This window comes from Myotis yumanensis, unplaced genomic scaffold (assembly GCF_028538775.1).
Source record: "Myotis yumanensis isolate MYYU_CA2020_CCGP unplaced genomic scaffold, mMyoYum1.0.hap1 SCAF_1, whole genome shotgun sequence".
Classification (NCBI taxonomy): domain Eukaryota; kingdom Metazoa; phylum Chordata; class Mammalia; order Chiroptera; family Vespertilionidae; genus Myotis; species Myotis yumanensis.
Window position 1 is genome coordinate 138,586,779 of NW_027223752.1, and position 144,179 is coordinate 138,730,957.

At 50.5% G+C, this 144,179-nt stretch overlaps 1 protein-coding gene across 1 annotated transcript; it reads left to right on the forward strand.

Moving 5' to 3' along the window:
• The first annotated feature begins 74,071 nt into the window (after nucleotides 1–74,071).
• Nucleotides 74,072–110,578, forward strand: LOC139017342 (cyclin-Y-like protein 1). Its single transcript, XM_070425670.1, has 9 exons — nucleotides 74,072–74,267; nucleotides 86,108–86,307; nucleotides 93,459–93,556; nucleotides 96,503–96,538; nucleotides 99,103–99,154; nucleotides 101,588–101,707; nucleotides 105,973–106,139; nucleotides 109,157–109,322; nucleotides 110,468–110,578. Exons 1-9 carry the CDS (start codon nucleotides 74,072–74,074, stop codon nucleotides 110,576–110,578), a joined length of 1,146 nt encoding a protein of 381 aa, XP_070281771.1.
• Nucleotides 110,579–144,179: the final 33,601 nt, after the last annotated feature.

Genomic DNA, 144,179 nt, shown 5'->3' on the forward strand with positions numbered 1-144,179 from the left:
ACTTCACTGCTGGAAGAGTTTCAGTGAGAAGAGAAACTCAATTCCACTGACAAAGGAAGGCAAGTGGTATAAATGAATGAGTAATGGCACATTCTAAATCTGTATAAGTGATGAAGGAAAGTTGAGTGATTTCCAATGTTGTGTATGTCTCTAATTATTCCCAGAAAGTTGACAGTTGAACCTTGTAAGGAATTTCATTCTTAGGGTATCTGGGAGCATTTAGCTTTGGAAGATTGGTGCAATCTTTCACTAATAGCACATAATGTTCAGTAACCGTTTGCTTTCTAAAATACAGTTGGGTTTTAACACCTTTGGCTAATGTGAGCTGTCAATCTGATAACCTCGGACAGTAAACATATTCTCCTTCAAAGAACCCTTTGACGAAACAGCAAATCACAGCTTGCCTCTATAATCTTTGCTTAGCTGTTAACTTCACCCAGTTCTTTGTAGAATAGACATGTAATACATGTGAAGAAATCATGAGATCTCACCAGCTATCTGGCAGGTTTAGAGGAGAACCAGGGAGATAGAGACTGGCAGCTCTGCTACCAACTGAAACCAACAGAACTGACCAAGCTTCAGGTTGTGTAAGACAGAGATGGATTTCACAGAATCATGATGGAGATGTGAGGCTTAGGGGATATGAAATGTCTATCCTTGGTGTGCGTGTGTGTTTCTTACAAAGGCACTAAGTCCAGGAATACCTGACAGTTGTAGAGACCTGCCTCAGACACACCTGTTTGCACTGCCTGTCCTGCTGCACCACACAGCAGCCACTGGGGGGACTCTCTTTAAAAAAAATTTGTTTATTCTCACCAGAGGATATTTTATCCATTGATTTTCAGAGAAAGTAGAAAAGAAAGGGGAGGAGAGGAGAAATAGAGAGAGAATCATCAGTATGAGAGAGAGACATCTATTGATTGCCTCCCGCATGAGTCCTGACAGGGGCCAAGAGTGGAACCAGCGACTCTTTGGTGAGCACGCTGGAAATTCACATGGGAAAGTAGGCAGTAGAAGTGTCTGATTTTCAACTGTTTCTTGGCCTCTGGCTTTGGCTGGCCAAGCAGTCTCTCTAGAAGCTATGAATAAAAGGCATGTCAAAAACTGATGAAATCTGTAATTCCTGAAAGTTCTTATCACAGCACTTAAACTGAACTAGAATCAAAAACCAGTGTTCTACTTTGCAGGTTTACATAGAAAGACTTTTATCTTATGCTGAAATCGACATTTGCCCATCTAACTGGAAACGCATTGTTTTGGGAGCGATTATTCTGACCTACAAGTATCTGCACGATGAGGCTATGTGGAATTTTCACTTCTTCTCATTGCTAAGGGGCATTACAATCAAGAACTTGTGAGTTGGCAAGATTTTGATGAAGTTTCAAACCATTTTCGAATACCTTATTTGCCCCCATAAAGTTTACAAAATAAGAAATATTTTGAAAGGTTCCATTGTGCAGAGGACTGAACTAGGCATAAAATTACATACATTTTTCTATCCATATTTGCTTTGACATTTCATACTCCTCATTAATTAGTATGTCTTCATGTGTTATTATTGTAATAATCTGTGTGATAATTTGGTATATTTCTGTGGTAGCAAAGTTTGTAGAAGCTCAGATTCAAAAACAACAGTAATGTAAATACCTTCATGCCTTTCTTAACGCTTTCTACCAGTTCAGGTCTTTTATTCCCCCGTTTTCAAAATTTCATTTATTTTCAATAAGACTTTACATTCAATATCTATATATAAAGAAAAACCTAAGCGACCGGCTGCCCAGCCAGTAGTTATGATGTGCACTGGCGACCTGGGCAGATGCTTAACGCAGGAGTGAAACCATAGGAATGGGAACATGGAACAGACTGATGAATCTCAGAGAGAATGGGGGAGTGGGAAGTGCGGGAAGAGATTAACCAAAGATCTTATATGCATACTAGAGGCCCAGTGCACAGATTCGTGCACCAGTGGGGTCCCTTGGCCTGGCCTGCAGGGATCAGGCCGAAACTGGCTCTCTGACATCCCCCGAGGGGTCCCGGGTTGTGCGTGAACACAAATCTGTGCACCGGGCTTCTAGTTATTTCATATTAGTCTAAGGTGTACAGCATAATGGTTAGAAAATCATGTGCTTTGCGAAGTGTTTTCCACAGTATTTTTAGTACTGACCTGCCACCATGCATAGTTACTGCAGTATCATTGACTCTCTTTCCCATGGTGTAATTTATATCCCCATAACTGCATTGTAATTGCCAGTCTGTACTTCTCAATTTCTTCACCTTCTTCACCCAGCGCCCCCAAACCTCTTCTCCTCTGGCAACCATCAAAATGTTCCCTTTACCTCTGAGTCTGCTTCTGTTTTGTTTGTTCATTTATATTGCTTTTTAGTGAAATCATATGTTATTTGTATTTCCCTGACTGACTTATTTCACTAACATTATACCCTCTAGGTCCAACTATTCTCTCCCAAATGGCAGGAATTCATTCTTTTTTATGGATGAGTCATAATATTCCACTACTTTTTTATCCATTCATCAGTAAATGGGCACTTGAGTTGCTTCTACAGCTTAAGGATTATGAATAATACTGCAGTGAATATAGGGTGCATATATCCTCTCAATTAGTGGCCTGGTTTTCTTCAGATATATACCAGGGGTAGAATCACTGAGTCATAGGCAGTTCAATTTTTAATTTTTGAGGAACTTCCATACTATTTCCCACAGTGTCTGCACCAATATACCGTGCCACCAAAAGTGCAGGAGGGTTCCCTTTTCTCTACATCCTTGTCAGCACTTGCTGTTTGTTGATGATAGCCATTCTGAAAGGTGTGAGGATATCTCATTGTGGTTTTAATTTGCATATCACTGATGATCAGTGATGTTAAGCATCTTTTCCTATCTATCAGCCATCTGTATTCTCTCTTTGGATAAGTGTCTTTTCAGGTCCTCTGTCCATTTTTTAATTAGATTGTTCGTATTTTTGGTATTGAGCTGTATATGTTTTTTATAAGGTGTTGCGTTATATATGTTTTTTATAAATTTTGAATATTAAACCCCCTATTAGATATATCAATGTCACATATGTTTTCCCATCAGTGGGTTGTCTTTTTATTTTGTTGCTGTTTTCTTTTGCTATACTAAAACTATTAGTTTGATATAGTCCCAATCCTTTATTTTTTCTTTTATTTTGCTTGCTCAGGGTAATCTATCAGCAAAGCACTAAGAGAAATATTCCAGATTTTAGTGCCTATGTTTTCTTCTATGTGTTTTATGGTTTTGACACTTACATTTAGGTTAACAATCCATTTTGAGTCTATTCTTGTATATGGTGTAAGAAGTGGTCTAGCTTCAATGTTTGAATGTATCTGTTCAATTTTCCCAACATCATTTATTGAATAGACTGTCTTCATACCGTTGAATGAAGTCTCCTCTTTTGTCAAATAGTAATTAAACATATAGGTGTGGGGTTATTTCTGGGCTTTCAATTTTGTTTCATTGATCTATGTTTGTTTTCATGCTAGTACCATGCTGTTTTGATGACTATAACCCTGTAGTGGAGTTTGATATCAGGTAGTGTGATACCTCCAGCCTCTTTTGTTTTTCTCTCAACTGCTGTGACGAATTGTCCAGGGTCTTTTGTGGGTATGTATAAAACTCTGGATTAGTTGTTCTACTTCTGTAAAAGATGGCATTGGCATCTTGATAGGAATTTGGTTGAAAGAGATTATTTGAGGTGGTATGGACATTTTAAAGGTGTTAATGCTTCCTGTCCATGAGCATTGTACATGCTTCCATTGATTTGTCTCTTCCTCAGTTTGTTTTTTGGTGTCTGATAATTTTCCAAGAGTTTTCCCCTCAAAGATAAGAGTGGTGGTTCTGAATGGATCCATTTGTTGCTGTGGTGATGTGCCCAGTCCTTTTGTTGGCACATCTTTATTTTACTAATCCCCTTCCTGCTATCAGCCTGGTAAAATGTCTGCAAGTTCTTCAGGGCTAAGAAACAGCATACATCATTCCTTTCATCTGAGCACTAGAGTGGAGCCCTGAGAGTGAGCAAGAAGAATAAACCTACAGCTGCACTAATGGGACTCTGATAATTGAGCCCCTAGTCAACAGCTGTTGTGCACAAGAGACATAACCTCCTTCCCTTTGTCCCAAACTCAAAGTCCTTCCCCTTGTCCCAAACTCAAAGGGGACCACAAATTGTTGAGCCTTGTTTGCCTGTTTGAACATTAGTGTATTAGCCCAGCTGGGTAGCCTTTATTTAATTCAAAACTAAACTCAGAGCCAACCTACTATCTTAGAATGACAATATTGAAGAGAACCATGTTGACTAAAACTGCCCTGTGGTGGTTTTGTGTTTTCCTTCTTCCCCAGAAATGAGTTGGAAAGGCAATACATATGTCTCCTGCGGTTTCGTCTGTATATTTCTACCAGTGTCTATGCCCAATACTATTTTGACCTTCGGTCCTTAGCAAGTGACCATGGATTGTTGCCTATTGCATTGACTCCTCTTCGAAAAGAAAGAGCACTGAACCTAGAGGTAAGGCTGTGGAATCACAAAGTGGGGTTTTCTGCCAGACTCAAAAACCAGTACCTGTGCATAAATCATATTATGTAGAGACTAGGAAAATGAAAAGCTGTTTTAAACTAACACATTGAATAAGACTTATTAACTCTCTCACATCATATTAGTAGTATTTTTATGATGTATATAAGAATCCTACATTATAAAAATTACCTTTTCTGGGAGGGGAGTAAGAGATCAACCGAAGGACTTGTATGCACCCATATAACCATAACTAATGGACATAAGACACTGGGGGGTAAAGGAGGGCAGGGGATTGTCAAGGGCGGGGGGGAAAAAAGGACACCTATGTAATACCCTTTGTAATACTTTAAGCGAAAAATAAAAAAAATTAAAAAATTTAAAAAAAAATTACCTTTTCTCTGACCACGATTCAGAATAATTTAAATCCATTTTAAACTTTGATGGTTTTTTTTGAAACTGTATTCTATTTTATAACCATACATGAATAATTTACTACAATTGTATCATTAATCATATCTACAACCATATTCTACTTATCACTCTTAACTCAGTTTGCAAATTCATGTCTTTTCTGTATAGATCACAGTTAAGTACCTTCAGTTTGTTAGAAAAAAGTAACCTGAGAGACTGATACTTAGATTGTAGAATATGTACTTCAAGCACTGGGTGTAGAAAGTATATGGGTTTTTAATGGCAATTGTAAAGGATGTGCGACAAAGTAATATTTATGGCTTATGAATTCTGGGGAGTATACAACAAAATTACAACAAAAATGGACAGTTTTTGTGGTACTTAATAGTCCTTTAGAGTGCGTCTGCCTTAATGTGCAAGTGAAATAGTACCTTGATGGTGCATCAGTCACTAGACCTTTCGAGGTTTCAGTAAAATACAGCACATGCCTGCCACATTAAAATTTCCTTAGAGTAAACGCTAGCTAATGAAGATTGGATAGAATGTAAATAGCTGAGTAAACAACAACATTTCCCAACTGTATATTTATTATATTTAAGGAACCAAGTGTACAGACAACAGATGATCCTGTTGTGAGGAAGACTGTCACACCTTTGACATCTTGAAAAACTTTAACAAATTCTAAGTTCCCCTTTGCTCTGTCAATCTAACCAGAGTCCCTAAACTACTTAACTTCGTGGATGAACATAAAATAGGATCCCAAGGACCATGCAGTGTATACGCCAGCTCTCCGAAGAGGCAATGAGTATAATCCATATAAAGAAGTGGGACTGTGTGGCTATCAGTGATGCTTTCTCTGTGAAGGCTGCAGCTCCTTTATTTTGAATGTACCTGTGTTCTATCTCATGTTTACCCGTAGGCCATTTCCAGATATTGTGAAAACAAAAACCTGTGCAGGGTGGCCACAAAAAAATCTGGCAGCTGTGCTAACCTTACTGATGTGCAGCGTGGCCATGCCATCTTATCTTAAGGAGGAATGAGGGCTGTGACATGGTGAGCGCCTCATCTGCAAGGACTGGAGAAGAATCACTGCTTCTGCTCCAATCCCAGATAAGTTCTTTCCTTTTAAGTGAGACAGGGGTGGCGGGGGCGTATTGACATAAAGAGTATCTCACCTATCAAAACAAGGACTGTTGAAATATAATATTCCCTATTCTGGCAAGTTTAGTATTTCCTCTTAAAAATAAGTGAAAGGTTTTAACCTGATGAGGATCTTTCTTAGCCTATGCTTAATTTATGATCCTTAGTATTTTTCATTTCCCTTTTGATTATTTTTATTACTAGAGGTTATTACATTTGTTTAATTTTGGATAAAAAGGAAATGTCTCTCTTAAATTTTTAACAATTTCTAGTTAACCTGCCACTTGACATTTTCTTTTCAGCTTTGGTCCTCTCACTTAATAAGTTTAAAGTACCTATTTCTGTATACTAGTATAGTTTCAAATGCTTTAATGTTTACTTTAATAATGTGGAAAATGGATTATTTTACAGTAGAAAATTCCTTAAATATTTTATATTGCTTCCTAGAGCAAAATGGCTACTTTTTTAATATATATATTATGTGCTGTTTCCTTTCCTCCGGAACCTTTTGGACATTGTTACCATATATGAATTACTTTAAAATAATTTTAATTATGAGTTTTCATTTCAGTTTTTCTGACTTTGAAGATTTCTCTTTCTTTTTAATTGATGTCAGAGGGAAAGGAAGGGAGAAGGAAAGGGAAAGGGAGAGAAACATGGATATGTGAGAAATATCTACCAGTTGCCTCCCATCCAGTGTCTGGGACTGGGGATCAAACCTGGCACCTGGGTATGTGCCCTGACTGGTCACTGAATCCTGGACCCTTTGGTGCCTGGGAAGACACTCCAATCCACTGAGCCATCTAGCCAGGGTGAAGGTTTCTCTTTCAAAGAAATTAAATAACAACTATTCTCATTATAAAAATCATATATTCTGTGCTCTTTAGCCTTTGAAAATTCTCGTGTAACTGGCCTTAAAACTGCCACAATGAACTAGTGAAGTGTAGATTTCTGGTGGTACAGACGCTGGATACAAAGGGTGGCTGTTCTGTATTACTTTCCAGGACCGCCTTGCTAGGAGGTATTTCCAAGGGCTTACATTGAGTAAGTGACTTACTCTACCTATAATGCATGCCATTAGCTATCATGTCTAGAAATTGGTTTTAAAGAAATTAGACAACCAGTATCTAGAAAGTAAAATCTCATTGTTTGTGATCTACATCTTGCTTTCCCTAGAGGACTGTCTGTGTTGCACTATTGACTTTTTGAGTTAAAATGTGTCTGTGATGTCAGCATTTTCTCTCCTAAATCTGCAGTTACAATGGCAAATTCTAAAAGCACATTAGCAAGGAAGAATTTTAAAAATTGGAACACTTCCATGATGTTTCTTCTTGAGTCTTTTCAAGCATAACCTTTCAAAAATTTTAACATGTTTAGAGTTGATAATACAGTTGAAGGAAGTGAGTAGAAAATATTCACTAGGCTAGGATGTCAGTCAAAAGGGTCATTAAGATTGAGTTTAAATATTTTCCAGGTTTTACTGGGTTGCATATAGGTATATTTAATATTTCATTAAAGTTATCAGAATGTTGGCAGGAATAGTTGAAGTAATTAAAATTTTTTGTAAAGATTAGGTGCTTAAAGCCAGTCTCTATATTAAAAAGTAAGGAAATAGTAAGAACTTTTATTGTAACTTTTTTTATTAGTATCTTAGTATATACTGCATACTTACTGTGTACAGTGCTGTAAGATCCACAGTGATAGATTAAAAGGCTTCATAATATATTAAGTTTGCTACTTCAGTAACTAATTAAGGTGGGCATACTACACTGAATTCCCCTTTGAGAAATATAGTTTCATACTTTTTCAATTTACTTTGCCTCATTTTTAAAGTGCACATGAAAAAAATGAGATTTTAAATTTTTTATATTGTGGTATACATTTGAAAAGTTTTGTTAACTGAAAATATGAGAATTTATCTTACATGTCAACATGTGATCATGATTTCAAAGCCGGGCCGCATGAAGAAGGCAGCCCAAGATCAAGGGGCTGCCTTGCCTGCAGCCGTGATCTTGATCCTGATTGCGATCTGAAAGCAGGACCACAGGCAAGGCAGCACTCCAGGACTGAAGGCGGCCCGAGATCTACGTCATGATCAGAAGGCCGGCCGCAGGCACGGTGACACCCCGGGACACAGGAGCCGCATTGCCTGTGGCATATGATCATGATCGTGATCAGAAAGCCCAGCCTCAGGCAAGGTTGCACACCAGGACCCAGGAGCCACTGTGCCCTTCGGCCTGAGATTGAGATCGGAAAGCAGGACCAAGGCAAGGCGGCATCCCAGGAAACAAGGGGACCAGTGATCCTGATCATGATCAGAGGGCCGACCTCAGGCACGGCGCACACCGGGTACCAGGAGCCGCCTTGCCTCTGGACGTTGATCATGATCGTGATTTGAAAGCCTGCACTCAGGCATGGTGACACCCTGGGTCCCAGGAGCCGCCTTGCCTGTGGCCCATGATTGAGATTTAGAAGCCGGGCTTCAGGCAAGGGGGCACCCCAGGACCAAGGAGCTGCTGTGCCTGCTGCCCGTGATTGAGATTGGAATACCGGACCACAGGCAAGGCGAAACCCCGGGAAACAGGAGGTGTCTTGCCTGCAGCCGTGATCACGATCATGATAGTGATAGGACTCGGAAATTAAGGCTGCAGGCAAGGCAGCGATCTGGGTCACAGGAGCCGCCTTGCCTGTGGCCCATGATCATTATTTGAAAGACGGACCACAGACAAGGCGGCACGCCAGGACCCAGGAGCTGCCTGCCTGCAGCAGTGATACTGACCGTGATTTGAAAGCCGGGCCACAGTCAAGGCGGCACCTCGGATCCCAGGAGCCATCCTGCCTATGGCCCAAGATTGTGATGTAGAAGCCAGGTTTCACGTAAGGCAGCATACCAGGACCCAGGAGCCGCCTTGCCTGCAGCCCATGATTGAGATCTGAAAGCTGGACCACAGACAAGGCGGCACCCCTGTACCCAGGAGCGGCCTTGCCTGCAGCTGTGATCATGATCGTGATCGTGATTGTGATCTGAAAGCAGGACCACAGGCAAGGCGGCACGCGGGACCAAAATGGACCCATGATCATGATCATGTTCAGAGGGCTGTCCTCAGGCACGGCGGAACAACGGGACCCAGGAGCGGCCTTGCCTGTGGCCCATGATTGTGATTTAGAAGCCACGCTTCAGGCATGGTGGCATCCACGGACCCAGGATCCTGTGTGCCTGCCGCCTGTGATTGAGGTCTGAAAGGAGGACCACAGGCAAGGCGGCACGCCAGGAATCATCAGCCATCTTGCCTGTGGCCCAGGATCATGATCACGATCAGGAAGCTTAGCCCAAGGCCAGGCAGCACCCCAGGTCCCCGGAACCGCCTTGCCGGTGGCCCATGATCGTGATTTCAAAGCTGGACCACAGACAAGGCGGCACCCCTGGACCCAGGAGCTGCCTTGCCTGCAGCCGTGATCTTGATCCTGGTCGTGGTAGTATTCGAAAATTAAGGCCGCAGGCAAGGCAGCACCCTAGGTCCCAGGGGTCGCCACACCTGCGTCCCGTGATTGAGATCAGAAGGACAGACCACAGGGAAGGTGGCACCCCGGTTTCTAGGAGCAGCCTTCCCTGAGGCCCATGATCCTGATTTCAAAGCTGGATCACAGACAAGGCGGCACCCCTGGACCCTGGAGCTGCCTTGCCTGCAGCCGTGATCATGATCCTGATCGAGATTTAAAAGCAGGACCACAGGCAAGGCTTCACCCCGGGACCCAAGTGGACCCGTGATCATGATCATGTTCAGAGGGCTGTCCTCAGGCACGGCGGCACAACGGGACACAGGAGCGGCCTTGCCTGTGGCCCATGATTGTGATTTAGAAGACGCGCTTCAGGCATGGTGGTATCCTCGGACCCAGGATCCTGTGTGCCTGCCGCCTGTGATTGAGGTCTGAAAGGAGGACCACAGGCAAGGCGGCACCCCAGGAATCATCAGCCATCTTGCCTGTGGCCCAGGATTATGATCACGATCAGGAAGCTTAGCCCAAGGCCAGGCAGCACCCCAGGTCCCCGGAACCGCCTTGCCTGTGGCCCATGATCGTGATTTCAAAGCCGGACCACAGACAAGGCGGCACCACTGGACCCAGGAGCTGCCTTGCCTGCAGCCGTGATCTTGATCCTGGTCATGATAGTATTCGAAAATTAAGGCCGCTGGCAAGGCAACACCCTAGGTCCCAGGGGTCGCCACACCTGCGTCCCGTGATTGAGATCAGAAGGACAGACGACACGGAAGGTGGCAACCTGGTTTCTAGGAGCCGCCTTCCCTGAGGCCCATGATCCTGATTTCAAAGCTGGACCACAGAAAAGGCGGCACCCCTGGACCCTGGAGCTGCCTTGCCTGCAGCCGTGATCGTGATCCTGATCGAGTTTTAAAAGCAGGACCACAGGCAAGGCTGCAACCCGGGACCCAAGTGGACCCGTGATCATGATCATGTTCAGAGGGCTGTCCTCAGGCACGGCGGCACAAGGGGACCCAGGAGCGGCCTTGCCTGTGGCCCATGATAGTGATTTAGAAGACGCGCTTCAGGCATGGTGGCATCCACGGACCCAGGATCCTGTGTGCCTGCCGCCTGTGATTGAGGTCTGAAAGGAGGACCACAGGCAAGGCGGCACGCCAGGAATCATCAGCCATCTTGCCTGTGGCCCAGGATTATGATCACAATCAGGAAGCTTAGCCCAAGGCCAGGCAGCACCCCCGGTCCCAGGAGCCGCCTTGCTTCTGACCCATGATCTTGACTTGAAAGTCGGACCACAGACACGGCGGCACCCCTGGACCCAGGAGCTGCCTTGCCTGCAGCCGTGATCTTGATCCTGGTCGTGGTAGTATTCGAAAATTAAGGCCGCAGGCAAGGCAGCACCCTAGGTCCCAGGGGTCGCCACACCTGCGTCCCGTGATTGAGATCAGAAGGACAGACCACAGGGAAGGTGGCACCCCGGTTTCTAGGAGCAGCCTTCCCTGAGGCCCATGATCCTGATTTCAAAGCTGGACCACAGACAAGGCGGCACCCCTGGACCCTGGAGCTGCCTTGCCTGCAGCCGTGATCATGATCCTGATCGAGATTTAAAAGCAGGACCACAGGCAAGGCTTCACCCCGGGACCCAAGTGGACCCGGGATCATGATCATGTTCAGAGGGCTGTCCTCAGGCACGGCGGAACAACGGGACCCAGGAGCGGCCTTGCCTGTGGCCCATGATTGTGATTTAGAAGCCACGCTTCAGGCATGGTGGCATCCACGGACCCAGGATCCTGTGTGCCTGCCGCCTGTGATTGAGGTCTGAAAGGAGGACCACAGGCAAGGCGGCACGCCAGGAATCATCAGCCATCTTGCCTGTGGCCCAGGATCATGATCACGATCAGGAAGCTTAGCCCAAGGCCAGGCAGCACCCCAGGTCCCCGGAACCGCCTTGCCGGTGGCCCATGATCGTGATTTCAAAGCTGGACCACAGACAAGGCGGCACCCCTGGACCCAGGAGCTGCCTTGCCTGCAGCCGTGATCTTGATCCTGGTCGTGGTAGTATTCGAAAATTAAGGCCGCAGGCAAGGCAGCACCCTAGGTCCCAGGGGTCGCCACACCTGCGTCCCGTGATTGAGATCAGAAGGACAGACCACAGGGAAGGTGGCACCCCGGTTTCTAGGAGCAGCCTTCCCTGAGGCCCATGATCCTGATTTCAAAGCTGGATCACAGACAAGGCGGCACCCCTGGACCCTGGAGCTGCCTTGCCTGCAGCCGTGATCATGATCCTGATCGAGATTTAAAAGCAGGACCACAGGCAAGGCTTCACCCCGGGACCCAAGTGGACCCGTGATCATGATCATGTTCAGAGGGCTGTCCTCAGGCACGGCGGCACAACGGGACACAGGAGCGGCCTTGCCTGTGGCCCATGACTGTGATTTAGAAGACGCGCTTCAGGCATGGTGGTATCCTCGGACCCAGGATCCTGTGTGCCTGCCGCCTGTGATTGAGGTCTGAAAGGAGGACCACAGGCAAGGCGGCACCCCAGGAATCATCAGCCATCTTGCCTGTGGCCCAGGATTATGATCACGATCAGGAAGCTTAGCCCAAGGCCAGGCAGCACCCCAGGTCCCCGGAACCGCCTTGCCTGTGGCCCATGATCGTGATTTCAAAGCCGGACCACAGACAAGGCGGCACCACTGGACCCAGGAGCTGCCTTGCCTGCAGCCGTGATCTTGATCCTGGTCATGATAGTATTCGAAAATTAAGGCCGCTGGCAAGGCAGCACCCTAGGTCCCAGGGGTCGCCACACCTGCGTCCCGTGATTGAGATCAGAAGGACAGACGACACGGAAGGTGGCAACCTGGTTTCTAGGAGCCGCCTTCCCTGAGGCCCATGATCCTGATTTCAAAGCTGGACCACAGAAAAGGCGGCACCCCTGGACCCTGGAGCTGCCTTGCCTGCAGCCGTGATCGTGATCCTGATCGAGTTTTAAAAGCAGGACCACAGGCAAGGCTGCAACCCGGGACCCAAGTGGACCCGTGATCATGATCATGTTCAGAGGGCTGTCCTCAGGCACGGCGGCACAAGGGGACCCAGGAGCGGCCTTGCCTGTGGCCCATGATAGTGATTTAGAAGACGCGCTTCAGGCATGGTGGCATCCACGGACCCAGGATCCTGTGTGCCTGCCGCCTGTGATTGAGGTCTGAAAGGAGGACCACAGGCAAGGCGGCACGCCAGGAATCATCAGCCATCTTGCCTGTGGCCCAGGATTATGATCACAATCAGGAAGCTTAGCCCAAGGCCAGGCAGCACCCCCGGTCCCAGGAGCCGCCTTGCTTCTGACCCATGATCTTGACTTGAAAGTCGGACCACAGACACGGCGGCACCCCTGGACCCAGGAGCTGCCTTGCCTGCAGCCGTGATCTTGATCCTGGTCGTGGTAGTATTCGAAAATTAAGGCCGCAGGCAAGGCAGCACCCTAGGTCCCAGGGGTCGCCACACCTGCGTCCCGTGATTGAGATCAGAAGGACAGACCACAGGGAAGGTGGCACCCCGGTTTCTAGGAGCAGCCTTCCCTGAGGCCCATGATCCTGATTTCAAAGCTGGATCACAGACAAGGCGGCACCCCTGGACCCTGGAGCTGCCTTGCCTGCAGCCGTGATCGTGATCCTGATCGAGATTTAAAAGCAGGACCACAGGCAAGGCTGCACCCCGGGACCCAAGTGGACCCATGATAATGATCATGTTCAGAGGGCTGTCCTCAGGCACGGCGGCACAACGGGACACAGGAGCGGCCTTGCCTGTGGCCCATGATTGTGATTTAGAAGACGCGCTTCACGCATGGTGGTATCCACGGACCCAGGATCCTGTGTGCCTGCCGCCTGTGATTGAGGTCTGAAAGGAGGACCACAGGCAAGGCGGCACCCCAGGAATCATCAGCCATCTTGCCTGTGGCCCAGGATTATGATCACGATCAGGAAGCTTAGCCCAAGGCCAGGCAGCACCCCAGGTCCCCGGAACCGCCTTGCCTGTGGCCCATGATCGTGATTTCAAAGCCGGACCACAGACAAGGCGGCACCACTGGACCCAGGAGCTGCCTTGCCTGCAGCCGTGATCTTGATCCTGGTCATGATAGTATTCGAAAATTAAGGCCGCTGGCAAGGCAGCACCCTAGGTCCCAGGGGTCGCCACACCTGCGTCCCGTGATTGAGATCAGAAGGACAGACCACACGGAAGGTGGCAACCTGGTTTCTAGGAGCCGCCTTCCCTGAGGCCCATGATCCTGATTTCAAAGCTGGACCACAGAAAAGGCGGCACCCCTGGACCCTGGAGCTGCCTTGCCTGCAGCCGTGATCGTGATCCTGATCGAGTTTTAAAAGCAGGACCACAGGCAAGGCTGCAACCCGGGACCCAAGTGGACCCATGATCATGATCATGTTCAGAGGGCTGTCCTCAGGCACGGCGGCACAAGGGGACCCAGGAGCGGCCTTGCCTGTGGCCCATGATTGTGATTTAGAAGACGCGCTTCAGGCATGGTGGCATCCACGGACCCAGGATCCTGTGTGCCTGCCGCCTGTGATTGAGGTCTGAAAGGAGGACCACAGGCAAGGCGGCACGCCAGGAATCATCAGCCATCTTGCCTGTGGCCCAGGATTATGATCACAATCAGGAAGCTTAGTCCAAGGCCAGGCAGCACCCCCGGTCCCAGGAGCCGCCTTGCTTCTGACCCATGATCTTGACTTGAAAGTCGGACCACAGACACGGCGGCACCCCTGGACCCAGGAGCTGCCTTGCCTGCAGCCGTGATCTTGATCCTGGTCGTGGTAGTATTCGAAAATTAAGGCCGCAGGCAAGGCAGCACCCTAGGTCCCAGGGGTCGCCACACCTGCGTCCCGTGATTGAGATCAGAAGGACAGACCACAGGGAAGGTGGCACCCCGGTTTCTAGGAGCAGCCTTCCCTGAGGCCCATGATCCTGATTTCAAAGCTGGATCACAGACAAGGCGGCACCCCTGGACCCTGGAGCTGCCTTGCCTGCAGCCGTGATCATGATCCTGATCGAGATTTAAAAGCAGGACCACAGGCAAGGCTGCACCCCGGGACCCAAGTGGACCCGGGATCATGATCATGTTCAGAGGGCTGTCCTCAGGCACGGCGGAACAACGGGACCCAGGAGCGGCCTTGCCTGTGGCCCATGATTGTGATTTAGAAGCCACGCTTCAGGCATGGTGGCATCCACGGACCCAGGATCCTGTGTGCCTGCCGCCTGTGATTGAGGTCTGAAAGGAGGACCACAGGCAAGGCGGCCCGCCAGGAATCATCAGCCATCTTGCCTGTGGCCCAGGATTATGATCACGATCAGGAAGCTTAGCCCAAGGCCAGGCAGCACCCCCGGTCCCAGGAGCCGCCTTGCTTGTGACCCATGATCTTGACTTGAAAGTCGGACCACAGACACGGCGGCACCCCTGGACCCAGGAGCTGCCTTGCCTGCAGCCGTGATCTTGATCCTGATCGTGATAGTATTCGGAAATTAAAGCCGCAGGCAAGGCAGCACCCTAGGTCCCAGGAGCCGCCACACCTGCGTCCCGTGATTGAGATCAGAAGGACAGACCACAGGGAAGGTGGCACCCCGGTTTCTAGGAGCCGCCTTGCCTGTGGCCCATGATCGTGATTTCAAAGCCGGGCCACAGACAAGGCGGCACCCCTGGACCCTGGAGCTGCCTTGCCTGCAGCCGTGATCGTGATCCTGATCGAGATTTAAAAGCAGGACCACAGGCAAGGCTGCACCCCGGGACCCAAGTGGACCCATGATCATGATCATGTTCAGAGGGCTGTCCTCAGGCACGGCGGAACAACGGGACCCAGGAGCGGCCTTGCCTGTGGCCCATGATTGTGATTTAGAAGCCACTCTTCAGGCATGGTGGCATCCACGGACCCAGGATCCGGTGTGCCTGCCGCCTGTGATTGAGGTCTGAACGAAGGACCACAGGCAAGGCGGCACCCCAGGAATCATCAGCCATCTTGCCTGTGGCCCAGGATCATGATCACGATCAGGAAGCTTAGCCCAAGGCCAGGCAGCACCCCAGGTCCCCGGAACGGCCTTGCCGGTGGCCCATGATCGTGATTTCAAAGCTGGACCACAGACAAGGCGGCACCCCTGGACCCAGGAGCTGCCTTGCCTGCAGCCGTGATCTTGATCCTGGTCGTGATAGTATTCGAAAATTAAGGCCGCAGGCAAGGCAGCACCCTAGGTCCCAGGGGTCGCCACACCTGCGTCCCGTGATTGAGATCAGAAGGACAGACCACAGGGAAGGTGGCACCCCGGTTTCTAGGAGCAGCCTTCCCTGAGGCCCATGATCCTGATTTCAAAGCTGGACCACAGACAAGGCGGCACCCCTGGACCCTGGAGCTGCCTTGCCTGCAGCCGTGATCATGATCCTGATCGAGATTTAAAAGCAGGACCACAGGCAAGGCTTCACCCCGGGACCCAAGTGGACCCGTGATCATGATCATGTTCAGAGGGCTGTCCTCAGGCACGGCGGCACAACGGGACACAGGAGCGGCCTTGCCTGTGGCCCATGATTGTGATTTAGAAGACGCGCTTCAGGCATGGTGGTATCCACGGACCCAGGATCCTGTGTGCCTGCCGCCTGTGATTGAGGTCTGAAAGGAGGACCACAGGCAAGGCGGCACCCCAGGAATCATCAGCCATCTTGCCTGTGGCCCAGGATTATGATCACGATCAGGAAGCTTAGCCCAAGGCCAGGCAGCACCCCAGGTCCCCGGAACCGCCTTGCCTGTGGCCCATGATCGTGATTTCAAAGCCGGACCACAGACAAGGCGGCACCACTGGACCCAGGAGCTGCCTTGCCTGCAGCCGTGATCTTGATCCTGGTCATGATAGTATTCGAAAATTAAGGCCGCTGGCAAGGCAGCACCCTAGGTCCCAGGGGTCGCCACACCTGCGTCCCGTGATTGAGATCAGAAGGACAGACCACACGGAAGGTGGCAACCTGGTTTCTAGGAGCCGCCTTCCCTGAGGCCCATGATCCTGATTTCAAAGCTGGACCACAGAAAAGGCGGCACCCCTGGACCCTGGAGCTGCCTTGCCTGCAGCCGTGATCGTGATCCTGATCGAGTTTTAAAAGCAGGACCACAGGCAAGGCTGCAACCCGGGACCCAAGTGGACCCATGATCATGATCATGTTCAGAGGGCTGTCCTCAGGCACGGCGGCACAAGGGGACCCAGGAGCGGCCTTGCCTGTGGCCCATGATTGTGATTTAGAAGACGCGCTTCAGGCATGGTGGCATCCACGGACCCAGGATCCTGTGTGCCTGCCGCCTGTGATTGAGGTCTGAAAGGAGGACCACAGGCAAGGCGGCACGCCAGGAATCATCAGCCATCTTGCCTGTGGCCCAGGATTATGATCACAATCAGGAAGCTTAGTCCAAGGCCAGGCAGCACCCCCGGTCCCAGGAGCCGCCTTGCTTCTGACCCATGATCTTGACTTGAAAGTCGGACCACAGACACGGCGGCACCCCTGGACCCAGGAGCTGCCTTGCCTGCAGCCGTGATCTTGATCCTGGTCGTGGTAGTATTCGAAAATTAAGGCCGCAGGCAAGGCAGCACCCTAGGTCCCAGGGGTCGCCACACCTGCGTCCCGTGATTGAGATCAGAAGGACAGACCACAGGGAAGGTGGCACCCCGGTTTCTAGGAGCAGCCTTCCCTGAGGCCCATGATCCTGATTTCAAAGCTGGATCACAGACAAGGCGGCACCCCTGGACCCTGGAGCTGCCTTGCCTGCAGCCGTGATCATGATCCTGATCGAGATTTAAAAGCAGGACCACAGGCAAGGCTGCACCCCGGGACCCAAGTGGACCCGGGATCATGATCATGTTCAGAGGGCTGTCCTCAGGCACGGCGGAACAACGGGACCCAGGAGCGGCCTTGCCTGTGGCCCATGATTGTGATTTAGAAGCCACGCTTCAGGCATGGTGGCATCCACGGACCCAGGATCCTGTGTGCCTGCCGCCTGTGATTGAGGTCTGAAAGGAGGACCACAGGCAAGGCGGCACGCCAGGAATCATCAGCCATCTTGCCTGTGGCCCAGGATCATGATCACGATCAGGAAGCTTAGCCCAAGGCCAGGAAGCACCCCAGGTCCCCGGAACCGCCTTGCCTGTGGCCCATGATCGTGATTTCAAAGCCGGACCACAGACAAGGCGGCACCCCTGGACCCAGGAGCTGCCTTGCCTGCAGCCGTGATCTTGATCCTGGTCGTGATAGTATTCGAAAATTAAGGCCGCAGGCAAGGCAGCACCCTAGGTCCCAGGGGTCGCCACACCTGCCTCCCGTGATTGAGATCAGAAGGACAGACCACAGGGAAGGTGGCACCCCGGTTTCTAGGAGCCGCCTTGCCTGTGGCCCATGATCCTGATTTCAAAGCTGGATCACAGACAAGGCGGCACCCCTGGACCCTGGAGCTGCCTTGCCTGCGGCCGTGATCGTGATCCTGATCGAGATTTAAAAGCAGGACCACAGGCAAGGCGGCACCCCAGGAATCATCAGCCATCTTGCCTGTGGCCCAGGATTATGATCACGATCAGGAAGCTTAGCCCAAGGCCAGGCAGCACCCCAGGTCCCCGGGACCGCCTTGCCTGTGGCCCATGATCGTGATTTCAAAGCCGGACCACAGACAAGGCGGCACCACTGGACCCAGGAGCTGCCTTGCCTGCAGCCGTGATCTTGATCCTGGTCGTGATAGTATTCGAAAATTAAGGCCGCAGGCAAGGCCGCACCCTAGGTCCCAGGGGTCGCCACACCTGCGTCCCGTGATTGAGATCAGAAGGACAGACCACAGGGAAGGTGGCACCCCGGTTTCTAGGAGCAGCCTTCCCTGAGGCCCATGATCCTGATTTCAAAGCTGGATCACAGACAAGGCGGCACCCCTGGACCCTGGAGCTGCCTTGCCTGCAGCCGTGATCGTGATCCTGATCGAGATTTAAAAGCAGGACCACAGGCAAGGCTGCACCCCGGGACCCAAGTGGACCCATGATCATGATCATGTTCAGAGGGCTGTCCTCAGGCACGGCGGAACAACGGGACCCAGGAGCGGCCTTGCCTGTGGCCCATGATTGTGATTTAGAAGCCACGCTTCAGGCATGGTGGCATCCACGGACCCAGGATCCGGTGTGCCTGCCGCCTGTGATTGAGGTCTGAACGAAGGACCACAGGCAAGGCGGCACCCCAGGAATCATCAGCCATCTTGCCTGTGGCCCAGGATCATGATCACGATCAGGAAGCTTAGCCCAAGGCCAGGCAGCACCCCAGGTCCCCGGAACCGCCTTGCCAGTGGCCCATGATCGTGATTTCAAAGCTGGACCACAGACAAGGAGGCACCCCTGGACCCAGGAGCTGCCTTGCCTGCAGCCGTGATCTTGATCCTGGTCGTGATAGTATTCGAAAATTAAGGCCGCAGGCAAGGCAGCAACCCTAGGTCCCAGGGGTCGCCACACCTGCGTCCCGTGATTGAGATCAGAAGGACAGACCACAGGGAAGGTGGCACCCCGGTTTCTAGGAGCAGCCTTCCCTGAGGCCCATGATCCTGATTTCAAAGCTGGACCACAGACAAGGCGGCACCCCTGGACCCTGGAGCTGCCTTTCCTGCAGCCGTGATCATGATCCTGATCGAGATTTAAAAGCAGGACCACAGGCAAGGCTTCACCCCGGGACCGAAGTGGACCCGTGATCATTATCATGTTCAGAGGGCTGTCCTCAGGCACGGCGGCACAACGGGACACAGGAGCGGCCTTGCCTGTGGCCCATGATTGTGATTTAGAAGACGCGCTTCAGGCATGGTGGCATCCACGGACCCAGGATCCTGTGTGCCTGCCGCCTGTGATTGAGGTCTGAAAGGAGGACCACAGGCAAGGCGGCACGCCAGGAATCATCAGCCATCTTGCCTGTGGCCCAGGATTATGATCACGATCAGGAAGCTTAGCCCAAGGCCAGGCAGGACCCCAGGTCCCCGGAACCGCCTTGCCTGTGGCCCATGATCGTGATTTCAAAGCCGGACCACAGACAAGGCGGCACCACTGGACCCAGGAGCTGCCTTGCCTGCAGCCGTGATCTTGATCCTGATCGTGATAGTATTCGGAAATTAAGAACGCAGGCAAGGCAGCACCCTAGGTCCCAGGGGTCGCCACACCTGCGTCCCGTGATTGAGATCAGAAGGACAGACCACAGGGAAGGTGGCACCCCGGTTTCTAGGAGCCGCCTTGCCTGTGGCCCATGATCGTGATTTCAAAGCCGGACCAAAGACAAGGCGGCACCCCTGGACCCTGGAGCTGCCTTGCCTGCAGCCGTGATCGTGATCCTGATCGAGATTTAAAAGCAGGACCACAGGCAAGGCGGCACCCCAGGAATCATCAGCCATCTTGCCTGTGGCCCAGGATTATGATCACGATCAGGAAGCTTAGCCCAAGGCCAGGCAGCACCCCAGGTCCCCGGGACCGCCTTGCCTGTGGCCCATGATCGTGATTTCAAAGCCGGACCACAGACAAGGCGGCACCACTGGACCCAGGAGCTGCCTTGCCTGCAGCCGTGATCTTGATCCTGGTCGTGATAGTATTCGAAAATTAAGGCCGCAGGCAAGGCAGCACCCTAGGTCCCAGGGGTCGCCACACCTGCGTCCCGTGATTGAGATCAGAAGGACAGACCACAGGGAAGGTGGCACCCCGGTTTCTAGTAGCCGCCTTGCCTGTGGCCCATGATCGTGATTTCAAAGCCGGACCACAGACAAGGCGGCACCCCTGGACCCTGGAGCTGCCTTGCCTGCAGGCATGATCGTGATCCTGATCGAGATTTAAAAGCAGGACCACAGGCAAGGCTGCACCCCGGGACCCAAGTGGACCCATGATCATGATCATGTTCAGAGGGCTGTCCTCAGGCACGGCGGAACAACGGGACCCAGGAGCAGCCTTGCCTGTGGCCCATGATTGTGATTTAGAAGCCACGCTTCAGGCATGGTGGCATCCACGGACCCAGGATCCGGTGTGCCTGCCGCCTGTGATTGAGGTCTGAACGAAGGACCACAGGCAAGGCGGCACCCCAGGAATCATCAGCCATCTTGCCTGTGGCCCAGGATCATGATCACGATCAGGAAGCTTAGCCCAAGGCCAGGCAGCACCCCAGGTCCCCGGAACCGCCTTGCCGGTGGCCCATGATCGTGATTTCAAAGCTGGACCACAGACAAGGCGGCACCCCTGGACCCAGGAGCTGCCTTGCCTGCAGCCGTGATCTTGATCCTGGTCGTGATAGTATTCGAAAATTAAGGCCGCAGGCAAGGCAGCAACCCTAGGTCCCAGGGGTCGCCACACCTGCGTCCCGTGATTGAGATCAGAAGGACAGACCACAGGGAAGGTGGCACCCCGGTTTCTAGGAGCAGCCTTCCCTGAGGCCCATGATCCTGATTTCAAAGCTGGACCACAGACAAGGCGGCACCCCTGGACCCTGGAGCTGCCTTGCCTGCAGCCGTGATCATGATCCTGATCGAGATTTAAAAGCAGGACCACAGGCAAGGCTTCACCCCGGGACCCAAGTGGACCCGTGATCATGATCATGTTCAGAGGGCTGTCCTCAGGCACGGCGGCACAACGGGACACAGGAGCGGCCTTGCCTGTGGCCCATGATTGTGATTTAGAAGACGCGCTTCAGGCATGGTGGCATCCACGGACCCAGGATCCTGTGTGCCTGCCGCCTGTGATTGAGGTCTGAAAGGAGGACCACAGGCAAGGCGGCACGCCAGGAATCATCAGCCATCTTGCCTGTGGCCCAGGATTATGATCACGATCAGGAAGCTTAGCCCAAGGCCAGGCAGCACCCCAGGTCCCCGGAACCGCCTTGCCTGTGGCCCATGATCGTGATTTCAAAGCCAGACCACAGACAAGGCGGCACCACTGGACCCAGGAGCTGCCTTGCCTGCAGCCGTGATCTTGATCCTGATCGTGATAGTATTCGGAAATTAAGGCCGCAGGCAAGGCAGCACCCTAGGTCCCAGGGGTCGCCACACCTGCGTCCCGTGATTGAGATCAGAAGGACAGACCACAGGGAAGGTGGCACCCCGGTTTCTAGGAGCCGCCTTGCCTGTGGCCCATGATCGTGATTTCAAAGCCGGACCACAGACAAGGCGGCACCCCTGGACCCTGGAGCTGCCTTGCCTGCAGCCGTGATCGTGATCCTGATCGAGATTTAAAAGCAGGACCACAGGCAAGGCTGCACCCCGGGACCCAAGTGGACCCATGATCATGATCATGTTCAGAGGGCTGTCCTCAGGCACGGCGGAACAACGGGACCCAGGAGCGGCCTTGCCTGTGGCCCATGATTGTGATTTAGAAGCCACGCTTCAGGCATGGTGGCATCCACGGACCCAGGATCCGGTGTGCCTGCCGCCTGTGATTGAGGTCTGAAAGGAGGACCACAGGCAAGGCGGCACCCCAGGAATCATCAGCCATCTTGCCTGTGGCCCAGGATCATGATCACGATCAGGAAGCTTAGCCCAAGGCCAGGCAGCACCCCAGGTCCCCGGAACCGCCTTGCCGGTGGCCCATGATCGTGATTTCAAAGATGGACCACAGACAAGGCGGCACCCCTGGACCCAGGAGCTGCCTTGCCTGCAGCCGTGATCTTGATCCTGGTCGTGATAGTATTCGAAAATTAAGGCCGCAGGCAAGGCAGCACCCTAGGTCCCAGGGGTCGCCACACCTGCGTCCCGTGATTGAGATCAGAAGGACAGACCACAGGGAAGGTGGCACCCCGGTTTCTAGGAGCAGCCTTCCATGAGGCCCATGATCGTGATTTCAAAGCCGGACCACAGACAAGGCGGCACCCCTGGACCCTGGAGCTGCCTTGCCTGCAGCCATGATCGTGATCCTGATCGAGATTTAAAAGCAGGACCACAGGCAAGGCTTCACCCCGGGACCCAAGTGGACCCATGATCATGATCATGTTCAGAGGGCTGTCCTCAGGCACGGCGGAACAACGGGACCCAGGAGCAGCCTTGCCTGTGGCCCATGATTGTGATTTAGAAGCCACGCTTCAGGCATGGTGGCATCCACGGACCCAGGATCCGGTGTGCCTGCCGCCTGTGATTGAGGTCTGAACGAAGGACCACAGGCAAGGCGGCACCCCAGGAATCATCAGCCATCTTGCCTGTGGCCCAGGATCATGATCACGATCAGGAAGCTTAGCCCAAGGCCAGGCAGCACCCCAGGTCCCCGGAACCGCCTTGCCGGTGGCCCATGATCGTGATTTCAAAGCTGGACCACAGACAAGGCGGCACCCCTGGACCCAGGAGCTGCCTTGCCTGCAGCCGTGATCTTGATCCTGGTCGTGATAGTATTCGAAAATTAAGGCCGCAGGCAAGGCAGCAACCCTAGGTCCCAGGGGTCGCCACACCTGCGTCCCGTGATTGAGATCAGAAGGACAGACCACAGGGAAGGTGGCACCCCGGTTTCTAGGAGCAGCCTTCCCTGAGGCCCATGATCCTGATTTCAAAGCTGGACCACAGACAAGGCGGCACCCCTGGACCCTGGAGCTGCCTTGCCTGCAGCCGTGATCATGATCCTGATCGAGATTTAAAAGCAGGACCACAGGCAAGGCTTCACCCCGGGACCCAAGTGGACCCGTGATCATGATCATGTTCAGAGGGCTGTCCTCAGGCACGGCGGCACAACGGGACACAGGAGCGGCCTTGCCTGTGGCCCATGATTGTGATTTAGAAGACGCGCTTCAGGCATGGTGGCATCCACGGACCCAGGATCCTGTGTGCCTGCCGCCTGTGATTGAGGTCTGAAAGGAGGACCACAGGCAAGGCGGCACGCCAGGAATCATCAGCCATCTTGCCTGTGGCCCAGGATTATGATCACGATCAGGAAGCTTAGCCCAAGGCCAGGCAGCACCCCAGGTCCCCGGAACCGCCTTGCCTGTGGCCCATGATCGTGATTTCAAAGCCAGACCACAGACAAGGCGGCACCACTGGACCCAGGAGCTGCCTTGCCTGCAGCCGTGATCTTGATCCTGATCGTGATAGTATTCGGAAATTAAGGCCGCAGGCAAGGCAGCACCCTAGGTCCCAGGGGTCGCCACACCTGCGTCCCGTGATTGAGATCAGAAGGACAGACCACAGGGAAGGTGGCACCCCGGTTTCTAGGAGCCGCCTTGCCTGTGGCCCATGATCGTGATTTCAAAGCCGGACCACAGACAAGGCGGCACCCCTGGACCCTGGAGCTGCCTTGCCTGCAGCCGTGATCGTGATCCTGATCGAGATTTAAAAGCAGGACCACAGGCAAGGCTGCACCCCGGGACCCAAGTGGACCCATGATCATGATCATGTTCAGAGGGCTGTCCTCAGGCACGGCGGAACAACGGGACCCAGGAGCGGCCTTGCCTGTGGCCCATGATTGTGATTTAGAAGCCACGCTTCAGGCATGGTGGCATCCACGGACCCAGGATCCGGTGTGCCTGCCGCCTGTGATTGAGGTCTGAAAGGAGGACCACAGGCAAGGCGGCACCCCAGGAATCATCAGCCATCTTGCCTGTGGCCCAGGATCATGATCACGATCAGGAAGCTTAGCCCAAGGCCAGGCAGCACCCCAGGTCCCCGGAACCGCCTTGCCGGTGGCCCATGATCGTGATTTCAAAGATGGACCACAGACAAGGCGGCACCCCTGGACCCAGGAGCTGCCTTGCCTGCAGCCGTGATCTTGATCCTGGTCGTGATAGTATTCGAAAATTAAGGCCGCAGGCAAGGCAGCACCCTAGGTCCCAGGGGTCGCCACACCTGCGTCCCGTGATTGAGATCAGAAGGACAGACCACAGGGAAGGTGGCACCCCGGTTTCTAGGAGCAGCCTTCCATGAGGCCCATGATCGTGATTTCAAAGCCGGACCACAGACAAGGCGGCACCCCTGGACCCTGGAGCTGCCTTGCCTGCAGCCATGATCGTGATCCTGATCGAGATTTAAAAGCAGGACCACAGGCAAGGCTGCACCCCGGGACCCAAGTGGACCCATGATCATGATCATGTTCAGAGGGCTGTCCTCAGGCACGGCGGAACAACGGGACCCAGGAGCAGCCTTGCCTGTGGCCCATGATTGTGATTTAGAAGCCACGCTTCAGGCATGGTGGCATCCACGGACCCAGGATCCGGTGTGCCTGCCGCCTGTGATTGAGGTCTGAACGAAGGACCACAGGCAAGGCGGCACCCCAGGAATCATCAGCCATCTTGCCTGTGGCCCAGGATCATGATCACGATCAGGAAGCTTAGCCCAAGGCCAGGCAGCACCCCAGGTCCCCGGAACCGCCTTGCCGGTGGCCCATGATCGTGATTTCAAAGCTGGACCACAGACAAGGCGGCACCCCTGGACCCAGGAGCTGCCTTGCCTGCAGCCGTGATCTTGATCCTGGTCGTGATAGTATTCGAAAATTAAGGCCGCAGGCAAGGCAGCAACCCTAGGTCCCAGGGGTCGCCACACCTGCGTCCCGTGATTGAGATCAGAAGGACAGACCACAGGGAAGGTGGCACCCCGGTTTCTAGGAGCAGCCTTCCCTGAGGCCCATGATCCTGATTTCAAAGCTGGACCACAGACAAGGCGGCACCCCTGGACCCTGGAGCTGCCTTGCCTGCAGCCGTGATCATGATCCTGATCGAGATTTAAAAGCAGGACCACAGGCAAGGCTTCACCCCGGGACCCAAGTGGACCCGTGATCATGATCATGTTCAGAGGGCTGTCCTCAGGCACGGCGGCACAACGGGACACAGGAGCGGCCTTGCCTGTGGCCCATGATTGTGATTTAGAAGACGCGCTTCAGGCATGGTGGCATCCACGGACCCAGGATCCTGTGTGCCTGCCGCCTGTGATTGAGGTCTGAAAGGAGGACCACAGGCAAGGCGGCACGCCAGGAATCATCAGCCATCTTGCCTGTGGCCCAGGATTATGATCACGATCAGGAAGCTTAGCCCAAGGCCAGGCAGCACCCCAGGTCCCCGGAACCGCCTTGCCTGTGGCCCATGATCGTGATTTCAAAGCCAGACCACAGACAAGGCGGCACCACTGGACCCAGGAGCTGCCTTGCCTGCAGCCGTGATCTTGATCCTGATCGTGATAGTATTCGGAAATTAAGGCCGCAGGCAAGGCAGCACCCTAGGTCCCAGGGGTCGCCACACCTGCGTCCCGTGATTGAGATCAGAAGGACAGACCACAGGGAAGGTGGCACCCCGGTTTCTAGGAGCCGCCTTGCCTGTGGCCCATGATCGTGATTTCAAAGCCGGACCACAGACAAGGCGGCACCCCTGGACCCTGGAGCTGCCTTGCCTGCAGCCGTGATCGTGATCCCGATCGAGATTTAAAAGCAGGACCACAGGCAAGGCTGCACCCCGGGACCCAAGTGGACCCATGATCATGATCATGTTCAGAGGGCTGTCCTCAGGCACGGCGGAACAACGGGACCCAGGAGCGGCCTTGCCTGTGGCCCATGATTGTGATTTAGAAGCCACGCTTCAGGCATGGTGGCATCCACGGACCCAGGATCCGGTGTGCCTGCCGCCTGTGATTGAGGTCTGAACGAAGGACCACAGGCAAGGCGGCACCCCAGGAATCATCAGCCATCTTGCCTGTGGCCCAGGATCATGATCACGATCAGGAAGCTTAGCCCAAGGCCAGGCAGCACCCCAGGTACCCGGAACCGCCTTGCCTGTGGCCCATGATCGTGATTTCAAAGCCGGACCACAGACAAGGCGGCACCACTGGACCCAGGTGCTGCCTGGCCTGCAGCCGTGATCTTGATCCTGATCGTGATAGTATTCGGAAATTAAGGCCACAGGCAAGGCAGCACCCTAGGTCCCAGGGGTCGCCACACCTGCGTCCCGTGATTGAGATCAGAAGGACAGACCACAAGGAAGGTGGCACCCCGGTTTCTAGGAGCAGCCTTCCCTGAGGCCCATGATCCTGATTTCAAAGCTGGACCACAGACAAGGCGGCACCCCTGGACCCTGGAGGTGCCTTGCCTGCAGCCGTGATCATGATCCTGATCGAGATTTAAAAGCAGGACCACAGGCAAGGCTTCACCCCGGGACCCAAGTGGACCCGTGATCATGATCATGTTCAGAGGGCTGTCCTCAGGCACGGCGGCACAACGGGACACAGGAGCGGCCTTGCCTGTGGCCCATGATTGTGATTTAGAAGACGCGCTTCAGGCATGGTGGCATCCACGGACCCAGGATCCTGTGTGCCTGCCGCCTGTGATTGAGGTCTGAAAGGAGGACCACAGGCAAGGCGGCACGCCAGGAATCATCAGCCATCTTGCCTGTGGCCCAGGATTATGATCACGATCAGGAAGCTTAGCCCAAGGCCAGGCAGCACCCCAGGTCCCCGGAACCGCCTTGCCGGTGGCCCATGATCGTGATTTCAAAGCTGGACCACAGACAAGGAGGCACCCCTGGACCCAGGAGCTGCCTTGCCTGCAGCCGTGATCTTGATCCTGGTCGTGATAGTATTCGAAAATTAAGGCCGCAGGCAAGGCAGCACCCTAGGTCCCAGGGGTCGCCACACCTGCGTCCCGTGATTGAGATCAGAAGGACAGACCACAGGGAAGGTGGCACCCCGGTTTCTAGGAGCAGCCTTCCATGAGGCCCATGATCCTGATTTCAAAGCTGGACCACAGACAAGGCGGCACCCCTGGACCCTGGAGCTGCCTTGCCTGCAGCCGTGATCATGATCCTGATCGAGATTTAAAAGCAGGACCACAGGCAAGGCTTCACCCCGGGACCCAAGTGGACCCGTGATCATGATCATGTTCAGAGGGCTGTCCTCAGGCACGGCGGCACAACGGGACACAGGAGCGGCCTTGCCTGTTGCCCATGATTGTGATTTAGAAGACGCGCTTCAGGCATGGTGGCATCCACGGACCCAGGATCCTGTGTGCCTGCCGCCTGTGATTGAGGTCTGAAAGGAGGACCACAGGCAAGGCGGCACGCCAGGAATCATCAGCCATCTTGCCTGTGGCCCAGGATTATGATCACGATCAGGAAGCTTAGCCCAAGGCCAGGCAGCACCCCAGGTCCCCGGAACCGCCTTGCCTGTGGCCCATGATCGTGATTTAAAAGCCGGACCACAGACAAGGCGGCACCACTGGACCCAGGAGCTGCCTTGCCTGCAGCCGTGATCTTGATCCTGATCGTGATAGTATTCGGAAATTAAGGCCGCAGGCAAGGCAGCACCCTAGGTCCCAGGGGTCGCCACACCTGCGTCCCGTGATTGAGATCAGAAGGACAGACCACAGGGAAGGTGGCACCCCGGTTTCTAGGAGCCGCCTTGCCTGTGGCCCATGATCGTGATTTCAAAGCCGGACCACAGACAAGGCGGCACCCCTGGACCCTGGAGCTGCCTTGCCTGCAGCCGTGATGGTGATCCTGATCGAGATTTAAAAGCAGGACCACAGGCAAGGCTGCACCCCGGGACCCAAGTGGACCCATGATCATGATCATGTTCAGAGGGCTGTCCTCAGGCACGGCGGAACAACGGGACCCAGGAGCGGCCTTGCCTGTGGCCCATGATTGTGATTTAGAAGCCACGCTTCAGGCATGGTGGCATCCACGGACCCAGGATCCGGTGTGCCTGCCGCCTGTGATTGAGGTCTGAACGAAGGACCACAGGCAAGGCGGCACCCCAGGAATCATCAGCCATCTTGCCTGTGGCCCAGGATCATGATCACGATCAGGAAGCTTAGCCCAAGGCCAGGCAGCACTCCAGGTCCCCGGAACCGCCTTGCCGGTGGCCCATGATCGTGATTTCAAAGCTGGACCACAGACAAGCTGGCACCCCTGGACCCAGGAGCTGCCTTGCCTGCAGCCGTGATCTTGATCCTGATCGTGATAGTATTCGGAAATTAAGGCCGCAGGCAAGGCAGCACCCTAGGTCCCAGGGGTCGCCACACCTGCCTCCCGTGATTGAGATCAGAAGGACAGACCACAGGGAAGGTGGCACCCCGGTTTCTAGGAGCAGCCTTCTCTGAGGCCCTTGATCCTGATTTCAAAGCTGGACCACAGACAAGGCGGCACCCCTGGACCCTGGAGCTGCCTTGCCTGCAGCCGTGATCATGATCCTGATCGAGATTTAAAAGCAGGACCACAGGCAAGGCTTCACCCCGGGACCCAAGTGGACCCGTGATCATGATCATGTTCAGAGGGCTGTCCTCAGGCACGGCGGCACAACGGGACACAGGAGCGGCCTTGCCTGTGGCCCATGATTTTGATTTAGAAGACGCGCTTCAGGCATGGTGGCATCCACGGACCCAGGATCCTGTGTGCCTGCCGCCTGTGATTGAGGTCTGAAAGGAGGACCACAGGAAGGCGGCACGCCAGGAATCATCAGCCATCTTGCCTGTGGCCCAGGATTATGATCACGATCAGGAAGCTTAGCCCAAGGCCAGGTAGCACCCCAGGTCCCCGGAACCGCCTTGCCTGTGGCCCATGATCGTGATTTCAAAGCCGGACCACAGACAAGGCGGCACCACTGGACCCAGGAGCTACCTTGCCTGCAGCCGTGATCTTGATCCTGATCGTGATAGTATTCGGAAATTAAGGCCGCAGGCAAGGCAGCACCCTAGGTCCCAGGGGTCGCCACACCTGCGTCCCGTGATTGAGATCAGAAGGACAGACCACAGGGAAGGTGGCACCCCGGTTTCTAGGAGCCGCCTTGCCTGTGGCCCATGATCGTGATTTCAAAGCCGGACCACAGAGAAGGCGGCACCCCTGGACCCTGGAGCTGCCTTGCCTGCAGCCGTGATCGTGATCCTGATCCAGATTTAAAAGCAGGACCACAGGCAAGGCTGCACCCCGGGACCCAAGTGGACCCATGATCATGATCATGTTCAGAGGGCTGTCCTCAGGCACGGCGGAACAACGGGACCCAGGAGCGGCCTTGCCTGTGGCCCATGATTGTGATTTAGAAGACGCGCTTCAGGCATGGTGGCATCCACGGACCCAGGATCCTGTGTGCCTGCCGCCTGTGATTGAGGTCTGAAAGGAGGACCACAGGCAAGGCGGCACGCCAGGAATCATCAGCCATCTTGCCTGTGGCCCAGGATTATGATCACGATCAGGAAGCTTAGCCCAAGGCCAGGCAGCACCCCCGGTCCCAGGAGCCGCCTTGCTTGTGACCCATGATCTTGACTTGAAAGTCGGACCACAGACACGGCGGCACCCCTGGACCCAGGAGCTGCCTTGCCTGCAGCCGTGATCTTGATCATGATCGTGATAGTATTCGGAAATAACGCCGCAGGCAAGGCAGCACCCTAGGTCCCAGGAGTCGCCACACCTGCGTCCCGTGATTGAGATCAGAAGGACAGACCACAGGGAAGGTGGCACCCCGGTTTCTAGGAGCCGCCTTGCCTGTGGCCCATGATCGTGATTTCAAAGCTAGACCACAGACAGGGCGGCACCTCTGGACCCTGGAGCTGCCTTGCCTGCAGCCGTGATCGTGATCCTGATCGAGATTTAAAAGCAGGACCACAGGCAAGGCTGCACCCCGGGACCCAAGTGGACCCATGATCATGATCATGTTCAGAGGGCTGTCCTCAGGCACGGCGGAACAACGGGACCCAGGAGCGGCCTTGCCTGTGGCCCATGATTGTGATTTAGAAGCCACGCTTCAGCATGGTGGCATCCACGGACCCAGGATCCGGTGTGCCTGCCGCCTGTGATTGAGGTCTGAACGAAGGACCACAGGCAAGGCGGCACCCCAGGAATCATCAGCCATCTTGCCTGTGGCCCAGGATCATGATCACAATCAGGAAGCTTAGCCCAAGGCCATGCAGCACCCCAGGTCCCAGGAGCCGCCTTGCTTGTGACCCATGATCTTGACTTGAAAGTCGGACCACAGACACGGCGGCACCCTTGGACCCAGGAGCTGCCTTGCCTGCAGCCGTGATCTTGATCCTGATCGTGATAGTATTCGGAAATAAACGCCGCAGGCAAGGCAGCATCCTAGGTCCCAGGAGCCGCCACACCTGCGTCCCGTGATTGAGATCAGAAGGACAGACCACAGGGAAGGTGTCACCCCGGTTTCTAGGAGCCGCCTTGCCTGTGCCCCATGATCGTGATTTCAAAGCCGGACCACAGACAAGGCGGCACCCCTGGATCCTGGAGCTGCCTTGCCTGCAGCCGTGATCGTGATCCTGATCGAGTTTTAAAAGCAGGACCACAGGCAAGGCTGCAACCCGGGACCCAAGTGGACCCGTGATCATGGTCATGTTCAGAGGGCTGTCCTCAGGCACCGCGGCACAAGGGGACCCAGGAGCGGCCTTGCCTGTGGCCCATGATTGTTATTTAGAAGACGCGCTTCAGGCATGGTGGCATCCACGGACCCAGGATCCTGTGTGCCTGCCGCCTTTGATTGAGGTCTGAAAGGAGGACCACAGGCAAGGCGGCACACCAGGAATCATCAGCCATCTTGCCTGTGGCCCAGGATTATGATCACGATCAGGAAACTTAGCCCAAGGCCAGGCAGCACCCCCGGTCCCAGGAGCCGCCTTGCTTATGGCCCATGATCGTGATTTCAAAGCCGGACCACAGACAAGGCGGCACCCCTGGACCCTGGAGCTGCCTTGCCTGCAGCCGTGATCGTGATCCTGATCGAGATTTAAAAGCAGGACCACAGGCAAGGCTGCACCCCGGGACCCAAGTGGACCCATGATCATGATCATGTTCAGAGGGCTGTCCTCAGGCACGGCGGAACAACGGGACCCAGGAGCGGCCTTGCCTGTGGCCCATGATTGTGATTTAGAAGCCACGCTTCAGGCATGGTGGCATCCACGGACCCAGGATCCGGTGTGCCTGCCGCCTGTGATTGAGGTCTGAAAGAAGGACCACAGGCAAGGCGGCACCCCAGGAATCATCAGCCATCTTGCCTGTGGCCCAGGATCATGATCACGATCAGGAAGCTTAGCCCAAGGCCAGGCAGCACCCCAGGTCCCCGGAACCGCCTTGCCTGTGGCCCATGATCGTGATTTCAAAGCTGGACCACAGACAAGCTGGCACCCCTGGACCCAGGAGCTGCCTTGCCTGCAGCCGTGATCTTGATCCTGATCGTGATAGTATTCGGAAATTAAGGCCGCAGGCAAGGCAGCACCCTAGGTCCCAGGGGTCACCACACCTGCGTCCCGTGATTGAGATCAGAAGGACAGACCACAGGGAAGGTGGCACCCCGGTTTCTAGGAGCCGCCTTGCCTGTGGCCCATGATCGTGATTTCAAAGCTGGACCACAGAGAAGGCGGCACCCCTGGACCCTGGAGCTGCCTTGCCTGCAGCCGTGATCGTGATCCTGATCCAGATTTAAAAGCAGGACCACAGGCAAGGCTGCAACCCGGGACCCAAGTGGACCCATGATCATGATCATGTTCAGAGGGCTGTCCTCAGGCACGGCGGAACAACGGGACCCCGGAGAGGCCTTGCCTGTGGCCCATGATTGTGATTTAGAAGACGCGCTTCAGGCATGGTGGCATCCACGGACCCAGGATCCTGTGTGCCTGCCGCCTGTGATTGAGGTCTGAAAGGAGGACCACAGGCAAGGCGGCACGCCAGGAATCATCAGCCATCTTGCCTGTGGCCCAGGATTATGATCACGATCAGGAAGCTTAGCCCAAGGCCAGGCAGCACCCCCGGTCCCAGGAGCCGCCTTGCTTGTGACCCATGATCTTGACTTGAAAGTCGGACCACAGACACGGCGGCACCCCTGGACCCAGGAGCTGCCTTGCCTGCAGCCGTGATCTTGATCCTGATCGTGATAGTATTCGGAAATTAACGCCGCAGGCAAGGCAGCACCCTAGGTCCCAGGAGCCGCCACACCTGCGTCCCGTGATTGAGATCAGAAGGACAGACCACAGGGAAGGTGGCACCCCGGTTTCTAGGAGCCGCCTTGCCTGTGGCCCATGATCGTGATTTCAAAGCTAGACCACAGACAAGGCGGCACCTCTGGACCCTGGAGCTGCCTTGCCTGCAGCCGTGATCGTGATCCTGATCGAGATTTAAAAGCAGGACCACAGGCAAGGCTGCACCCCGGGACCCAAGTGGACCCATGATCATGATCATGTTCAGAGGGCTGTCCTCAGGCACGGCGGAACAACGGGACCCAGGAGCGGCCTTGCCTGTGGCCCATGATTGTGATTTAGAAGCCACGCTTCAGGCATGGTGGCATCCACGGACCCAGGATCCGGTGTGCCTGCCGCCTGTGATTGAGGTCTGAACGAAGGACCACAGGCAAGGTGACACCCCAGGAATCATCAGCCATCTTGCCTGTGGCCCAGGATCATGATCACGATCAGGAAGCTTAGCCCTAGGCCAGGCAGCACCCCAGGTCCCCGGAACCGCCTTGCCTGTGGCCCATGATCGTGATTTCAAAGCCGGACCACAGACAAGGCGGCACCACTGGACCCAGGAGCTGCCTTGCCTGCAGCCGTGATCTTGATCCTGATCGTGATAGTATTCGGAAATTAAGGCCGCAGGCAAGGCAGCACCCTAGGTCCCAGGGGTCGCCACACCTGCGTCCCGTGATTGAGATCAGAAGGACAGACCACAGGGAAGGTGGCACCCGGTTTCTAGTAGCCGCCTTGCCTGTGGCCCATGATCGTGATTTCAAAGCCGGACCACAGACAAGGCGGCACCCCTGGTCCCTGGAGCTGCCTTGCCTGCAGCCGTGATCGTGATCCTGATCGAGATTTAAAAGCAGGACCACAGGCAAGGCTGCAACCCGGGACCCAAGTGGACCCGTGATCTTGATCATGTTCAGAGGGCTGTCCTCAGGCACGGCGGCACAAGGGTACCCAGGAGCGGCCTTGCCTGTGGCCCATGAGTTTGATTTAGAAGCTGCGTTTCAGGCATGGTGGCATCCAAGGACCCAGGATCCGGTGTGCCTGACGCGTGTGATTGAGGTCGAAAGGAGGACCACAGGCAAGGCGGCACCACAGAAATCATCAGCCATCTTGCCTGTAGCCGAGGATCATGATCATGATCAAGAAGCTAGGCCAAGGCCAGGCAGCACCCCAGGTCCCCGGAACCACCTTGCCTGTGGCCCATGATCGTGATTTCAAAGCCGGACCACAGACAAGGCGGCACCACTGGACCCAGGAGCTGCCTTGCCTGCAGCCGTGATCTTGATCCTGATCGTGATAGTATTCGGAAATTAAGGCCACAGGCAAGGCAGCACCCTAGGTTCCAGGAGCCGCCACACCTGCGTCCCGTGATTGAGATCAGAAGGACAGACCACAGGGAAGGTGGCACCCCGGTTTCTAGGAGCCGCCTTGCCTGTGCCCCATGATCGTGATTTCAAAGCCGGACCACAGACAAGGCGGCACCCCTGGATCCTGGAGCTGCCTTGCCTGCAGCCGTGATCGTGATCCTCATCGAGATTTAAAAGCAGGACCACAGGCAAGTCACACCAGGGACCCAAGTGGACCCGTGATCATGATCATGTTCAGAGGGCGGTCCTCAGGCACGGCGGCACAACGGGACCCTGGAGCGGCCTTACCTGTGGCCCATGATTGTGATTTAGAAGCCACGCTTCAGGCATGGTGGCATCCACGGACCCAGGATCCCGTGTGCCTTCGGCCCGTGATTGAGGTCTGAAAGCAGGACCACAGGCAAGGCGGCAACCCAGGAATCCTCAGCCATTATGCCTGTGGCCCAGGATCTTGATCACGATCAGGAAGCTTAGCCCAAGGCCAGGCAGCACCCCCGGTCCCAGGAGCCGCTTTGCTTGTGGCCCATGATCTTGACTTGAAAGTCGGACCACAGACAATGCGGCACCCTTGGACCCAGGAGCTGCCTTTCCTGCAGCCGTGATCGTGATCCTCATCGAGATTTAAGAGCAGGACCACAGGTAAGGCGGCACCCCGTGACCCAAGTTGACCCGTGATCATGATCATGTTCAGAGGGCTGTCCTCAGGCACGGTGGCGCAAAGGGATCCAGGAGCCGCCTTGCCTGTGGCACATGATCGTGATTTCAAAACCGGACCACAGACAAGGCGGCACCCCTGGACCCAGGAGCTGCCTTGCCTGCAGCCGTGATCTTGATCCTGATCGTGATAGTATTCCAAAATTAAGGCCGCAGGCAAGGCAGCACCCTAGGTCCCAGGAGCCGCCACACCTGCGTCCTGTGATTGAGATCAGGACAGACCACAGGGAAGGTGGCACCCCGGTTTCTAGGAGCCGCCTCGCCTGTGGCCCATGATCGTGATTTCAAAGCTGGACCACAGACAAGGGGGCACCCCTGGACCCTGGAGCTGCCTTGCCTGCAGCCGTGATCGTGAACCTGATGGAGATTTAAAAGCAGGACCACAGGCAAGGCGGCACCCCGGGACCCAAGTGGACCCGTGATCATGATCATGTTCAGAGGGCTGTCCTCAGGCACGGCAGCACAGCGGGACCCAGGAGCGGCCTTGCCTGTGGCCCATGATTGTTATTTAGAAGCCACGCTTCAGGCATGGTTGCATCCAAGGACCCAGGATCCGGTGTGCCTTTGGCCCGTGATTGAGGTCTGAAAGCAGGACCACAGGCAAGGCGGCAACCCAGGAATCCTCAGCCATCTGGCCTGTGGCCCAGGATCATGATCATGATCAGAAAGCTGAGCCCAAGGCCAGGCAGCACCCCCGGTCCCAGGAGCCGCCTTGCCTGTGGCCCATGATCTTGACTTGAAAGTCGGACCACAGACAAGGCGGCACCCCTGGACCCAGGAGCTGCCTTGCCTGCAGCCATGATTGGGATCGTGATCGAGATTTAAAAGCAGGACCACAGTTAAGGCGGCACCCCGGGACCCAAGTGGATCCGTGATCATGATCATGTTCAGAGGGCTGTCCTCAGGCACGGAGGCACAACGGGACCCAGGAGCCGCTGTGCCTGCAGCCCCTGATTGAGATCTGAAAGCTGGACCACAGACAAGGTGGCACCCCAGGACCTAGAAGTGGCCTTGCCTGCAGCTGTGATCATGATCGTGACATGATCATGATTGTGATCTGAAAGCAGGTCCACAGGCAAGGCGGCACCCCAGGAATCATCAGCCATTTGCCTGTGGCCCAGGATCGTGATCACGATCAGAAAGCTGAGCCCAAGGCCAGCCAGCCCCCCGGGTGCCAGGAGCCGCCTTGCCTGTGGCCCATGATCTTGATTTGAAAGCCGGACCACATACAAGGCAGCACCCCGGGACCCAAGTGGAACCGTGATCATGATCATGTTCAGAGGGCTGTCTCCAGCACGGCGGCACAACGGGATCCAGGAGCGGCCTTGCCTGTGGCCCATGATTGTGATTTAGAATCCCCGCTTCAGGCATGGTGGCGTCCAAGGACCCTGGATCCGCCGTGCCTTCGGCCCGTGATTGAGATCTGAAAGAAGGACTACAGGCAAGTCGGCACCCCAAGAACAATCAGCCATCTTGCCCGTGGCCCAGGATCATGATCATGATCAGAGCTGAGGCCAAGGCCACGCATCAGGCTGGGTCCCAGGAGCCTCCTTGCCTTTGGCCCATGATCATGATTTAAAAGCCGGACCACAGGTAAGGCGGCACCCCAGGGATCATCAGCCATTTGACTGTAGCCCAGGATCATGATCACGATAAGAATGCTGAGCCCAAGGCCAGGCAGCACCCCGGTCCAAGGAGCCACCTTGCCTATGGCCCAAGATTGTGATTTAGAAGCCGGGCTTCTGGCAAGGCGGCACCCCAGGACACAGGAGTCGCCTTGCCTGCAGCTGTGATCTTGATCGTTACCTTGATCATGATTGTGATCTGAAAGCAGGACCACAGGCAAGGCGGCACCCCAGGGATCATCAGCCATTTGCCTGTGGCCCAGGATCATGATCATGATCAGAAAGCTGGGCCCAAGGCCAGGCAGCACCCCGGGTCCCAGGAGCCGCCTTGCCTGTGGCCCATGATTGTGATTTAGAAGCCGGGCTTCGGGCGAGGGGGCACCCCAGGATCCTGGAGCCGCTGTGCCTGCAGCCCGTGATTGACATTGTAATACCGGACCACAGGCCAGGCCAAACCCCGGAACCCAGGAGCTGCCTTGCCTGCAGTCTGTGATAGTGATTTGAAAGGCGGGTTGCAGTCAAGGTGGCATCTCGGCTCCCAGGAACAGCTGTGCATGCGGCCCGTGATTGACATTGTAATACCGGAACACAGGCAAGGCAAAACCCCGGAACCCAGGAGCTGCGTTGCCTGCAGCCCGTGATAGTGATTTGAAAGCCGGGTCGCAGTCAAGGCAGCACCTCAAGTCCCAGGAGCCACTCTCGCCTGCGGCCCGTGATTGAGATCTGAAAGGTGGACCACAGGCAAGGTGGCACCCCAGGACCCAGGAGCCGCCTTGCCTGCAGCCCCTGATTGTGATCTGAAAGCAGGACCACAGGCAAGGCGGCACCGCAGGAATCATCAGCCATCTTGCCTATGGCCCAGGATCATGATCACGATCAGAAAGCTGAGCCCAAGGCCAGGCAGCACCCTGGTTCCCAGGAGCCGCCTTGCCTGTGGCCCATGATCGTGATTTGAAAGCCGGACCACAGACAAGGCGGCACCGCTGGACCCAGGAGCTGCCTTGCTTGCAGCCGTGATCGTGATCCTGATCGAGATTTAAAAGCAGGACCACAGGCAAGGCGGCACCCTGGGACCCAAGTGGGCCTGTGATCATGATCATGTTCAGAGGGCTGTCCTCAGGCACGGTGGCACAACGGGAAACAGGAGCGGCCCTGCCTGTGGCCCATGATTGTGATTTAGAAGTCGCGCTTCAGGCATGGTGGCATCCAACGACCCAGTATCCGCTGTGCCTGCGGCCCGTGATTGAGGTCTGAAAGCAGGACCACAGGCAAGGCGGCACCCCAGGAATCATCAGCCATCTTGCCTGTGGCCCAGGATCATGATCATGATCAGAAAGTTGAGCGCAAGGCCAGGCAGCACCTTGGGTCCCAGGAGCCGCCTTGCCTGTGGCCCATGATCGTGATTTGAAAGCCGGACCACAGACAAGGCGGCACCCCTGGACCCAGGAGCTGCATTGCCTGCAGCCGTGATCTTGATCTTGATCGTGATAGTATTCGGAAATTAAGGCCGCAGGCAAGGCAGCACCCTAGGTTCCAGGAGCCGCCACACCTGCGTCCCGTGATTGAGATCAGAAAGACAGACCATAGGCAAGGTGGCACCCCGGTTTCTAGGAGCCGCCTTGCCTGTGGCCCATGATCGTGATTTGAAAGCCAGACCACAGGCAAGGCGGCACCCAAGGACCCATCAGCCATCTTGCCTGTGGCCCGGGATCATGATCATGATTGGAAAGGTGAGCGAAAGGCCAGGTAGCACCCTGGGTCCCAGGAGTAGCCTTGCCTGTGGCCCATGATTGTGATTTGAAAGCCGGACCACAGGCAAGGTGGCACCCCGGGACAAATGGGCCGCCTTGTCTAGGCCCGGGATTTTGATCATGATCAGAAAGTAAGGCTGCAGGCAAGGCAACACCCTGGGTCACAGGAGCCGCCTTGTCTGCATCCTTTGATTGAGATAGTTAAGGCGGACCACAGGCAAGGTGGCACCCCGTGTCCAAGGTGCCGCCTTGCCTGTGGCCCATGATCGTGATTTGAATGCCGGACCACAGGCAAGGCGGCAACCCGGGACCCACTAGGTGCCTTGCCTGCAGCGTGATCCTTATTATGATAGTGATAGTAATTGGAAATTAAGGCCGCAGGCAAGGCAGCACCCTGTGTCCCAGTAGCCGCCTTGCCTGCGTCCTGTGATTGAGATCAGAAGCTGGACCATAGGCAAGGTAGCACCCCGGGACCTTGGAGACGCCTTGTCTGTGGACCATGATCATGATTTGAAACTCAGGCCACAGTCAAAGCGGCACGCCAGGACCTAGCAACTGCCTTGCCTGCAGCAGTGATCGTGATCATGATCTTGATCTGAAAGCAGGACCACAGGCAAGGCGGCACCCCAGGAACCATCAGCCATCTTGCCTGTGGCTCAGGATCATGATCCTGATCAGAAAGATGAGCTGAGGCCAGGCAGAACCCTGGGTCCCAGGAGCCCCCTTGCCTGTTGCCCATGATCATGATTTGAAACCTGGAACACAGGTAAGGTGGCAACCTGGGACTCAGGGGCCGCCTTGTCTGTGGCCCGTGATCTTGATCGGGATCAGAAAGTAAGGCCACAGGCAAGGCATCACCCTGGATCCCAGGAGCTGCCTTGCCTGCTTCCCATGATTGAGATTATAAAGTCGGACCACGGGCAAGGTGGCACCCCAGGTCCCAGGAGCCGCCTTGCCTGTGGCCCATGATCGTGATTTGAAAGCCAGACCACAGGCAAGGCGGCACCGCAGAACCCAGGATGTGCCTTGCCTGCAGCTGTGATCGTGATCATGAATGTGATAGTAATCTGAAAGTAAGGCCGCAGTCAAGGCAGCACCCTGGGTCCAAAGAACCGCCTTGCCTGTGTCAGGTGATTGAGATCGGAAAGCCGGATCACAGGCAAGGTGGCACCCCGGGTCCCAGGAGCCCCCTTGCCTGTGGCCCATGATCATGATTTCAAGCAGGACCACAGGCAAGGTGGCTTACTGGGACCCAGGAGCCGCCTTTCCTGAGAACTGTGATCGTGATTTGAAAGCTGGCCACCTGCAAGGCCTCACCCGAGACCTCTGAAATGCCTTGCCTTCAGCCATGATGGTGATGTTGATCTTGATCTGAAATCAGGACCACTGGCAAGGCGGCACCCCAGGTCCCATCAGCAATCTTGACTGTGGCCCGTGATTATGATCATGATTGGAAAGCTGAGCCGAAGGCTAGGCAGCACCCTGCGTCCCAGGAACCGCCATGCCTGTGGGCCATGATCGTGATTTGAAAGCCAGACCACAGGCAAGGCTGCAACCTGGGAACAGGGGCCGCCTTGCCTGCGGCCTGTGATCGTGATCAAGATCAGAAAGTAAGTCCGCAGGCAAGGCAACAATCTGGGTCCCAGGAGCCGCCTTGCCTGCATCCGGTAATTCAGATAGGAAAGCTGGACCACAGGGAAGGTGGCACCCCGTGTCCCAGGACCCGCCTTGCCTGTGGCCCATGATCATGATTTGAAAGCCGGACCACAGACAAGGCGGCACCCCGGGACCCAGGAGGTGCCTTGCCTGCAGGGTGATCCTGATTATTTTCGTGATAGTAATTAGAAATTAAGGCCACAGGCAAGGCAGCACCCTGTGTCCCAGGAGCCGCCTTGCCTGTGCCCTGTGATAGAAATCAGAAAGAAGAACCACAGCCAAGGTGGCACACCGGGACCCAGGAGCCGTCTTGCCTGAGGACTGTGATCGAGATTTGAAAGCTGGGCCGCAGGCAAGGCGGCACCCCGAGACCTACGAACTGCCTTGCCTGCAGCCATGATCGTGATCTTGATCTTGATCTGAAAGAAGTCCACAGGCATGGCGGCACCCAAGAACCCATCAGCCATCATGCCTGTGGCCCGTGATTATGATCATGATCAGAAAGCTGAGCCGAAGGCCATGCAGCACCCTGTGTCCCAGGAACCGCCATGCCTATGGGCCATGATCGTGATTTGAAAGCCGGACCACATGCAAGGTGGGACCCCGGGACAAAGGGGCCACCTTGCCTGTGGCCCATGATTATAATAGTGATCAGAAAGTAAGGCCTCAAGCCAGGCAACACCCTGGGTCCCAGGAGCCAGCTTTCCTGCATCCGGTGATTGAGATAGGAAAGCCGGACCACAGGCAAGGTGGCCCCCCGGGTCCCAGGAGTCACCTTGCCTATGGCCCATGATTGTGATTTGAAAGAAGGACCGCGGGCAAGGCGGCAACCCGGGACCTAGGAGATGCCTTGGCTGCAGCCGTGAACGTGATTGTGATCGTGATAGTAATTGGAAATTAAGGCCGCAGGCAAGGCGACACCCTGGGTCCCAGGAGCTGCCTTGCCCTCTTCCCATGATTGAGATCTGAAAGCCAGACCACAGGCAAGGTGGCACCCCAAATCCCAGGAGCCGCCTTGCCTGTGGGCCATGATGGTGATTTGAAAGCCGGACCACAGGCAAGGTGACAACCCGGGACAAAGGGGCCGCCTTGCCTGAGGCCTGTGATTGCGATCATGATCAGAAAGTAAGGCCGCAGGCAAGGCAACACCCTGGGTCCTCAGCCTTGCCTGCATCTGGTGATTGAGATAGGAATGCAGGACCACAGGCAAGGCGGCACCCCAGGACCCATCAGCCATCTTCCCTGTGGCCCATGATCGTGATTTGAAAGCCGGACCACAGACAAGGCGGCACCCCGGGACCCAGGAGCTGCCTTGCCTACAGCCGTGATTGTGATCGTGATTTAAAAGCAGGACCACAGGCAAGGGGGCACCCCGGGACCCAAGGGGGCCCGTGATCGTGATAATGCTCACAGGGCCGGCCTCAGGCATGGCGGCACACTGGAACCCAGGAGCTGCCTTGCCTCTGGCCCATTATCATGATCCTGATCTGAAAGCCTGGCCTCAGGCATGGGGGCACCCTGGGTCCCAGGGGCCGCCTTGCCTGTGGCCCATGATTGAAATTGGAATGCAGGACCACAGGCAAGGCCTAACCCCGGGACCCAGGAGCTGCCTTGCCTGCAGCCCATGATAGTGATTTGAAAGCCAGGTCACAGACAAGGGTTGCCCCTCAGACCATAGAGCCACCTTGCCTGTGGCTTGTGATTAAGATCAAGATCAGAAAAGAGGACCCCAGGCAAGGCAGCCCCTGGGCACAAAGGTGCCGCCCTGCCTGTGGCCCGTGATTGAGATCTGAAAGCAGGACCGCAGGCAAGGCGGCACCCCAGGACCCATCAGCCACCTTGACTGTGGCCTTTGTTCGTTTTCATGATTGGAAAACTGGGCCGCAGGCAAGGCACCACCCCAGTACCCAGGAGCTGCCTTGCCTACAGCTCGTGATCGAGCACGTGATCGTGATCAGAAAGCTGGGCTCTTGGCAAGGCGGCACCCCGGGACCCAGGTACCTCCTTGCCTGCGGCCCGGGATTGAGATTTCAAAGCCAGGCCACAGGCAGGACAGCACCTTGGGACACAGGAGCCGCCTTGCCTGCGGCCCATGGTCGTGATCATGATCTGAAAGCTGGGCCGCAGGCAAGGAGGCACCCTGGGACCCAGGAGCTGCCTTGCCTGTGGACATGATAGTGATTGTGATCTGAAAGCCAGGCCCCAGGAGAGGCGATGTCCCCTGACCCAGAAGCTGCCTTTCCTGCGGCCCATGATCGTGACTGTGATCGTGATCGTGATCGTTATCAGAAAGTCGGGCCGTGGGCAAGGCGGAACCCCTGGACCAAGGTTCATAAAATTGTTATGAGAAAATATTGAAAATGTGTACTCTTACTGGTTATTTTATTAATAAAGACTGACTATTAATTGTGTTTGTGTGATCATGTTATTGCCATTGTTTAAAAGAAAAAAATTGTTATCTTTCAGATTAAGATCCTAGAATTCCAAGATATGCTTCAAAGAATGTGGAGGAGAGGGGAGTGTGTAGGCAATAGGCATGTATGAATCAAGAGGGCCTGAATTAATAATTGTTAAAACTAAATGATAAGAACATAAAAGTTCATTATTCTATTTTCTCTATTTTGTATACATTTGAAATTTCAATATCAAAAAGTTATTTTTAAAAGTGGGGGTGGGTTGACAGTCTTGGGGGGATAACAAGCAGCCAAAGTCCTTAAACACAGAGATTTGAAGTCACGTGGAATCTGTGCATGCCTACAACCGTACCGTTCCACTCATTGGTGTTTAGAAAATTCAAGTTCTGAGAGGCTGAATGACACGCTGAAAGGTTTTTGAAATCTCAGGCTATTGCCTTCTTAATATCTTAAAATTATCAATGCTTATAAGAAACTAGAGGCCCGGTGCACAAAAATTTGTGCACTCGGGGGGGGAGGGGGGGTCCCTCAGCCTGGCCTGTGCCCCCTCGCAGTCTGGGACCCCTCGGGAGATAACAACGTGCTGGCTTAGGCCTGCTCCTGGGTGGCAGAGGGCAGGCCCAATCCCTAGGTGCAGCCCCTGGTCTGGCTCAGAGCAGGGCTGATTGGGGAGTTGGGGCGCCATCCCCTGTCATGCACAGAGCAGGGTGGATTGGGAGGTTGCGATGCCACCCTCAGTCACGCTCAGGGTAGGGCTGATTGGGGGGTTGGGGCACAGCCCCCTATCACACTCAAGGCAGGGTCAATGGGGAGGTTGTGGCACCACCCCCTGTGATGCACAGAGCAGGGCCAATCAGGGGGTTGGGGCGCTGCCCCCTGTCACTCACAGAGCAGGGCCAATCAGGGGGTTGGTGCACTGCCCCCCCCCCCGTCATGCACAGAGCAGGGCCCATCAGGGTGTTGGGGAGCTCCCCCGTCACGCACAGAGTAGGGCCGTTAGGGGAGTTAGGGCACCGTCCCCTGTCACACACATAGCAGGGCGGATCAGGGGGTTGGGGCGCCACCACTGTCACACTCAGGGCAGGGCCGATGGGGAGGTTATGGCTCTATCCCGTCACAGACACAGCAGGGCCCATGGAGGGGGGGGGGGGTTGGGGCGCCAACCCCTGTCACACACAGAGCAGGCCGATCAGGGGTTTCAGGAGCTGCCCCCTGTCACGGTGATCCGGTGCCAGGAGGCCTCGCGGTTCCGCTGATCCCGGTGCTGGGAGGCATATTACCCTTTTACTATATAGGATAGAGGCCTTGGTGCCGGCTGGTTTGCCCTGAAGGGTGTCCTGGATCAGGGTGGGGGTCCCCACTGGGGTGCCTGGCCAGCCTGGGTGAGGGGATGATGGCTGTTTGCAGCTGGTCACACACCCTTCAGGGTGGGGGTCCCGACTGGGGTGCCTGGCCAGTCTGGGTCAGGGGCTGAGGGCTGCTTTCAGGCTGGCGGTTTTGACTGAAGCTCTCAACCACTCCTTTTTTCTTTTTTTTATGTTATTCTGGGCCAGCTTTAGCTCTGGCTCTAGCTCTGAGGCTTCCGCTGCTGGTTTGTTTGCCGTTCTGTAATCGAAACAATGTATAACTTCAGCTCTGAGATCCCAGCCGGCTATATTTGTTACAAAGTTTCAAACTGCCAGCTCAGAGGCCTGCAAGGCAGGCGGGAACATTGGAGTCTGCAGTCACGGGAGCAAGCAAGCCTCATGTTCGCTTCCAGCTGCCTGGCTGCCGGCCGCCATCTTGGCTGAAGTTAATTTGCATAAGGATATGCTGATTAGCCAATGGGAAGGGTAGCGGTTGTACGCTAATTACCATGTTTCTCTTTTATTAGTGTAGATAACACAAGTTACATTTAATGAGGCAATGGGAAGATAAGCTGGCTGCCATGACTATAGATATCAGTTTTTATGTTTTGTTGTTTTTATGAAATATCTAAGGTGCATGCAGTAAACAGATTTATAGAAATATCTCACACAAACAACTATGGGTGTGGTCCATAGTGGAAAATTGGAAGTGATATAAATATGCATTAGTGGAAGAATGGTAATGCACTCAATGTGCAAACGTAAAAATGAATAAACTAGATATAAACGTGGGAAGTTTCCAAAACATAATGTTGAACAGAAAAAAAAGCAAGTATAAAAGATCAGCCAGGCACTGGCCGATGTGGTTCCGTGGTTACAGTGTGGGCCTGCACGCCAAAGTGTTCAAGGACACATACCTGGGTTGCAGCTTCAATCCCAGGTCCCTGTTGAGTCATGAGCAGAGGTAACCAAAAGGTGTATCTCTCTTCTCACATCAGTGTTTCTCTCTCCCTCTCTTCCCTCCCTGCCTCCCTTTCCACCCTCTCTAAAAATCAGTGGGAAAAATATTCTTGGGTAAGGATGAACAACAACAGAAGAAAGTCAGTAGGATAGATGACAAAGACATGAATGAAAAAACTGGACTTGAAATACTAGGGAATAAGAACAATTAGTGCAAATAGGAATAATGCATATGGTGTTCAAGTGCACCTGTGAACTTTTTTTTCTAGAGATGAGTGGTAGGTGTGTGTATGTTGGTTAGATTAGCTATACCTTTTTGTAGCCCTGAAATCTATCTATATCTACTCTAATAAAAGAGAAACATGGTACTTAGCGTACGACCGCTACCCTTCCCATTGGCTAATCAGCATATCCATGCACTGAAGCGAACAGGGAGGCTTGCTTGCTCCAGTGACTGCGGACTCCAACGTTCCCCGCCTGACTTGCCGGCCTTTCAGCTGCAACTCTAAGCAACTATGTTGCAAATATAGAAGCTAAACATAACCCCAGAAACCGGCTTTCAGTCAGCCGGGCATCAGCCAGCCGGACCGCAACATTGTATCAAAGTTTTCAGCAGCGGAAGCCTCAGAGCTAAAGCTGGCCCAGAATAGAAAAAAAAGAAAAAGATAAAAAGGAGCGGTAGGGAGCTTCAGTCACCCGCCAGCCGGAAAACGGCCCTCAGCCCCTCACCCAGACTGGCTAGGCACCTGAGTGGGGACCCCCGCCCTGATCCAGGATACCCTTCAGGGCAAACCAGCCATCCGCCACCCATGCACCATGCCTCTATTCTATATAGTAAAAGGGTAATATGCCTCCCAGCCCCAGGATCAGCTTGACAGGGGGCAGCACCCCAACCCCCTGATCTGTCCTGCTCTGTGCCTGATAGGGGGGAGCTCCCCAATCCCTTGATCGCCCTGTGGCTCTGTGTTTGACAGGGTGCAGCGCCCCAAGCCAACCCCCCCCCCCCATGGCCCCTGCTCTGTGTGTGACAGGATGCGGCACCCTAACCCCCCCCCCCCCAACAGGCCCTGAACTGTGTGTGACGGGGTAGAGCCATAACCTCCCCATCTTCCCTGCCCTGAGTGTGACAGTGGCGGCACCCCAACCCCCTGATTGGCCATGCTCTGTGTGTGACAGGGTGCGGCGCCCCAACCCTCTCAACCCCATGGGCCCTGCTCTGTGTGGGACGGAGGAGAGCCATAACCTCCCCATTGACCTTGCCCTGAGTGTGACAGGATGCAGCGCCCCAACCCCCTGATCTGCCCTGCTCTGTGTTTGACAGGGCGGTGCCCTAACTCTCCTATCCACCCTACTCTGTGAGTGACAGGGGGCAGCTCCTCAACCCCATGATGGGCTCTGCACTGTGCATGCCAAGGGGGAGCTCCCCAACCCCCTGATTGACCCTGCTCTGTGCGTGACAAGGTACGGAGCCCCAATCCCCCTGATAGGCCCTGCTCTGTGCGTGACAGGGGGCAGCACCCCAACCCCCTGATTGGCCCTGCTCTGTGAGTGACAGGGTACAGTGCCCCAAACCCCTGATCGGCCCTGCTCTGTGCTTGACAGGGGGTGGTGCTGCAACCTCCCCATTGACCCTGCCTTGAGTGTGACAGGGGGCAGTGCCCCAACCCCACAATTGGCCCTACCCTGAGCATGATTGACGTTGGCATCCCAACCTCCTTATCCACCCTGCTCTGTGCATGACAGGGGGCGGTGCCCCAACTCCCCATTCGGCCCTGCTCTGAGCCTGACCAGGAGCTGCACCTAGGGATTGGGCTTGCCCTCTGCCACCCGGGAACAGGCCTAAGCCAGCAGGTCGTTATGTCCCGAGGGGTCACAGACTGTGAGAGAGCACAGGCCGGGCTGGGGGGGATCCCCTCCTCCACCCTGAGTGCACAAACTTTTGTGCACCCAGCCTCTAGTATATATATAAAACCCTAATATGCAAATAGACCAAATGGCTGAACAACCGAACAACTGAACAGCCGGTCACTATGACGTGTGCTGACTACCAAGGGACGTGCGCGGAACATGGCGGTGGCGCCAGCAGGCGGTAGAGTGTGGAACATGGTGGGAAATGGCCACAGAGGGACCGTGGAGGAGGTGAGCGGGGGCGCCAGACCAAGGCAGAGCACTGGTTGCTGTCATCAGGGCTGGCCTCTCATGGTTACAGAAAATTCTTTGCTCCCATGTGCCACTGTCCCGCCCGGCGCTTGCCAGCGCTGGCCCTGATCACTCAGTGCCGTCAGTGGGTGTGAGTGGTGGCTACTGGCCCCGATCACCCCTCAGGGTTTCTCTACCTCCTCCTGTTCCTGAGGGGCGATCAGGGCCAGCAGCCGCCTCTCACACCCACTGCCTGCGACGGCCCCACTCGTACCCGCTGCGGGCAACAGAGCCACCGCTCGCACCCACTGCTGGCACTAGCCCTGCTCACACCCACAGCCAGCGCTAGAGCCACCACTCCCACCTGCTGCCAGTGCCCGGCGCCAGTCCCAATTGCTTCATGCTGTCTGCACATGGGAGCAGTAGCAGCAGGAGCTAGGCTGCTGGCAGACAGGGGAATGGGGTCCATGGTAGGAGGGGCCGGGTAGGGGCACAGAGGATGGGCTGAGACCTGACTCTGTGCCCACTACAGCCTCGTGGCTTACAGTTCCTTTCAAGGTACAAAAATGCATGCACTGAGCTCCTAGTTTTGATAAGACAAAGTAAAAATTGAACAACGTTCCTATTAGCCAGCCTCAGTGACAGGCCTGGGGGTGGCAGAAAGGTCCTGCAGCCAGCCAGATTGTCACTCATTCATTCACTCATCAGATAGAGTTTATCCTATTTGTTAGTGTTAGCGATATTTTAAAAATTGAAAGGCTGTTTTCTGGGAGGCAAAACTCAATTTTCAGAATAACATCACTTCTCTGGAATTTGTTGTTTTAAGTGCTGAAAAAGAATAAAGGATTTGTGAGGGGATTCATCTACTTATCTAGATTTTAAGACCTGAAGAGGAAATATTAACAGAATACATTCAGAATCTCAGATGAGAGGTATTAGAGAAAAATGCCTAAGGAATGGATGTTTAGACAATATCTATTTACATAAGACACAAAATTTTTATAGGATTTGGAAAATAAAAAGGAGACTTAGAATCTCAGTTGGTATCTAATTAGAACCAGGTTAAGAGATCTGGGTTTTTCCTCTCAACCCCGGTTCTAAGATGACAAGTTTCTGATGAGTGTCCTAGAAAGCAACAGCTCCGAAAACTGATCAAAAGACAATGTAACATCGCCATCTCCTGAGCACTTGATAACTATACACAGAAACTTGGGACCTGTCCCAAGGTATAGAAAACATAGGTTGAAGTGAAGGATCTATAATAATAAAAGGGTAATATGCTAATGAGACTGGATGTCCTTCTGCATGACCTTCCAGATGAAGCCAGGACTTCGAGGGAAGACCGGGTCCCAGGTGCCAGAGGGAAGCCGGTGCTGGCAGCAGGGGAAGGAAGGCCTACTCTTGCACGAATTTCGTGCATTGGGCCTCTAGTAAATATGTAAATGTACAATGCCTCAGGAAAGCTTTACAGTTGACATATTTATTTTATCCTTTAATACTAATGAAAGTAGTAAAGTAGAACATGTAACAGCAATGCTACAGAAGTATTTCAAATGATGAGGTTTGGTTTTGCTGTTTACAAATTACTGTACTATATTATTATTTACAAAAAGACAGTCTTATGATGTCTTTTACTTCAGAAGTATGGAGCATAAAGTGGGATTTAGGGTGCCAGAGGGGTGTACTGGAAAAGGCTTAACAGTCAGCCTTCTGAGGCATCAATGACATTGCTATTCTGTTGTTATCATTTAACTGTTTTAAAATTTCTTGTTCTGCCCTGGCTGGGGTTTCTCAGTGGTTAGAGCATCAGCCTTTGTGCCAAAGGGTTTCAGGTTTGATTCCCCGTCAAAGGCATGTACCTGAGTTGTGAGTTCAGTCCCCGACCCGGTTGGGGCACCTGCAAGAGGCAAGAAATCAATGTGTCTCTCTCACATTGATGTCTCTCTCTCTCTCTCTCTCTCTCTCTCACATTGATGTCTCTCCCCCTCTCTCTCTCCCTCTCCCTATGTCTCTCTCCCTCACTCTCACATTGATGTCTCTCTCTCCTTCTTCCATCCCTCCACAACTCTCAATAAAAAAAATCAATGGAAAAATTTCCGCAGGTGAGGATTAACAAAAAATAAATTAAAAGTTCTTGTTCTGCTAATGGACTAAACACACCGACAGCTATCATTTCATGTTTTGTATTTGCACAAGAAAATTAGGAATTTTTAAATGAAAAAAATTAATTTGCAATGGTCATTTGATCTTAATGTAAAGTCATGCTTCATGGAGTGACATGCAAACTCACCTTTTGTGGCTACTTACAGCCCTTCTAAAATCCCTACCACTTTAATATATATGCAGACATTTCTTCAATCCATTTGTTCTGTGATCAGTGATATCACCCTGTGATGGATAGTTGATGTCAGTCCATAGATATTTTGTGAAAATAATTCATTTATCATCACCTTCCTTGAGAAACAGAAATAGTACCTAATTGTTTTAATTAAATATGCATTTCCAGGTTTTTTTTTTTTTTTTTTTTAGCTCATTGCTCTTAAGGAAATTTATTGTGAAATTTACAAAGCTATACCAAATAATGGCATGATTAATGAACAATTGTAGATTTACACCATACAATAGATAACAAAACTACTCGATTCACTCTTTAACAGGACAGCTCAGCTTTTATTTTCTGTACATATTTCAAATACTCCTAAATAGTGTTTCTCAACTTTCCCGCTGATCACACCAGCTGGCAGTTTATGGGCTTCATGCTTCTCATAGGACAATGGGTAGGGGCCATGGCACAATTGGCTGGTATTATACCAAATGGCCAGAAGGGGCCACTTGGACACCCATCAGAAGTTTTTGTCAAGAACTTCTTTTACTACAATTCAAGACAAAGAAGAATGTTTATTTTTAAAGCACTCTGCATGGTGTCCATCAAAGAAAAACTTTAGTTATGCGGCATCAGGAGAGAGTTGGTGAAAGGAAACTGTGTTATCTCTGGTTGCCTTTAAGATTTAACAATGTGTTAAAGTATGAACTCTACTATTTATACATCCCACGCTACTAGGCAAATCCTGGCAGATGCTGAAAGAAGAAGGTCCACTAGAACTTTCCTGTCTTATTTGAATGCAACTATTAAACAAAATTTTGTTTCAAAATGAAAAAGCCTAGGACAAATGCTAACCTAAAAAGCATTTTGAGAAAATGTGCACAAGCCAAAACTGAGCAGGGAAAACCAGGACATGGTCGGCTAGTCATAGGGAATGTCCATGTTTCACTTTAGAAGATACTGGCAGTTTCCCAAAGTGGTTGTTGGAATTTACATCCCCACCAATAGCATCTGAGAGCTAGAATTACTCCACTTCCTCACCAACATTTGACACCATTTTTAATTTAATTTTTGAACATTTTGACATATATACAATGCCACCACATTGTGTTTCTAATTGTACTTTACCTGCTTAATAATAAGATGAACACATGTTTATTGACCATTGGATATACTCTTTTCTTGAGGTGCCTGCCTTCTCAAGCCCATTTGCCAGCGGGTTGTGTATGTATGTGCATTTTTCTTACTGGTTTGTAGTAGTTATTAGTATACTAGAGGACTGGTGCACAGATTTGTGCACAGGTCGGGTCCCTCCACATGGCCTATGGATATCGGGCCGAAACTAGCTCTCTGACATCCCCTGAGAGGTCCCAGATTGTGAGAGGGCAGGTCTCAGGTGACATACCCCTGAATTGGGCTGTATCTGCTCTGGTTCTAGGTGTGTCACCTGAGAACCGCAGCTGCCAAGTCATCGCAGCTTGGCAGCTCCTATGTTGAGCGTCTGCCCACTGGTGGTCATTGTGCATCATAGCTACGGGTTGGATTGTCGAATGGTCGGAGCTCACTTAGGCTTATCTATATATATAAAGAGCCAGGATCCGTAACATCCACAATGACCAAGGCTCCACTGAACACCGAACACTGGAAGTCAGTTCTGGGTAGCCGTGGCTACCCAACACTGACTGCAGCCAGTACCGGGGCAGTGACCCAGCACTGACTGCTGAGGGGGCTGCAGATCAGGCCTGGAGAGAGGCCCAAAGACAGAGGCAACGTCTGATCTGCAGCCTCAGTGGCAGCTGTTGATCAGCCATTGCCTCTCTCTTTCTCTCCTGGCTTCGCCAGCAGCCATGCCTCTGTTTCTCTCTGGGCCTCCACAAGAGTGGGGGAGGGGGTGCTGATCAGCTCTGCCTCTTTGATCAGGCCCAGAGATAGGCCCAGATTCGCTGACTGGCAGACAACCGACCAATCAGAACCAAATCTGGGTGAAGTGCCAGGAGCCAATGGCTGCCTAGGTGGTGGAGCTTTTGACACTGACTGGCATAGAAACAAGCCAATCAGAACCTAATCTGGGTGAACTGCAAAGGGAGAACCTAAGGTAGGGGCTGAGGAGGGGTTTTAAGGCCAACAGCTGTTTGGTGTAAAGTGTAAGAAAGCAGATCAATTTTTTAATGACCGCTTTGGCAGTATAGTGCATATGGCTGGCTATCAGTCCAGATATAGGGACTCTGTGTGTTTGTCTGCCAAGAGCATCTCCTCCTGCTGAAAAAGGCTCCCCACCCCCCATTTAAGCAATCCTAGCCTAAATAATCTATCTATACTAATAAAAGGGTAATATGCTAATTAGATCAGGTCCACCAGCCATCTTCCGGACATTTGACTTCCTTCCAGTCAAAGTGATGGTGGTGGGGGCCAAGGCAGAGGCAGTTGGAGGCGAGATCAGGCTGGCAGGGGAGTGTAGTTAGGGGCAATGAGGCAGGCAGAGGCAGGTGGGGGCGAGATCAGGCTGGCAGGGGAGGGCCGTTAGGGATGATCAGGCAGGCAGGCAGGTGAGCAGCTAGGAGCCAGCAGTCCCAGATTGCCAGAGGGATGCCTGGTTGCCAGACATTCCCCAAGGGGTCCCTGATTAGAAAGGGTGCAGGCTGGGCTGAGGGAACCCACCTCCCTACATGAATTTTATGCACCGGGCCATATATATATTTGAACTATTAGTTATATGTGTTGTAAACATTGTATACGACTCTCTGGTTGCCTTTTGGGCACCTAAATGGTTTATTTTGGTGAACAAAAGTTCTTAATTTTATGTAGTCCAATTTTCTGTTTAAGAAATCATTCCTTATTTGAAGATCAGGAAGATATTATCCTATGTCATTGTCCTAAAGTTTAGTTTTTAACCTGTCATAGTTAGGTATACAATACTACTCAATTGAACTTGGAATATTTAGTAAGGAAGAGGGATACTTTATTTTTTCCATATTGCTATCCACTTGATCAAGCATCATTTTTTCAGAAGATTTTCTTTTCCTTCTGAGTTTCAGTAGAAATTCTGCCATAAATTGGGAAGTTATGAAACTGTATGTTTGGGCTATTTCTGGATTCTCTATCTCTATCCCGTTCCACCAATCTGCTTGACTTTCCCCATGCCAGTACTGTCCCATGTCTTAGAACTCTAACTTTATAGTGAATTGGTTTCTGGTGGTAAAAGTGTTCATTATGTACTGCTTTTTATTTATTTTTTTAAAATATATTCTATTGAATTTTTACAGAGAGGAAGGGAGGGGGATAGAGAGCTAGAAACATCGATGAGAGAGAAACATCGAGCAGCTGCCTCCTGCACACTCCCCACTGGGGATGTGCCCGCAACCAAGGTACATGCCCTTGACCGGAATCGAACCTGGGACCCTTGAGTCTGCAGGCCGACGCTCTATCCACTGAGCCACACCGGTTAGGGCATGTACTGCTTTTTAAAGACTGGCTTGGTTACTCTAGCTTCTTTACATTTCCATATAAATTTTAGACTCAGCTTGTCAGTTTTCACTAGAAACTAACACACTCTGCTCAAATTTAAATTGTGTTGCCTTAGCACAATTCACCATAGCTAAGATCTGGAAACAGCCTAAGTGCCCATCAGTAGATGAATGGATTAGAAAACTGTGGTACATCTACACGATGGAATACTATGCTGCTGTTAAAAAGAAGGAACTCCTACCATTTGCAATAGCATGGATGGAACTGGAGAGCATTATGCTAAGTGAAACAAGCCAGTCATTGAAGGAAAAATACCACATGATCTCACTCATTCATGGATAATAAACACCATTACAAACTTTTGAACAATAATAGATACAGAGGCAGAGCTGCCTCAAACTGATTGTCAAACTGCAGTGGGAAGGCCAGGGAGGGTTGGGGGGGTGGAGAGAGGGGATTAAGAGATCAACTGAAGGACTTGTATGCACCCATATAACCATAACTAATGGACATAAGACACTGGGGGGTAAGGGAGGGCAGGGGCTTGTCAAGGGCGGGGGGGAAAAAAGGACACTTATGTAATACCCTTTGTAATACTTTAAGCGAAAAATAAAAAAAAAAATAAAATAAAAATAAATAAATAAAGCAAAAATAAATAAATAAATAAATAAATAAATAAATAAATAAATAAATTGTGTTGCCTTGCATCTATGGGTCAATTTGGGATGAATTGACAATAATAGTGAGTCTTCTAGCCATGAATGTGGTATATTCTTTCATTTCTCTCAGCAATGCTTAGTAGTTTTCAGTGCAGACATTACACCTATCTTTTAGATATATTACTATATATTTTACTTTTTTCATGTTATTATAAATTCCATTCCAATTTCATTTTCTTTTTGTTAATTGCTAACACATAGAAACACAAGTGATAATTATATTCTAAACTTGTATCCAGGAACCTGTTAAATTCACGTAAGTCCAAAATTCATATGTTGAAGCCCAACCTCCAGTACCTGAGAATGTGACTGTATTTGGAGATAGGGCCTTAAAAGAGGTAACTAAGTTAAAATAAGGCTGTTAGGATGGGCCCTAATCCAATATGATAGGCATCCACATTAGAAGAGATTAGAATATACAGTGAGATATTGGGGGTCAGAAGCTCCCATACACAGAGGGACAACCACGTGAAGGGGCAGCAAGATGATAGCCATTTGCAAGCCAAAAGGAGAGGCCTCAGTGGACCAGACCTTCAGTGGACTTCTAGCTTCTAGAACTGTGAGAGAATCAATTTCTGTTGTGCAGGCCAAAGCAGACTACTACAGAGGAAGACCCTGATTAGAGCTCAGTAAACCAGGAGGGGGTTCAGAGAGCTTCTGAGCCGGTGAACACAGGGGGTTGCTGGAACAGTGTCACCTGAAGAGGCTGTAGAAACTCCACGCCCTTCCCCTTGACTTACCTAAGCTCTCTTCCATTTGGCTGCTCCAGAGTTATACCCTTTTAGAATAAATCAGTGATCTACTAAGTAAAATGTGTCTCTGGGTTCTGTGAGCCACTCTAGCAAATAATTCCCAAAGAGGAGGTGGTGGGAACCTCCACCTTATCACCAGTTAGAAACACAGGGGACAACCTGAAGTTGTGACTAGAATGTGAAGTGTGTGTGTTGGTGGCGGGTGGGGTGGGGGGTGCGGGGGAGCAGTCTTGTAGGACTGAGTCCTTACCTATGAGACCTGACACTATCTTCAGATAGATACTGTCAGAATTGAGTCAAATTGCAGGACCCCCCAATTGGTGTCCAAGAATTATTGGGTCGATGGAGGGTAAATCCCTCATTTATGTCCCTTCTTTATGTCCCATTGTTGGGGACGATTTGTATCAGTACTGTTGGGAAAGTGGAAATTTCAAGAAAAGCCAGGTTTAGGGGATGATAACATGAACTAACTGCCAAGACAACAATCATGTGTTTTTTGGTTTGTGTTTTCTTTTTGTTTTCCTTTTTTTGTTAATCCTCACCCAAGGATACTTTTTCCATCTATTTCCTGAGAGAGTGGAGGAGAGAGAGAGAGAGAGAGAGAGAGATCAGTTGCCTCCTGCACTCAGGATTGAACCTGCAACCCAGATACCTGTCCTTGACCTCAAACCAAACCTGTGACCCTCCGTGTGCAAGCCGAGATTCTAACCACTGCCACACCGGCTTTTCTTTCTTTTATTCACAAATTATCATTCATGTGAGTGAATCAAATAGTTGTTTTGATTTCATATAAAAAGAACTGAAAGTAAATATTGAATCATCTAACAACATAACTAATATAATGAAATATTTTAGAATTAAATTAAAATGTTTAAAAATTGAGTAACTTATCAGTAAGAGGAAAATCTACGCTTTTAGAAAATGACAAGGAATTTTCTGTAATAAAAATAATGTTTTAAGGAACATGTTGAATTCCCAGGAGTCAAAAAATATGTTTGGAGTTTTACAGTTTTCTGAAGATGAAGCCTACAATTCTAGGACAGGTGCTGTACTCTTTCTTAATATTTAGATGCCAAAAAAAGGAAGGGGACCAGCAGTTATTCCCCTCCCACTGGAATAGAAATCTTTCTCATATTTAATATTAACAAGTAATTTTGCTAACAATAGACTCTCCAACGAAAATAAAGATGGTTTTACATAAGGAGGGCCATCAAAAGAAAAAGATCCATTCAAGAGCTATCAGTATGAATTTCAGCAAACACTGAAACTATTAGCCAAGTCCAGCAGGAATTATAAACAATATTACCTTTCCCGAGAAATATGTCTTATCCCAATGATTATTCATCAAGACACAAAGCCAGGCAACTCTTCAATATTTTGTTTTATAGAGGATAGCAAAAGGGGAATTCCACTTAGAAACCTAGCCAAGAGACTAGCTCCTGGCATTTCAATCAAATATTTAAGCCATCACAGGAATGATTTGGGATACTAGAAAGAGGAAGTTTTTGCATCTGGAAAAGACTACATAAACCTGGAGAACTTAATGTTCCTGTGTGTGCCATCCTCAATTCCTTCAATTTGGTTTTCTCAAGAACCCTGTCAGTTTGCAATTGGGAAGGGCTGGGTGTACAGGGAAATCGACATCCACATTACCAGCCCTTTCAGCTCCTTGAGGACAGGAACATTGTCTAGTTCACCCCGAGGACTCCTCCTAGTAGGTCTTTAAGATGTACTTATTTAATTTGCCCTGGCTGATTTGGCTCAGTGGATAGAGTGTTGGCCTGTGGAATGAAGTGACCCGTGTTCAATTCTGGTGAGGGCACATGCCTGGGATTCGGCTTCGATCCCCAGTGGGGGGTATGCAGGAGGCAGCTGATTAATAATTCTCTCTCATCATTGATGTTTCTATCTCTCTCTCCCTCTCCCTTCCTCTGTGAAATCATAAAAATATGTTTTAAAAAAGAAAAAATGTACTTAATTAAATCAAATGGTGTTTACCAAAGCTAAGATTTCATTTATAAAAGGATGGAAATTAATAATGGCGATCTTCCTGTAGTTTTTATTTCATCAAATTGGGAAGTTTTGTTTTTGCATATTCTTTTCCTCTTCTCCTCTACCAAGCACCAACTCTTGAGGGAAAAGAACCTGTATCATTTGTCTTCTTACTCTGACTCTAGCGTAGCAAAAGTTCAATACTGCTTTTAAATGAGTGGAATGAATGTTGCTTCAAATTCCTTTTTGTTAGACATGATCACTCTATATTGCAGAAAATTAATTTAAAGAAATAGTGGCTCACGAACATGAGAAAAAAATAACACCTAGTACAGGGGATGGGATAACAATAAGTAGACAAAATAAACTAAGCATGCACGTTTTAGCTCTGTCTAATGCAAATTTAAAATATGAAACAGATATTCTGGATCAACAAAAATGCAAAGGACCAATAGGATAATACCAATAATCAATAAAGTATGTGCATCAATATAGGGTACAAGCTCCATGAGTTTCAATATTAGTAGGAGAAACTATAAACTAGATTAGAGAATGCTTTTAAATTCTAAGTGCAAAGCAAATCGAAAAGATCAGTAGTGACAAAAAGATAAGTAGTGATAATATTGCTCTAAGTGCCACCCTAATCCCAATAGTTCCTTTTCACCACTGACTCCTGAATTTCCATCAACTTATGATTATATCAATTGATGCAGAAAAAACACTTGACAAAATCCAACACCCATTGCTGATAAAAATTCTCAGTAAAATAGGAATAGAGGGATCATATCTCATCGTAATAAAAGGCATATATGACAAAACCAACTGCCAACATCATACTCAATGGGCAAAAAAGAAAACCATTTCCCATAGGAACGGGAACAATACAGGGATGTCCTCTTTCACCACTCTTGTTCAGCATAGTACTGGAAGTCCTAGCCACCGTGATCAGACAAGAAGTCATAAAAAAGAGATCCAAATTGGAAAGGAGGAAGCAAAACTCCTTATTCTCAGATGACATGATACTGTACTAGAAAATCCTAAGGACTCCATAGAAAAATTACTGGATTTAATAAATTCGGAAATGTAGCAGGATACAAAATTAACACTGAATCACCGATGGCTTTTCAATACACCAATAATAAACGAATAGAAAGAGAAACTAAACAAAAAATTCCATTTACCACTGCAACAAAAAAATTAAGATTCTTAGGAATAAAATTAACATAGGACGTAAAAGAAAGAGCTTTTATTTGCAAGTTGACTTCCAAGAAAACAGGAGGCTAGTGCCAAATCTGTCCCGCTGGTCAAGGGGCAAGATTTAAGGAGCTCCAGTACCAGATCATCCTGGCCAATAGACACTTTGCTTCAGAAAGGGTTCTGGGGTTCAGGTTCTAATCATATGGTTATTTTGGATCCATGGGGGTGGAGAATAGTTACTGGTGCACAAGTGTCACTCATGAGTGGTGTTTACCTATAAGTGGTGTATCCAAGGTTTAAACATTTCGAATCTGGTTAGAAACAGCATAGGACCAGTTTAAGCTGGTTCTGTGGTCACAATTTCTTAAAATGAGAATAATAATAGCATCTTCTCAAATAGTTAACTTAGCCTGACTACCTTAGCCTTATATATAATAAGCAAATACTTACTACCAGTTGATGCATTATCTCCACATTCAAAAGTGCATTTCTGTTGTCTCTCCCCCAACAGCCCCACGTTGATGACAATTCCATCATTCCAGGTGTTTTAGACAAAAGCTTTGACTCCTCATTCCCTCACACTGCACATCCATTCTGTCAGGAGATTCTGTTGGTTCTACCTTCAAAATATACGCTGATTCACAAAGCTTCCTAATGGGTTCCTTGCTCTCATCCTTGCTCCTGTCAGTTTATGCTCAAGCAGTGGAGGTGAGACTTTTAAACATCAGGCAGATCAGGTTGACTCCTCTTCTCAGAATCCCACAGTGGTCCCTCAATTTCACTATGAGTAAAAGCTAAAGATTTTTAAATGGCCTACAAGAACCTATAATATCTGCCACCTCTTCACATTCCTATTACCCCTCCAGCCACATCTCCAGTTCCTCTCTCCCTGCTCACTTACCTTCCCTCTCGTCCTGCTCACTTACCTTCAGCCTCATGGGCCTCTGTGTTCCCCAAATATACCAGGCATACCCCTGACTTACAGCCTTGGCACTGGCTGTTTGAGCTTCTTGGAAGAGTTACCTCAGGGAGCCTCTTAACTCCTTCAGACCTTTGTTCAAATTCATCTTCTCCATGAGACCAAGCCTTACCAACTTCTATAATATCATAATTGTACTTCACTAAACTTAGTGTTTTTATAGCCCTTTTAACTTACTAATATCTATATTATTTACTCATATATTATGGTTATTAAGTATTGTCTGTGTCTCCTCACTAGAATATAAACTACACAAATGCAGAGCCCTTTGTCTCTTCTGTTTACCAACATATCCCATGCACCTAGAATAGTATTTGGCAAATATCTTTGGAATGATCAGTTATATTTAAAGTAGAAATCTAGGAACTATGGAAGAAGTAGAAGTCCCTAAATTCCTTATTTTACTTACACTTAAACGTTACAGTGATGAATCTGAGTCATAGCAATATCTTTACTGATACGGCTCCAAGGGCAATGGAAACTAAGGAGAAAATAAACAAATGGTACTACATCAAATGAAAAAGCTTCTGCACAGCAAAAGAATCCATCAATGGAAGAACAAGAAAGCCCACTGCATGGCAAAACATATTTGCCAATTTTATCTCTGATAAGGATTTAATCTCCAAAATGTATAGGGAACTCATACAACTTCATAAAAGGAAGATAAACAATCCCATCCAAAAATGGGCAAAGGACCTAAATAGACACTTTTCAAAAGAGAACATACAGAAGGCCAATATGAAAACACTATTGCCCAGGGCACGGATTAGTGCACATTGAAAGGAAATTAATTAGAAGAAATATTTTAATATTACTCTTCGCCCTGTCTTTGTAAGTGTCAGAGATGAAAGAAAATTAGTCAAATCATCACACAGACGGCCAGTCACTTAGCATTATATATAGACTAGAGACCTGGTGCACGAAATTCATGCACAGGGAGTGGGGGAAATGTCCCTCAGCCCAGGCTACACCCTCTCCAATCCGGGTCCCCTCAGGAGATCCCCTCTGGGATCAGGCCTAAACTGGCAGTCAGACATCCCTCTCACAATCTGGGACCACTGGTAACTAACTGCTCACCTGCCTGGCAGCCTGATTGCAGCTAACTGGTCTCCCCTTCCGGCCTGTTCGCCCCTATGTGCCGCTGCCTCGGCCCCTACCATCATGGCTTTGTGCAGAAGGACATCCGGATTGATGTCTGGAAGATGTCCAGTCTAATGAGCATATTACCCTTTTATTAATATAGATCATACAACATAACCTTTAAGGCAGAGTTGCATTAGTAGAAATGAAGAGACATTTCATTGAAAAATGTATATTAGTTTGCTATGATTCAAATCCACTTGTTTATGACAAAAATCAAGCCTTTAAGCATAAGATTGCTTGTCCTAGCTGGTTTTGCTCAGTGGCTAGAGCTTCAGCCTGAGGACTGAAGGGTCCCAGCTTAGATTCTGGTCATGAGCACATGCCTGGGTTGCGGGCTCGATCCCCAGTAGGATGCGTGCAGGAGGCAGCCGATCAATGATTCTCTCTCATCATTGATGTTTCTATCTCTCTTCCTCTCCCTTCCTCTCTGAAACCAATAAAAATGTACTTAAAAAAATAAAAGAATAAGATTGCTTTGCTATCAAAGCCAAGTAAGGTGTGTCATTCGATGTCTCTGATGAAGTCTGAGCAGCTCAGTTGCTAAGCAACTTCACTGGGTTCTTATCAAATGAAATCCGTGGAGAAGCAACTAAACCCACCATGAATTTAGGCTATAAAGACTGAAATTTGTGGAGGACAGAGTGTTTCTGGGGCTGGAGACAGTGAGGGTCAGTGGCCTGGAGGCAGGGTAAATGCCAGAATGCCCAGTGCCTGGAAGTACTGGAGGGTCTCTGATATGCAAATCTTCTGGGGGTGGGGTCACGCCCTGTGCTCCCTGAGGTCAGGTCTAGATGGAGGGCAGGGGTGCAGTTCCAGGGTGTCCCCGTCCTGCAGGGCTCCTCCACCTCCCCTTAACCCCCTAACTTGTCCTTTTGGATAAAGTGGGTGGGAAGCAGGTACACAATATCTGGGCAAGTCGTCCCTCAGTCCCAGATCTCTCCAGGGCAGGGAGGGGTGTTTGTATTGGTTTATTTGATTCTCCTTACATGTTGGTTGAAGGGGGTAGCACGGGAGTGTCTGCCAGACATGGTTTCCTTCCACTTGCTCGCCAGAGCTGCCCCACATGATGCCTTTTCCCTTCTTTCCATGCTGACTGAGCTAATGCACATGACATCGCCAGGGATGAAACTGGGGCCCCCTCCTATTACCTGGAGATTGCACTCCACAGAAACCTGCCTGTTCGAGGGAGGGCTGGCGTCATTCACTGCTGGAGAGGCTCAATTTAAACCAAGCCTCCGGTTGCCACAGCTTAGATAGGCGCTGGCTGATTTTGAGGAGGGTTTATCATCCCTTCTGGCTTTTTCCTTGGGAACCACAAACTCAAGATAGCAGAGCTCGAGTCCTTCACATCTCAGCACCTGCTCTCCTCAGTCAGCTGCTGAATTTACTTGAAGGATGTAGAATAATTTGTAAACAATACTAAAGTGTGTACAATTAGGCCAAAGCATTATGCAATTGTTTCCTATTAATTTGTATGACTTAGGGTCCTGAGTGTTTGAGGATGTCAGCTCTTACAGATCATAGTGATTTTAACTATTGAATTTAACCAGAGTTTTCAGTGACTCTTTCAGCTGGGTGGCCTCCAGCCCGGATGCAGGGTGCCTGCTTGCACCTCTGCCGATGGCCACTTCTGCCTGGAGCAGCGCCTAGGCCAGGCAGTGAGGCTTGCCTCTTTGTGACTCCTAGCGGGGTAGCCTCAGAGCTGAGCGGCGCCCCTGATGGTGGCCACTTCTTCTGGGGGCCACTCCCGGGCTGCATCTAACAGGTCGTGATTATTAAGCACCTGACTGGTCATAACTAATTAGTATATCTGGGCTAATTAGCATATTCCTCTTTTATTATATAGGAAATATATAGGAGTGCGAGAGGGCATTCTTCAAAGTTGCTGTCCTACAGGCTGTGAAACGCAAACACGGGTGTACTGTAAAACAGATTCAGGGCCAACAGTGCCCCAGCAGCGCAATCCAGAGCCTCCGCCCACCCCAGCATGGGATCCGGGCCTGTCCTGTGTGGGGCGGAGCGGGAGGCAGCATGATCTGACTGGCCACCCTACCCAACTCGGGATCCGGGCCTGCCATCTGCGACCAGGAGAGACGGGGCAGACACTGCGGTATTGGGCGTGCCAGCGGCCACCAGAGGAGCAGGCCTAAGCCAGCAGGTGGTTATCTCTCGAGGGGTCCCAGACTGTGAGAGGGCACAGGTTGGGCTGAGGGACTCCCCCCCCCCCCCGCCCCCGCCAGTGCACAAATTACTGTGCACCGGGCATCTAGTATATTTATAGATGCTCAAAGTCAGTAATCATCTGAGAGATGCAAATCAAAAGAGCAATGAGATACCATCTCACACCTGTCAGAATGGCTATCATCAACAAATCAAGAAACGACAAGTGCTGGAGAGGATGCGGAGAAAAAGGAACCCTCTTACACTGCTGGTGGGAATGCAGACTAGTGCTGCCACTATGGAAACAGTATGGTGTTTCCTCAAAAAATTAAAAATGGAACTCCCATTTGATCCAGTGATCCCACTTCTAGGAATATGTCTCAAGACAACAGAAACAATTATCAGAAAGGATACATGCATCCCTATGTTCATAGCAGCACAATTTACCATAGCTAAGATTTGGAAACAGCATAAGTGCCCAACAGCAGATGAGTGGATTAGAAAACTGGAGTACATCTACCCAATGGAATACTATGCTGCAGTAAAAAAGAAGGAATTCTTACCATTGGCAACAGCATTGATGGAACTGGAGAGCACTATGCTAAGCAAAATAAGATATTCAGAGAAAGAAAAATATCACACGATCCCATTCATTTGTGGAATATAATGAACATAAACTGGTGAACAAATATAGAACCAGAGTCATAGAAGCATTTAACAGACTGTGGAACCTGTGAGGGAAGGCAGGGGGTGAGGGGGTAAGAGAGCAACCAAAAGACTTTTATGCAAGCATATGAGCATAACCAATGGACACAAACAGTAGGCGTGTGAGGGCATATGCTGGGGGTGGGGGCGGCCAGGCAGAGGTCAATGGGGGGAAAGGGAGACTTATGTAATTCTTTAAACAATAAAGCATTTAAAAATAGAATAAAAAGAAAAAATTTACAATAACATTTAGGATTAGATTAAAGTAACATAAATAGTATTGCCAAGTAACATGAACAGAGAATAATGATGCTTATCTCAGATACATTTAATGATGTGACCTGTGGTTTTTCATAGTCTTGCACTTCATTTAGTGATCATTTTTATGCCGAAATTGCCTGGTTAGACCATCTTATAGAAGACCACAATTGCAAGTTTAAACTGCACAGGCTGGTAAACTTTGCAGGCACAAAGCCCTATCCATTAGGAATCCATAGTGATTGATCCTTGGTGAGCAAAGGCATGACAATTTAGAATCCAGAAATTACAGCACACTGAAATAGGGAGCAGCTAATGATCTCACTGGGGTCTCCACTGAAGGAGCCAACATGATCTATCTAATACCTAATATTAAAATAATTCACATATTGTATTCTAATATTTGTAGAATAATTTAGTGTACTCTATACAAACTGATAAAATAGTGTGAAACTCTTTTTGAACTTTAACATATAGGATACATCTTTACATTCCTCCCATACCCCCAACTTTATAGCTTTGAGCTCCTATTGTATTTTTCTTGTTCCAGTGCCATACTGGAGACATTGCTGCTAACACCTACATTGCAATGCAGTTAGGCCCCAAACAAAAACAACCTTGCTAATCCTGCCCACAATCATTCATTCAAAAAACAGATCAGGGTTTACCAAGTGGCAAGGAATAGAACTACATACATGCATTAAGGCAGCTCCTACTCTAGAGAAAATAATAATCAAGTGGAGAATATAAAATAGCCTCAAAATAATCTTAGCACTTTCCTTTAATTCCTTTCAATGCAACATAGGCCTAATTACTTTGATTCTGCATGCCTACTGAATATTAATTAGAAAATGTCAAACATTTCCAAAGACAAAAAAGTTACCCATTCATTCTCATTTTACATAGATATAATTTATATACATATTACCTCAATCTTTTGTTTATAAAGATATTTAACATCTCAAATTTGTTTCTTTTAAAACAAGTCCCTATAAACTGAGCCTTTGGTCCTATTTCAGTCATAGTAAAGATTTCTGGTTCCCCTGGTTACTTTTTAAAAAATGTATCTTTATTGTTGAAAGTATTACAGCTGTCTCCCCCTCTCTCCCCTTCCCCAGTAAGCACCTCCACCCTATATATGTCCATTGCAGGTCTTCATCACACTATTGTCTGTGTCCCAGGGCTATGCATGTATACATATGAGTTGCCCTGGTTACTGTCTCCCCACCCATATCCTACCCCTACCTTCCCTCAGATTCCTCAGACTATTCCATGCTTCTGTGTCTCTGGATCTATTTTGTCCATCAGTTTATTTTGTTCATTAGATTCCCTGGTTCCTTCTTATCTTTGTTTTGCTTTTCAATTTAATTTAGTTTTATTGTGGTGAACTATGCCTAATAAAATGTATTATTTTAACCATTTTTAAATGTATAATTCAGTGGCATGAAGCACAGTCACAATATTGTGTAACCATCATCCACTGTCGTTTCCAGAACTTTTTATCATAACTAACAGATATTCTATACAAATTAAACACTAACTTCTCATTTCTCCCTACGTCCAGGGCCTTGTAATCTCTATTCAACTTTCCATCTCTTTGAATTTGTCCACTGTATATATCCCATAGAAATGGAAACATATTTGTCCTTTTTTCCCCCTGGCTTACTTCATACTTACCATGTTTTCAAGGTTCACCTACGGCAGCATGAATCAGAATTTCATTACCTTTGTAAAATGAATAACATTCTGTTGTATGTATATACAACTGTTGTTGGTCCATTCCTCTGTTGATAGACATTTAGGTTATCTCCGCCTCTACATTATTGTAAATAATGCTTCTATGAGCCTTGGTGGACACATGTCCATTTGAGTTCCAGATTTCAAGTCCTTTTAGTGTATACCATAAAATGGAATTGTTGGGCCCTGGCCAGTGGGGCTCAGATGATTGGACACCATCCCTTGCACTTAAAGGTTGCCCATTTGATTCCTGGTCAGGGCACATATCCAGGTTGTGGGCTCCAACCCTGGTAGGGGCACATACAGAAGGCAACAAATTGATGTTTCTCTGTAACATCAATGCTCTTTCTCTTTCCCTCCCTCCCTCCCTTGTTCACTCCCTCTCCCATTTTCTCTCTAAGCATGTCCTTGGGTGAGGATTAAAAAAAAAAAAGCTGTGGTACATATACACATGGAATACTACTTGAACATTAAAAAGCAATCTTACCTTTTGTGACAGCATGAATAGACCTAGGGGGTATTATGCTTAGTGAAATAAGTCAGGTAAAGAAAGACAAATACCGTATGATTTCCCTTACATATGAAATCTAAAGAACAAAATAAGCAAGAAAATAGAAACAGATTCACAGATACAGACAACAGAGTGTCAATTGACAGAGGAGATGAATGCTGTGGGCACTGGGTGAAAAAGGTGAAGGGACTAAGAAGTACAAATTGGTAGTTAGAGAATAGTCCCAGGGATGTAAATTATAGCACAGGGACTAATCAATATCGTAATAACTATGTATAGGGCCATGTAGGTACTTGAAATATTGGGGGAACCAGTCTGTAAATTACATGATTTTCTAACCACTATGCTGTACATCTGAAAGTATTCTATACATGTATAAAAACCCAGTGACCAGAACGCCGTAATGACTGGAACAACTGATCACTATGACGCCCTCTGTGGCCAACGAAAGGGCCGTTCCGGGGTTTGGCCCCCTAGCCAAATTCTCCTGGCCTTTCCTCCTGGCCAGCCCCACCCCCGATGGGCTCACCCTGTGCCTGATTGCCCCCCCACCCCAATAGGAGGTGGGGCTGGTGGCCAACCTCCTGCAGCCCCTCCTCCTAGCCAGCCCCAACCACAATGGGCCCCCACCACCCTGCTCAGCCTGCAGCCCCTCTCCCCAGCTGGCTCTGCCCCTGATGGACACCCTCTACCCCAATAAGGGGCGGGGCAGACAACCAACCTCCTGCAGCCCCACCCCATTCCTTGCCCCACCCCCATTTGGCACCCCCACCCCAATTGGGGGCGGGGCCCACCGGCCAATCACCCACAGCCTCTTCCCCCATCTGGCCTGGCCCAGATCAGAGCAGTCCAGCTGGACACCCTCCCACCTTCTCCTCCTCCCGACAGGCCCAGCCCTGATCCACCCCAATCAGGGCCTGGCCAGCTGGACTGCACCCATGCACAAATTCATGCACTGGGCTTCTAGTACAGAATAATATTAAATGTAAATGTAACTGAAAATAAAAGTAGTATATCTTAAGTATAGGCAAGGTGTTGAAAACACAATTGTCTTTGATCTCAAAGAACTTATAAAGGAGCTGTGAGAGGTAAACAAATGCAACACCTTATGATGTATGCAACAAAATATGAAGTAGAGTGTGCTCTGCACACATATACAAGAGTAGGCTTTAAAGAACACAGAAAAGGCAACCCAGGAGCAGTGACATCTAACTTGACAGCTGAAGGTATTTGGGAAGATTGCCTGCTAAAAATCTGGAGGGAGTAGAGAGGTAAGTGGAGTGGAGAGTATTCCGACCAGAAGGAACTATATAAATGAAGCTCAAAACAAAAAAGTTGGATGAGCTGACAAAACTGAGACTGCAGTATGACTACAGTGTAAGAGTGGAGAGAGAAGGTTATAGAAAGAAGGCTAAGAAATTAACAGGAACCAAAAGCCTGAAGTATTTTGAACTGAATCTGAACATTAATGACAGTATGGTGACAGAATCAGATTTGCACTTTGTAGAGGAGGCTCCCTCTGACTATGCTGGGAAGAAAGGATAAACACAGGCAAGATTGGAGGCAGGAAGACCACTTGTTCACCTTCAAGTCACCTATACTTAGAACATACCCTGGCACATAATAAGCATTTGGTAATTATTTGTTGACTAAGTGAACGATGCAAAAATAATATCCAGGGTCAAGAACTGCTGAGAATACCTCATTGTAATTATTGCCTCAATGATCATTACAAGACATACCCAAGACACAGGAAAATGAGAGAGGGAATGATACAATACCTTACAATGTTATCATCCTATCTAATAAAGAGGGGATATGCAAATTGACCATCACACCATCAAGAAGATGGCAGTGCCCACAGCGGAGGCGGGGTTTCCGTAACAAAAAAGACTGCACTCACAGCAGAGGCTGAGTTCCTGTAAGAAGCCTTAATGAGCAATCAGCAGGGACCTGAGGCTGCGTGGTGCTGGGCCTGGGCAGGGGACCTGACGCTGCACCCCCTGCCTAGTGGGGCTTGACAGGGAACCTCAGGCCATGACCCCCGCCCCAGCCCAGGGGACCTCAGGCTGCACCCCCAACCCCGGCGCTGGGGCGGGCGATCTCAGACCTTGCCCCCCACCCTGGCACTGGGCCAGGGGACCTGAGGTCGCACCCCCCATCCAGTGGGGCTTGACAGGGGATCTCAATATACACCCCCTGCCCAGATGCTGGGCTGGGAATCCTCTGGCTGCTCCCCCTGCCCTGGGCTGGGAGACCTGAGGCTGCACCCCCCACCAGGCAGGGCTTGATGGGGTCCTGAGGCTGTGCCCCCCCACCAGGCAGGGCATGGCGAGGTACCTCAGGCCATGCCACCCGCACTGGTGCCAGGCCAAGGGACCTCAGGACATGCCCCCTGGTCTGGTGCTGGGCCAAGGGACCTGAGTGTGCGCTTGGGGACCTGAGGATGCACCCCCTGCCTGGTTCCAGGCCAGGGGACTTGAGGCTGCACCCCCCCCACCTGGTGGGGCTTGACAAAGGTGGGGCTGGCTGGGTCTGATCTCACCCAATGGTGGTGGGGCTGGCTGGGTCTGGGTCTGGGTTTCTGGTGATTTTGGTAGGCGGGGACTTGACTAATTCCCACGGTGAACCCCAGACTCTGATAGGAGAAAGAATTTCATATACATTTTACTAATTTTCTTTTATCTCTGACAATTCTATTATAGAGAAAGGGCAAATAGCAATATCAAATTATTTCTTCTAATTAATCCCCTTTTAATGTGCATGAATTTTGTGCACCAGGCCATTAGTTTCATTATAATCACCTTTAGAATGAAAGTGGTGAGAATTTCTGCCTCCCAAGTTGGTTGTTAGATTTAAAATATAAAGAACTGTAGAGGTAGCACAGGCAGGGACATTTTAAAGCTCTTCGTCTTGCCTGGACAGGGGAGGAGGGTGACTGTACTCAAAGTTTCATCTTGCTGTCAATCTTCCTCTTGTTCTCTGTAATCACCCTGTATAATACAGCGGTTCTCAACCTGTAGTCGCGACCCCATTGGTGGTCAAACGACCATATCACAGGGGTCGCCAAAGACCATCCTGCATATCAGATATTTACATTACGATTCATAATAGTAGCAACACTACAATTATGAAGTAGCAACGATAATAATTTTATGGATGCGTCACAACATGAGGAACTGAATTTAAAGGGCCAGAAGGTTGAGAACCACTGGATACAACCCAAATTAGAAAGATATGAGGAAACTTGTTACTACATAGCTTTTTCTCAAAGCTTGATTCATGATTGCTTTATTTTTTCCAAAGCCCATAACTTGCTCTACTAACAAGACAAAAGATGTCCAAATGCCTAGCAACCCATTTCCCACTTTTATTTTATAAAGAAAAGGTGCACCTTTTATTTATTGTTTCATTGGTTGTTTTTTTTCCTTTCTTTTTCTTTATTTCTTTTCATTAAATTTTTTGAGGTGACATTAGTTAACATGAACATTTAGGTTTAACGTGTGGATTACTAAGTTGGTGCACCTTTTAGTAGTGACCAGTCAAGGACTCACCATCAAGGACTCACCATGCGGGAAAGGCTTTTCTCCAGGAGCAAGTGGGAGATACTGCTTTTGAACATCAGTTTCAGTTCAAGGTTTCCAGACACTCAATGCCAAATCTTCTAGCCAGAGATGTCCTCGCAATTTCCTATAGGTACAACCATTTTGAAAATCAGTGAGCTCCTGCATTTTCCATTCCAACTTAGCCATAATGCCCTGACGTAGCCAGGCAGACCAAGAGATGACAATGGGGCAAGGGAGAGAGAACCCAGACTGCCTCTGCAAAGTCAGAAGCACTGCTTAGAGTTCACGCAAACGGGTCCCGTCAGCATTAATGTGCTGGGTATTTATTTCCTTGTTGGAAACTCAGCTCCCTCATCTATAAGCTGAGGCCATTGGAATGGATTCCCTATATATCTATTTCAGAGCTAATCTCCGGTGTCCTGCATTGAACATTCATCCAAGTGAAAGCACTGTGTCTGAAGGTTCTCCTCCGCCTTCTGCTTTATTAACGTTGTAGTTTGTGTTTTAAGAAAAGAATGTCTCCAGTTGCCTGGGGCCTGTGGACAGCCATGGATGATGGGGACGAATGTGTTAGGGTTGGGGGAGGCCAGGTCCTGGTTTAGTGGCCTAGCTACAGCAAGTAACCAGTGGTGCGGCTCAATTAATCGCTTTGCTGGTCTGAGTGCCATTTTCCTTCACTGTCAGATAAGCCAGAGGACACATAAGGATCGATAACCTTAGTTGCCCCTAGACAGAGCTTTGTTAGCTGGAGACCGGTTTTAGGTTTCCGCTGTACCCTTGTAACTCTCATATCCTGTGAGTTTTACACACACACTTGTACCACCTTGTCATTAAGCAAATACATGTTTAAAAATCTGTAACCTAGGAGTTGACGTATTTCCTTCCATTTGCAAAACCTGCGGTTGTATTCCTAGCCCACGATCTATATGCTTCCGAGGGTTTATAGGGCCCCCTTCATTTATCACCGTCATGATTTTATGAACAAAACTTGAATCTGGCTCTAAGAAAACTAAGTAAAATGACAAAGAAAGCAGCCCATTCTGATGCAGGTCATAAGCAGGCATGAGGAGGGCCAAAGCTGTTCCCCAGCTTGGACCACTCATTCCACAGCTGGCAGCACAAAGCACAGTGACACTGCCATGTAACCGCACCTTCTTAATTGGGAGTGTTCTTGCATGGGCAGCCAAGATGTTCCTGGTGAAGGAATGCTGCCGCCACAAAGACAGCCAGGCTGCCAGACAGAATTTTCACCATCATCGCATGGAAATTGGTTTAGTTAATATAATAAATTCCATCCCCAACTTCATTTTATAGGAAATGCCTACTATCTGGAACCTGTGCACTAACCCCTGGTGATTTTCCACAGGGGTTTGAGCTTCGTTTTGTGGGAAAATGTAATGTATGTATGTGTCATATATATATTCTCTCAGATGTGTATGTCTGAGAGTACAGAGGATAGAGGAAACAGAATTAGGAAACTTGGCAGCAACATCTCAGAAGCAAGATGTGCAAAAGATTCTATCTAGATGATAATTTCCCAATTCTAACACAGTCAATTTCCAGAAACATGGCCCACCTTTCATGTTGACAGGAAGATGGCTCTTTCACTGCAGGCTGTTTTATGTGAATCTTTTTGACCCCTGACCTTGGCACATCCTCTGCATGTCTATCTTCGAGATTTGAAACCTGAGTGCCAGAGACATGCTGGCTGTTCACAATCGGCAACAGCAAAGGGATGTGCAGGATTCCAGGGATAAGTTTTTGTTTTGTTTTGCTTGATTTTTAGAGAGTGGAGGGGAGAGAGATAGAGAGATAGAAACATTGAGGAGAGAGGAACATCACTGGTCAGCTGCCTCCTACATGCCCCACACTGGGGATTGTGTCCACAACCCAGGCATGTGCCTCAACCGAAATCAAACAGACAACCTTCTGGTTCCTGGGACTATGCTCAACCACTGAGGGACACTGGCAGGACAAAGTTTTGTTTAATCGCTTGATGTAGGCAGGAAGAAACCATCTCAGAGAGGTTGGGCACTCCCCTTTGGTCACACAGCCAGCAGGGGAAAAGCAGGAACTACAATGCTTTCAATACCTTTGATGGCTCCCAAGCACTTCCCATCTCTGGCAGGTGGACATGTGACTTTTCCAGGTCGGGAAGAGAAGCTGGCAGCTGTTAAAGGTAGGGTCTTCCCCAAAGAAGTGACCATAGAAACAGCATGCAGTGGAGGATTTGTCTGGGCCATTCATGGTTTCTGAATTGTGTCATCTGAATCTTTATCCTTTTTAACAAGTATTAGATCCCAAGAAAGACTGTCGCTGTAGACCCTGCTCTCCAAATCCACCAGCAAGGCAATCATTTTGCAGCGCTGGCAGCTGTACTTAGGGCTCTGTGATTTACCCCGTCTCTGACCTACCAAGGATTGTGAGGTGGCCAGATGCTCTGCGCTTCCATGGGAATGACTAAGCAGTCCCATTATTTCAATGAAACTCTTGAGTGAAGTAATCACCTTCAAAAAACAGACACAGGATGGGAAGAGGGGATACGGCCATGCAGGTAAGGACCCTGACTGGGCCCTGGCCAGGTGTGGTGAAGGCATGCTCAGTGAGCACAGTGATACCCTGGGCCCTGTGAGGACCCGGGTGGGTGTGACACTGCAGTTCCCAGTGCAGCAGGATAAAGAGGAGGGCAAATAGCCATACGCAGGTTGTGGGAAGTGCCTATCCCAGCAGTGAGGATGTTCTAATGCTAACCTATCTTGACGGTTCTGGGTGACAGGTCTAATCCAGTTACAGACCTACTGTGTATCTGTGTGGGCCCCTGCAGGCACTGTGAAGGTGGGAACAGGCTGAGAGGTGGGTCTGAGGGCAGGAGGGAGAAGCTGGGGCAGGTGGGAGATGCTGGGGCAGGAGGGAGAAGCTGGAGCAGGAGGGAGGCCTGAGAGACCACCCCGACACTCCTACCCCCCATCCCATCCCCTGCAGCAGGAATCCAGTTTCCTCCAGGGAACAGGACTGCACACAGGGGGCTGGAAAGGACAGGCGGCCTCTGAGAGAACAGGGCACACCCCTGTCCAGGTGCCCTGCTTGCCCAGGTCCACCAAGCTGGTGCACCCGCAGGTGCAGATCCCATGGCCTCCCCCAGGCTCGGTAGCAGGTCCACCTCAGCACCCAAAACAAGTGGTGCAGGACCAGCCTCCCCTCCCCAGCACACCCAACCAGCACAGACATCACTCCTGTGGACAGACAGCTGCACTCCTGCGAGGCAACGGAGCCATGGCTTCTGACAAATGGGAGAAGGAGACCCACAGGGATGCCTGGAGTGAGACCTTCGTCCTTTCACCCACACTGGTGGTGGTAGCTCCCCTGGGGCTCTGCTTACCTGCAGGTCCCCGCAGGGCAGGGTGGTCACAGCCACCCCCAGGAGCCTTCCGCCTGGAATAAAGGGAGCACAGGGACCACAGGGTGTCACCACGTGCACAGGCCTCCCTGACCCAAGTGCTCCACTCCCGCAGCTCCTGCCCAGGAGGTCCAGAGCAAGTGCCCAGGGCATCAGACCACATGCTCTGTGCGTCAATACGCGTGCCCTGTGCATCAGAGCGCGTGTTCCCAGTGTCAAAGTGCATGCCCCCAGCGTGGACAGCGTGTGCCCCTGATGTCAAGAGCGCATGTGGCTTCCCCACACCACCAGGCATCTAGAGCAGAACAGAGGTTGCTTCCGCAGGACCCCTTTCAGGACAACATACCAGAGACAGTAGAGAAAGCTGTTGAGCCGGGGGAGCTCCCAGGGCGGAGGGGCCACTCAGCACTGCAGTCCAGGCGCTGGGCCCTTCCTGGGGGCTGGCGGCGAGGGTGGGAAAGGCTTGCATGGCGGGCTTGAGCCACCTCGTGGACAGGTCAGGGGTTAGGAAAGAGAAACAGCGGAAAGGGCCATGCAGCATGAAGCAAATTTTCCTGGCTAAAGATTCACGTCTAGAAAACGCGAATTTTGAGGATTATGTCTGCCAAAGTCAGCTGGAAAGCTGGTCAAACCCCACACGGAGGGAGAACCAGGGCGGCCAGGTCTCACGTGGAGATTTCCAGTCCAGTCTGCGGGAAATGGGAGCGCGGTTCTTACTGAGGAGATGGGATGGTCAGCTTCAGCCTCCAGAGAGCACAGGGGCCCTGTCAGGCTGGGCCTGCCCAGCGGGTGTGCACTCACCTGCCTTCCCGCTCAGGCACAGCTGTGTCCCCACCTGCCAGCCAGGCTCCCCGAGGCTGCCCAGTCCCCCAGCCATCACATCCCTGCCTTCCTGGGGTGCTGAGCCCCTGCCCAGTCTGCCTTGTGCTGTGGGAAGACCAGCGCGGGTTACACTGAGTCCTCCCTGGGGAAGGGGGTCCTAGGCTCAGGGCTTCTGGTCCTTGTGGATTCAGAATTCAGGGAAGGCTGCAGACCCTGGCCCTGGAGGCAGGGCGTGGTCTCTGGGAGGTGGCAGGGTCCAAGCTGCTGACTCCTGGCTGGGCGCATTGCTGCTGGGCTAGGCTCTGCTGGGTGCTATGCACAATGGGAGGAGCCTGGCAGATGCGGATGTGGCAGGGATGTGCCCCTTTCTCCAGCCCACAAGCGGCTTCCATGGACATCCCCTCTCCTGGGTGGAGGTGCAGAGATGGAAGGAGGGCCAGGTGGCTCCTTCCTTCCCAGGTCTGCATCCGCCTGCATCCATGGAGCCTGCCTGTCCGGGAGAAGCCCCAGACACTATGGCAACAGGACGCCTTACCCTGAGCACCAGGCCCTGGCTCCCTGTGATCTGGCAGCAGTGTTTGGGGCGCTGTCAGAAAAGTAGAAGGGAGTGGGGAGAGTGGGTTCCAGGTGCTGTAGGTATTGGCTTATGCCCTCTGGCACAGGCTTTCTCCATGCTGATCCTGGGAAGGGAAGGCGGGAGGAGGGGCACAGTCCTCAGAAAGAGCACCTGTTCTTAGGTTTCTGGGGCCTGGAGGGAAAACCTTAAATGTCTGGCAATTGAAGTCTGAGTTTTGTTGTGTGCTTCTCTGTCATTAATTGTAGGCACTGCTTACAACATAATCTTCAGTGTTGTCTCAAGCTTCCAAGAGCCATCCAAAATGCTATCTAATGACATTCCTAGGACTTTAGACAATAATATTATTAATAGCATCCAGTTACATCCAGGTTCTGAGGATGTAACTAGATGCTATTTAAAAGAAACTGAAGTTCATCAGGTCATTTCCCATTCCACTGTGGTCTCCACATGTTAATATCTTGCTCATTCTTGTGACCAGACTTATATCTCTTATACTGTTGAATATTAATAATCTCTGTTTCCCTGATTTTTTGAGGTGACCTTTTTCTCCTATTCTTTTAATAAAGGAAAACACTCCCTCTGGTCCTTTGGGGGGGCAACTATTTGATTGAAGGGTTTGTAAATGTCTGTACATTTTGCAATTACTGTACACGTCTTTTTCTTCTTGATTTTTTTTCTGTTTTTCTCCAAAACGTGTACAGTAACTGAAAAATGTATTCACTTCTTGGCCATCGCCAAGGGCATTTGCAGGTTTCCTGCCTTCCTGACAACATTTGAGTGTGTTTAGGAAATGCTGTTTGGAGCCCGAGGCTGGGCCACATGAGTGCGCTGGGAGAGGGGATAGAGGGCCTACAGGGCAGGGAGGACCAGCATTCTGACCCACTGCCTTCCCTGCCAGGTGGGCACATGGAGGGAACGCTGCCGTGATTGGTCCCTCGTAACCAGGTGACCACAGAATGTGTTCTGGTTGGCTGGGGCCCGCCAGGAGCCCTGCCTTCAGTTGAGAAGCAGCTGTGGCAGGCGGTGGAGCTTCGGCTGTGCTCTCTTCTTGCAGTGGTTGTGATTCTCAGCAGTTGCCTGATCAGCACACCTTTTAAATACGTGAGACTGCTGGCTGTCCTCACAGACTAGTCAACTCTGTGGAGGCCGCAGCAGCTGAAAGCTGGGCGGGGGCGGCGGGGGCCCCTGGCTTTGCCCTTTGGGGGTTGGGCGGGGCGGGGGGTGGTTAGGGGGACTGTTGAGTGAAGGCAGTGACAGCAGCAGGAGTAGAGGTTCCTCATGGGGAACAAACTCAGCTGCTGCCTGAAGCCCAATGCCAGCCCCAAGGTGGGCCAGAGCTTGGAGTGGGTGAATCCGCACCCTGAGTCTGATGCCTGTGAGGTGACTCAAGCTGCCTGGGCACATGAGGACTTGGGTCTCCTGTTCTGCAAATGCCACCCTGTGCTGCGCCTCAGTAACCGGCAAACGCCCAAAGGTAAGGAGTGGCAGGGGTTCGCTGATCTCAGTCACACCTCTGGGCTCTGCTGACCCCAGGACCCCCTAGATGGGCACCACCTCAGACTCCTCCTTGCCTTCTTTCTGGCATCCCGAACCTTTATTTCCCCACCCCCGTCATGTCTTGCCAGTTTCTTTCCCTGTTCAGTACCCAAATACCCAGTTCTTTCTTCCATCCCCATTCAGCCTAAGACACTCCAGTTGGCCCATCCTGTTCCTGGCTTTCTGTAGTGTCTCCTGGGACTCCAGGAAGAATTTTGGGTATATTCTCTCCTCTTTCTCAGTGAAAACTTTAACATCCCAACTTCCAAGGTTCCATCCCATCTCCCTATCCTTACGTAGCCTTTTGGTTCTTAGTGAAGGAATCAGGTAGGGCCCAGTGATACCCTTGTTTCCACCTGTTAAGACAGTTGATACTCTGAACAGTTCTGCTGCAAAGATTTTAGGGGTTGTTAGGTAAACTCGAAATCGATAACCGACAGAGAACCTATATAGTGTTATTACATTGGCTGTTTTCAGTTGCCTGGATAGAAGCTATTTCTTCCTTCCAACTTATAATTTGAACACAGAAGGAAATGGTGGGAGAGGGAACTCAAAATTTCTCGAATCATGTGAAATGTTACTGCCAGTCCTACAGAGAATAGTTGCTTGTTTGCTTTTTTACTTATAGCAGAACCCAGGGAGTTCTGATTACTTTGATATGTCCACGTTGACACAAAATTTCCTCAGTCTTCCTTCAGTGACCTAACAGACTTCCCTGTCACATTGTTTGTCCTAAAGGAGCGGGGATGGTTCACAAGAGTGTTGGTCAAAAGGTTCTAAAGAGAACACACATATGTAGACTTTAGTTAGTAACATAAAGTCTTGGCAGTTAAGATGTAAAATTGTGGGCAAGGAGGTTTGTCTTCATCGTCTCCCGTACTGCCAGTAGGTTCCTGTTTAACTGTAAGAATGTTGAGGTCAAAGTTCTGAAGACCAGATGCCTGAAGAGGGGTTTGGGGAGTGGAGAAGTGGGAGGAGAGAGGGAGAAGAGTGGAAATATGGTACTTGGTTTAAAATAATTCTGGGTAACAAATATAGCTAATGAAGACTGTGATTTGTGAAGTAGGAAACATACATTTACAAAGATGTTAAAGCCTCTTTGGCCTTTTTTTTTTTTTCATTTAAATGGTAGAGATTATTTCATAGAGAAAACACATCATAGCTCTTATTCTATTTAAACTCCAGTTTAGCTTTTAATTTCTTTAAAAGTTAGAATACTTAAGCCTAGGGGTTCACCTGGATGGTCGCTATGTCTTTATAACTGAAAAGTACTCCCTGTTCAGTATATTAAAATAGTATGAAAAAACGAGCAACTTACTTGAATTAATGAATTGTACCTTTAAACACAAAACAAGTGAGAACCTGTGAAATTTTCTGTTCACTCTGTTTGGTGCTATAAGGTAAGCCTCTGTCTGAGTGGTTTTATAAACCAGTTAGTAGATGGGTAGTGTTGGATGAGAGACCAAAATAGGATCTTTATATATTTAAGATTTACAGCTCACTCCCATGTATAGCCCATTTGGTCCTTCTAACTGCAAACAAGTCCCGTGTATATTCTTCTATTGCTGATGAAGAAACTGAGACTTAGAGATGTGAACGGATGTGTAACCAGCTGCTGAACAGGACAGGCTGACATGCAGGTGATAGATGTGCCAAATTCATTATGTTGATGCACACAGCGCTCCTTAGAATGCAGCCTATATGTTATAAACTCTCCACAAAGTGAGCCTATTTAACTTGCTCCAGTCTTGATTATTTCCATTTGAAATTATTGTATACAACTCAGAAACAACAATTACCACTCCAAAATAGATCCAGAGACATAGAAATATGAAACAACTGATGAATCTCAGAGAGAAGGCTGGAGTGGGTGGGTGGGTGGGACTAGATCAAGCAAAGAATGCAAGTGAAAACTTTCACATATATGCGTAACCCATGGACACAGACAATAGGGGGGTGACCGCCTGAGGGTAGGCTAGAAGGGGACAATTGTGGAAAGTAGGGGACATCTGTAATACTTTGAACAATAAAGATTGAAAAAAAATCACTTTGATGAAAGTATAAAAAGTCACTGTCGTGAAAGTTTCCCCGTAGATTAAAGCATTGAGCTTTTATACTATCCTTTTAAAGGTGCCACGATGAATAGCCCCGAGTAAGCCACAGCTAACTAAATAAGTTCATTTTGTGAATGGAGTTAGAATTAGCCAAATGGCAAAGAACATTTGCCAAATATACCTCATGATTTGGGCATATTTGATATATTAGCAGGTACCTGACAATAATTGGCCACAGTTTAATTTGAAATGTGCTGGTAATATCAGTGTGAAAGATAGTGACAGTATTTCTAATTGATAAGTTGAAATGGGGAAACACATAAATAATCCATACATTATTTAGGTGCAAGTTAAAAAAAAAAAGTCTAAGACATAGCCGGGTTTTACTGCACATGTATAGAAAGATTCTGCAATTTTGAATTTACTGTGTAGAATTTTTATATTGTCGCCTTTACTAAAATTGGCTGATTACCATTACTTAAAATGTCTTCCCATGCCCTAACTGCTTTGGCTCAGTGGATAGAGCGTCGGCCTGCGGACTCAGGGGTCCCAGGTTCAATTCAGGTCAAGGGCATGTACCTTGGTTGCAGGCACATCCCCAGTAGGGGGTGTGCAGGAGGCAGCTGGTCAATGTATCTCTCTCAACAATGTTTCTAACTCTATTTCCCTCTCCCTTCCTCTCTGTAAAAAAATCAATAATATTATTAAAAATATTCTTCCCAAAAGTAAATGATATAAGTTGATGTGTAGCTGTTTTTTAAATTACGAATTTTTCTACTCAACAAAATTGTATGCCTTTTCTCTTCTTCCTTCAGGTTTAATCCCTTCTGGCCATCCTGGGGCTGGCACAATTTTCCGGAAGAAATGTCAAATGATTGGTAAGTCAAGATAGGATTGAGGTCACAGGTTTTTGTTTGAACAAATAAAAAACATTTCAGTTGTTTACATATGAGGATTGAATTTGTGATCTTACATAGTGCTCAAGCACAGAATCCTGTCCCACATTAGAATTTGAAGCTATTCAAACTCTCTCCCCTATGTAATGCTGCCAGAGTACCTCAGAGGAACAGAGCCCTATGGGGTTCCCAGAAGCCTAGCAGGAGCACGTGCAACTATGTCAATTTCCTGTGTCCTGTTTGTTTTAGGATAAGAACCAGAACTGTAGGACTTTAATGCTTCTGCTTGCCTGCTTATTTCCTTAATGTTATTTTCAATTGAGTTTACTTGCTTAAAAAGGCACAAGGATCGAGGCTTTCTGTTGATTGTGACAGCAGAAGTACAGGCAGGGAAGGGTCCATTTTATTTGCATCCATGCAGCTCAATACAAAGTGGGGGTTTTAACATGCGTTTTCATGGCATGTGTGCATGACTGTCTGGAGCTGATCATTTTGGTAAGGATTTCTGCATTTCTCAGTTTCTTCCAGAGCCAGGGGCTGCTCAGCTGTAGAGAGAGGGTGAGAGAGTAAAGGAAGTCCTATCCCATGCCCCTCTCCTCAGTCCTGAGGAATGTGTGCCTATGATGCCCCTCCCACGTTAAAGGAGGCAGAGTGGGAAACAGAGTTCAGCCCAAGACCCTCTTTGGAGCTTTTATTTTTCTTCAGATCTTTATTGGAGCAAAACGATTTTGTGTGCTGTACAGTTGTTTACTTAGGTTAGCCGCATCATTTAAAAGTTTAAATTGGATAGGTTACTTTGCAGTTGAGTAGAGACGCATTTAATTTCTTAGTAAGATATTCTAGGTGGTTACCTAAGGGTTCGGGATGCTTGCAGGTGCCTGGCCAGAAACTGGTTCTTAGAGCCCTCAACTGTTAGATCCTGGTGGTTCAAGTACAGAGGGTATCCATGTAGAATTGGAAACTATGACTGAGTAGTGGCTCAGAGGCACAACAAATAAGCTTTTTTATTAGCTAAGTTTCTCCCCTGGCTTTGCCTTTTGCCCTTTCCTTCTGGACATGAGAGACTTTTATTTGTACCTAAAACAGAATATCCATTAGGTCAAAAGTGTAAAACTTAGTTTTAAGATACTGCTTATGGGACTCATCTTGCCAGGTGCTTTAAATTTTCAATTTTGTTGGAAGTTATAAAAGAAATGGAATAAAATTTGTTTTTATCTATATATATAAAAAGCCAGCGACTAGAACACCGTAACGGGTGGGGTCTGGCCAGTCGTTTTGACGCCCACTGTGGCCAGCGAACTGACCAGATTGTGGGGGGGGGCTGCCTGGCCAACCTCCTGCAGCCCCTACCCCAGGCTGGCCCCACCCCTGCTGGGCCCCCACTACTCTGATTGGCCTGCAGCCCCTCCTCCAGGCTGGCCCTGCCCCTTATTACTCTCACTTGGGGGCGGGGCCTTCTGGCCAATCACCCATGGCCCCTCCCCACAGCCAGCCGGGCCTTGATCAGGCCCCAGTCAGGGCAGGCTGGCCAGCCAACCGTCTGTCATTTCCTCCTCTCAACAGGCCCGCCCACATCCATCCTAACTGGGGCCTGGCCAGCCAGACTCCACCAGTGCACAAATGCCTTCACTGGGAATTGTAAATTAGTAATCTTTCAGGTAATAAGTAACTTCTGTTTTTCTGTGGCATTTGTATCAGTATTGATCAGTTCATTCTTTGTATTCTTAGTGGGAGGAAAGAGGAAGAACAACTATTTCTACCACGTACGTACATACTGGAAAAGTTATGTAAGAAATTAATAATTTGAATTAAAAATTGTCTGCCATAATTGTTAAAAATCTGTTATGAGTCCAGTATCATTAGCAAGAACCTGTTTTGGAAGACTTTCTTAATCACTTCTGTTACCTTAATTAACAGGTTTACATATTCAGGAAAGTTTTGGTTTAGTAATGGTCATTTTTTAAGGGGTTCTGACCTTTAAGTTAAATGTCAGTAACATGGTTGTGATGTAAAGATCTACCTTAATTTTGTGCCTTAACTTTTAATTTTTTTTTTAACAAAAGTAACAACCATATCATAGCTACGGCAATTTTTGTGTTATCTATTGACTTGTTGTTTTAGCAGCTGACAGCTTAGCTTCCTCCCTCCAGTGTGGTCTTCTTTCCCTCCTTCTGTTCTCCCAACATGTATCATGGTTGTTAGTAAATCTGAATCAGTGTTTCTGTTATCATGACTATGCAAATGTTTGTTAGCGTTGAGCCCTCTAGTTCTCTGGCTGTGCCTTTTTCTTGTATGCCCTTCATTCTTTTGATCAAAAAATGTATACGCACTCTGCATGATTATATTGTTGTTTAGTAACTTACTTGAGGCCCCATGCCTGTGATTCAGGCCCTGGTGGGGGGTGAGGCCTGTGGGCATTGGCCCGCTGTGGGAGCCGCCAAGCGGCACTCCCATTGTGGGAGTGCACTGACCACCAGGGGGCAGCTCCTGCATTGAGCGCCTGCCCCCCACTGGTCAGTGCACATCATAGCGACCGGTCATTCCACCGTTTGGTCGTTTTGCACATTAGGCTTTTATTATATAGGATAGTTCATTTTCAAAATTTGAAAGAATCTACAGAAGTGAATAATTTTGTGAATACCTGTTTTCAAGTTGATGACCATTCTGGTCCAGGCACTGCTAACAAAACTAAGCAGTGGAATTGCAAATGTCAAGAATTAATATTTTAGTCGATATTTGTGTGCCCTCAATTTGTCATCTATTGCTGGTTTTCTATCTCCCTCTTAAAAAAAAGTCTAGTCAGAGATTAGAATAAGTTTTCTTTATTCAAAGCATAGTCTGACTTTACCTATTATTTTGAATCAATTAAACCTGAAAAGGAGTGAAAATTGAGTTATCATCTGTTAAAATGTGTATTCATTTTTGGGACCCCCTGGATTACTGAAATTTGAGCACTGCTACTCTTCTTCAGAATAATCCAAACCCCTCTCCCTCATCAACATGATCTCAGGTAGTCAAAGGCAGCAGGTAGGCTGGTCTCTCTGATTTCAGAAATAACTGCTTTATATCTAACACTCTAGTAACTTGGCAGAGAAAGATGACTGTTGGCAAAAACTCTACATTTATGCTACATTAACATAATACCTAGTAAGTTTTCATTTTTATGTAGTGGAATTAATTTTTTTAGTGTATTCACTTCTTCTTTTCTATTTTTTTTCCTGAACATGCTGTGACTTTTGTCACAGGCCTGTCAAAAATATTTTCCACGTACTGACCACATTTGTTCCATTTGTCATTGGAAGCCATCTCCCTAGCCTTTTGTTATCCTCCTCTACTATGCACTTGTTCTCTGAAGGCCTGCTCTGTGTCTGCTTTGAAGCATATTTCTTTAAAGTCATCTGGGATCTCACATACTGCTCTCTTATGTTGGATCCCCGATTTCTTAGATCAGCGATTTTCAACCTTTTTCATCTCATGGAATGCATAAACTAATGACTAAAATTCTGTGACACTCCAAAAAAATATGTGTCTTACCAATCTAAAAAAAAAAAATGTATAATTGTGATTCATTCACTTTTGGCATCTATCGTGGTGTTGGTTGTTGTCATTTTGTTATTTGACAATGTAAGGGAAAAGGTCAATGCCCCTGCCCAAATATTCAGGTATTGCATTTTGTAAATATTCTTGCCACACACCAGTGTGCTGGGTGGTACACTGGTTGAAAATCTTTGTCTCGTGTTTATGTTTTCCTCTGTATTGTTATTCTCCTTTGTTTCACTGAAGCACTTTTTGCTGGGAAAGGATACATGGGCAGAAATTGTTTGAAGATCTAGCCCCTCTGAAATGCCTCCTACTTAACAAAGCAGAGAATTCTAGGTTGAAATTAATTTTTGCAGTTCTAAAGACATTTCTACTGTTTTCTCATTATAGTGTTGCTCTTAAATATATTGGCAATGTATGATACACTGTATATTTGCAATTTCAATAATTTCCTCCACCCTTTCTTCTCTGGAAATGTTTAGAAGCTTATCTATTCCTGGGATTCTGAAATTTGATGGTATGTTTTGGTATGCACCTTTTCATTTAATTGTGGCCATCAAGACTCCAGGTCTTATCTACTTTCAGGGGATATTTTTGTTTCTTTTATACATTCTTTACTCCTTCTTTTTCCTAACAGTCCCATTACTCAGACATTGGAACTCTTAGACCAGTATTCCTGGACAAAGCTCTAAATATTTCCCCCCTCTTATTTCCCATTTTGTCTTTTTCTGCTTCCTGGAGGTTTCCTTGACTTTGTTCACCAACCTCCTTTTTTAAAAATTTTTATTGATTTCAAAGAGGAATGGAAAAATAGAAACATCAATGATAAAAGATAATCATTGATTGGCTGCTTTCTGCACGACCCCTACTGGGGATTGAGCCCGCAACCTGGGCATGTGCCCTTAACCAGAATCAAGCCCGGGACCCTTCGGTCTGCAGGCCAATTCTCTATCCACTGAACCAAATTGGCTAGGGCCACCAATACTTTATAATTCTGTTTTGTTTATCTAGTTTTTAATTGATAGTGTTCTCTTATACCCTGTCATTTTTTATAGCATTTCATTCTTTTACCAATGCAATGTTTTGCTTTTCTGAAGTTTATTTATTTATTTGTTTGTTTGTTTACTAGAGGCCTGGTGTACAAAGTCATGCTCAGGTGGGGTCCCTCGGTGTTTGGGACGGATGGGGGGTGTGGCTAGCAGGAGGGAGGGACCTTGGGAAGTTGGCCAGCCAGCCCCCCCTTATTGCCAGCAGCAAGCAAGGCACGGTTAAGGCACGGCCAATTCCATGAGGAATCGGGCTCCCTCCTCCCTCCTGTCTGGGTCCGGGGTGAGGGTGAACCAAATTTGAGGATGTCAGGGCCCCAGCTGCAAGGTCTGGGTCAGTGCGCATCATAGCTACAGGATAGTCGTCCAGTTGTTCCGGTTGTTGGGCTTTTATATAGAGAAAATTTTAATCTTGACCTGAAGATACTTTTCTATTGCTTTTCAGAGAGAGTAGAAGAATGGGAGGTAGGAAGCGGGAGAGGAGAGAGAGAGAGAGAGCGAGAGAGAGAGAGAGAGAGAGAAACATCTATGTGAGAAATACATCCACTGACTGCCTCTCAAATGCTCCCCAACCAGGGGAAGGGAGTGAATCTAAAACCCAGGTACTTGCCCTTGACTAGGAACCAAACCCTAGAGCTTTTGTTGCAAAGGACAATGCTCTAACTACTGAACATCTTTGGCCAAAGGAAGACTGGATCAGGGTGGAGGAAGCCTGCAGGGTGGAAGGGCCACTGGGGCAGGGGCTGTGGGGTTTGCAAGCTGGCCCTGCCCCCAAACTGAGTGGAGGTCCCCAATGGGGGCAGGGCTGACCTGGGCGAGGGGTCTGGGGCAGTTTGCAGGCTGACCATGCCCCCAATTGGGGTGGGGTCCCTGCTTGGCAGCGGGACTGGTCTGGGTGAGGGGCTGAGGATAGTTTTCAGGCCAGCCACAATCCCAATTGGGTTGGGGTCCCCACTAGGGGCGGAGCCGGCCTGTGTGAGGGGCCTAGGTGGTTTGCAAGCTGACCTCATCTCCAATCAGGGTGGGGGGGGTCCCTGCTGGGGGTGGGGCTGGCCTAGGCAAGGGTCCTGGGGTAGTTTACAGACCATCCAAGTCCCCTGCTTTGTCAGGACAGTCCTGTGGAAGATGTCCGGTCTAATTAGCATATTACTCTTTTATTAGTATAGACTAGAGGCCCGGTGCACAAAAATTTGTGCACTCGGGGGAGATGGGGGGGGCGTGCCTTAGCCCGGACTGTGCCCTCTTGCTGTCTGGGACCCCTGGAGAGATAACGACCTGCTGGCTTAGGCCTGCTCCCGGGTGGCAGAGGGCAGGACCAATCCCTTGGTGCAGGCCCTGGTCGGGCTCAGAACAGGGCTGATTGGGGAGTTGGAGCGCTGCCCCTGTCATGCACAGAGCAGGGCGGATCAGGGGGTTGGGGCGCCACACCCTGTCACACTCAGGGCAGTTCCGATGGGGAGGTTATGGCTCTACACTGTCAGACACAGAGCAGGGCCCGTGGGGTGTGGGGTTTGGGCGCTGCACCCTGTCACACACAGAGCAGGGCCGATCAGGGGGTTAGGGCGCTGCACCCTGTTACACACAGAGCCGCAGGGCAATCAGGCGCTTGGGGAGCTCCCCCCTATCAGGCACAGAGCAGGGCTGATCAGGGGGTTGGGGTACCTTCCCCTGTCACAAACAGAGCAGGGCGATCAGGGGGTTTGGGCGCTGCCCCCTGTCACGCTGATCCCATTGCCTGGAGGCCTCGCAGCGCCATTGATCCCGGTGCTGGGAGGCATATTACCCTTTTACTATATAGGATAGAGGCCTGGTGCATGGGTGGGGGCCAGCTGGTTTGCCCTGAACGGTGTCCTGGATCAGCGTGGGGATCCACACTGGGGTTCCTGGCCAGTCTGGGTGAGGGGCTGAGGGCTCTTTTCAGGCTGGCGGGTGACTGAAGCTCCCAACCGCTCCTTTTTTTCTTTTTTTTTTTTTTTAATTCTGGGCCAGCTTTAGCTCTGAGACTTGGCTCCAGCTCTTAGGCCTCAGCTGCTGAAAGCAGGTATCTGGCTTGTTTGTGTTCTATCATCGAAACACTGTTTCAACTCCAGCTCTGAGATCCCGGCTGACTGAAAGTAGGTTCCTGGAGTTTGTTTAGCTTCTATATTTGTAACAATGTTTCAAACTGCAAGCTCAGAGGCCATCAGCAGCAGGCGGGAACTTTGGAGTCCTCCTTTACTGAAGCAAGCAATCCTCATGTTTGCTTCAAGATGCCTGGCTGCCGGCCGCCATCTTGGCTGGCCGTTAATTTGCACATTGCCCTGATTAGCCAATGGGAAGGGTAGCGGAGGTACGGCTAATTACCATGTTTCTCTTTTATTAGATAGGATAGGACAACCCATTTGCTGATACCACAGATTCTAAATTGTTCTATGAAAGTAATAACTAAGAAATATGATGTTCTTAGCATGTAGATTTTAGGAAATGCTTTCAATTTGCTTTTTGTTTATGAGTTCAGATTTTTTAAATTAAATTCATTGGGGTGACATTGGTTAAAATCCTTATTTAGATTTCAAGTGTACATGTCTCTGATACATGATCGCTACATTGCATTGTGTGTCCACCACCTAAAGTCAAGTAATCTTCCCTCAGCATATATTTGGTCCCCTTTACCCTTTACTTACCCCCACACCCCTTCCCTCTGGTAAACACCATACTGTGGTCTATGTCTATGAGTTTTAGTTTTATTTTCCACATATGAGTGAGAGCATATGCTTCTTAGCTTTTTCTGTCTGACTTCACTTAGCATATAATACCCATGTTGTGACAAATGGCAGTACTTCCTCCTTTCTTATGGCTGAGTTGTAGCATCATACACACACACACACACACACACACACGCACACGCACGCACACGCACACCACTTCTTCTTTATCCAAACATTTACTGAAGGACACTTTATTTTCATGTTTTGGCCATCAGGAATAATGTTACAATGAACATATATCTTTGCAAATAAATGTTTTTTCAATTTTTCTGGTAGATAACCAAAAGAGGGGTTGTCTGATCATATGGTAATTCTATTCTTGTTTTTGTGAGGTAATTCCATACACTTTTCCATAGTGGATGTACAGTTTATGTTCCTACCAGCAGTGAATGAAGGTTCCTTTTTCACCATAACTTCTACAACACTCCTGATTACCATTCTGCTTTGTTCTGTCTTTCTTGTTGGCTTCCTTCAGATGTGTGGTGGTCCCTGGCTGTCTTTTTATATCTAACAAGAGGCTCAGTACACAAAATTCATGCACTGGGGGTTGGCGGGGGTTGTCCCTGAGCCCGGCTGCACCCTCTCCAATCTGGGACTTCCCCCTCATCACAATCCAGGACTGCTGGCTCCTAACCACTCGCCTGCCTGCCTGCCTGCCTGCCTGATTGCCCCTAACCAATTCTGCCTGCCAGCCTTATCACGCCCTAACCACTCTCCTGCCAGCCTGATTGCCCCCTAACCGCTCCCGTGCCGACCTGATTGATACCTAACTGCTCCCCTTACAGCCCGATCACCCCAACTACCCTCCCCTGCTGGCCCAATCGCCCCCAACTGCCCTACAGGCCTGGTCAGCTCCAATTGCCCTCCCCTGCAGGCCTGGTCACCCCTAACACACTCCCCTGCAGGCTTGGTCACCCCTAACTGCCCTCTCCTGCCTGCCTGTTTGACCCCGAATGCCCACCCTGCCAGCCTGATCGCCTGCAACTGCTGTCCCCTGCCAGCCATCTTGTGACTTCCATCTTGTGACAGCCATGAGAGAAACATGCAAATTAACCATCTCTCTGCTATGCCCAAGCCACGCCCACAAGCCAATCCGAGTGACTATGCAAATTATCCAACAAGGATGGCGGTTAATTTGCATATGCAGGTGTCAAGTGCCCCAGAAGGCAAAGGTGGCCGCAGCCACGGGCTCCTGGGACCTTCACCAGCCCCAGGAGGCACGCCAAGCCACACCCATGGGCTCCCAGGACTTTCACCAACTCTGGGACCATCACTTCTGCTATGCTCACCAGCCAATCAGGATGAGTATGCAAATTAACCCAACAAAGATGGCAGGCCTGTGGGCAGCCTGCAAGTGCATAGGCACCGAGCGCCTTCGGGCAGGTGTCTCATCCTGGCCGCTCCGTGCCAGTGTGCAATGCGTGGAGGCATGGAGCGGCCCGCCACAGCAGGGCGGGATGCCTGGCTTCCACTCCATCCCAGCGGTTGTGGGTAGGTGAGCAGCACTCGCCAGCGTCCCACCCCGCCCAGACTGCTCTGGGCCTGTGGTCAGTGCTTAAGAAGAGCCTCTGGACAGGGGAGGGCGGCCAGTACTCCCCACATGGTGGCAATGGCAGCCGTGAGCATGCCATCCGGAGCCTGTGGGTCGAGGTGAAGTGCCAAGAAGTGGCTGCACAAGTCCCACCTCCTGGCCCAGTAGGTGTGTGATCACAAGGACAGCCACCGTGGAGGGCCAGATTGATGTCCTCCTGGCCACACCCTGGGGGTTTGCATATCTGCAAAGCCATAGGCCTCCGGTGTACATATCCTCTCCTCCCCCCCTTGCATGCGAACATCCCCCAAGGTGTTGTCACCCTTGTGCGCCTGCAACAGTCCTGGAACAAGGCTTCCACAAGTTCCCCCCGCCCCTCCACTGCACTACCATCAACCCTAGCATGCCTAAGACCCCACAGGATGTGCACTCGTCCCCTCCAACACGCTCACGTCCTTTGGAGAGTGGCTGAGTGTTCTGGGTGCTGAGGGTGGGCGCCTGTGAGATGACAGTGAGAGGGTGGAGTGGTGATGCCCTGTTCCCATGGAGGCCAGTGCAGCTTGAAATCACCTCTGTGGGGCTAATGCAGGTGCCTAGGTGGGAGCAGGTACAGACAGACACACCTGGTGGGCACGGGCGACCCTCACTGAGGTGCCTTTGGTCAGCATTCAAGATCAAGAATCCAGAGGAGGCGAAGAGGTCCGTCCTCTCACTGAAACAGTGGGATAGTCGGGGTGATTGCAGAGGAGGAATGTGCACTTTGGGTGCCAGCACCCATGAGCAAAGGCTGGCCTGACTGAGCCTCGCTCGTATGGGCCCTAGCACACACCTGCCAGGCGGCGGGTGACAGAATGTGCTTTTCTGAGTTAATGAGAGAAAACATTGATTCTCCCGCTCCCCATGAAGGTGGAAAGTGAAGTGGGGAGACATGCGGAGAGTGAGCGGGGTTCCCTGTCTGGGGGTTCCAAATCCGCTGTTGGTTCCTTTCACCGCTGACTAGAGATAGACAGAGTGTCCTCCCAAAATGTATACACTCTTTGAATACCTACTAATTCCAATTGTTTTAAGCATGAGAAGAAAGAAACAACAGTGGAGCTGTCATCTGTTAAAAGTGTGGGAACAAACAGGCAGTTGGACATTCCCCGAGGTGTCCTGGATTGGAGACGGTGTAGGCCATACTGAGGGTCCCCCTTTCCCTCCCACCCCCATGCATGAATTTTTGCACCGGGCTACTAGTCTATATATATAAAGAGCCAGGGACCATAATGTACAAAACAACTGAAGGGACGACCGAACACCACACTTCACACACACCAGGCTCGGGGGAGCAGGGACTGGCGAGCGGGCTGAACTGCTGACCTCTCAGAAAACGGGAGAGACAGGGCTGATCAGCTGCTGTAGGTTCTGGTGAGGCCCAGAGAGAGAAGCAGGGTCTGATCCGCAGCCTCCGTGGCAGCTGCTGATCAGCCCTTGCCTCTCTCTCTCTCTGGGCCTCACCAACAGCCGCAGCTCGCTCTCTCTGAGAGGTCAGCAGTTCAGCCTGCTTGCCAGAAGCCTGGGGTGGCTGCTGTTCAGCCACGCCTCTCTGGTCAGGCCCAGAGATAGGCCCAGAGATGCTGACTGGCATAGAAACTGACCAATCAACCAAATCTGGGTGAACTGAGAAGAGCCAATGGCTGCCTAGGAGGCAGAGCTTTTGATGCTGACTGGCATAGAAATTGGCCAATCAAAACCTAATCTGGGTGAACTGTGAAGGCAGAACTTAAGGTGGGGGCTGAGGAGAGGTTTTAAGGGCAAAGGTTGTTTGGTGTAAGGTGTAAAGTGTAAAAAAGCGGTTCAATTTTTTAATGTTAAGTTTGGCTGTACAGTGCATAGGGCTGGCTCTCAATCAAGATACAGTGATTATGTATTTTTGTCTGCCAAGTGCATCTCCTCCTGCTGAAAAAGGCTTCCCTCCCCCCTTTAAGCAATCCTATCCTATATAATTTATTTATACTAATAAAAGGGTAATATGTTAATTAGACTGAGTTGACCCACCATCTTCTGGATGTCCAACTTCCTTCTGGACAAAGCCATGGTGGTAGGGGCCAAGGCAGATGCAGTTAGGGGTAATCAGGCTGGTAGGGGAGTGCAGTTGGGGGTGAGATTACGCTGGCAGGGGAGAGCAGTTGGAGGCAACCAGGCCAGCAGGGGAGGGCCATTGAGGGCAAGATCAGCCCATCAGGGGAGGGCAGTTGGGGGCGATTGGGCCAGCAGGCAGAAGCAGTTAGGGGCAATCAGGCAGGCAAGCAGGCGAGTGGTTAGGAGCCAGCAGTCCCAGATTGTGAAAGGGATGTCCAACTGCCGGTGTATGGATTGGGCTTAAACGAGCAGTCAGATAACCCCTAGGGTTTCCAGATTGGAGAGGGTGCAGGCTGGGCTGAGGGACACCACCCCCAGTGCACAAATTTCATGCACCGTGCCTCTAGTGCTGCTATAAAAAAGAAGGAACTTTTACCATTTGCAACAGCACAGATGGAACTGGAGAGCATTATGCTAAGCGAAATAAGCCAGTCAGAGAAAGATAAATATCACATGATCTCACTCATATGTATGATATAATGATGAACATAATTTGATAAACAAGAATAGATCCAGAGACAAATGGCAGCGGGGGCGGAGGGGTGGTAAGAAGAGAAACCAAAAGACTTGTATGCATACATATTAGCATAACCAATGGACACAGACACTGGGGCGGTAGGGACTTGCTCACCCGGGGTGGGAATGGCAGGGGCAGTCAATTGAGGAAAAAGTAGACATGAAAAAATTTAGACAATAAAAAACAACCATAATAATAAATAAGTAAATCTAAGGAACCGCTTCCCTTTCTTGAAAAGATTGTAAAAGTCAATCTATTCTACCATTTGTTCTGAATGAGTGAACATACAGTAGGATTTTTGCCTTGTGTATTCTAGTGACCTCCTGAAATACCTACAAAGACTACCTTGTCATTAGCATTTAGGCTCTTTGATTCTTTTTTAGTATTTGCATTTTTATCTCTATGGTTTTCTGTGGAGTTTATTGAGGTTGTATGCTAGCAACAGTAAAGTTTTAACCATAAAGAACAATTGTTTTACATATTCAAGCAAGATGAGAGGAACATAATCATCTGGCAGCCAGTATATCCAGGATTTGCTACGAGGTTTAATTCTGCCACCATAGCGGGTACTAGATACTTGGTACTGGAAATTTTGAAAAATTGGGAGTAGACCTGGACTGATGGGGAAGTACTCAGTGTTGCTCTGATTGGATCTAACAGTACTATACTGTAAAGTGTTGCTTTACTAAATGAACCCCCATAGACCTGTGAGCCCATGTCTGATTAAAAGTTTTCAGTGTTTTAGCACTTTTTTCAAATAGAACACAATGTACATTTATAATGGAAAAAAATTTAAATAGAGGAAATGGAAGCAAATATCACCCAAAGTTTTACTAACTAGTCTATATTTTGGTGCATTTATTCCTATTCTTTTTACTCCCCCCTATATAGGTTTCTGGTCATAATTGACTTTATTATGGTGTATTATATGCCATATTGCAGCTGTATAGTAGTAAACCTTCCATTTAGTAAAAAAGTATTTGGATGAGTTTTCATATTTTAAGCTGTATTTGTCTGATGAGATCCGAAAAGTAAAGTATATGTTAACGGCATGGCTTAAGAAACATATCAGAGTTTTAGCTATAGTTAAGATATTTCTAGCTTGAAGGAGAATTTATTTCTCCAAATAGTGATTGTTTTCAAATTATGCCATCTGGAGCTTCTGGTTACTGAGGAGTCAGTGGCTTTAAAGGGAAGCATCTGAAACAGGCAAATTGATATTTTATCTATAATAATAAAAGTATAATATACTAATTTGACCCCACATCCTCCTGGACAACCAACTTCCAGATGAAGCCAGGGCTGCGAGGGAAACCTAGGTCCCGGGTGCCAGAGGGAAGCTGGTGCTGGCAGCCAGGGAAAGGAAGGCCTACTCCTGCATGAATTTTGTGTATCTGGCCTCTGGTATAATATAAAGATATTTCTGATTATTGGATACTGGCAGTTTTTAAATGCTCTGTATTTTAAAAGATATCAACCGGATAATCTCCCTTCCTGTCTTTTGTGTATATGAGGGGCACACTGGTGGGAAAGTATGACAGCATGATGAAAGCTATTTTACAGGAATATGAGGAAGGAAGGCTTATCTGAATTAGTTTATAATAACACAAGAAAACTGATTCAGTAGGCAGTGAGGCAGACACGAACAGAGTAGGAACGATAGGCCAAGTATGTCACCAAAATAGAAAGCTGTTGGTGCCTAGCAATGGGCAAAACTGGGAAACCAAGTATTGTAGGGTGGGACCTCACCCAAGGGTGACCTTTCCTCCCTTAGCATATCACGGGTCATGCAGTTTACAACCCCTGAACTTTCATATCTCTGGTCCCCTCACCTTTCCGCCCCCAGCATATGGACACCCTTAAAGAGAAACAAAGGGCCCAGAGAATAGCCTCATACAACTTCCATGCATGCCCTTGCATCCTGACTCCCGTAGCATTAAGCCCTGAGGACAAAAGAGGTTCTGGCCTGATTCTAAAAATCTTAGTAACAAAGCCTCCAGTCTGCTGAGCTTAGAGACAGAGTTTTGGTCAAAGTAGAAGTAATATCTAGGCCTCAGTTGGTTTCAGCTTCAGGCCCAGCTTAGGTCCCCTAAGACCATCCCTAAAATTTCTGCCTTTAGGTAAAAGCCCTTAAGATGAAGGACCCAGCACCTGTGCTCTCTCCCTTGAGCATGCCTGTAGTTTTCCCTGCCCTCTTCTCAGGTGCTCTCACTCTGGAGCATGCCCATGCCTTCCCCGTCTTGTTCCCCCGGTCGTGTATATTCTTCCTTCCTTACTTCTAAGTTCCAGGAGTCCTTCTTCTGCCTCTGTAACTTGTGTGTTGAGCCCACGCAGCAACAATGGCTCACTTCTACCTCTGTGACTTTCTAAATATACTTTCTCTTATAATTTAAGTTCTTGGCTCTAAATTCTTCCTCAGCAAAACTCAACGACAAAAGTCAAACCTCTGGTGCCATTTTGCCACTAACAAAATGAAGCTTATTAAAATTGTTGGTATTCTGTCATATTAAAGAATACTACTATTACTTTCAACTACTTACAGTGACTAGAATTGGGTTTTGGTTTTACTCTAAGAGGATTTTTGTAACATCGTTTGGGCTATTTCCGTATTTGATTATTGCTGTATTGTTGGGCTCTTAAATCAATGGGTACTTCTAAAAGACATGAATATTTCTAGTGTTTTAAAGATAATTTATTCTTGAACATATCTCAAAAAATCATTGTCATATGTCTGACACCACTGCAGGTAAATTCTAATTTGTATCAGTAGTAGGATTTGCCTTCCAGTTGCAATTGATTTTAGACAATTGGTCAAACACTTGTGGCACGCCTAATTTTCCCCAGATTCTGTGCTGAGAAGGTTGGAGGTATAAGAGGAGTGAAAGTCCTGTCTTCCCTAGAGAAGCTCACTTTTTATGAGAGGGATGCCCTGGAAGCAGTTGATACCATGTAACAAGTAGTAACTCAGGTGTGTGAGTGCAGAGAAAGGGACAGTTGTTTCGTGTGGCTGCTGGCAGAGGTGTCCTGGAGGTAGATGGGAAGTGGGGTTAACCTTGCTGAGAAACAGTGGAAGAAAAAGGCCTTGTAGTCAGAGAGAGCATCTGAGTGAGGCAGGGTCCTGATAAGTATCATGTAGCTTAGGAAATCTATATATATAAAAGCCTAACCAACCGAACAACCAGTAGCTATGATGCATACTGACCACCAGGGGACAGACACTCAATGCAGGAGCTGCCCCCTGGTGGTCAATGTGCTTCCATAGCCAACGTCCCAGAAACCCTCCCCCCACCAGCCAGCCAGCCTGATGGCCCAGATGGCCTGGCCAATCTCCCGCAGTCTCTCCCTTGGGCCGGGCAAACTCCCATAGCCCTCCCCCCAGGTGACTGGCCAACACTTTGCAGCACCTCCCGATGACCAACCAACTTCCCATGGCCGTAACCCAAGGCCGGTTGACCAACATCCCACGTTTCCTCCCTCCAGCTGGCCCCAATGGTCCTGATTGAAACCTCCAATGACCCCTCCCCTGGTCAGCTGGCCCCAATGGCCCTGATCAGGCTGGCTGGCCAACCTTTCATGTCCCGTCCCGCCTGCCAACCTCCCACAGCCCCAATCAGCCCTGATTGAGGTACCCTACTCGTACATGAACTCGTGCATTGGATCTAGTTTATATATATATATATAAGCCTAAGAGACCGTTACAACCAGTCAACCCGATGCTATGATGCCCACTGACCACCAGGGGGCAGACACTCAATGCAGGAGCTGCCCCTGGTGGTAAGTGTGCTCCCAAAGCCAACCTCCTGTGGCCGCCCAACCTCCCATAGTCCCTCCCCCTGGCTGGCTGGCCCTGATCAGCCCGGATCAGGACTGGGCAAGACAGCCCCAATCGGCCCTGATTGGCAGGCAGGCCAAGGGACCCCCTACCTGTGCATAAATTTGTGCACCAGGCCTCTAGTAGAATTTGTAATATCATGTTAAGTACCGTATTATCTGAGGTTCTCTTTTGAGTAATGTAATAATAGTCTTATTTCAACATGAAGAGAGAGTTAAATTCTCAGAGTTGTTTGATCTATTTTTGGATGTGAGAGAATCTTAAAACAATACTTTTTAATTCTCAAGGTAAGGAAACTGAGGCCCAGAGGGAACTCTGGTCCCTAACTTGTGAGCCGCAGGCCAGCCCCAGCACACACACACCTCTGCCTCAGATACATGTATTTTGTCACACTGTCTCCTGAACTAACATTTATTATTGGCTTTTATGTACTTCAGTAAAAGCTCTTGCTTCAATATTATAGAAGGCAGTATGTCTTAATGTAGAAAATAAATAGTAGAAATAGAAATCTTGGCAGGATTCATTTCTCAAGGAAAAAACACTAAAATCTTATTTTAAATGTTTTACATTGTTATAAAGGGAATTAATCATAGGTGTTTGCCAAGTTGGATTATAGGTAGTATGTCAAGGGCAGCATTTGATGACCCCGTCGTCAATTCTCATCATTGGAAGAGAGAGCATGCAGTGTGTTTACCGTAGAGCTGCACATGGTATTGCACTGAAGCAGTTCATAGGGTATGAGAACAATTGTAATGCTTAATTGTCTGACATTTTAACCAAGAAAAAACACACTTTTATAGGTTTAACTTACTGTGATATTTTCCTCTCTTCCCCTTCCCCTTCAGGTGTCCCCTGGTCACCTTAGGGAAAAGTACAGCTCGTCTGCTACAGTATTTGTAGACAGCACTATTTCTCAGTCTGATTTGAAAATCACCTTGCAGTGGTGAGTACAAATAGGGGACAGAACCCTTATCCTGCCCATATGTACTTTCATTTGATTGTCCTTTTCAGTGCTCAGGTTAAAAAACTGGTGTTAATTATATATTGATTTCCACTTCCATTTTAATCTTAGAGTGACTGGAAGAAGGGAAACCCACTTAACAATTAAAAAATCCCCCCAAAAGTGTTTATCTTTACTTGAGGCATTACTGTTCCTGAGACATTTTTGAACCAATGAAAGGAGAGGTGCGTTTTACTGAATGTTTCTAGAATAGACTATTTCTTCATGAGATACAGGCCTAAAACCATGTGTACTACCCTGGAAGCTGCTCTTGGAAGAAGGGACAGCTTGTCCCCTACTGGCACCAGAGTGTATCTGCAATTACAGTTCATTGGATTGTGTCAGGTTTCCCCCATCCTACTTTCTTTTTTCCTGCACCATTTCTATATTGAAATGCACTCTCCTTCCAGGAAAAATGCATCAAAGCAGTCTAACGGAACAACTTTTCAAAATAATTTCTTTGAGGGTTAAATTTGTTCAACTGAGGTTTTAATTTCATAGATGAATTAAATTTATATATATATATATATATATATATATAGATAGATAGATATATATTTACACATCTTCAAGAAACTACATTATATCGATCCATATGTAACAAAATCAAAGCAAAATCATGAGAGAGGTGAAGTTTGGGAAACATAGTCACAGTCAGGTTTACGCTAAAGCAAACATAACAGTGTCATGATGATGAAAACTATTCATTAAATTCTGTGAGTTCATAGTCCACAATTGGAGATGCACTTTAAAAACACCCTAATATGAAACTCTCAAGCTTACTTAAGAGCAAAATAAAACCAAAACTTGGATGTAGAGCTTCCTGAATCCCATTGGAGCTGTCCAAGGATCATTATTGGTGTCTCTCCAGGATGAGAGGGTTGACTTTCCAGAACACAGTTTGAGAAATTCTACCTGAAAATATTAAAATCCTCATTCCTGATTTTATTTTTCAGTCCTAAGAAATAATTTATTTATAAAATTAATTTTGTTTATATTGTATCAGCTTTTTGGCTAATTAAATTCTCAGTAACTTCTACTTTAATTATAACAGCCAGTTCACAATCATAATAATGTAAGTTTCTTCTCTCATAACAACAGTTGAGATCAAATTGAGTTTCAGCAAAACTGGAGCCCGTCTCTCTCTAAAGTCCTGAGCTTTGGCACACAACTCACAATCACTGAGTCTTTTTCTTCAGTCTGGCCACTAAATCCGGGAGTAAAAACCAGTCCTTTCTGGCTGCATTTCATATTTTCTTTTGAATTAGATGATTCTGGTGTTACAATATATAATTCAAGAGTTGTTTTGAAGATTAGCCTTACTTAGACAAGTGGGTGTTACGCCTTTTCCCTCCAAATTCGTCTAATTTTTGGAAGTACAGTAAATTTTCATTTGCTCTTATCAAGTTTTGAAAATGATCATTCAGTACATTTACTATTGGTAAATTAAAGGTTTAGTTGGAATATTAATAGAGCTCATTAGCTTTTAGGAATGGTTTTGAAAAAATGTTTATTCTGGGGTAATAGTGCATTGTTCTCAATGGGATGGGTGAGCCTTATTAGAATCACTTACGCAATTTTTGTCTAAATGTGTCTCTAAAAACATGCATTCCATTTCTCCTTCCCTAACACACTCTGTCACTCTCACAAGACTTCTGATAAGCTGAGGAGGGATGGAAGGCATTTTTATGTGGAGAAAAGCATTTGGGATGATTTTGATTTTAACTCTACTTCATGTGTTCTCAAACTTTGCTGCACTTTGTCATCACCCGAGAAGCTTCCAAAGTTAACCAATGCCCGTTAAATCAGAGCATCTCAAGGTGGAAGAAGGCAGTTTGTAAAACTCCTCTGATGATCCCAATGCACAGCCAAGCTTGGGAACCACACTGCCTGGGTAGAGGGTAGAAGAAGGAGAACTGCTTCTCACTCTTGGTGGGACCTTGAGCAAGTCAGTTTTAAGCCTTGGTTACTTTCTCTGTAAAATGGGTTGTTGAGTTAAATATCATCACAAGTTCATTGGTTCCTTTCAGCTTATATGCTTCAAATTCTATGATTTTAAAATCATTTTGAAGATGAAACTGTTTGAAGCACTACAGAAGTGCCCATCTTTGATGCTAACAATGCTACAGGCCTTTGTACAACTGCTAATATTCTATAACCTAGTTATAAAATTCAGATTTGCTTTTCCTCAATTATTTGGAGCTTCATTTCTGACATTTGGGGCAAAGAGAAAAAGCATATAACTTGATCTATAGCACTCCTTTGTTTCATGTTACACAGCATCTGGGAATAACATAGGGATATAGGAACTTACGCAGTATGTGAGGACTTACATCTGCTCATTAAAATTGTATTTAAACTAATTTGGAAATAAATGTTTTTAATACTACACGGTGTATAATTTTACTTTATTGCATTCTTATATTTGCCATTAAATTTTCTTAACAATTATGTAAAAGTGACCTTAAATGATTCTCTTCGGTATAGAGCATTTTATTTAACTTTAGGGGAAGAAGGAAAATAGGTGGGCAGGTGGAAAAACTACTGTGGCTTAAATTTAAGCATGTGTGCAAGTAGATCTAACTTGTACAGGATGAAAGGTTCTCTGAGTAGAAAGGCAAAAGATAGGGCAAGAGTGTAATAACTTATATGTTATAATGATCACCCAAAACATGTCTTCTAACAGCATATTCCTTAGCATTTTGGTTTTCCTAATTTTAGTAACTGACAAAGAACTACCACAAGGCAGAAAGTGCTTGGGCGATACTTTCTGAATGAGGATCTCATGGCCACTGGGCAGCTGGGATGGTCTTCCCCCACCACAACCCTTTTAAAACCTGTCTTCAGACCTGACATAAAGTCAATTGTTACTTTTACTTTTCTCCACAGCCTGGCACTAGCAATATATTACCACATAAAGAAGAGGTGAGTTTTAAAACCAGTCTTGTTATTCTAGCTAATAAACTTACAAGATATAAAGTTAGTGTTAGATTTTAACTATGGATATTATTGGAGTAAGCTATAGTGCTCTTATTACATTGTTGAAAGGAACCATTTGTTTTAGTCTTAGTACTCCTAATGCATAAGTTATTGAGGATCCTGAAGAAAATTTGTTTATGTGGGTTATATTGATATTTACTGTATTAGAAATTAAAATTGAGAATTTAAAAATGAATTCCTTGTATGTTGAAACATGGTTTTTATAGCACTGTTGAAATTTTGAGCAGGATACTGCTTTGTTGTGGCGGATTGCCTTGTGCGTTACAGGGTGTTTACAGCTTCCCTGGCCTCTCCACACTAGATGCCAGTAGCATAATCTTCCCAGGCCCCATTTTGACAACAAAAGCTGTATCCACCATGGCCGAATGTTTCCTGGGGGGCAGAAACACCCCTGATAGCAAGTCATAGTGGTAACAAAATTCTTTATAAAAGAGAATCATTTTCCACAATAAATTGGTCGAATGGAAATTGTGTCACTTATTTACATTTTGCAAATCTCTTTATGTCTGGTTCAACAGAAGACAGCTGATTCTCAATTACACCCTGTCTTCAATCCTTAGTGATTACCTCAGTCATTTCAATAATTTGTTTTGAATAAACAATATGCAGACCCAGCCTCATGTATCTTTATGGCTAGAAAAGTTTGTATTTTCAAAGCCTTCAGATAATTTTGGATATTCTTTGATACTATACCAGAAGTCTACAGAAGCTGTCTTCTGAAATTAGTTACAATGGAATTTTAAATCCTATCCTTGAACTTGTACTAAGGTCTCTGTTAAATTAGTACCCATGCATACATCTTCTATGCTAAATGAATCTCTTAAATTGTAAGTAATTTTCTAATAACATTGTGCATTGGTCATTTGGAAAGTATCAGCTCACATTTCTTTTTACAGTATCAAAACTCACTTTTGTTAGGTAGCATCACATAACCACCAGTCTTCCCAGAAAAAACTTTAGGTATTGAAAAACTCTTAGGTTACAAAAAGGATACAAGTTTTCCCCAATCTTGATTTTGAGCTTGATAGCTGGAACTGTGCTATTGGCAAGAAATGTATAAGTTATTTTCCTGGAAGTGACAGACTCACTTTTCAGTCTTGAGTGCACGACACTTGTATTATCAAATAAAAATATTATCCTCTGAGAACAGTAGGGCATTCATCTCACAACTAATTCCAAGTGCTTTTCCTTAACAACCACATTTCAGTATGCAGAAATGCTTAATGCATACTTCCCCTTGCAGCATTTCTCAACCTGTGGGTCACGAGCCCTTTGGCGGTCGAATGATCCTTTCACAAGGGTCACTTAAGACCATCCTGCATATCAGATATTTACAGTACAACTCATAACAGTAACAACGTTACAGTTATGAAGTAGCAACGAAAATAATTTTATGGTTGGGTCACAACATGAGGAACTGTATTTAAAGGGCCAGAAGGTTGAGAACCACTGTAGAGTATAAGAAGAAGATTCAACTTTTAATTACATTATTCATTGTCACTGCTTTATCAAAGATGTGCTTAAGTAAAGCATATTTCTTGTCAACAAGTGGCAGTGAAGAATAGAATAACTACTAGCACAGATTGGGACCCCTGCCTTGATTCTTGCTCAGAAACCAGTTTTACTGACTTTGGCTTTTATCCAGTCATTGCAAATGTCAGTGTAAATGCAGGCAGTGCATTAATATTTCTATACAAACAGTTTTGGCCTCATGGGTCTCCTGGAAATGGTCTAGTGGAACCACTGAAACTTGCAAAACACACTTGGAGAACCACTGTGTAAATGAGCAGAGTGTAGTAGTGTGGAATATTAAACCTGAAAACCCCCAGAAGACTGGTTTCCCTCACTCAGTTGGTTGGAGCATTGTCTTGTACACCAAAAGCTGGCAGGTTTGATTCCAAGTTAGGGCAGCACATACCTAGGTTGTAGGTTCAATACTGTAAGGCCACATAGCTAGTTTTCCAGTTCCATGTATAGGAGGCAGCCAATCCATTTTTCCCCCTCAAATCAATAGAGTGGTCACTTCTAAAATACAAAGGCAAATTTTAACCTCAGATTATTGTAAAGAATCAAGAAGAATATAATACAGGAAACTAGTAAGAGAAAAAACAGTGGAAAAAAAAAAAACAGTAACCTCATTCTCACATGAAGAATTGCCCACTACTACTGCGTTGTAAAATGTTCCTGTGTCTGCCAATGAGAGGTTAGAGGACTGGCCATCGATTTGGTTGCCTAGCGTTGCCTATTAGGGAGGGTCAATGCTTATAAATGCAGCTCTGGCAGGTCATTGTAGAAAAAATTTCAGAGAATTTGATGTGCTGAATAAAAAGAGGTCAGAAAATTCCTACGGGATCTAAGAGAAGAATTTGTAGAAGGACTTTCTTTGTTGAAGGTTAAGCTCCCTCCACCCCCCTCTACTCCCAGCAGATGTGTTGCTAACACAACAATTCCTGGATTAGTTTTTTTTCAATCACGTTCTTGTTTTCTAGAGATGCAAATAGATCCAAGGACATTTTTGATGAGAGACTCCATCCTGTCACAGTAAGTGCCAGTTGTATTGAGGTTGTCCTTTTCTCTCAGACAGTTGTGCTTATTCCATGCTGATTTGATTCAAAATTAATCACTAGTAAAAAATTACTTTCTCCAGCTTGGAGTTCACATTACCTTCCTTTAGGTTTTCTTCCCCATCACATGTTGTATCTAATTATTTTACAAAAGGAATCTCTATATATAAAAGCATAAGCGACTGTCTAACTGGTAGCTATGGCATGCACTGACCAACAGGGGGCTGACACTCAATGCAGATGCTACTGAGTTTCTGTGACTTGGCAGCTGTGGTTCTCAGGTGATGAACCTGGAACCTGAGAGGAGGGACCCGATTCTGGGGTGTGTAACCCAAGAACTGCCCTCTTGCAATCCCGGATGCTTTGGGGGATGTCGAGAGCGGTTTCAGCCTGATCCCTGCAGGCCAGACCAGGGGAGCCCACCTGTGCACAAATCTGTGCATCAGACCTCTAGTGTTATATAAGAAACTAGAGGCCCAGTGCACAACATTTGTGTACTGGGGTGAGGGGTGCCTCAGCCTGACCTGCACCCTTTCACAGTCCGGGAGCCCTCGAGGGATGTTGGAGAGCTGGTTTTGGCCTGATCCCCGTAGGCCAGGCCGCGGGACCCCACCTGTGCTCAAATCCATGCACCAGGCCTCTAGTTTATAATAATAAAAGTGTACTATGCAAACCGACCAAACAACCAAACAGCAGAACGACCTTCCAGATGAACTTTGGATGACCATGCTATGACACACACTGGTGCCAGGCCTGCCAAGGTGGGTGCAATGTGATTGGTCAGGGGGCCCGGCCATCGCCCCATGATCGCCCTACAGAGGGAAGCCAAGGCCCCAAAGAGGGAGACACATGCCTCTGGCTGGCGGGGCGATCGATCGGGGTGAGGTGGCACTCCGTGATCGCCCCAATGAGGGAGGCCCAGGCCATCCTCTGGGCGGTGACCATTTGTGGAGCCCCAGCTGGGTGGGCAGAGCCCCACGACTAATTGTCCTAAAGAGGAAGATCCAGGCTACCCCTACAGACAGCACTGTCGTGTGTGGGCAGGGCCACCCTCTGCAGAGTGATTGATCTGGGGGCCCCTACAATCAATCAACCCACAGAGGGAGGCCCAGCCCACTGGCTAGCAATGTGGTGGTGGGTGTGCAGGGCCAGCCAGTGATCACCCCGCAGAGGGAAATCCCAGGCCAGCCAATGATCACACCCCACGCCTGTTGCCCGCAGAGGGAGATGCCAAGTGATGGGGTAGGGGTTGGCAGTGCCACACCAATGGCAAGCAGTGGCAGGATGGGGGCATGGCCAGCTGCCAGTAGCCAGGAGAAGGAAAGCCCCAATAGGGCCTCATCACCAGTCAAGCCTAGGGACCCTACGTGAGGGGTCCCAGATTGTGAGAGGGCACAGGCTGAGGGCCACCCACCCATGCACAGATTTTGTGCACTGAGCCTCTCATGTTATATAAGAAACTAGAGGCCCGGTGCGTGACATTCATGTACTGGGGGTGGAGGATCCCTCAGCCCAGTCTGTGCATTTTGCAGTCTAGGAGCCCTTAGGGGATGTCTGACTGATGGCTTACATCCTTAGCACTGCCACGGAGGCGGGAGTGGCTCCTTCCACAGCCACTGTGCTCGCCAGCCATCGGCCTGCCTTCTGGCTGAGCAGCACTCCGCCTGTGGGAGCACACTGACCACCAGGGGTCAGCTCCTGTGTTGAGGCTCTGCCCCTTGGTGGTCAGTGGGCATCACAGCGACCAATTTTCCGCCATTCGGTCGATTTGCTTATTACCCTTTAATTATATAGGATAGGTCAGTAAGAACTGAGTTTCAGCTTTGTATAATTAGTGAGCTACAGTGGACAACATGCCTGAAAAACAAAAATGTATATTTTTAAAAGAAAATTTTCAATAACATCAAGCAATATGAATATTTGTACATAAACCTAATAGATATGTCAGGATCTCTAGAAGACAATTAAACAGCTATTTAAATATTGAATTAATTAGAATGACAAAAATTTTCAAATGTCTTCAGATATGCTCTATAACAATATGTGGCTGGTGAGCACTGTATGCACAGCACAGCCTTAGAGCCTGATGGTTACATTCTCAAAGTTGATTGCAGAGAAGTATGACATGATAACCAACAAGTCTTTGGAGCCTAAAAATAGTTCACATTTAGACAGAATATTGTAGGGGAAGGTGGAAAGGAATATATAAATATTCTGAGGTTGTGCCTGTATTTATCTTTATTGAGTGTCAATATTCAGTCGCTGTTTTTTAAGGTCCCATTATTTATATTTAAAAGGCTAAAATACATGTCAGCCAATCAAAATTATTTTAAGCGGCACATGGGCACAAGTGGAACATGGTTGTTACAAAAGTACTTAATATTTTTCTTCAATGGATGCTTTCTTTCAGGAAGAAAAGGTTCCTGAGGAATTCTTTCATCATAATCCTGATCCCGAATCAATTTACAGATTTATTCGACCTTTCTTCATTGCCTTTAAGGCAACAGGAGGATATGCCATAACAACATTGGTAAGATAGTTCTTCCTTCAGAACTTTATTAAGGGAAACCTATCAAAGGATGTAAAGTTCACACACTTGAGCTTAATAATCATCATGATTTAAAATGTCCTTGCTTTTTTCACCACAAAGCGATTGTTTTCAAAGGCAGCAGGAGGGAGAGGTTTCCAATTTCTCCCTCCAGACCTCAGGAGACATAGGCACATGCAGTGCACACAGGCATACATACAAGGTGTGCTGATGGGGCAGGATGGGGGCAATAACAGAACCTTCTGGGCCCCAGGCAGTGTCAGGTTCAGTGTAGGTCTAAGCTGAGTCGCAGGCTGCATTCCCCAGGCAGTTGTAATGTGTGTCCTGACTGAGAACTAGAGCCCAATGTTCTCTGTTCCTTGGATGATGGGTGTTCATCTGTCCTTGCTGTCCTCTTGTGCCTGCCTGTGATGTTTCCATGATTCTAGTGCCAGTAGGACCTGAAAGGGCTTTGCTGGTTGTCTGCTCAGCTACAGCTGTGTAAGGGGCTCTGTGTCATTCATCCAGGATTTCTGTGGAAAGAGTGTGTCATTTGGAATGAGTGGTCCATTCTAGTGAGAAGGAATGGGGATTGTATCACTCCTCCCTCGAACAATCCTAAAGGGGAAAGTCTCCTGCTTGGTCTGAGGGAAGAGTACTTAGTGCAGTGCCTCCTCCGTCACAGTTCAGTCAGAATTTTGGAGAGGCAGCCTGTGCTTCCGAATAGAGAGCCCTCAGTGGGCACTGGATTAGACACAGGCTTTTCCACGTATCTGCCAGCCCTCTGGAGTGCTGAGCACAGCTGATCAAAGGCGGGAGTGGTGCTCCCACTTGAAGAGCTAGGGAACTCAGCAAGGAGAGCATCTGGGGTAGAAGAGGGTGAGTGCTTTTCAAACACATTAAGATGATGCACCTGTGAGACAGAGGGGCATCTCTAGAGATCATCCTACTATATAAAAACCCTGAGTTCGTCATAATCGGAGGTTCAGCCAACCGAAAGTCAGTCCTGCAGTCAGCACTTGGTTGCCGTGGTGACCCAGCACTGACTGCTGTGGCTGCAGGCACTATGACCCAGCACTGACTGCTGAGGGGACTGCAAACCAGGCCCAGAGAGAGGCCTGAAGAGAGAAGCAGGGTCTGATCCATAGCCTGTGTGGCAGCTGTTGATCAACACTTGCCTCTCTCTTTCTCTCCAAGCCGGGCCAGCAGCAGCATCTCTATTTCTCTCCAGGTCTCCACCGGGGCTGCTCATCAGTGCCGCACTTCTGAGCAGGTTCTGTTGATAGACCCAGAGACACTGACTGGCATAGAAACTGACCAGTCAGAACCAAATCTGGGTGAAGTGTGAGGAGGCAATGGCTGCCTAGGAAGCAGAGCTTTTGATGCTGATTGGCATAGAAAGAGACTAGTCAGAACCAAATTGGCCAGCAGAGGAGGGCAGTTAGGGGTGATCAGGCAGTCAGGCAGAGGCAGTTAGGGGCAATCAGGCAGGTAGGAATGTGAGCAGTTAGGAGCCAGCAGTTCCAGATTGTGAGGGAGATGTCCGACTGCCAGTTTAGGCCCATGGGATTGGGCCTAATCTGGCAGTTGGACATCCCCGAAGGGCTTCCCAATTGGAGAGAGTGTAGGCTAGGCTGAGGGAACACCCCCCTCCATGCACGCTTTTGATGCACCAGGCCACGCGTTTGAATATGTGGAATTCGAGCATGAATCTGAGCTACTGGCAGGGAATTAGTATTAGCTATTCCAATACCGAGAAAATGTGTGAATAAAAAGTGCATGGAAGCAGGAAGAGTAACAACAGCAGGTATTTAGTGGATATTTATGGAATGAGCAACTTCTTGTCAGCATTGAGCACTTTGACCTCACTCTCTTTCTGGAACCTCGCTTATCTTCCTTCTATTTTATTGTTTCTCCCTGTTTTCGATATCATCCTAAGCTATGCCTGATGATTTCTCCTTCAGAGCTGAGTCCTTACAGATCTAAGTGCAGAGGATAGAGGAGAGCCATGGTTGAATAAAGTGTTTGCTTTTATGGAGCTTCTGTCCTAGTGAGGAAGAGATAAATATTTCTTTAACTGAGTGTTGTTAAAAGGTGAATATCTCAGGTAGTAGTAAATATCACGAAGGTACAGCAGGGTGACGTGATATCATGCTGAGAGGGGCTTGCTACTTGAGAGAGGTGATCAGGAAGAGCCTCTGTAAGAGATGACATCTGACCCTGGCCTGACTGAACTGAGGAAGATGAGGAGCTCTTGCGTTATGTGCAGAGGGAATAAGTGCCAGCCTCTGAGATGGGAACTTATACTTGGTATTTGAGTAAGAGTGAGGTATGGCCAGTGTGGTCAGAGTGTGGAATGAGGGAGGAGAGAATGTAGGTCATGTGGACCTAGAAGGGCAAGTGCTACCTGATTGGGCCTTGCAGCTTGCAGGCCATGGGAGAAAGTGACATTTTTATTTGTTTGGTGGAAACACTTTGGCAGAGTTGAGCAGGGTGGGGAAGTGCTCTTGATTACAAAAGCTATCCAGGCTGCTTTGGGGAGAATGATGGTAGCTGGGAGTCTGAGTGGAGGCCGAGAAGTCAGGGGCAATAACAGTGACATGGGTGAGAAGTGACAAATAGACTAGGAAGCAGCCTCACTATCAGTGACAGGCAGCAATAACAAGAGTTGCTAACAGTTTGGAACAGGTCAACTCAATTGGACGTCTTTGGCCAAGCACCTAGGCAAATGGCAGTGCCCCACATGACATTAGGGAATGCGTAGGGAGTGGGGAGCTGGGGTGAAGAGCTCTGGTTTGTATGTGCACATGCACCGATGACCTTAGCAGTAGTAGTTTCAGTCGAGTGACAGTGCCAGGGGCAGACTACAGTGGGTGAAGGAGAGAGTGGGAGATGAGAAGCAGCTTCAGGGCATTCACTGTGAGCAAACAGAGAGGAGGCAGTCTAGGGATTGTGGGGAGTGGGATGGGTACCACATAAATATATTCATATTAGGAAGAATCTCTGGCAAAGGAAAGTGTTCAAGAAGAGGTAATTGTGGGAGGTGTTCTTCAGAAGTGGGATGGGATTGACTTCACTGCTGGAAGAGTGAAGAGAAACTCAGTGAGAAGAGAAACTCAATTCCACTGACACAGGAGGGCAAGTGGTATAAATGAATGAGTAATGGCACATTCTAAATCTGTAGAAGTGATGAAGGAAAGTTGAGTGATTTCCAATGTTGTGTATGTCTCTAATTATTCCCAGAAAGTTGACAGTTGAACCTTGCAAGGAGGTTCATTCTTAGGATATCTGGGAGCATTTAGCTTTGGAAGACTGGTGCAAACTTTCACTAATAGCACATAATGTTCAGTAACCTTTTGCTTTCTAAAATACAGTTGGGTTTTAACACCTTTGGCTAATGTGAGCTGTCAATCTGATAACCTCAGACAGTAAACATATTCTCCTTCAAAGAACCCTTTGACGAAACAGCAAATCACAGCTTGCCTCTATAATCTTTGCTTAGCTGTTAACTTCACCCAGTTCTTTGTAGAATAGACATGTAATACATGTGAAGAAATCATGAGATCTCACCAGCTATCTGGCAGGTTTAGAGGAGAACCAGGGAGATAGAGACTGGCAGCTCTGCTACCAACTGAAACCAACAGAACTGACCAAGCCTCAGGTTGTGTAAGACAGAGATGGATTTCACAGAATCGTGATGGAGATGTGAGGCTTAGGGGATATGAAATGTCTATCCTTGGTGTGCATGTGTGTTTCTTACAAAGGCACTAAGTCCAGGAATACCTGACAGTTGTAGAGACCTGCCTCAGACACACCTGTTTGCACTGCCTGTCCTGCTGCACCACACAGCAGCCACTGGGGGGACTCTCTTTAAAAAAATTTTTAATCCTCACCAGAGGATATTTTATCCATTGATTTTCAGAGAAAGTAGAAAAGACAGGGGAGGAGAGGAGAAAGAGAGAGAGAATCATCAGTATGAGAGAGAGACATCTATTGATTGCCTCCCGCATGAGTCCTGACAAGAGCCAAGATTGGATGGAACCAGCGACTCTTTGGTGAGCACGCTGGAAATTCACATGGGAAAGTAGGCAGTAGAAGTGTCTGATTTGCAACTGTTTCTTGGCCTCTGGCTTTGGCTGGCCAAGCAGTCTCTCTAGAAGCTATGAATAAAAGGCATGTCAAAAACTGATGAAATCTATCATTCCTGAAAGTTCTTATCACAGCACTTAAACTGAACCAGAATCAAAAACCAGTGTTCTACTTTGCAGGTTTACATAGAAAGACTTTTATCTTATGCTGAAATCGACATTTGCCCATCTAACTGGAAACGCATTGTTTTGGGAGCGATTATTCTGACCTACAAGTATCTGCACGATGAGGCTATGTGGAATTTTCACTTCTTCTCATTGCTAAGGGGCATTACAATCAAGAACTTGTGAGTTGGCAAGATTTTGATGAAGTTTCAAACCATTTTCGAATACCTTATTTGCCCTCATAAAGTTTACAAAATAAGAAATATTTTGAAAGGTTCCATTGTGCAGAGGACTGAACTAGGCATAAAATTACATACATTTTTCTATCCATATTTGCTTTGACATTTCATACTCCTCATTAATTAGTATGTCTTCATGTGTTATTATTGTAATAATCTGTGTGATAATTTGGTATATTTCTCTGGTAGCAAAGTTTGTAGAAGCTCAGATTCAAAAACAACAGTAATGTAAATACCTTCAGGCCTTTCTTAACGCTTTCCACCAGTTCAGGTCTTTTATTCCCCCGTTTTCAAAATTTCATTTATTTTCAATAAGACTTTACATTCAATATCTATATATAAAGAGAAACCTAAGCGACCGGCTGCCCAGCCAGTAGTTATGATGTGCACTGGCGACCTGGGCAGATGCTTAACGCAGGAGTGAAACCATAGGAATGGGAACATGGAACAGACTGATGAATCTCAGAGAGAATGGGAGAATGGGAAGTGCGGGAAGAGATTAACCAAAGATCTTATATGCATACTAGAGGCCCAGTGCACAGATTCGTGCACAAGTGGGGTCCCTCGGCCTGGCCTGCAGGGATCAGGCCGAAACTGGCTCTCTGACATCCCCCGAGGGGTCCCGGGTTGTGTAAGAACATAAATCTGTGCACCGGGATTCTAGTTATTTCATATTAGTCTCAGGTGTACAGCATAATGGTTAGAAAATCATGTGCTTTGCGAAGTGTTTTCCCCAGTATTTTTAGTACTGACCTGACACCATGCGTAGTTATTGCAGTATTATTGACTCTCTTTCCCATGGTGTAATTTATATCCCCATAACTGCATTGTAATTGCCAGTCTGTACTTCTCAATTTCTTCACCTTCTTCACCCAGCGCCCCCAAACCTCTTCTCCTCTGGCAACCATCAAAATGTTCCCTTTACCTCTGAGTCTGCTTCTGTTTTGTTTGTTCATTTATATTGCTTTTTAGTGAAATCATATGTTATTTGTATTTCTCTGACTGACTTATTTCACTAACATTATACCCTCTAGGTCAAACTATTCTCTCACAAATGGCAGGAATTCATTCTTTTTTATGGATGAGTCATAATATTCCACTGCTTTTTTATCCACTCATCAGTTAATGGGCACATGAGTTGCTTCTACAGCTTAAGGATTATGAATAATACTGCAGTGAATATAGGGTGCATATATCCTCTCAATTAGTGCCCTGGTTTTCTTCAGATATATACCAGGGGTAGAATCACTGAGTCATAGGCAGTTCAATTTTTAATTTTTGAGGAACTTCCATACTATTTCCCACAGTGTCTGCACCAATATACCTTGCCACCAAAAGTGCACGAGGGTTCCCTTTTCTCCACATCCTTGTCAGCACTTGCTCTTTGTTGATGATAGCCATTCTGACAGGTGTGAGGATATCTCATTGTGGTTTTAATTTGCATATCACTGATGATCAGTGATGTTAAGCATCTTTTCCTATCTATCAGCCATCTGTATGCTCTCTTTGGATAAGTGTCTTTTCAGGTCCTCTGTCCATTTTTTAATTAGATTGTTCGTATTTTTGGTATTGAGCTGTATCTGTTTTTTATAAGGTGTTGCGTTATATATGTTTTTTATAAATTTTGAATATTAAACCCCCTATTAGATATATCAATGTCACATATGTTTTCCCATCAGTGGGTTGTCTTTTTATTTTGTTGCTGTTTTCTTTTGCTATACTAAAACTATTAGTTTGATATAGTCCCATTCCTTTATTTTTTCTTTTATTTTGCTTGCTCAGGGTAATCTATCAGCAAAGCACTAAGAGAAATATTCCAGATTTTAGTGCCTATGTTTTCTTCTAGGAGTTTTATTGTTTTGACACTTACATTTAGGTTAACAATCCATTTTGAGTCTATTCTTGTATATGGTGTAAGAAGTGGTCTAGCTTCAATGTTTGAATGTATCTGTTCAATTTACCCAACATCATTTATTGAATAGACTGTCTTCATACCATTGAATGAAGTCTCCTCTTTTGTCAAATAGTAATTAAACATATAGGTGTGGGGTTATTTCTGGGCTTTCAATTTTGTTTCATTGATCTATGTTTGTTTTCATGCTAGTACCATGCTGTTTTGATGACTATAACCCTGTAGTGGAGTTTGATATCAGGTAGTGTGATACCTCCAGCCTCTTTTGTTTTTCTCTCAACTGCTGTGACGAATTGTCCAGGGTCTTTTGTGGGTATGTATAAAACTCTGGATTAGTTGTTCTACTTCTGTAAAAGATGGCATTGGCATCTTGATAGGAATTTGGTTGAAAGAGATTATTTGAGGTGGTATGGACATTTTAAAGGTGTTAATGCTTCCTGTCCACGAGCATTGTACATGCTTCCATTGATTTGTCTCTTCCTCAGTTTGTTTTTTGGTGTCTGATAATTTTCCAAGAGTTTTCCCCTCAAAGATAAGAGTGGTGGTTCTGAATGGATCCATTTGTTGCTGTGGTGATGTGCCCAGTCCTTTTGTTGGCACATCTCTATTTTACTAATCCCCTTCCTGCTATCAGCCTGGTAAAATGTCTGCAAGTTCTTCAGGGCTAAGAAACAGCATACATCATTCCTTTCATCTGAGCACTAGAGTGGAGCCCTGAGAGTGAGCAAGAAGAATAAACCTACAGCTGCACTAATGGGACTCTGATAATTGAGCCCCTAGTCAACAGCTGTTGTGCACAAGAGACATAACCTCCTTCCCTTTGTCCCAAACTCAAAGTCCTTCCCCTTGTCCCAAACTCAAAGGGGACCACAAATTGTTGAGCCTTGTTTGCCTGGTTGAACATTAGTGTATTAGCCCAGCTGGGTAGCCTTTATTTAATTCAAAACTAAACTCAGAGCCAACCTACTATCTTAGAATGACAATATTGAAGAGAACCAAGTTGACTAAAATTGCCCTGTGGTGGTTTTGTGTTTTCCTTCTTCCCCAGAAATGAGTTGGAAAGGCAATACATATGTCTACTGCGGTTTCGTCTGTATGTTTCTACCAGTGTCTATGCCCAATACTATTTTGACCTTCGGTCCTTAGCAAGTGACCATGGATTGTTGCCTATTGCATTGAATCCTCTTCGAAAAGAAAGAGCACTGAACCTAGAGGTAAAGCTGTGGAATCACAAAGTGGGGTTTTCTGCCAGACTCAAAATCCAGTATCTGTGCATAAATCATATTATGTAGAGACTAGGAAAATGAAAAGCTGTTTTAAACTAACACATTGAATAAGACTTATTAACTCTCTCACATCATATTAGCAGTATTTTTATGGTGTATATAAGAATCCTACATTATAAAAATTACCTTTTCTGTGACCACGATTCTGAATAATTTAAATCCATTTTAAACTTTGATGGGTTTTTTTGAAACTGTATTCTATTTTATAACCATACATGAATAATTTCCTACAATTGTATCATTAATCATATCTACAACCATATTCTACTTATCACTCTTAACTCAGTTTGCAAATTCATGTCTTTTCTGTATAGATCACAGTTCAGTACCTTCAGTTTGTTAGACAGAAGTAACCTGAGAGAGTGATACTTAGATTGTAGAATATGTACTTCAAACACTGGGTGTAGAAAGTATATGGGTTTTTAATGGCAATTGTAAAGTATGTGCGACAAAATAATATTTATGGCTTATGAATTCTGGGGAGTATACAACAAAATTATAACTAAAATGGACAGTTTTTTTTGTACTTAATAGTCCTTTAGAGTGCGTCTGCCTTAATGTGCAAGTGAAATAGTACCTTGATGGTGCATCAGTCACTAGACCTTTCGAGCTTTCAGTAAAATACAGCACATGCCTGCCTCATTAAAGTTTGCTTAGAGTAAATGCTAGCTAATGAAGATTGGATAGAATGTAAATAGCTGAGTAAACAATAACATTTCCCAACTGTATATTTATTATATTTAAGGAACCAAGTGTACAGACAACAGATGATCCTGTTGTTAGGAAGACTGTCACACCTTTGACATCTTGAAAAAACTCAAACTAAAAAAAAATACTGAGTTCCCCTTTGCTCTGTCAATCTAATCAGAGTCCCTAAACTACTTAACTTCGTGGATGAACATAAAATAGGATCCCAAGGACCATGCAGTGTATACGCCAGCTCTCCGAAGAGGCAATGACTATAATCCATATAAAGAAGTGGGACTGTGTGGCTATCAGTGATGCTTTCTCTGTGAAAGCTGCAGCTCCTTTATTTTGAATGTACCTGTGTTCTATCTCATGTTTACCCGTAGGCCATTTCCAGATATTGTGAAAACAAAAACCTGTGCAGGGTGGCCACAAAAAAATCTGGCAGCTGTGCTAACCTTACTGATGTGCAGCGTGGCCATGCCATCTTATCTTAAGGAGGAATGAGGGCTGTGACATGGTGAGCGCCTCATCTGCAAGGACTGGAGAAGAATCACTGCTCCTGCTCCAATCCCAGATAAGTTCTTTTCTTTTAAGGGAGACGAGGGTGGTGGGGAGGGGTAGGTTGACATAATGAGTATCTCACCTACCAAAACAAGGACTGTTGAAGTATAATATTCCCTATTCTGGCAAGTTTAGTATTTCCTCTTAAAAATAAGTGAAAGGTTTTAACCTGATGAGGATCTTTTTTTAGCCTATGCTTCATTTATGATCCTTAGTATTTTTCATTTCCCTTTGATTATTTTTATTACTAGAGGATATTACATTTGTTTAATTTTGTTTTCATTTTTGGATACAAAGGAAATGTCTCTCTTAAACTTTTAACAATTTCTAGTTAACCTGCCACTTGACGTTTTCTTTTCAGCTTTGGTCCTCTCACTTAGTAAGTTTAAAGTACTTATTTCTGTATACTAGTATAGTTTCAAATGCTTTAATGTTTACTTTAATAAAGTGGAAAATGGATTATTTTACAGTAGAAAATTCCTTAAATATTTATATTGGTTCCTAGAGCAAAATGGCTACTTTTTTAATATATATATTATGTGCTGTTTCCTTTCCTCCGGAACCTTTTGGACATTGTTACCATATATGAATTACTTTAAAATAATTTTAATTATGAGTTTTCATTTTAGTTTTTCTGACTTTGAAGATTTCTCTTTCTTTTTAATTGATGTCAGAGGGAAAGGAAGGGAGAAGGAAAGGGAAAGGGAGAGAAACATGGATATGTGAGAAATATCTACCAGTTGCCTCCCATCCAGTGTCTGAGACTGGGGATCAAACCTGGCACCTGGGTATTTGCCCTGACTGGTCACTGAATCCTGGACCCTTTGGTGCCTGGGAAGACACTCCAATCCACTGAGCCATCTAGCCTGGGTGAAGATTTCTCTTTCAAAGAAATTAAATAACAACTATTCTCATTATAAAAATCATATATTTTGTGCTCTTTAGCCTTTGAAAATTCTTGTGTAACTGGCCTTAAAACTGCCCCAATGAACTAGTGAAGTGTAGATTTCTGGTGGTACAGATGCTGGATACAAAGGGTGGCTGTTCTGTATTACTTTCCAGGACCGCCTTGCTAGCAGGTATTTCCAAGGGCTTAAATTGAGTAAGTGACTTACTCTACCTATAATGCATGCCATTAGCTATCATGTCTAGAAATTGGTTTTAAAGAAATTAGACAACCAGTATCTAGAAAATAAAATTTCATTGTTTGTGATCTACATCTTGCTTTCCCTGTAGGACTGTCTGTGTTGCACTATTGCCTTTTTGAGTTAAAATGTGTCCGTGATGTCAGCATTTTCTCTCCTAACTCTGCAGTTACAATGGCGAATTCAAAAAACACATTAGCAAGGAAGAATTTTACAAATTTGAACACTTCCATGATGTTTCTTCTTGAGTCTTTGCAAGCATAACCTTTCAAAAAATTTAACATGTTTAGAGTTGATAATACAGTTGAAAGAAGTGAGTAGAAAATATTCACTAGGCTAGGATGTGAGTCAAAAGGGTCATTAAGTTGAGTTTAAATATTTTCCAGGTTTTACTGGGTTGCATGTAGGCATATTTAATATTTCATTAAAGTTATCAGAATGTTGGCAGGAATAGTTGAAGTAATTAAAATGTATTGTAAAGATTAGGTGCTTAAAGCCAGTCTCTATATTAAAAAGTAAGGAAATAGTAAGATCTTTTATTGTAACTTTTTTTATTAGTGTCTTAGTATATACTGTATACTTACTGTGTACAGTGATGTAAGTTCCACAGTGATAGATTAAAAGGCTTCATAATACATTAAGTTTGCTACTTCAGTAACTAATTTAAGTGGGCATACTACACTGAATTCCCATTTGAAAAATATAGTTTCGTACTTTTTCAGTTTACTTTGCCTCATTTTTAAAGTGAACATGAATAAAATGAGATTTTAAATTTTTTATATCGTGATATACATTTGAAAAGTTTTGTTAACTGAAAATATGAGAATTTCTCTTACATGTCAACATGTGATCATGATTTAAAAGCCGGGCCGAGTGCAATGTGGCACCCCAGGACCGAGGAGCTGCCTTGCCTGCAGCCGTGATCTTGATCCTGACCTCGATCTGAAAGCAGGACCACAGGCAAGGCAGCACTCCAGGACTCAAGGCGGCCCGTGATCTAGATCATGATCAGAAGGCCGGCCACAGGCACGGTGGCACCCTGGGACACAAGAGCCTCCTTGCCTGTGGCACATGATCATGATCGTGATCAGAAAGCCAGGCCTCAGGCACGGCTGCACACCAGGACCCAGGAGCCACTGTGCCTCTGGCCCGAGATTGAGATCAGGAAGGTGGACCACAAGCAAGGCGTTACCCCGGAACCCAGGAGATGCCTTGCTTGCGGCCCGTGATTGTGATTTGAAAGCCGGGCCACAGGTAAGGTGGCACACCAGGACCCAGGATCCGCCTTGCATGCAGCTCATGTTCGTGATCATGATCGTGATCGTTATTGGAAAACCAGGTCTCAGGCAAGGCGACTGCCGGGACCCATGAGGCTCCCTGAATGCGAACGGTGATCGTGATGTGAAAACCGGGCCGTAGGCAAGGGGTCCGCAGGAGACCCAGGAGCCACCTTGCCTGTGGTTTGTGATTGAGATCGGAAAGCAGGACCACAGGCAAGGTGGCACACCTGGACCCAGTAGCCGTCTTGCCTTTAGCCCATTATCGAGATTTAAAAGCCAGAACTGCAGGCAAGGCAGCACTAAAGGACTCAAGGAGGCCCGGTGATCATGATCAGGATCAGAGGGCCAGCCGAAGGCACAGCAGCACACCGGGACCCAGGAGCCACGTTGCCTGTGGCCTATGATCATGATCGTGATTAGAAAGCCCGGTCTCAGGCAAGGTGGCACCCCAGCTCCCCGGAACCGCCTAGCCTGTGGCCCATGATCGTGATCATGATAGAAAGGATAGGCCTCCCGCAAGGCGGCGGCTCGGGACCCATAATCCTCCTTGCCTGCATCCTGTGATCAATTTTGGAAAGCCAGGCCCCAGGCAAGGGGTCCCCCGGAGATCCAGGAGCCACCTTGCCTATGGCTTGTGATCATGACTGAGATCGGAAAGAAGGTCCGGAGGCAAGGCGGCCTCTGGGCACCAAGGAGCCGCTGAGCCTGCGGCCCGAGATAGAGATTGGAAAGCTGGACCGCAGGCAAGGCAGCACCCCAGGAAACAAGCCGGCCCATGATCATGTGATAAAGCTGGGTTGAGTACAAGGCGGCACCCCAAGACCTAGAAGCCACCTTGCCTGCAGCCCGTGATCATGATCATAATCGTGATCTGAAAGGAAGGATACAGGCAAGGCAGAAACCCAGGACACAGGAGCCGCCTTGCCTGTAGCCCATGATCATGACTGTAATTGGAAAGCGCGGCTGCAGGCAAGGGGGCACCCTGGTCCCTGGAGCCACTGTGCCTGCGGCCCATGATCATGATTTGAAAGCCGGACCACAGGCCAGGCTGCACCCCGGGACCCAGGAGCTGCTTTGTCTGCAGCCATGTTCGTGATCTGAAAAAAGGACCACAGGCAAGGGGGCAACCCAGGACCCATCAGCCAACTTGCCTGTGGCCGGTCATCATGATCATGATTGGAAAGCTGGGCCGTAGGTTAGGCAGCAACTCAGGATGCAGAAGCCACCTTGCCTGCAGCCCATGATCGTGATCGTGATTGGAAAACAAGGCCGCAGGCAAGGCAGCACCCTGGGTCCCAGGGCCCGCCTTTCCTGCATTCCATGATTGAGATCAGAAAGCCAGACCATAGGCAAGGTAGCACCCCGGACCCAGAGGCTGCCTTGCATGCGTAGCGTGATTGTGATGGTGATGGTGATCGTGATCTGAAAGAAGGACCGCAGGTAAGGCAGCACCCCAGGACCCAGAAGCCAACTTGCCTGCGGCCCGTGATTGTGATCGTGATCATGATCGTGATCTTTATCCTGATCCTGATCAGAAATCAAGGCTGCAGGCAAGGAAGCACCCTGGGTCCGAGGAGCCGCCTTGCCTGTGGCCCATGATCATGATCGTGATCAGAAAGCCCGGTCTCAGGCATTGTGGCACTCGGGTCCCAGGAGCCGCTTTGCCTGCATCCCGTAATTGAGATGGGAAAGCCGGACCACAGGCAAAGTGGCACCCTGGGACGCATTAGCCGGCTAGCCTGTGGCCCATGATTGTGATTTAGAAGCCGGGCTTCAGGCAAGGGGGCACCCCCCTACCCAGGAGCCGCTATGCCTGCGGCCTGTGATTGAGATTGGAATGCACAACCACAGGCAAGGCGGAACCAGGGACCCAGGAGCTGCCTTGCCTGCATCTCCTGATAGTGATTTGAAAGCCAGGTCGCAGACAAGGGGTGCCCTGCAGACCAAAGAGCCACCTTGCCTGTGGCTTGTGATTAAGATCAAGATTGGAAAGGAGGACCTCAGGCAAGGCAGCTCCTGGGCACAAGGGTGCCACCCTGCCTGTGGCCCGTGATTGAAATCGGAAAGCAGGACCACAGGCAAGGTGGCCACCCGAGACCAAGGAGCTGCCTGCCTGCAGCCGTGATCATGATTGTGATCCTGATCCTGATTGTGATCTGAAAGCAGAACCACAGGCAAGGTGGCACCCAAGGACCCATCAGCCATCTTGCCTGTGGCCTGTGATTATGATCATGATTGGAAAGCAGGGCCACAAGCTAGTCAGCAACCCAGGACCCAGAAGCCACATTGCCTGAGGCCTGAGATATTGATCGTGACCTCGATCATGATTGTGATCGTGATCATGAACCAAAAGCATAACTGCAGGCAAGGCAGCACTCCGGGAACCCAGAAACTGCCTTGCCTGCAACAGTGATACAGATCATGATTTTGATCTGAAAGCAGGACCACAAGCGAGGCGGAACCATTGGACCCTGGATCCGCCTTGCCTGTGGCCTGTGATCATTATTGTGATCATGATTGGAAAGTAATGCCCCAGGCAAGGAATTACCCTGGGTCCTCGGAGCCCCCTTGCCTGCATCAGGTGATTGAGATCAGAAAGCGGGACCACAGGTAAGGTGGCACCCCAGGGAAAGGGGCCGACTTGCCTGCGGCCCCTGATTGTGATCTTGATCAAAAAGTAAGGCCTCAGGCAAGGTGGCACCCCGGGTCCCAGGAGCTGCCTTGCCTGTTGCCCATGATGGTGATTTGATAGGCGGGCCAAAGGCAAGGCGAAACCCGGGACTAAGGAGGTGCCTTACCTTCAGCCATGATCGTGATAGTAATTGGAAATTAAGGCCACAGGCAGGGCAGCAACATGTGTCCCAGAGCTGCCTTGCCTGCTTCCTGTGATTGAGATCAGAAAGCCACACCACAGCCAAAGTGGCACACTGGGACCAAGAAGCCACCTTGCCTGAGGACTGAGATCGTGATTTGAAAGACAGGCCAGGCAAGGCAGCACCTCGAGACTTATAAGCCGCTTTCCCTGCAGCCATGATCATGATCTTGAGCTTCATCAGAAAGCAGGACCACAGGCACAGCGGCACCCCAGGACACATCAGCCACCTTGCCTGTGGCCCGTGATCATGATCATGATCAGAAAGCAGAACCGAAGGTCAGGCAGAACCCTGGGTCCCAGGAACGCCTTGCCTGTGGCCCATGATCATGATTTGAAAGCCAGACCACAGGCAAGGTGTCACCCCGGGAAAAATGGGCTGCATTGCCTGCGACCTTTGATTGTGATCTTGATTGGAAAGTAAGGCCTCAGGCAAGGCAGCACCCTGGGTCCCAGGAGACGCCTTGCCTGTGGTCGATGATCGTGATTTGAAAGCCGGACCATAGAAAAGGCAGCACCCCGGGACCGAGGAGCTCCCTTGCCTGAAGCCGTGACAGAGATGATGATCCTGATTTAAAATCAGGACCACAGGCAAGGGGGCACCCAGGGGCAGAAAGGGGACCGTGATCGTGATCATGCTCTGACCTACGGCCTCAGGCATTGCAGCACACCTGGAAACACGAGCCCACTTGCCTCTGGCCAATTATTATGATCATGATCTGAAAGCCTGGCCTCAGGCATGGGGGCACCCCGGGTCCCAGGAACCACCTTGCCTGTGGCCCATGATTGTGATATAGAAGCCAAGCTTCAGGCAAGGGGGCACCCCATGACCCAGGAGCCTCTGTGCCTGCGGCCCGTGATTGAGATCGGAAAGCTGGACCACAGGCAAGGTGGCAATCCGGTTCCCAGGAGCCGCCATGCCTGTGGCCCACGACGTGATTTGAAAGCCGGACCATAGGATAGGTGGCACCCCGGGACAAAGGTGCCGCCTTAACTGCGGCCCGTGATTGAGATAAGAAAGCTGGAATAGAGGCAAGGTGGCACCCCGGGTCCTGAGAGCCATCTAGCCTGTGGCCCATGATGGTGATTGGAATGACGGACCACAGGCAAGGTAGCAACCCGGCACCCTGGAGGTACCTTGCCTTCAGCCATGATCATGATCTTTATCATGATCTGAAAGCAGGACCACAGGCACGGGGGCACCCCAGCACCCAATAGCCAACTTGCCTGTGGCCCATGATCATGATCATAATCAGAAAGCTGAGCTGAAGGTCAGGCAGAACCCTGGGTCCCAGGGGCCGCCTTGCCTGCGGCCCATGATCATGATTTGAAAGCCGGACCACAGGCAAGGTGGCACCCCGGGACAAAGGGGCCGCCTTGCCTGGGGCCTGTGATCGAGATCTTGATTGGAAAGTAAGGCCTCAGGCAAGGCAACATCCTGGTTCCCAGGAGCCGCCTTGCCTGCGTCCCCTGTTTGAGATAGGAAAGCCGGACCACAGGCAACGTGGCACCCGGGGTACCAGGAGCCGCCTTGCCTGTGGCCCTTGATGGTTATTTCAAAGCCAGACCACAGACAAGGCTGCACCGCGGGACCCAGGATCTGCAGTGCCTGCAGCCATTTTCGAGTTCATGAGCGTGATTTAAAAGCAGGACCACAGGCAAGGGGTCAGCCAGGGACACAAGGGAACCCGTGATCTTGATCATGCTCAGAGGGCCGGCCTCAGTCACTGCGCTACACCGGGACCCAGGAACAGCCTCGCCTCTAGCCCATTATCATGATCGTGATCTGAAAGCCTGGCCTCAGGCATGGGGCACCCCAGGTCCCAGGAGCTACCTTGCCTGTGGCCCATGATTGTGATTTAGATGCCAGGCTTCAGGCATGGGGGCACGCCACGACCCAGAAGCCGCTGTGCCTGCAGCCCGTGATTGAGATTGGAATGGACGACCACAGGCAAGGCGGAACCCCGGGACCCAGGAGCTGCCTTGCCTGCAGCCCCTGATAGTGATTTGAAAGCCAGGTCGCAGACAAGGGGTGCCCCACAGACCAAAGAGCCACCTTGCCTGTGGATTGTGATTAAGATCGAGATCAGAAAGGAGGAACACAAGCAAGTCAACTCATGGGCGCGAGGGTGCCACCCTGCCTGTGGCCCGTGATTGAGATCGGAAAGCCGGACCACCGGCAAGGTGGCAATCCGGGTTCCAGGAGCCGCCTTGCCTGAGGCCCACGATCGTGATTTGAAAGCCAGACCATAGGGTAGGTGGCACCCCAGGACAAAGGTGCCGCCTTAACTGCGGCCCATGATGGAGATAGGAAAGCCGGACAAGAGGCAAGGTGGCACCCCAGGTCCCGAAAGCCGTCTAGCCTGTGGCCCATGATGGTGATTTGAATGACGGACCACAGGCAAGGTGGCAACCCGGCACCCAGGAGGTGCCTTGCCTGCTGCCACGATCGTGATCTTGATCATGATCTGAAAGTAGGACCACAGGCACACCAGGACCCATCAGCCAACTTGCCTGTGGCCCATAATCATGATCATGATCAGAAAGCTGAGCTGAAGGTCAGGCAGAACCCTGGGTCCCAGGAGCCGACTTGCCTGCGGCCCATGATCATGATTTGAAAGCCGGACCACAGGCAAGGTGGCACCCCGGGACAAAGGGGCCGCATTGCCTGAGGCCTGTGATCGTGATCTTGATTGGAAAGTAAGGCCTCAGGCAAGGCAACACCCTGGTTCCCAGGAGTCGCCTTGCCTGCGTCCCGTGTTTGAGATAGGAAAGCTGGACCACAGGCAAGGTGGCACCCGGGGTACCAGGAGCCGCCTTGCCTGTGGCCCTTGATGGTTATTTGAAAGCCAGTCCACAGAGAAGGCGGCACCCCGGGACCCAGGAGCTGCTGTGTCTGCAGCCATGATCGAGATCATGATCGTGATTTAAAAGCAGGACCTCAGGCTAGGGAGCACCCAGGGACACAAGGGAGCCCGTGATCATGATCATGCTCAGAGGGCCGGCCTCAGGCACTGCGCCACACCGCGACCCAGGAGCTGCCTTGCTACTGGCCCATGATCATGATCGTGATCTGAAAGCCTGGCCTCAGGCATGGGGGCACCCCTGATCCCAGGAGCCGCCTTGCCTGTGGCCCATGATTGTGATTTAGAAGCCGGGCTTCTGCCAAGGAGGCACCCCAGGACCCAGGAGCCGCTGTGCCTGCAGCCCGTGATTGAGATTGGAATGCATGACCACAGGCAAGGCGGAACCCTGGGACCCAGGAGCTACCTTGCCTGCAGCCCCTGATAGTGATTTGAAAGCCAGGTCGCAGACAAGGGGTGCCCCAAAGACCAAGGAGCCACCTTACCTGTGGCTTTTGATTAAGATCAAAATCAGAAAGGAGGACTGAAGGCAAGTCAGCCCCTGGGCATAAGGGTGCCACAGTGCCTGTGGCCCATGACTGAGATCAGAAAGCAGGACGACAGGCAACGTGGCACCCCGGGACAAATGTGACGCCTTGCCTGCGGCCAGTGATTGTGATCATGATCAGAAAGTAAGGCCTCAGGCAAGGTAACAACCAGGGTCCCAGGAGCCGCCTTGCATTTGTCCCGTGATTGAGATAGGAAAGAAGGACCACAAGCAAGGTGGCACCCCGGGTCCTGGGAGCCGCTTTGCCTGTGGCCCATGATTGGGATTTGAAAGCCGGACCACAGGCAAGGTGGCATCCCGGGACCCAGGAGGTTCCTGGCCTGCAGCCATGATGGTAATCTTGATCAGGATCTGAAAGCAGGACCACAGGTACGGCGGCACCCCAGGACCCATCAGCCTTCTTGCCTGTGGACCCTGATCATGATCATGATCAGAAAGCTGAGCTGAATGTCAGGCAGAAACCTGGGTCCCAGGAGCCGCCTAGCCTGTGGCCCATGATCGTGATTTGAAAGCTGGACCACAGGCAAGGTGACACCCCGGGACAAATGGGCCGCCTTGCTTGGGCCTGTGTTCGTGATCTGTATTGGAATCTAAGGCCGCAGCAATGCAATACCATGGTCAAAGGATCCTCCTTGCCTGAATGAAGTGATTGAGATGGGAAAACTGGACCACAGGCAAGGTGGCACCTAGGGCCACAGGAGCAGGCTTGCCTGTGGCCCAAGATGATGATTGCAATCGGAAAGCCGGGATGCAGGCCCCCTGGGTCCCAGGAGCCGCCTTGCCTGTGGTTCTTGATGGTTATTTCAAAACCAGACCACAGACAAGGCGGCACAACGGGTCCCAGGATCTGACGTGCCTACAGCCATAATCGAGATCATGATCGTGATTTAAAAGCAGGACCACAGGCATGGGGGCTCCCAGGGACACAAGGGAGCCCGTGATCGTGATCATGATCAGAGGGCCAGCCTCAGGCACTGCGCAACCCCCGGACCCAGGAGCCACCTTGCCTCTAGCCCATTATCATGACCGTGATCTGAAAGCCTGGCCTCAGGCATGGGGCACCCGGGGTCCCAGGAGCCGCCTTGCCTGTGGCCCATGATTGTGATTTAGAAGCCCGGCTTCAGGCAAGGTGGCACGCCACAAACAAGGAGCCACTGTGCCTGCAGCCCGTGATTGAGATTGGAATGCATGACCACAGGCAAGGCAGAAACCCGGGACCCATGAAATGCCTTGCCTGCAGCTCATGATAATGATTTGAAAGCCAGGTTGCAGACAAGGGGTGCCCCCAGACCAAAGAGCCACATTGCCTGTGGATTGTGATTAAGATCGAGATCAGAAAGGAGGACCACAGGCAAGTCAGCACATGGGCACGAGGTGCCACCATGCCTGTGGCCCGTGCTTGAGATAGGAAAGCCAGACCAGCGGCAAGGTGGCAATCCGGGATCCAGGAGCCGCCTTGCCTATGGCCCACGATTGTGATTTGAAAGCCGGACCATAGGGTAGGTGGCACCCCGGGACAAAGGTGCCGCCTTAACTGCGGCCCGTGATTGAGATAGGAAAGCTGGAATAGAGGCAAGGTGGCACCCCGGGTCCCGAGAGCCTTCTAGGCTGTGGCCCATGATGGTGATTTGAATGACGGACCCCAGGCAAGGTGGCAACCCGGCACCCAGGAGGTGCCTTGCCTGCTGCCATGATGGTGATCTTGATCATGATCTGAAAGTAGGACCACAGGCACGGCGGCACCCCAGGACCCACCATCCAACTTGCCTGTGGCCCATGATCATGATCATGATCAGAAAGCTGAGCTGAAGGTCAGGCAGAACCCTGGGTCCCAGGAGCCGCCTTGCCTGCGGCCCATGATCATGATTTGAAAGCCGGACCACAGGCAAGGTGGCACCCCGGGACAAAGGGGTCGCCTTGCCTGGGGCCTGTGATCGTGATCTTGATTGGAAAGTAAGGCCTCAGGCAAGGCAACACCCTGGTTCCCAGGAGCCGCCTTGCCTGCGTCCCGTGTTTGAGATAGGAATGCCAGACCACAGGCAACGTGGCACCCGGGGTACCAGGAGCCGCCTTGCCTGTGGCCCTTGATAGTTATTTGAAAGCCGGACCACAGACAAGGCGGCACCCCGGGACCCAGGACCTGCTGTGCCTTCAGCCGTGATCGAGATCATGATCGTGATTTAAAAGCAGTACCACAGGCTAGGGGGCACCCAGGGACACAAGGGAGCCGGTGATCTTGATCATGCTCAGAGAGCCGGCCTCAGGCACTGCGCCACACCGAGACCCAGGAGCTGCCTTGCCTCTGGCCCATGATAATGATAGTGATCTGAAAGCCTGGCCTCAGGCATGGGGGCACCCCGGGACCCAAAAGCCGCCTTGCCTGTGGCCCATGATTGTGATTTAGAAGCCGGGCTTCTGCCAAGGGGGCACCCCAGGACCCAGGAGCTGCTGTGCCTGCAGCCCGTGATTGAGATTGGAATGCATGACCACAGGCAAGGCGGAACCCCGGGACCCAGGAGCTGCCTTCCTGCAGCCCCTGATAGTGATTTGTAAGCCGGGTCGCAGACAAGGGGTGCCCCAAAGACCAAGGAGCCACCTTGCCTGTGGCTTTTGATTAAGATCAAGATCATAAAGGAGGACCGCAGGCAAGTCAGCCCCTGGGCATAAGGGTGCCACAGTGCCTGTGGCCCATGACTGAGATCAGAAAGCAGGACGACAGGCAAGGTGGCACCCCGGGACAAAGGTGCCACCTTGCCTGCGGCCAGTGATTGTGATCGTGATCAGAATGTAAGGCTTCAGGCAAGGTAACACCCCGGGTCCCAGGAGCTGCCTTGCATTGGTCCCATGATAGAGATAGGAAAGCCGGACCACAGGAAAGGTGGCACCCCGGTTCCCGGGAGCCGCCTTGCCTGTGGCCCATGATGGTGATTTGAAAGCCGGACCACAGGCAAGGTGGCATCCTGGGACCCAGGAGGTGCCTGGCCTGCAGCCATGATGGTGATCTTGATCTTGATCTGAAAGCAGGACCACAGGCACGGCGGCACCCCAGCACCCATCAGCCTTCTTGCCTGTGGACCCTGATCATGATCTTGATCAGAAAGCTGAGCTGAATGTCAGGCAGAACCCTGGGTCCCAGGAGCCACATTGCCTGTGGCCCATGATCGTGATTTGAAAGCTGGACCACAGGCAAGGTGGCACCCCGGGACAAATGGGCCGCCTTGCTTGGGCCTGTGGTCGTGATCTGTATTAGAATGTAAGGCCGCAGCAAGGCAACACCCTGGGTCAAAGGAGCCTCCTTGCCTGAATCAAGTGATTGAGATGGGAAAGCTGGACCACAGGCAAGGTGACACCGAGGGACACAGGAGCAGGCTTGCCTGTGGCCCATGATGATTGCAGTCAGAAAGCCAGGATGCAGGCAGCCTGGGTCCCAAGAGCCTCCTTGCCTGTGGGCCATGATAGTGATTTGAAAACCTGACCACAGGCAAGGTGGCACCCCAGGATAAAGGGGCCGCCTTGCCTGTGGCCTGTGATCGTGATCTTGATTGGAAAGTAAGGCCTCAGGCAAGGCAGCACTCTGGGTCCCAGGAGACACCTTGCCTGTGGCCCATGATAGTGATTTGAAAGCCTGACAACAGGCAACGTGGCACCCCAGGACAAAGGGGCCGCCTTGCCTGTGGCCTGTGATCATGATCATGATTGGAAAGTAAGGCTTTGGGCAAGGTAGCACCCTGGGTCCCAGGAGACGCCTTGCCTGTGTCCGGTGGTTGAGATAGGATAGCAGGACCACCGGGTTCTCAGGACCCGCCTTGTCTGTGGCCCTTGATGGTTATTAGAAAGCCGGACCACAGACAAGGTGGCACCCCGGGACCCAGGATCTGCCGTGCATGCAGCCATAATCGAGATCATCATCGTGATTTAAAAGCAGGACCACAGGCAAGGGAGCACCCAGGGACACAATGGAGCCCGTGATCATGATCATGCTCAGAGGGCCGGCCTAAGGCACTGCACCACACCGAGACCCAGAGGCCGCCTTGCCTCTGCCCCATGATCATTATCGTGATCTGAATGCCTGGCCTCAGGCATGGGGGCACCCCGGGTCCCAGGAGCCGCCTTGCCTGTGGCACATGATTGTGATTTAGAAGCTGGGTTTCCGCCAAGGGGGCACCCCCGGACCCAGGAGCCGCTGTGCCCCCAGCCAGTGATTGAGATTGGAAAGCATGACCACAGGCAAGGCGGAACCCCGGGACCCAGGAGCTGCCTTGCCTGCAGCCCCTGATAGTGATTTGAAAGCCAGGTCGCAGACAAGGGGTGCCCCAAAGACCAAGGAGCCACCTTGCCTGTGGCTTTTGATTAAGATCAAAATCAGAAAGGAGGACCGCAGGCAAGTCAGCTCCTGGGCATAAGGGTGCCACCTTGGCTGTGGCCCATGACTGAGATCAGAAAAGAGGACCACAGGCAAGGTGGCACCCCGGGACAAAGGTGCCGCCTTGCCTGCGGCCAGTGATTGTGATCGTGATCAGAAAGTAAGGCCTCAGGCAAGGTAACAACCTGGGTCCCAGGAGCCGCCTTGCATTCGTCCCGTGATTGAGATAGGAAAGCAGGACCACAGGCAAGGTGGCATCCCGGGACCCAGGAGGTGATTGGCCTGCAGCCTTGATGGTAATCTTGATCTTGATCTGAAAGCAGGACCACAGGTACGGCGGCACCCTAGGACCCATCAGCCTTCTTGCCTGTGGACCCTGATCATGATCATGATCAGAAAGCTGAGCTGAATGTCAGGCAGAACCCTGGGTTCCAGGAGCCGCCTTGCCTGTGGCCCATGATCATCATTTGAAAGCTGGACCACAGGCAAGGTGACACCCCGGGACAAATGGGCCGCCTTGCTTGGGCCTGTGGTCGTGATCTGTATTGGAATCTAAGGCCGCAGCAAGGCAATACCGTGGCCAAAGGAGCCTCCTTGCCTGAATCAAGTGATTGAGATGGGAAAGCTGGCCACAGGCAAGGTGGCACCTAGGGCCACAGGAGCAGGCTTGCCTGTGGCCCAAGATGATGATTGCAATCGGAAAGCCGGGATGCAGGCACCCTGGGTCCCAAAAGCCGCCTTGCCTGTGGCCCTTGATGGTTATTTCAAAGCCAGACCACAGACAAGGCGGCACCACGGGTCCCAGGATCTGACGTGCCCTCAGCCATAATCGAGATCATGATCGTGTTTTAAAATCAGGACCACAGGCATGGGGGCACCCAGGGGCACAAGGGAGCCAGTGATCGTGATCATGATCAGAGGGCGGGCCTCAGGCACTGCGCAACACCCGGACCCAGGAGCCGCCTTGCCTCTAGCCCATTATCATGACCGTGATCTGAAAGCCTGGCCTCAGGCATGGGGCACCCCGGGTCCCAGGAGCCGCCTTGCTTGTGGCCCATGATTGTGATTTAGAAGCCGGGCTTCAGGCAAGGGGGGCACGCCACAAACAAGGAGCCACTGTGCCTGCAGCCCGTGATTGAGATTGGAATGCATGACCACAGGCAAGGCGGAACCCTGGGACCCATGAAATGCCTTGCCTGCAGCGCATGATAGTGATTTGAAAGCCAGGTTGCAGACAAGGGGTGCCCCCAGACCAAAGAGCCACATTGCCTGTGGATTGTGATTAAGATCGAGATCAGAAAGGAGGACCACAGGCAAGTCAGCTCATGGGCACGAGGGTGCCACCCTGCCTGTGGTCTGTGATTGAGATGGGAAAGCCGGACTACGGACAAGGTGGCAATCCGGATCCCAGGAGCTGCCTTGCCTATGGCCCACGATAGTGATTTGAAAGCCGGACCATAGGATAGGTGGCACCCCGGGACAAAGGTGCCGCCTTAACTGTGGCCTGTGATTGAGATAGGAAAGCAGAACAAGAGGCAAGGTGGCACCCCGTGTCCCGAGAGCCGTCTAGGCTGTGGCCCATGATGGTGATTTGAATGACGGACCACAGGCAAGGTGGCAAACCCGGCACCCAGAAGGTGCCTTGCCTGCTGCCATGATTGTGATCTTGATCATGATCTGAAAGTAGGACCACAGGCACGGCGGCACCCCAGGACCCACCAGGCAACTTGCCTGTGGCCCATGATCATGATCATGATCAGAAAGCTGAGCTGAAGGTCAGGCAGAACCCTGGGTCCCAGGGGCCGCCTTGCCTGCGGCCCATGATCATGATTTGAAAGCCGGATCACAGGCAAGGTGGCACCGCGGACAAAGGGGCCGCCTTAACTGTGGCCTGTGATTGAGATAGGAAAGCAGAACAAGAGGCAAGGTGGCACCCCGGGTCCCGTGAGCCGTCTAGGCTGTGGCCCATGATGGTGATTTGAATGACGGACCACAGGCAAGGTGGCAAACCCGGCACCCAGGAGGTGCCTTGCCTGCTGCCATGATTGTGATCTTGATCATGATCTGAAAGTAGGACCACAGGCACGGCGGCACCCCAGGACCCACCAGCCAACTTGCCTGTGGCCCATGATCATGATCATGATCAGAAAGCTGAGCTGAAGGTCAGGCAGAACCCTGGGTCCCTGGGGGCGCCTTGCCTGCAGCCCATGATCATGATTTGAAAGCCGGACCACAGGCAAGGTGGCACCCCGGGACAAAGGGGCCGCCTTGCCTGGGGCCTGTGATCATGATCTTGATTGGAAAGTAAGGCCTCAGGTAAGGCAACACCCTGGTTCCCAGGAGCCGCCTTTCCTGCGTCCCCTGTTTGAGATAGGAAAGCCGGACCACAGGCAACGTGGCACCCGGGGTACCAGGAGCCGCCTTGCCTGTGGCCCTTGATGATTATTTGAAAGCCAGACCACAGACAAGGCGGCACCCCGGGACCCAGGAGCTGCTGTGCCTGCAGCCGTGATCGAGATCATGAACGTGATTTAAAAGCAGGACCACAGGCTAGGGGGCACCCAGGGACACAAGGGAGCCGGTGATCGTGATCATGCTCAGAGGGCCGGCCTCAGGCACTGCGCCACACCGAGACCCAGGAGCTGCCGTGCCTCTGGCCCATGATAATGATCATGATCAGAAAGCCTGGCCTCAGGCATGGGGGCACCCCTGATCCCAGGAGCCGCCTTGCCTGTGTCCCATGATTGTGATTTAGAAGCCGGGCTTCTGCCAAGGGGGCACCCCAGGACCCAGGAGCGGCTGTGCCTGCAGCCCGTGATTGAGATTGGAATTCATGACCACAGGCAAGGCGGAACCTCGGGACCCAGGAGCTGTCTTGCCTGCAGCGCCTGATAGTGATTTGTAAGCCGGGTCGCAGACAAGGGGTGCCCCAAAGACCAAGGAGCCACCTTGCCTGTGGCTTGTGATTAAGATCAAGATCAGAAAGGAGGACCGCAGGCAAGTCAGCTCCTGGGCATAAGGGTGCCACAGTGCCTGTGCCCATGACTGAGATCAGAAAGCAGGACGACAGGCAAGGTGGCACCCCGGGACAAAGGTGCCGCCTTGCCTGCGGCCAGTGATTGTGATCGTGATCAGAATGTAAGGCTTAAGGCAAGGTAACACCCCGGGTCCCAGGAGCCGCCTTGCATTCGTCCCATGATAGAGATAGGAAAGCCGGACCACAGGCAAGGTCGCACCCCGGGTCCCAGGAGCCCCTTGCCTGTGGCTCATGATGGTGATTTGAAAGCCAGACCACAGGCAAGGTGGCATCCTGGGACCCAGGAGGTGCCTGGCCTGCAGCCATGATGGTGATCTTGATCTTGATCTGAAAGCAGGACCACAGGCCCGGCGGCACCCCAGCACCCATCAGCCTTCTTGCCTGTGGACCCTGATCATGATCTTGATCAGAAAGCTGAGCTGAATGTCAGGCAGAACCCTGGGTCCCAGGAGCCACATTGCCTGTGGCCCATGATCGTGATTTGACAGCTGGACCACAGGCAAGGTGGCACCCCGGGACAAATGGGCCGCCTTGCTTGGGCCTGTGGTCGTGATCTGTATTAGAATGTAAGGCCGCAGCAAGGCAACACCCTGGGTCAAAGGAGCCTCCTTGCCTGAATCAAGTGATTGAGATGGGAAAGCTGGACCACAGGCAAGGTGACACCGAGGGACACAGGAGCAGGCTTGCCTGTGGCCCATGATGATTGCAGTCAGAAAGCCAGGATGCAGGCAGCCTGGGTCCCAAGAGCCACCTTGCCTGTGGGCCATGATAGTGATTTGAAAACCTGACCACAGGCAAGGTGGCACCCCAGGATAAAGGGGCCGCCTTGCCTGTGGCCTATGATCGTGATCTTGATTGGAAAGTAAGGCCTCAGGCAAGGCAGCACTCTGGGTCCCAGGAGACGCCTTGCCTGTGGCCCATGATAGTGATTTGAAAGCCTGACAACAGGCAACGTGGCACCCCAGGACAAAGGGGCCGCCTTGCCTGTGGCCTGTGATCATGATCGTGATTGGAAAGTAAGGCTTCGGGCAAGGTAGCACCCTGGGTCCCAGGAGACGCCTTGCCTGTGTCCTGTGGTTGAGATAGGATAGCAGGACCACCGGGTTCTCAGGACCCGCCTTGTCTGTGGCCCTTGATGGTTATTAGAAAGCCGGAACACAGACAAGGTTGGACCCCGGGACCCAGGATCTGCCGTGCATGCAGCCATAATTGAGATCATCATCGTGATTTAAAAGCAGGACCACAGGCAAGGGAGCACCCAGGGACACAATGGAGCCCGTGATCATGATCATGCTCAGAGGGCCGGCCTAAGGCACTGCACCACACCGAGACCCAGAGGCCGCCTTGCCTCTGCCCCATGATCATGATCGTGATCTGAATGCCTGGCCTCAGGCATGGGGGCACCCCGGGTCCCAGGAGCCACCTTGCCTGTGGCAAATGATTGTGATTTAGAAGCTGGGTTTCTGCCAAGGGGGCACCCCCGGACCCAGGAGCCGCTGTGCCCCCAGCCAGTGATTGAGATTGGAAAGCATGACCACAGGCAAGGCGGAACCCCGGGACCCAGGAGCTGCCTTGCCTGCAGCCCCTGATAGTGATTTGAAAGCCAGGTCGCAGACAAGGGGTGCCCCAAAGACCAAGGAGCCACCTTGCCTGTGGCTTTTGATTAAGATCAAAATCAGAAAGGAGGACCGCAGGCAAGTCAGCTCCTGGGCATAAGGGTGCCACCTTGGCTGTGGCCCATGACTGAGATCAGAAAGGAGTACCACAGGTAAGGTGGCACCCCGGGACAAAGGTGCCGCCTTGCCTGCGGCCAGTGATTGTGATCGTGATCAGAAAGTAAGGCCTCAGGCAAGGTAACAACCTGGGTCCCAGGAGCCGCCTTGCATTCGTCCCGTGATTGAGATAGGAAAGCAGGACCACAGGCAAGGTGGCATCCCGGGACCCAGGAGGTGACTGGCCTGCAGCCTTGATGGTAATCTTGATCTTGATCTGAAAGCAGGACCACAGGTACGGCGGCACCCCAAGACCCATCAGCCTTCTTGCCTGTGGACCCTGATCATGATCATGATCAGAAAGCTGAGCTGAATGTCAGGCAGAACCCTGGGTCCCAGGAGCCGCCTTGCCTGTGGCCCATGATCATCATTTGAAAGCTGGACCACAGGCAAGGTGACACCCCGGGACAAATGGGCCGCCTTGCTTGGGCCTGTGGTCGTGATCTGTATTGGAATCTAAGGCCGCAGCAAGGCAATACCGTGGTCAAAGGAGCCTCCTTGCCTGAATCAAGTGATTGAGATGGGAAAGCTGGCCACAGGCAAGGTGGCACCTAGGGCCACAGGAGCAGGCTTGCCTGTGGCCCAAGATGATGATTGCAATCGGAAAGCCGGGATGCAGGCACCCTGGGTCCCAAAAGCCGCCTTGCCTGTGGCCCTTGATGGTTATTTCAAAGCCAGACCACAGACAAGGCGGCACCACGGGTCCCAGGATCTGACGTGCCCTCAGCCATAATCGAGATCATGATCGTGTTTTAAAATCAGGACCACAGGCATGGGGGCACCCAGGGACACAAGGGAGCCAGTGATCGTGATCATGATCAGAGGGCGGGCCTCAGGCACTGCGCAACACCCGGACCCAGGAGCCGCCTTGCCTCTAGCCCATTATCATGACCGTGATCTGAAAGCCTGGCCTCAGGCATGGGGCACCCCGGGTCCCAGGAGCCGCCTTGCTTGTGGCCCATGATTGTGATTTAGAAGCCGGGCTTCAGGCAAGGGGGGCACGCCACAAACAAGGAGCCACTGTGCCTGCAGCCCGTGATTGAGATTGGAATGCATGACCACAGGCAAGGCGGAACCCTGGGACCCATGAAATGCCTTGCCTGCAGCGCATGATAGTGATTTGAAAGCCAGGTTGCAGACAAGGGGTGCCCCCAGACCAAAGAGCCACATTGCCTGTGGATTGTGATTTAGATCGAGATCAGAAAGGAGGACCACAGGCAAGTCAGCTCATGGGCACGAGGGTGCCACCCTGCCTGTGGTCTGTGATTGAGATGGGAAAGCCGGAATACGGACAAGGTGGCAATCCGGATCCCAGGAGCCGCCTTGCCTATGGCCCACGATAGTGATTTGAAAGCCGGACCATAGGATAGGTGGCACCCCGGGACAAAGGTGCCGCCTTAACTGTGGCCTGTGATTGAGATAGGAAAGCAGAACAAGAGGCAAGGTGGCACCCCGGGTCCCGTGAGCCGTCTAGGCTGTGGCCCATGATGGTGATTTGAATGACGGACCACAGGCAAGGTGGCAAACCTGGCACCCAGGAGGTGCCTTGCCTGCTGCCATGATTGTGATCTTGATCATGATCTGAAAGTAGGACCACAGGCACGGCGGCACCCCAGGACCCACCAGCCAACTTGCCTGTGGCCCATGATCATGATCATGATCAGAAAGCTGAGCTGAAGGTCAGGCAGAACCCTGGGTCCCTGGGGGCGCCTTGCCTGCGGCCCATGATCATGATTTGAAAGCCGGACCACAGGCAAGGTGGCACCCCGGGACAAAGGGGCCGCCTTGCCTGGGGCCTGTGATCGTGATCTTGATTGGAAAGTAAGGCCTCAGGTAAGGCAACACCCTGTTCCCAGGAGCCGCCTTGCCTGCGTCCCCTGTATGAGATAGGAAAGCCGGACCACAGGCAACGTGGCACCCGGGGTACCAGGAGCCGCCTTGCCTGTGGCCCTTGATGATTATTTGAAAGCCAGACCACAGACAAGGCGGCACCCCGGGACCCAGGAGCTGCTGTGCCTGCAGCCGTGATCGAGATCATGAACGTGATTTAAAAGCAGTACCACAGGCTAAGGGGCACCCAGGGACACAAGGGAGCCGGTGATCGTGATCATGCTCAGAGGGCCGGCCTCAGGCACTGCGCCACACCGAGACCCAGGAGCTGCCGTGCCTCTGGCCCATGATAATGATCATGATCAAAAAGCCTGGCCTGAGGCATGGGGGCACCCCTGATCCCAGGAGCCGCCTTGCCTGTGGCCCATGATTGTGATTTAGAAGCCGGGCTTCTGCCAAGGGGGCACCCCAGGACCCAGGAGCTGCTGTGCCTGCAGCCCGTGATTGAGATTGGAATTCATGACCACAGGCAAGGCGGAACCTCGGGACCCAGGAGCTGTCTTGCCTGCAGCGCCTGATAGTGATTTGTAAGCCGGGTCGCAGACAAGGGGTGCTACAAAGACCAAGGAGCCACCTTGCCTGTGGCTTGTGATTAAGATCAAGATCAGAAAGGAGGACCGCAGGCAAGTCAGCTCCTGGGCATAAGGGTGCCACAGTGCCTGTGCCCATGACTGAGATCAGAAAGCAGAACGACATGCAAGGTGGCACCCCGGGACAAAGGTGCCGCCTTGCCTGCGGCCAGTGATTGTGATCGTGATCAGAATGTAAGGCTTCAGGCAAGGTAACACCCCGTGTCCCAGGAGCCGCCTTGCATTCGTCCCATGATAGAGATAGGAAAGCAGGACCACAGGCAAGGTCGCACCCCGGGTCCCAGGAGCCCCTTGCCTGTGGCTCATGATGGTGATTTGAAAGCCAGACCACAGGCAAGGTGGCATCCTGGGACCCAGGAGGTGCCTGGCCTGCAGCCATGATGGTGATCTTGATCTTGATCTGAAAGCAGGACCACAGGCACGGCGGCACCCCAGGACCCATCAGCCTTCTTGCCTGTGGCCCCTGATCATTAATCTTGATCAGAAAGCTGAGCTGAATGTCAGGCAGAACCCTGGGTCCCAGGAGCCGCCTTGCCTGTGGCCCATGATCGTGATTTGAAAGCTGGACCACAGGCAAGGTGGCACCCCGGGACAAATGGGCCGCCTTGCTTGGGCCTGTGGTCGTGATCTTGATTGGAATGTAAGGCCGCAGCAAGGCAACACCCTGGGTCAAAGGAGCCTCCTTGCCTGAATCAAGTGATTGAGATGGGAAAGCTGGACCACAGGCAAGGTGGCACCGAGGGACACAGGAGCAGGCTTGCCTGTAGCCCATGATGATGATTGCAGTCGGAAAGCCAGGATGCAGGCACCCTGGGTCCCAAGAGCCGCCTTGCCTGTGGTCCATGATCGTGATTTGAAAGCCTGAACACAGGCCGCCTTGCCTGCGTCCCGTGTTTGAGATAGGAAAGCCGGACCACAGGCAACGTGGCACCCGGGGTACCAGGAGCCGCCTTGCCTATGGCCCTTGATGGTTATTTGAAAGCCGGACCACAGACAAGGCGGCACCCCGGGACCCAGGACCTGCTGTGCCTTCGGCCGTGAACGAGATCATGATCGTGATTTAAAAGCAGGACCACAGGCTAGGGGGCACCCAGGGACACAAAAGAGCCGGTGATCGTGATCATGCTCAGAGGGCCGGCCTCAGGCACTGCGCCACACCGAGACCCAGGAGCTGCCTTGCCTCTGGCCCATGATAATGATCGTGATTTGAAAGCCTGGCCTCAGGCATTGGGGCACCGCGGGACCCAGGAGCCGCCTTGCCTGTGGCCCATATTGTGATTTAGAAGCCGGGCTTCTGCCAAGGGGGCACCCAGGACCCAGGAGATGCTGTGCCTGCAACCCGTGATTGAGATTGGAATGCATGACCACAGGCAAGGCGGAACCCCAGGACCCAGGAGCTGCCTTGCCTGCAGCCCCTGATAGTGATTTGTAAGCCGGGTCAGAGACAAGGGGTGCCCCAAAGACCAAGGAGCCACCTTGCCTGTGGCTTTTGATTAAGATCTAGATCAGAAAGGAGGACCGCAGGCAAGTCAGCTCCTGGGCATAAGGGTGCCACAGTGCCTGTGGCCCATGACTGAGATCAGAAAGCAGGACGACAGGCAAGGTGGCACCCCGGGACAAAGGTGCCGCCTTGCCTGCGGCCAGTGATTGTGATCCTGATCAGAATGTAAGGCTTCAGGCAAGGTAACACCCCGGGTCCCAGGAGCTGCCTTGCATTGGTCCCATGATAGAGATAGGAGAGCCGGACCACAGGAAAGGTGGCACCCCGGGTCCCGGGAGCCGCCTTGCCTGTGGCCCATGATGGTGATTTGAAAGCCGGACCACAGGCAAGGTGGCATCCTGGGACCCAGGAGGTGCCTGGCCTGCAGCCATGATGGTGATCTTGATCTTGATCTGAAAGCAGGACCACAGGCACGGCGGCACCCCAGCACCCATCAGCCTTCTTGCCTGTGGACCCTGATCATAAGGTAACACCCCGGGTCCCAGGAGCTGCCTTGCATTGGTCCCATGATAGAGATAGGAAAGCCGGACCACAGGAAAGGTGGCACCCCGGGTCCCAGGAGCCGCCTTGCCTGTGGCCCATGATGGTGATTTGAAAGCCGGACCATAGGGTAGGTGGCACCCCGGGACAAAGGTGCCGCCTTAACTGCGGCCCGTGATTGAGATAGGAAAGCTGGAATAGAGGCAAGGTGGCACCCCGGGTCCCGAGAGCCTTATAGGCTGTGGCCCATGATGGTGATTTGAACGACGGACCACAGGCAAGGTGGCAACCCGGCACCCAGGAGGTGCCTTGCCTGCTGCCATGATGGTGATCTTGATCATGATCTGAAAGTAGGACCACAGGCACGGCGGCACCCCAGGACCCACCATCCAACTTGCCTGTGGCCCCTGATCATGATCATGATCAGAAAGCTGAGCTGAATGTCAGGCAGAACCCTGGGTCCCAGGAGCCGCCTTGCCTGTGGCCCATGATCATCATTTGAAAGCTGGACCACAGGCAAGGTGACACCCCGGGACAAATGGGCCGCCTTGCTTGGGCCTGTGGTCGTGATCTGTATTGGAATCTAAGGCCGCAGCAAGGCAATACCGTGGTCAAAGGAGCCTCCTTGCCTGAATCAAGTGATTGAGATGGGAAAGCTGGCCACAGGCAAGGTGGCACCTAGGGCCACAGGAGCAGGCTTGCCTGTGGCCCAAGATGATGATTGCAATCGGAAAGCCGGGATGCAGGCACCCTGGGTCCCAAAAGCCGCCTTGCCTGTGGCCCTTGATGGTTATTTCAAAGCCAGACCACAGACAAGGCGGCACCATGGGTCCCAGGATCTGACGTGCCTACGGCCATAATCGAGATCATGATCGTGTTTTAAAATCAGGACCACAGGCATGGGGGCACCCAGGGACACAAGGGAGCCAGTGATCGTGATCATGATCAGAGGGCGGGCCTCAGGCACTGCGCAACACCCGGACCCAGGAGCTGCCTTGCCTCTAGCCCATTTTCATGACCGTGATCTGAAAGCGTGGCCTCAGGCATGGGGCACCCCGGGTCCCAGGAGCCGCCTTGCTTGTGGCCCATGATTGTGATTTAGAAGCCGGGCTTCAGGCAAGGGGGCACGCCACAAAAAAGGAGCCACTGTGCCTGCAGCCCGTGATTGAGATTGGAATGCATGACCACAGGCAAGGCGGAACCCTGGGACCCAGGAAATGCCTTGCCTGCAGCGCATGATAGTGATTTGAAAGCCAGGTTGCAGACAAGGGGTGCCCCCAGACCAAAGAGCCACATTGCCTGTGGATTGTGATTAAGATCGAGATCAGAAAGGAGGACCACAGGCAAGTCAGCTCATGGGCACGAGGGTGCCACCCTGCCTGTGGTCTGTGATTGAGATGGGAAAGCCGGACTACGGACAAGGTGGCAATCCGGATCCCAGGAGCCGCCTTGCCTATGGCCCACGATCATGATTTGAAAGCCGGACCATAGGATAGGTGGCACCCCGGGACAAAGGTGCCGCCTTAACTGTGGCCTGTGATTGAGATAGGAAAGCAGAACAAGAGGCAAGGTGGCACCTCGGGTCCCGAGAGCCGTCTAGGCTGTGGCCCATGATGGTGATTTGAATGACGGACCACAGGCAAGGTGGCAAACCCGGCACCCAGGAGGTGCCTTGCCTGCTGCCATGATGGTGATCTTGATCATGATCTGAAAGTAGGACCACAGGCACGGCGGCACCCCAGGACCCACAAGCCAACTTGCCTGTGGCCCATGATCATGATCATGATCAGAAAGCTGAGCTGAAGGTCAGGCAGAACCCTGGGTTCCAGGGGGCGCCTGTCCTGCGGCCCATGATCATGATTTGAAAGCCGGACCACAGGCAGGGTGGCACCCCGGGACAAAGGGGTCACCTTGCCTGGGGCCTGTGATCGTGATCTTGATTGGAAAGTAAGGCCTCAGGCAAGGCAACACCCTGGTTCCCAGGAGCCGCCTTGCCTGCGTCCCGTGTTTGAGATAGGAAAGCCGGACCACAGGCAACGTGGCACCCGGGGTACCAGGAGCCGCCTTGCCTGTGGCCCTTGATGATTATTTGAAAGCCAGACCACAGACAAGGCGGCACCCCGGGACCCAGGAGCTGCTGTGCCTGCAGCCGTGATCGAGATCATTTACGTGATTTAAAAGCAGGACCACAGGCTAGGGGGCACCCAGGGACACAAGGGAGCCGGTGATCGTGATCATGGTCAGAGGGCCGGCCTCAGGCACTGCGCCACACTGAGACCCAGGAGCTGCCGTGCCTCTGGCCCATGATAATGATCATGATCTGAGAGCCTGGCCTCAGGCATGGGGGCACCCCTGATCCCAGGAGCCGCCTTGCCTGTGGCCCATGATTGTGATTTAGAAGCCGGGCTTCTGCCAAGGGGGCACCCCAGGACCCAGGAGCTGCTGTGCCTGCAGCCCGTGATTGAGATTGGAATGCATGACCACAGGCAAGGCGGAACCCCGGGACCCAGGAGCTGCCTTGCCTGCAGCCCCTGATAGTGATTTGTAAGCCGGGTCGCAGACAAGGGGTGCCCCAAAGACCAAGGAGCCACCTTGCCTGTGGCTTTTGATTAAGATAAAGATCATAAAGGAGGACCGCAGGCAAGTCAGCTCCTGGGCATAAGGGTGCCACAGTGCCTGTGGCCCATGACTGAGATCAGAAAGCAGGACGACAGGCAAGGTGGCACCCCGGGACAAAGGTGCCGCCTTGCCTGCGGCCAGTGATTGTGATCGTGATCAGAATGTAAGGCTTCAGGCAAGGTAACACCCCGGGTCCCAGGAGCTGCCTTGCATTGGTCCCATGATAGAGATAGGAAAGCCGGACCACAGGAAAGGTGGCACCCCGGGTCCCGGGAGCCGCCTTGCCTGTGGCCCATGATGGTGATTTGAAAGCCGGACCACAGGCAAGGTGGCATCCTGGGACCCAGGAGGTGCCTGGCCTGCAGCCATGATGGTGATCTTGATCTTGATCTGAAAGCAGGACCACAGGCACGGCGGCACCCCAGCACCCATCAGCCTTCTTGCCTGTGGACCCTGATCATGATCTTGATCAGAAAGCTGAGCTGAATGTCAGGCAGAACCCTGGGTCCCAGGAGCCACATTGCCTGTGGCCCATGATCGTGATTTGACAGCTGGACCACAGGCAAGGTGGCACCCCGGGACAAATGGGCCGCCTTGCTTGGGCCTGTGGTCGTGATCTGTATTAGAATATAAGGCCGCAGCAAGGCAACACCCTGGGTCAAAGGAGCCTCCTTGCCTGAATCAAGTGATTGAGATGGGAAAGCTGGACCACAGGCAAGGTGACACCGAGGGACACAGGAGCAGGTTTGCCTGTGGCACATGATGATTGCAGTCAGAAAGCCAGGATGCAGGCAGCCTGGGTCCCAAGAGCCACCTTGCCTGTGGGCTATGATAGTGATTTGAAAACCTGACCACAGGCAAGGTGGCACCCCAGGATAAAGGGGCCGCCTTGCCTGTGGCCTGTGATCGTGATCATGATTGGAAAGTAAGGCCTCAGGCAAGGCAGCACTCTGGGTCCCAGGAGACGCCTTGCCTGTGGCCCATGATAGTGATTTGAAAGCCTGACAACAGGCAACGTGGCACCCCAGGACAAAGGGGCCGCCTTGCCTGTGGCCTGTGATCATGATCGTGATTGGAAAGTAAGGCTTCGGGCAAGGTAGCACCCTGGGTCCCAGGAGACGCCTTGCCTGTGTCCTGTGGTTGAGATAGGATAGCAGGACCACCGGGTTCTCAGGACCCGCCTTGTCTGTGGCCCTTGATGGTTATTAGAAAGCGGGACCACAGACAAGGTTGGACCCCGGGACCCAGGATCTGCCGTGCATGCAGCCATAATCGAGATCATCATCGTGATTTAAAAGCAGGACCACAGGCAAGGGAGCACCCAGGGACACAATGCAGCCCGTGATCATGATCATGCTCAGAGGGCCGGCCTAAGGCACTGCACCACACCGAGAGGAGACCCAGGAGCCGCCTTGCCTCTGCCCCATGATCATGATCGTGATCTGAATGCCTGGCCTCAGGCATGGGGGCACCCCGGTCCCAGGAGCCGCCTTGCCTGTGGCACATGATTGTGATTTAGAAGCCGGGTTTCTGCCAAGGGGGCACCCCCGGACCCAGGAGCCGCTGTGCCCCCAGCCAGTGATTGAGATTGGAAAGCATGACCACAGGCAAGGCGCAACCCCGGGACCCAGGAGCTGCCTTGCCTGCAGCCCCTGATAGTGATTTGAAAGCCAGGTCGCAGACAAGGGGTGCCCCAAAGACCAAGGAGCCACCTTGCCTGTGGCTTTTGATTAAGATCAAAATCAGAAAGGAGGACCGCAGGCAAGTCAGCTCCTGGGCATAAGGGTGCCACCTTGGCTATGGCCCATGACTGAGATCAGAAAGGAGGACCACAGGCAAGGTGGCACCCCGGGACAAAGGTGCCTCCTTGCCTGCGGCCAGTGATTGTGATCGAGATCAGAAAGTAAGGCCTCAGGCAAGGTAGCAACCTGGGTCCCAGGAGCAGCCTTGCATTCGTCCCGTGATTGAGATAGGAAAGCAGGACCACAGGCAAGGTGGCATCCCGGGACCCAGGAGGTGACTGGCCTGCAGCCTTGATGGTAATCTTGATCTTGATCTGAAAGCAGGACCACAGGTACGGGGGCACCCCAGGACCCATCAGCCTTCTTGCCTGTGGCCCCTGATCATGATCATGATCAGAAAGCTGAGCTGAATGTCAGGCAGAACCCTGGGTCCCAGGAGCCGCCTTGCCTGTGGCCCATGATCATCATTTGAAAGCTGGACCACAGGCAAGGTGACACCCCGGGACAAATGGGCCGCCTTGCTTGGGCCTGTGGTCGTGATCTGTATTGGAATCTAAGGCCGCAGCAAGGCAATACCGTGGTCAAAGGAGCCTCCTTGCCTGAATCAAGTGATTGAGATGGGAAAGCTGGCCACAGGCAAGGTGGCACCTAGGGCCACAGGAGCAGGCTTGCCTGTGGCCCAAGATGATGATTGCAATCGGAAAGCCGGGATGCAGGCACCCTGGGTCCCAGGAGCCGCCTTGCCTGTGGCCCTTGATGGTTATTTCAAAGCCAGACCACAGACAAGGCGGCACCATGGGTCCCAGGATCTGACGTGCCTACGGCCATAATCGAGATCATGATCGTGTTTTAAAATCAGGACCACAGGCATGGGGGCACCCAGGGACACAAGGGAGCCAGTGATCGTGATCATGATCAGAGGGCGGGCCTCAGGCACTGCGCAACACCCGGACCCAGGAGCCGCCTTGCCTCTAGCCCATTATCATGACCGTGATCTGAAAGCCTGGCCTCAGGCATGGGGCACCCCGGGTCCCAGGAGCCGCCTTGCTTGTGGCCCATGATTGTGATTTAGAAGCCGGGCTTCAGGCAAGGGGGCACGCCACAAACAAGGAGCCACTGTGCCTGCAGCCCGTGATTGAGATTGGAATGCATGACCACAGGCAAGGCGGAACCCTGGGACCCAGGAAATGCCTTGCCTGCAGCGCATGATAGTGATTTGAAAGCCAGGTTGCAGACAATGGGTGCCCCCAGACCAAAGAGCCACATTGCCTGTGGATTGTGATTAAGATCGAGATCAGAAAGGAGGACCACAGGCAAGTCAGCTCATGGGCACGAGGGTGCCACCCTGCCTGTGGTCTGTGATTGAGATGGGAAAGCCGGACTACGGACAAGGTGGCAATCCGGATCGCAGGAGCCGCCTTGCCTATGGCCCACGATCGTGATTTGAAAGCCGGACCATAGGATAGGTGGCACCCCGGGACAAAGGTGCCGCCTTAACTGTGGCCTGTGATTGAGATAGGAAAGCAGAACAAGAGGCAAGGTGGCACCCCGGGTCCCGTGAGCCGTCTAGGCTGTGGCCCATGATGGTGATTTGAATGACGGACCACAGGCAAGGTGGCAAACCCGGCACCGAGGAGGTGCCTTGCCTGCTGCCATGATTGTGATCTTGATCATGATCTGAAAGTAGGACCACAGGCACGGCGGCACCCCAGGACCCACCAGCCAACTTGCCTGTGGCCCATGATCATGATCATGATCAGAAAGCTGAGCTGAAGGTCAGGCAGAACCCTGGGTCCCAGGGGCCGCCTTGCCTGCGGCCCATGATCATGATTTGAAAGCCGGACCACAGGCAAGGTGGCACCCCGGGACAAAGGGGCCGCCTTGCCTGGGGCCTGTGATAGTGATCTTGATTGGAAAGTAAGGCCGCAGGCAAGGCAACACCCTGGTTCCCAGGAGCCGCCTTGCCTGTGTCCCCTGTTTGAGATAGGAAAGCCGGACCACAGGCAACGTGGCACCCGGGGTACCAGGAGCCGCCTTGCCTGTGGCCCTTGATGATTATTTGAAAGCCAGACCACAGACAAGGCGGCACCCCGGGACCCAGGACCTGCTGTGCCTGCAGCCGTGATCTAGATCATCCTCGTGATTTAAAAGCAGGACCACAGGCTAGGGGGCACCCAGGGACACAAGAGAGCCGGTGATCATGATCATGCTCAGAGGGCCGGCCTCAGGCACTGCGCCACACCGAGACCCAGGAGCTGCCGTGCCTGCAGCCCCTGATAGTGATTTGTAAGCCGGGTCGCAGACAAGGGGTGCCCCAAAGACCAAGGAGCCACCTTGCCTGTGACTTTTGATTAAGATCAAGATCAGAAAGGAGGACCGCAGGCAAGTCAGCTCCTGGGCAATAGGGTGCCACAGTGCCTGTGTCCACGACTGAGATCAGAAAGCAGGACGACAGGCAAGGTGGCACCCCGGGACAAAGGTGCCGCCTTCCTGCGGCCAGTGATTGTGATCGTGATCAGAATGTAAGGCTTCAGGCAAGGTAACACCCCGGGTCCCAGGAGCCGCCTTGCATTCGTCCCATGATAGAGATAGGAAAGCCGGACCACAGGCAAGGTCGCACCCCGGGTCCCAGGAGCCCCTTGCCTGTGGCTCATGATGGTGATTTGAAAGCCAGACCACAGGCAAGGTGGCATCCTGGGACCCAGGAGGTGCCTGGCCTGCAGCCATGATGGTGATCTTGATCTTGATCTGAAAGCAGGACCACAGGCACCGCGGCACCCCAGGACCCATCAGCCTTCTTGCCTGTGGCCCCTGATCATGATCTTGATCAGAAAGCTGAGCTGAATGTCAGGCAGTACCCTGGGTCCCAGGAGCCGCCTTGCCTGTGGCCCATGATCGTGATTTGAAAGCTGGACCACAGGCAAGGTGGCACCCCGGGACAAATGGGCCGCCTTGCTTGGGCCTATGGTCGTGATCTTGATTGGAATGTAAGGCCGCAGCAAGGCAACACCCTGGGTCAAAGGAGCCTCCTTGCCTGAATCAAGTGATTGAGATGGGAAAGCTGGACCACAGGTAAGGTGGCACCGAGGGACACAGGAGCAGGCTTGCCTGTAGCCCATGATGATGATTGCAGTCGGAAAGCCAGGATGCAGGCACCCTAGGTCCCAAGATCCGCCTTGCCTGTGGTCCATGATCGTGATTTGAAAGCCTGAACACAGGCAAGGTGGCAGCCCAGGACAAAGGGGCCGCCTTGCCTGTGGCCTGTGATCATGATCGTGATTGGAAAGTAAGGCCTCAGGCAAGGTAGCACCCTGGGTCCCAGGAGACGCCTTGCCTTTGTCCTGTGGTTGAGATAGGAAAGCCGGACCACTGGCAAGGGTGCACCCGGGGTCTCCGGAGCCGCCTTGCCTGTGGTCCTTGATGGTTATTTGAAAGCCGGACCACAGACAAGGCGGTACCCCGGGACCCATGATCTGCCGTGCCTGCAGCCATATTCGAGATCATGATCGTGATTTAAAAGCAGGACCACAGGCAAGGGGGCACCCAGGGACACAAGCGATACCTTGATAGTGATCATGCTCAGAGGGACGGCCTCAAGCACTGCGCCACACCAAGACCCAGGAGCCGCCTTGCCTCTGGCCCATGATCATGATCGTGATCTGAAAGCCTGGCCTCAGGCATGGGAGCACCCCGGGTCCCAGGAGCCGCCTTGCTAGTGGCACATGATTGTGATTTTGAAGCCGGGCTTCTGCCAAGGGGGCACCCCAGGACCCAGGAGCCGCTGTGCCTGTAGCCCGTGATTGAGATTGGAATGCATGACCACAGGCAAGGCGGAACCCCGGGACCCAGGAGCTGCCTTGCCTGCAGCCCCTGATAGTGATTTGAAAGCCGGGTCCCAGACAAGGGGTGCCCCAAAGACCAAGGAGCCACCTTGCCTGTGGCTTTTGATTAAGATCAAGATCAGAAAGGAGGACCGCAGGCAAGGCAGCTCCTGGGCATAAGGGTGCCAGCCTGCCTGTGGCCCATGACTGAGATCAGAAAGAAGGACCATAGGCAAGGTGGCATCCAGGGACAAAGGTGCCTCCTTGCCTGTGGCCCGTAATTGTGATCGTGATCAGAAAGTAAGGCCTCAGGCAAGGCAAAACCCTGGGTCCCAGGAGCCGCCTTTTCTGCATCCCGTGATTGAGATAGGAAAGCCAGACCACAGGCAAAGCGACACACCGGGACCAAGGTGCTGCCATGCCTGCAGCCGTGATCGATATCATGATCGTGATTTAAAAGCAGGACCACAGGCAAGGTGGCACCCCGGGACAAAGGTGCCGCCTTGCCTGTGTCCGGTGATTGAGATTGGAAAGCCAGACCACAGGCAAGGTGGCACCCCGGGACCCAGCAGCTGCTGCGCCTGCAGCAGTGATCCAGGTTATGATCGTGATTTAAAAGCAGGACCACAGGCAAGGGGGCACCCAGGGACACAAGGGAGCCCGTGATCGTGATCATGCTCAGAGGGCCGTCCTCAGGGACTGCGCCACACCGAGAACCAGGAGCCGCCTTGCCTCTAGCCCATTATCATGATCTTTATATAAAAGTCTGGCCTCAGGCTTGGGTGCACCCCAGTTCCCAGGAGCCGCCTTGCCTTTGGCCCATGATTGTGATTTAGAAGCTGGGCTTCTGGCAAGGGGGCACCCCAGGACCTCGGAGCCACTGTGCCTGTGGCCCGTGATAGAGATTGGAATGCATGACCTCAGGCAAGGCGGAACCCCTGGACCAAGGGTCTGTCTTGCCTGTGTCCCCTAATCATGATTGTGATCGTGATCGTGATTGGAATGTACTGCCACAGGCAAGGCAGCACCCTGGGTCCCACGAGCTGCCTTGCTTGTGTCCCGCGATTGAGATCGGAAAGCTGGACCACAGGCAATGTGGCACCCCAGGACAAAGTTGCTGCCTTGCCTGTGGCTCGTGATAGAGATTGGAATGCACGACCACTGGCAAGGCAGAACACCGGAACCCAGGAGCTGCCTTGCCTGCAGCCCCTGATAGTAATTTGAAAGTCAAGTCTCAGACAAGGGTTGCCCGGCAGACCAAGGAGCCACCTTGCCTGTGGCTTGTAATTAAGATCGAGATCGGAAAGGAGGACTGCAGGCAAGGCAGCCCCTCGGCACAAGGGTGCCGCCCTGCCTGTGGCCCGTGATTGAGATTTTAAAGCAGGACCACAGGCAAGGTGGCACCCTGGGACCCAGGAGCTGCCTTGCCTGCAACTGTGATCTTGATTGTGATCGTGATCCTGATTGTGATCTGAAAGCAGAACCACAGTTAAGGCGGGACCCCAGGACCCATCAGCCATCTTGCATGTTGCCTGTGATTATGATCATGATTGGATAGCTGGGCTGCAAGCTAGGCAGCAACCCAGGACCCAGAAGCCACCTTGCCTGAGGCCTGTGATCGTGATCGTGATCGCGATGCGCAAGCATGGCTGCAGGCAAGGCAGCACCCCGGGACCTAGGAACTGCCTTACCTGCAGCGTGATCCTGATCTTGAACTTGATCTGAAAGCAGGACCACAGGCAAGGTGGAACCCCTGGACCCAGGGTCTGCCTTGCCTGTGTCCCCTAATCGTGATTGTGATCGTGATCATGATTGGAAAGTAATGCCACAGGAAAGGCAGCACCCTGGGCCCCAGGAGCTGCCTTGCCTGTGTCCCATGATTGAGATCGGAAATATGGACCAGAGGCAAGGTGGCACCCCCGATTCCTGGAGCCTCCTTGCCTGTGGCCCATGATTGTGATTTGAAAGCGGGACCACAGGCAAGGTGGCACCTCGGGACAAAGTTGCTGCCTTGCCTGGGTCCCGTGATTGAGATAGGAAAGCCAGACCACAGGCAAGGCGGCAACACGGGACACAGGAGCAGGCTTGCCTCTGGCCCATGATGATTATTGTAATCTGAAAGCCGGGATGCAGGCCCCCTGGGTACCAGGAGGCACCTTGCCTGTGGCCCATGATCGTGATTTGAAAGCCAGACCACAGACAAGGCAGCACCCCAGGTCCCAGGAGGTTCCTGGCCTGCAGCCATGATGGTGATCTTGATCTTTATCTGAAAGCAGGACCACAGGCACGGCGGCACCCCAGGACCCATCAGCCTTCTTGCCTCTGGCCCCTGATCATGATCATGATCAGAAAGCTGAGCTGAATGTCAGGCAGAACCCTGGGTCCTAGGAGCTGCCTTGCCTGTGGCCCATGATCGTGATTTGAAAGCCGGACCACAGACAAGGCAGCAACCCAGGTCCCAGGAGGTGCCTTGCCTGCAGCCATGATCGAGATCATGATTGTGATTTAAAAGCAGGACCCCAGGCAAGTGGGCACCCAGGGACCCGAGGGGGCTCGTGATCGTGATCATGCTCAGAGGCCCTGCCTCAGGCACAGGGGCAAACCGGGACCCAGGAGCCGCCTTGCCTCTAGCACATTATCATGATCATGATCTGAAAGACAGGCCTCAGGCATGGGTGCACACGGTTCCCAGGAGCTGCCTTACCTGAGGACTGAGATCTTGATTTGAAAGCCAGGCTGCAGGCAAGGCGGCACCCCAGGACCCATCAGCCATCTTTCCTCTTGCCCGTGATTATAATCATGATCAGAAAGCAGAGCCAGAGGCCAGGTAGGACCATGGTTCCCAGGAGCCGCCTTGCCTGTGGCCCATGATTGTGATTTAGAAGTCGGGCTTCAGGCAAGGGGGCACTCCACAAACAAGGAGCCACTGTGCCTGCAGCCCGTGATTGAGATTGGAATGCATGACCACAGGCAAGGTGGAAACCCGGGACCCAGGATTGCCTTGCCTGCAG

Coding starts and splice junctions, on each gene's coding strand:
- LOC139017342 (XM_070425670.1), top strand. CDS start 74,072: ATGGGGAACAAACTCAGCTGCTGCCTGAAGCCCAATGCCAGCCCCAAG. Junction 86,308..93,458: donor AAGTCCCACCTCCTGGCCCA/GTAGGTGTGTGA, acceptor CTTCCCCTTCAG/GTGTCCCCTGGTCACCTTAG. Junction 93,557..96,502: donor TTGAAAATCACCTTGCAGTG/GTGAGTACAAAT, acceptor TTTTCTCCACAG/CCTGGCACTAGCAATATATT.